Source organism: Sceloporus occidentalis, unplaced genomic scaffold (assembly GCF_023333645.1).
Source record: "Sceloporus occidentalis isolate IW3139 unplaced genomic scaffold, rSceOcc1.0.p SCAF_154, whole genome shotgun sequence".
Lineage (NCBI taxonomy): Eukaryota > Metazoa > Chordata > Lepidosauria > Squamata > Phrynosomatidae > Sceloporus > Sceloporus occidentalis.
Genome location: NW_028317134.1, coordinates 1,169,133 through 1,290,647, shown reverse-complemented (window position 1 = coordinate 1,290,647; position 121,515 = coordinate 1,169,133). Strand labels below are relative to the sequence as shown.

General features: G+C 38.5%; 1 protein-coding gene across 1 annotated transcript; it reads right to left on the bottom strand.

The window, feature by feature from the left end:
* Positions 1–26,755: 26,755 nt before the first annotated feature.
* Positions 26,756–98,931, bottom strand: LOC149280542 (integrin alpha-8-like). The gene is made up of 30 exons (XM_089500399.1): positions 98,747–98,931; positions 97,299–97,432; positions 88,840–88,940; positions 87,258–87,381; positions 86,795–86,856; positions 84,319–84,364; positions 76,729–76,854; positions 75,592–75,636; positions 73,845–73,888; positions 73,092–73,148; positions 71,445–71,497; positions 69,058–69,263; positions 66,720–66,911; positions 63,308–63,353; positions 61,188–61,295; positions 56,548–56,603; positions 54,410–54,564; positions 53,224–53,361; positions 52,468–52,535; positions 50,629–50,776; positions 50,125–50,217; positions 49,457–49,533; positions 44,277–44,357; positions 42,416–42,521; positions 41,984–42,142; positions 39,114–39,245; positions 37,498–37,611; positions 33,577–33,678; positions 29,272–29,394; positions 26,756–26,842 (listed from the first exon to the last, which is right to left on the bottom strand). The coding sequence occupies exons 1-30, from the start codon at positions 98,929–98,931 to the stop codon at positions 26,756–26,758; spliced, it is 3,168 nt and encodes a 1,055-aa protein (XP_089356525.1).
* Between the last annotated feature and the right edge of the window lie 22,584 nt (positions 98,932–121,515).

Below are 121,515 nucleotides of genomic sequence, written 5' to 3'. Positions count from 1 at the left end.
AGAAGGGGCCCTTTCTGTATAATTGCTCCAGGGCATTGACCATGATCCATTTGAGCAGCGCTGGGCAACAAGTGTCTTCTATTGGGCAATGCTTTTTGATGCTCGTTACCAAGATGTGGATGCACATGACTGCTAAGCTATGTGCAGAAAGACATCTATTATTCTGAGGACTTTGGCCAGTATCTGAATTAGGAAATTTGCCACTTGTTGACTAACCTTCACACTCCACGCCAACCCTTATGGTTTGACCACTGACTACCAATGAGTTACATTACATTACCGTTATATATAGAGCCTGCAGATTCTGTAGCGCTGTTACAATAGGGTACCGTGAACACATTACACAAAGGCTTTTTGAAAAGACAATATCACACATTTAAACATTCTGATATGGAAGACGAGGACCGTATACTAATGCATTAAGGGAAAACTGCTGTAATTTTCTCCCACGCTAAGCATGTGTTTCTAGCTTACTAGCTGAAAGCATAAACCCATATCCAGCTTCAGCGGCTTTGCTTTTTATTAAGATCACCGTTGAGATAGCGGACTCTAGTAACTTGAGAATCCCTGTCATTGTTACAAATCATGTACCTTACTTAAAAAGTCAGGCTGTAAATTAATGGAATAGTTTGATACAGCAAATAGGAGGAAAGGTTAGAGTTTTGGATCTGTTATATGCGTATGCCCATTAGTTCCCTACAGTGTATTAAAAGAGATAAAAATAGTTTTTGTAGTGTAACAAAAGGTTATTCAATATTCAGTTACCCAGATACGCTATAGTTGCAAAAAGTACATATACTTCTTATACGGCATTAACGTTAAACCTTCCCAGTTATTACCAGTGGCTATTTATTCCCAATAAAGACATTTTCATCCTTTATTTGTGTCGATCGCTTTTGCAGGCAGCGGGGAGCGCGGGGCTCAGCTGAATGCAATACAGGAGATGTGTTTGGCTGGATTCATCTCCCTGCACAGAATGTGAGCTCTTTCCTGTCCCCGAGTGGTTGCTTCAAGTTTCCATGCAGGGAGAGAGAAGCTGCAGCAGCAGGGTTAAATCTTCTGTGTCCGGTAAGTGCCTTAATTTCTTTTTTTCTATTGTAGGAGTGTTAGGGATATTATTCTGTCCCTCTAGGAGCCAAAGTGCTGAGAGTCAAGAGAATGTAAGCAATGATATTTTAATGGTATTTAAAGGTTCCTCCTATCTTCTGTCAATAGCATAGAAGAAATACTTTGAACAACAAAGCAAGGGAAATTCTGCATGTGTAATAAGAAAAATAAAACAAGGGTAGATGAGAACTTGTAAAAGGTAAATCACGATGAATATCTGACGGCTTTTTAATGTATTGCTCTCTCTTCTTAACTGCATACAGAACACATCTGGATCCGTCTGTTTCCAAATCTTTGTTTTTTGCAGCTTAAGCCAAAATTTCCTTGTAACATATGAATTGTGTCAAAATATATAGTTAACCTGGAGCAAAGTTACATCACATCCTGTGCAGCACAATAAAGGATAGACAAAATATAGTTTAGTAGAATGAGAAGGCTTCAAGGCATATTATTGAAAAGTATAAATGAGCATTTCTAATAACATCTGAAATGTCTGCTGCTATAAGTATTTCTTTATGGAATGGTAATGGAATTAAACACCTTTCCTTTTCTCCTCCGTCTGCCAGTTTATTTATTTTTTTGTGAGTTTTGATGTGTGTGTTTTAATGGTGTTGGTTACCAGTGAGGGCAATGTCTGGCTTAGTATATAGTAATAGGGATTATGCTGCACTACCTGAACGCATCACCATAAAGCAGCAGCCGGGGAATATGTATGTTTGTATAACGTGTTTAACAGAGGAATGTTCCTGCACATATGAAACAAGTCCTTTAGGTGCAACATGGGTGCAGGGGCAACTTATAGAGGTGCAATGATGGCGCTATATAAATAGTTATTTGTTTTCATTGTGGGTCCTGTGGAAATTTATGTGGGTCCATAAAACCCTGGTGGGTTTTGCCCTGGCTGCACTTTAGTTTGTTTTTTGCAAAATGTGCATAATAGGAAGTAAAATTCTAAGACAACAAGACTTCGATGTTCTGTAATCATACTGTTTAGGAGTCATCTGGAGACCGGATATTTATGGCATACAACATTTTTCTATTTTTTTTTGTTCAATCACTATAATATTTAATATACCATATTGGCCCGATTCTAGGACACACTTTTTGCCGATAATCATGGTTTAGCGCAGGGATTCGCGATTCCTTTCGCCCAAAGCCCAGGGCATGCAGTTCCCGGGGGCCGATACGGTCTCCAGTACTGTACACAATACTCCAAGTGAGGTCTCAGCAGAGCTCTTCCCTCTTTCTATTGCTAATACCTCCCTGTACAACCAATCTAACTTTTTGTTTCTTACTATTTTGGCCGCTTCGATCGAGCACCGCAGTGGTTTCTTACTGACAAGCCTAATACAAATTTCTGTTGCCTTTAAGAATTCAACTTTTAAATAATCCCATTTATATTTATACGTGGTCTCCATTTAAACCGCTTTGCCTGATAATGACTAATTTACACATATTATAGTTGCAAAAAGATAGTGGGGAAGATGCCTCCTGTTTTATGCACCTGCTGCTTATGGAAATTCACCCGCAGGTGAATAAGTGTATTATTTTATTACTTTGCTGATTCGGGGGCCGAGTCCACCTGCATGTCCAGGATCCTCCATACATTTTCTTTTCTTCCATCCAACAGGAGTGCGGCTTCCGGTAACCCTGATTATTTGAGCTTGATGGCAGTTGCTTCTCAGAACATTTATACCGTGTGAATGCATTTTTAATAAAATGTAACTAATTTTATATTTTAAGCAGTGTTACAGAAGGTGTATCTCCTTTCTCTTATCTCTCCATATGTCCACTTGAGTCTTTAATGAGACGCTCTACCTCTATTATATCCATAAAATATTCTGTTAGTGGAACTCTTGTCTGTTTGTTGTATGACACAAAAGGCAATGATAAACTTAAGTGGCCTTACATACTAACAGCAATAAAATGCTTTTCAAAAGAGAGAAAACCCGATAACCTGTCAGAGTAATTGTTGCCGTATAAAATGTATCTTCTGCTTTATTTGCTGTTCTATCCCTTTGCTATCAGACGTTAATAACTGAAATGACCTGTGAAGATAGTGGTGTGTGGATAAAGCGATCCTCACAAAATGCTGATTACAGATTACCCTTTAATGGCTAAATTGGTTTGTTTCTGTTAATTAGAAAATAAGTATTACAATTGAAGGCAAATAAGCAGCTTTACTTTTTTTTGGAAAAATAAATCAGACAAAAATTTTGAGAAGATGAAGAATTTATTAAATAATTGAATACATTCCATTTAACTGGCCTTAAAGCAGGTCAGAGAAGGGGCTACCTCTGGACTCACGAAGAGTCATTCTCCAACATTCAGGAAAGAAAAAACCCCCGATTTGGAGGAAATCTTTAAGAGAACCATAGTTGGAAGAATTGCCCTTCCCTCTGGGCATTAAGAGGTTAATTGTACCGAGCAGACAGGGATTTTTTAGTGAAAGCATTAAGAAATCATAATTCATCTTTTCTCAATTCTCAATACAATGGAATCTAAAGGCTGTCATTTGGTACAAAAAGTAGGAACAAAGTATTTGTTTTAAAAGGACTATTAAACGCTCTTCATATGACTGAGATCGCTCTTCAGATTTCGTATCCAGAAATCCACCATCTTCTTATACGCCAAGCTGCAGTTCACAATCTTCAGCTGTCTGCTGGGATCCCGGCGCTCTGCGAATCTCTTTGCCGGGTAGCCGGCGCTCCGCAGATCTCTTTGCCAGGGGCCAGCAGTTTTAACACGGCTCTTCAGGCTTCTTTGCTGCTCCAGAGTGACCGCTGCGCTTGTGTGTACAGAGGTTTTGACATCACAATGATAAGAGCAGGTAGGAAAGATTCCGGCCACCACTCTCTGTGTTTAACCCTTCAACGGCCAGCACACTCCACATCACACATAGACGTAGGGACTACTGGACTAATCGCTGGTTGGCACAGTAAATCTGGATGAGCACCAACACTTTTACTTGTACAGGAGAGGAGTTTACTACTGAGGGGGTGGTAGATAAGTGGAACAGCCGCCCAGCAGAAGTGGAAGAGGCTAATAAAGTGAGGGAATGGGATAAACGTAAAACTATCCTAAATATAAAATGAGACCAAGGATTGATCATATTATGCTTGTTGGTACTGGAGATTGAAACGGTGATCTGAAAATATTCCCTTTTTTTTTTTTTTGTAGTATTTCTTTATTTTTTATTTACAAAGTTTTTGTTTTGTTTTTTTGTATTATCCCTCCAAACATATTAATTAATTATTTATCCAGGATATCTTGCACGGGTAAGCTGGAGGAATTGAAACCGAATTACAAGAAAAAAAACGGGTATCACAAACAAACAAACATATAATTATTATATAAATAGGTTGTCTGACTGTCTTAGTCAAAAATAATCTGCAGAGGATCTGAAGAGAAACGAGCAGGATAAGGAATACCAGGGAAAGTTCCCCCCGCTCTACGTCTCCCACCCTAGTTTCCCCAAACTTTGTCATCAAGAATGATAAAATCTCAACCATGGGGCCCACCAATCATTAACTTTATCTAAGTGGCCCAATTGGATGGCCATACCTTTTTCCATCTTATATTGAAATGTAATTTGGTTAGTAATAATGGTCCAAGAAGGGACATTTGGTTTTTTCCTAATTGCTGTAGATTACGTTGTAGATGAGTGTTTCTGTATTGCCGACCTCCAGCCCTCTAGGTCCGCCTGTCATTTCTCTTGTACTCTATTACTATTAATTCGCTTAAGGGCTGCCTGTATTATTCCGTGGCTCTTGGCATTATGGCGTGTTCCTGGTTACTTATGTTTACTGTCCTTCTGGATTACCTGTTGCTGAACCGGCTTGCCCCTGACCTGCCTTTCCTGCAGATTCTTCATTATTGTCCCAGTTTGTACCTTTCTGTCTCGCCATGTCACCTGCTAACGCAGCAAAGCCTCTCTCTGTATATGGCAGTTTAACTGTGGGATTCAAACCCTGGGAAAGAGGGGTTACCCTGTGCACGATCTTGTGGTTAAAAATTCATCCCTGGACCCCCCACCTATTCCAACATCTAGAACCCAAATAATAACAGGGGAACGAGGTAGAAATGACTGATATCCAGAACACATTATATTATACAAAATCTATAATGGTTTTAAAAAGAATTCAATGGAATATTTCTGCTACAAATACAAGATTCGATGGGGGGTTGCTCCTTGATTTCAAAAACTTTTCCTTATCCAAGTAAAATGCTACTAAGCACATTTTTACTGCATTTATTATTTTTACCCGCGCTATACTAGCTAGAAAACTAGTATCTAATGTCTATACTGCTTTCTTTATGTAAATGGTCTCTGGTCAAAACTATAGAGCTTAAAAGTTCAAGATTTTCCAATGACGGTTATAGTAGTTTACCCTTTGGCAAACGGCTTAACGTCCTGCGTCCCAGATAAATGGCACACATACATGTCACAGCTGCTTGTACTACATGTAGAAGCCTGCAGGGGGCAGTATGGGATTTTGAATATCACTCCAAGTCTGGCTTTCAATCACTTAAGTATTTTATAAACACGCATAAAGTGCTGAATTCCTACTGCATTTTTATAAACACAGAAAATAACCTTCCATTCCATTTGCAAATTGATTATTTGCAAATAATTTAGTGGCATTTTATTGAGACTAGTTTGTATAAAATGTCCTATACAACTATTTGACCTTGCACGAAAATCAACAAGGAATATTTTCACGTGGAATATAACTTTGGAAAAAGCAATGATTTTTTAAAGTGCAAATTGCCCTATGATTGTTTACAGGTTGTTAATGATGGCCAATCACGTTCGCATCTTATGGTTATTCCCCCCTTTGAACCCTTTTTTAGTATCTGACTTCTTGATTGGTCCAGGCAGTATTTTTAAGCGTGTGAAAGGAAATTGATTAGATTAGTTATGCAACATTCACCCAGATCACAGCTTTCCCAAGATAAATACCTCTAAACCCATTACAGTGACAAACAAGCCATGAGTAGAAATAGAATCTATTATAATGAAAGCAGTGATGGTGACACTTCCCCCTTCATTTTCTTTGACTTCTAACTAGATATAAATTAAAAGGTTTTAGCTACTGCCAAAAATATTGATCTATTTTAGATATATTTGATGTGCGCTTTCATTCTAGCTACCCAGATGTTTAGGCAGCTCAATTGAAATGCTCTTTGTATTGGTTTTCTTTGCAGTACTCTTGGATTACACAAAAAATTAACTGAACTCTCTTACGTTTTAAGCAAATAAACCTCAGCAAATCTGTAATTTCGTTTTTTTTTCCCTCATAAAATATCACATAAATTTAATAGAACACCAGCTCACACCACATATTTACTGTTTAGTAACTGAATGACGGGTAATAGTCTCTCCAATGATGCTCAAATTTAAAATGTGGAGCACCCACTCCAACTGCAAAGCAAAACAAAAATAGAACGCCGGCACTCCTTAAAGATGAGACGGTCAAGAAATAATTAACCCCTTGATGACAATTGCCGGTCCGGGCACGTCATGGAAAAACAAGTCGTTTACGACAAATGACGTGCCAGGACCGTCATTTGTTAAAACAGGTGAAAAAAATCGATCCGTGATTCAGCAACGCCATGATTGGCACAAGGGGCCATGTCTGGCCCCTCCCCGGGGCGTCAACATCCGCCATACATTGTATGGCGGCGGACGCCCGTTTTAAAAGCGTTTAGGAGGCGATCAACGATCACCTCCTAATCTTAAATGGTGTCGCTGGAATGCCTCGATCAGAGGCATCCAGCGACACCAAACACTTACCTTGGGATGGACTGTGACCGGGAAAAAAAAAATAAAGATGAAAAAGTTCGCTAGACGGTCTCCAGACCCTCTAGAGAACTCTGGCTCCACTTGCAGGTTGAATACAGGTACTGCATTCAACCATGCAAGTCAATGGAGCCCAGCTTTCTAATCACAGTGTGATTAGTAAAAATAAATTAAAAAATAAAATAAAACTAATAATAATTAGAAAAAATAGTAAAAAAAAACAGTAAAATGTAAAAATAATTTCCCATTGATGTCAGGGGAACCTTCAAGTTGAAAAAAAATTTTAAAAAGGCAAAAAAAATAAAATATATATATATAAAAAATATATTTTTGTGAGCAAGTCCTAAAATTAGCACATTAGCTTAAAACAATTCTCGCATGGAAAGAGTTAAAATACTGGCATATTAAATGCCCATGGGGTGTCTACTTTAAAAAAATGTATGATTTGATGGGGTAAATTGAATTGGCCGGGTTCAACAATGTCCCAATTAACACAGGGGGAAGGATGGCCACACATCTAATTTCCAATTAGAAAAATGCACACGTACCAAATGTGGCCTTTTAGTTCCCCCGAGAAATGACAAACCCATGCATGTGGGGTATCACTGTACTCAGGAGATGTTGCTGAACACATATTGGGGTGTCGTGTGACAGCGGCATATATCAGGAGCTGTAAATTCATACATAACATAGGTGTGTGGGGGGAAAATACACACAAAAGAATACTACTGCAAAAATGCTGGTGGTAAAATGTGTGCATGCAAAGAGTTAAAATACCAGCATTTAAAATACCCTAGGGTGTCTAGTTTTCAAAAATATATGGCTTTATTGGGCACACTGAAATGGCCCGGCTCAAAGATGTACCAAATAGGGCATGGGCAGTGGATCCCCAAATGCCAAAGTTCAACATTGAAAAATGCGCATGTCCCAAATGTGGCCCTTTTGCCCCCAAACAGCCAGGCAAAATCATTCATGTGAGGTATCGCTGTACTTAGGAGATGTTGCTGAACACATATTGGGGTGTTTTATGATCGTGACATATACCAGAACCTGTTTTTACATACCTGAAGTAAAATGTGTGTGAAAAAACAAATGCAAAAAAAATACTACCATAAAGTTTGACAAAGGCTGATGGTAGAATTAGTGCTTGGAAAGGGTTAAAATACTAGCATTTGAAATACCTTGGGGTGTCTAGTTTTCAAAAATATATGACTTGATGGGGTAAATTGCATTGGCCGGCTTCAAAGATACCCGAAATGGCACATGGGGGGGGAAGAATTACCAGATTTGGAAAAAATGGCTTTGAAATAGCAAAACGCTACCTGTACTTATTGCCCCATAATGTGTAGAAAAAAAGCAAAAAAACATAAAAACATTGGGTATTTCTAAACTCAGGACAAAAAGTAGAATCTACTTAGCAGGTTTTTTCATTACCTTTTATAGATGAGTAAAAGATTTTTCAACTAAACGTTAGTCATTTTTTTCTAAATTTTTCACCATATTTTATACTTTTTTTAATAGTAAATAATATGATACAATCAAAACAATGTCATCTAAAGAAAGTCCTTCTTGTCCTGAAAAAAACAATATCTAATGTGTGTGGGTTCAGTAAACGGGAAAGAAGAAAATTACAACTAAACACAAGCAGCGCAGAAATGTTAAAACGGCCATTGTCACGAAGGGTACAAAAAGTAAAATCAACCTTTGTCACGAAGGGGTTAAACCTGCAGGTTCTCTTTTCTAGCGGCTGGTATGCTTTTTGTTTTTGTTATTTTTTTTCAACGCTTAATACTATATAATTTTATTACAGGACTACGATCCCTAATAAAGGAATTATTACATGATTTTAAAAATATCTTTGCCCGTCTCATCGTTAAGGAGTGCCAGCATTCTATTTTTGTTTCGTAACACGGAAATTTACCTGCTTTCGTGTCACAGGACAGTTAAACATTCCCTGAAAAAATATGCATTTTTACACTGTAAAATAATTCTTTTTTTTGAGAAGGATTTGGCCATCCAATTGAGCTCGAAATGACATTTCCGATGCTGCATTTACTTGTAAAACTGTAGGTGGAACAGCATCTTTTCAGTACATTTTCCTGCCACATGAGATTTGGTGGACTGCTGTGTTTCGAGGCCATTTCGTTGGGCCAGTTTTCCTATGTCCCTGGAACTATCCCTTTCATTGATTGCAAAATATCTATTTATGAATTTCAGGTACAGATTTTTGTTAATTAGAAAAGGTCATAGATTTATTAGCATTTTCTATCTGGAACTTCATGTAAAAGCAACATCTTGAATTGTTTAACTTGGTGCCACCACACTCTAAAATCACAATCAACGTGTAATTTCCAGGAATGCATCAGTAACACTTAATTAGAATGTATACATGCGAGCGTGCGCCTGTCAAACAGAAACAAAGATAAAAGGTTGCCTTAAAACAAGGTTCAAATTAACTGTTTGAGTGCTGCAGGGTTAGCAAATCCTTGTGTTCTTTCCCTCCCGGGTGTACATTGAGTTAAGGGAATCTAATACTGAAACAGAATATAATTCATGTGTATGTTAAGGGGCGTTGGGTGACTTTCTGTTTTGTATTAGGTGTCAGGTCTACTCAACATCACTTTACATTGTGTTGCAAACGCAGGGACTAATAGTACCATAGTTATAGCTGGTAGAGCTCAGAATAGCTTCTTCTGTTTATTTATGAGGTTCAGGAAGATAGACAACAGCCAGCAATGTAAGAACGTTGAAGAAATTGACCATGTCAGCAAAATATATACCACTTAAATAGCCTTCGATATTGTGACATGTGGTAATTCTTCACACCTTGTGGAAGGTAGCACGTTTTTGGCCACTAGAACACAAGCAGTGTAACAGTGTCCTGCAGGTCACCAGGAGAAGAAGTACCAGATGACACATTCTGTAGGGAAGGCAACAATAGTACTTCACAAAGCTGTTTTATGAACTATCTGATGGCATATAGATGGTTGACATCAGACACGGATAGCAGCATAAGGTTTATACCAGACAATTCCCAAAAGCAATTGTGTAATTTACTTGTGATACCCTTGTCCCCAGATAATTCCCTAATTACAGAGATAAAGCCCAGACAGCCTCAGTCAGAAATAGTATAGTCCTTTTCTACCAGTGCAACAAAGTTAATATTAAAGACAGTAGGTCAACAAGACTGGTGCATGAGTGTGGATTTAACCTAGTTACACGCACTTGTGTCCCATGGAGCTTCTAAATAAACAACAACGGAACAATTCTTCTTTATAGATCTTCTCCAGCAATGGTCATCATTATTGGTCAGATTTCTAGTAAACTGGAATTTAAAGATAATTTAGGCTTAAGATGCACAGAGTAATTTTGCCATGGCATTTAAATCATCAGAACATGAAGCTGATGAGCTTCAGACAACTACAGAAAACAGGCAAACGAGCAGAAGTAAATGGGGTTATACATTGTATATTGTTAAATATTCTAGATGCCCTTAATAGCTCATTAAGGCTCAGTATAACTAGATTAAGCAAATTCATAATTATAACCTTGTTCTTTACCAGTCATTCGCAAGCATTTCCAGCTAACTGACAATGTGTCCCAGGGTCAAATAGGCTGGAGTTTTGCTAAATTTGTTTGGATAAATAGTTTATGTGATGTTAGAGACTTGATGTTGATGCAGTTTGGACATTTAAACACACTCCACAAGGCTATACTGAACATACGACAAGGCAAAGACACAATGAGGTTTCACAATAGGTAAAAAAAGTGGGCAGATTATTCTGGACAAATGTCTCTCATCCGCCATCAGGTTCTATGTTTCTGTGATTAAATGTTTTGGATTACAGCACATGCACTCCCCAATACGTCGCTAATGTTACATTTTTATAAACTGATTTATAACTTTACTGTTCATCTAACAGAGGAAACATGAGACAAGGATCACGCTGTGCTCATTAATGCATACCCGTTCTTTTTTTTTTTTATGTGAAATGTAACATATACTGTATATCTAATTTCATTATAGAGCCCATTACCAAAGTATTAAATATGCACCTGGAAAAAAACAAACATCCAGTGAGATAAGTGAGCTATAAATCTCTCTAATTTTCTAATCACGTATCTGCATGGTGCAGAACATCAAGATGTGATTGCAGAAATCCCTGGGAACAAAAATGGCACAACTGTCCCTTTAAACCCAAATATATTGTTTACGCACATTATCCTAAACTTTCTGTCATCCTGTTTTTTGTTAGGGTGACATAAGCCTGATAATTATACAGAAAGCTAAATTATTTGCTTCTGTTTTAGACTGAAAACACATTTCCCTCTATAAGCTGCTTTAAACTTTTTTAGTACAAATGCCCACTAGGCATAGTATATAAAAACATTCTGAAATTGCGAAGGCTTAATGTTCTTAACTAAAGACACCCCGATACTTCTGTGCGTGTCACTTTTATTCTGTTCCCATCTTTGTTCTTACGCCCCTCATTAAACATTTGGCATTGCTCATTTCATAAGGCAGGAAATTAGAAACTACAAAAAATCTGAGCTTCAGGACATAGAGCCTCTATAAATAATATTACAGATCATATCTACATTTAATCCTATTAGAAGCGAGTGTGAGAAAGCAGAACATTGCTTGGGTAAGCAAATTTAGAGTGGCAGACTTTTCCTTCTGGAGCCCTTTATTGGTCTTGGAAAGCGTGTATCTTATGTGTAAATATTTTGTTTATAGTTCTGTCTATAGAAACATTTAAATGTGTTTACAGATGGACATTGATTGTACTTTCTAGAATGTTTAGCAAATGTTATCAGATCTGTCTTTTTTTCAGATCTGGACCAAATTGCACCCAGGAAGAAGTTTTTCTGTTGTCAACCACATATGCATCCGCCATGTCTGTTTTGCTTTTATAATGACAATGTAGGTATGGTGCTCTTGTGTGCGCCTCTCATCCTTTGCAGAGTCTTTCGTAAAACCATTGGTAGGGGCATTCATTGGGGTCTTCTTGTGACAGGTGGCAGCTCATAACCCCCCTGCCCCAGCTGGGGTAGGTGCCACAAAAAGCTGCCTGAGCCATCTGGGACTAAGACAGGTTTTGATTTTGTTCCTTGCTCTGAAAATGTACACACAAAATAACACACAGGTTTAAGAAGCCATTTTACATGAATAAAGAATAATTTCATGGAATTGTTTGGGCATTATATAGTACTAGAATGCCGTAGCTAGAACAATACCTTTCTCTATTATACCCTTCTCACTGTGCCTCAGTGATACCCAAAACAAGGCATATTCCTTTAAATTATGTAACTCATGGGCTTTTGTTGATGATTGCCATTTGTCTAGAAAATGCTGGGCTGAGAGAACACAACAATCAGTAGTTTGTCATTAGAGTTGTTGACCGGTTAAGAGACTCTTTTGGTCACTTTCACCGTTATCTAGAACATGAGTATATACAAATAACCCCGCTTGTCAAAACACTAGAAAAACCTCCTTTGCGTGAGTGTACCATTAACCCCAGAGGAACCTCTTAGACCTTAAAGGGGTCAGTAAGAGCATTTTTGCCCTACACTTTATGAGCAGTGACTGTGAGGTCCATTGTTGGCCACGCCATTTTGCTCTTGAAGCTCCAAAGAAAATAAATATGTATTTAATTGGATGTTAGTTAAAATAACTTGGAAGGATTTATTACATCTAATGCTAACTTCTGTTCCAGTCACAGTAGGTCCTTTCATTGTCTTTCTTTATTACAGTGAAATGTTCCTAATCTTTTCTCCATAGTCGACCTAAAGAGCAGCGGACACATCAACAGATGAACAGTTTAAACATTTAACAATATAATGTCCATTTATACCTAAGCCTTGTACCGCCACTGCTAGAAGGCCAGATCCAAGAGGCATGCCATTGCAATGTATAAATTAATGTCGACATCACGGGCAAAAGGGGGCCCCTGACCCCGCCCGGAAAATATCATGATAATGCAACCCTATTCTTATGACAAGCCACTTGTGCAATATTTTGCTTCATCTCCCGGGGAAAAAGTATGTGAACCCCCTGAGTATAAGATGAGGTTACAGGAAGCTGATGTTTGTAAATAGGAGGATGTATAATAGAATACAAAATATTGAGGGTTAAAGAATTTACTATTTACTAGTATTGTTTTTAGAGGTATAGAGTTAAATATTGGGGACTTGTGATGTATGTACACAAGGATGAAGTATATTCACTACATTTTGAAGGGAGTATATATGAATGTATGTATGTATGAGTGAGAATATATATACCGTATTGGCTCGGATATAGGCCGCACCCTAAAAGTTTGGTGCTTTTTTAAAGAAAACGTTTTGCTGCCACTCTGCCCTCCCCCCGAGATATGCTGCCGTTCTGCCCCCCCACACACTTACCAGAGCAGACTCCCGGGTGTCTTGTGGGGCCGGCACGGGAAATCTACGTAATACGCGTATTGCGTAGATGTCCCCCGCCGGCCCCACAAGACACCAGAGAGTCTGCTCAGGTAAAACTTGGGGGCAGAGGTAAAACGCATCATGCGGACGTTCACCGGCAGCTGCGATGCGCGTAAACAACCTCCGCTGCTGGCACGTCTGCACGATGTGCTCTAACAATCTCCCTCCGTGGGAATTCCCGGCAAGGGAGATTGTTAAAGCACATCGTGCAGACGCGCCGGCAGCAGAGGTTGTTTACGCGCATCGCCGCTTCCGGTGAACGTCTGCGCGATGCGCTTAGACAACCTCCCGTGCCGGCACTCCCCCGTGTGAAGTGCCGGCAGGGGAGGCTGTCTAAGCGTATCAGTGAGTAGGATGCAGGTCCCCTGCACCACTGCAGGGGATCTGTATCCCAATCCTGCTGCCTACCCGGCTCCAGGAACTGCATGTCCACCCCGAATATAGGCCGCACCCCCACTTTAAAGACTTAAAGTGTGGGGGGGAAGTGCGGGCTATATTCGGGCAAATACGGTATATGTGTGTATTAACATGAATTTGTATATGAGCATTGATATGTGTTAGATTGGATGTGTATGTATATGTGTTTGTGTGTTAGCATGGACGTGTATGTGAGCATAAATGTGTATCTGTAAGTATGTGTAAGCATGAATGTGCAAGTGTTTGTTAGCATGGATAAGTATGTGTGTGTGTTTGTGTGTTAACATGAATGTGTGTTAGTAAGTATACGTTGGTGTAAGTATGTGTGTTAGTGAGTGTGTATATTTGTGTGTGCCAGTGCGTATGTTGGGGGCAGGGAGGGCAATGGTTCGATGGGGCCATTATATTACATTTATTTATATAGTTCCAGCAGATTCCATAGCACTGTTACAATCAGTGGAATAATTCACATTCACACACAATAACAAACCGGTACAAAAGGAGAAGACACTGATACAAGCTTACATTCTAGTCACTTGGCTTTACTTGCCCCGGGCCAAAATGTCTATTGCATTGAAACTAATAACTGGCTACATATATTTGATAACCATTCCATGCACCGTCATGTGGTCTTTGCATAATTTCTTAATTCCACAGCTATTCTTCAAAAAGTACCCTGAAAACCCAAAAGCAAAACAGCCACTTGTGTTTATTAGAAAAGGGAGCTAATTTGTGGTTTTGTGGCTAGAAAAACATTTTAAAAAAGTTTCTAATTTCTCTACTATAGAGTATGTTGTCTGCAGCAGATTCAGTGAAGGTCCAGTGATGGGCCACATGACAGCCTGGGAGAAAATAGATTTTTATCACTTGATCTACAGTGTGAATAGAGGAGTGTACCCATGTCTGGAAGTAGTTTCCTTTGCCAGAATGAATCACCCTCTTCCTCCCAGCAAGTCAAAGGAGCTTTACTCCCCCTCATCTACCCAGATGTTTCTACCAGAATGTCCTAGGCACAAGTTCAGCCACCCCTGCCCCACTTTCAATACAAATAAATATAGCCCTGTAAGGAAAATGTTAACTTTGTTACAAAGGGAAATTTTCTATATCAAAAAGTATGACATCTCCCTGGTTGATCAGCTGTGCTTGGGCTTTGGTTACTTGCTTGCTCCATGATATCCCATGTGTACCATGCTGAGGAACCAGTCCAGATAAAATGCTGAACTGCAGTGTGGGGGGCTGTATAGACTTATGGAAGGGAACCAATTAGTTAGTTATACTGCAGGGCAGCATTTTATCTGGGATAGTCAGCAATATGTAAAAATTATACGGGTCCTGGAAACATGGCCGATGTGATCACCCTAGTCTCCAGTGCAGGACACACACTTTCTTCCACTGCTACTTTTGCCGTCTGCCCCTGTAATTGTTAAACTTCTAAAAATAGATAATATCTAAAGACAAAGAGACATGACATTTTAATAATTATGAATATCCTACATTTATAGATACATAATCTGATGATGATTGATGATGGAATAATAATTTAGGGGTTAAATACTGTCACATCTGCCGATGGACTACTGATTGGAACAACATATTGGAACACATTAACTATGTCAGAAATACAGAAAGACTACTAGAAAATCCTCACTTTTTTGTTTATCACACATTATATACAGTGTATGTGTGTGTGTATGTATGTTTATATATATATATATATATATATATATATATATATATATATATATAATGATATGTGGAGGTGAGCAGAGCAGATGTAAATCCTGTGTGGCTTCCACAACTGGAGCTCGGATTTGGAAACGTACCTCATTGTACCCTAGACCAAATAAGTCCTGGTAGCCATTTCAGAAGTGGCCATTGTTCTCTAGATAAACTGGGTCCTGCCTGACTCCTCATACCCAGACTGACCTAAATAATCAAAGTATCTGTACAGGCACGCAAATGTTCTTGATATGGCTTTTGGAAGCCCAGAGTACATATTGGATATTTGGTCAAATATCCTTCAGAAATTCCACTAGAACTAAAAGAAGGACTTACCTCAAGTCCTAGGTACTGTATATTTCAATTTCTGTCAATATATAACGTATTTATCAACATGTGTTACATGTATTATGGTGACAGATCTTTTTGGTAACAGTCGTCCAGTCTTATCAGACACCCATGGTCAGATTCTTCATTTCCCTCGATTACATTGAACTTGTAACTTCAGAATTTATTTGCAAGCAGATAGACACACAGTTCAACCTCATCTTAAATAACTGTACTGATGTAAGGTTAATGTCCCTTACATGACATACTTGTACTGTTGCCAAAACACTAATCCCTGTATCTAGCTCTCTTTCTTACTGTAACCTTTAGGAATCTTTAGACATCTTCCAGAATGCCAATGATTGCAAGAATGTGATGGAAGTTATGACATCTAAAAAAACATGTCATTTTGATTAATACAAGAATAGCCATAATAGCGTCTCATAATAAAACAGACAATGTGGATCATCGCAGAAGTGCATTTGAATTACTACTGTCATCGTTTGAAAAGAGAAACATGTCTCACACATATGGCTATATTTAAAATAACATATGCTGAACAAACGTCATAATATCTAACCAATCTTTAATGAAAGAATCCCAAGATCTGTAAGATTTATTACAATTCAAAATATATTAAGCATGGCGTTATGAACCGAAGGGTTCGTAGCACTTTCATTGCTAGCCTAGATAATCCCTCAGTTGGCCTCTAGTGTTGAATGACCTTTTAGTGACTGATGTTTCTTGAGATAAATAGCAATTATTTTAATGGAGGAATCCATGTAGGGATATTTTGCTCGACTTGCTATAAAAACCCAACCGCGGTGTCTGATATTTGATGAGACTTTCAATATATTATTTTTATAGAAACTTATTTTGTGTTGTTGCTTTTTGTTGCTTTTTATTTAAATCCAACCGGTAGCAATGTTTCTTCAATTCAAGCTTACTGTTTTTCCTCCTTTCTATTTTTCGGTAAAATAGATAAATAAAACATAATTCCGAAAATTTAATTGCTAATTCAAACAAGGAGCTTCTATTACCCTACGACTTCTATGTCCCATATTTGTGTTTTGCGTTATCAAGACTATTATCATTGTTATTTTAAATTTGTAGGTACGGAACTGTATCATGGGAAAAATCCCTATCGGGATGCTCAGATATCATTATATAAGCAGAAAGTGGGGCACACCTCTGTCTTCTGTATAGATCAGAAAGCGATCATACTCATCGATGGTCATGCATCCATTGAAATCAAATAGACTTCCAACAGATACACCTCTCCATTAAAAAACCCCATCAGAACTGACAAGGGATCCAGGTTATGAAACCTGATTCCATGTCTCTTGGGTGGCCAGTGTACTAACTTTAAAGAGAACTAGCCTGATTGAAGTTTACATCCTCAATCTCTCCGGATCAATCTATGCTTGCGCAGGAAGAAATTGAATAAACACAATTAAAAGAAACGCACAAACACACACACACTTACGAGACATACTTACAAAGAAAAATAGAATACGGCAAAAAAACTGCATGAGATAGTCTTTGAAATTTATGGGAAACTAGATGTACATTACTGAGTCTCATCTTCCCGTTGAGAAAAGATCACCCTGGCATTATTTTTCCGTCGGACTGGTCATTACAATGTTCTCAGCATCTAAACAGATTTGGGACTGTGTCTTTGCGATGGAATAGCTCCCCTGGCTAAAGTCAACAACCCTTCCTAGGACTCAAAGTCTTGAGCCTTTTACGGTCACATACTTCTGTTTTCTTTGGAGTGCTAGCAATAAACAACAAGAGGATATTACAAGAAATTATTTGGGGCTTTACTTGGGAAAGGAATACAATCCAAACAGACCACAGACCTGGTGCACAAGTTCATAATATGTACAAAACCCTATGTGGCTTTTGCTTTTTTTTTTTTTTCTATGTTCAAATGTGAAAATCTAGAAGTAAGATAATCTTATAAAAATAAAGTATCCAGTTACTTCCCATGATCTTGGGTATTTACAATTCAAATGATAAAATAATTTCATTTTATAAACAAGTGGCAACCAGTGGCCTTTTAATGCCACATGGTATGTATGAATAACACATCTTCAAGGGAATCAATTATTTATAATAATATTTATATTTAAGCATAAAATTAGAGATAATCCACCCATAAATGTGTATGATCCTACAATAAACACAACTTTATATGATGATGTGCAGTTGTTTCTATATGAAGTAAAGCCAGTTTATGACTAGGGCTCCTTTAAGACAAGGGTGGTTACTGTGAAGACCTTTAAATTGCAAGCGTCCACTACTGTCTAATGGCATTTTTAGCATGATGAATTCTATTAACGTCCTGCACATAGTCCTGTGTAAATCGAAAAGTAGTCCTTTGTAAATCAAAAACGTCCAAAAGATTATAGTGCGAATCAAAGTTGTCTTTAATGTAAAATGTTTGTTAGAAGCTTTTACAATATATTTATCATGTATAAATATTTATATGTATCTTTTACTATAGTATGATCATTTTCCACAGGCTCTACTGACGAGAGCACTTCATCGCTGAAATAATCGATGCATAGAGGATGTCCCAGTATCCCCATTTATATGGTAAATTTATCAACTGGCACGCCGGCCAACAGCTCCATTCACTCACATTCACACACATCGTCACAGACCACCCTGTCACCGCAAGTCCTGGTAAGCGAGGTGGCCATGTTGTAAGTTACGTGACCCTGGGGTAATAGGCTGGCAGCATCTCAGAACTAGCACTGAGAGTATGAGCTGTAGTGAAGGCAGGGCTCCATGAGAGGTAAAATGAAGGAGTGGGGGAGTAAGGGGAATATGCACACGCTGTAGTGATGATGGGAGAGAGAATGTACACTACGGTTGAAAAGTTTAGGGTCCCTTAGAAATGTCCTTGTTTTTGAAAGAAAAGCACATTTCCATTAAAATAACATTGGTTTAGAAATACAGTGTAGATGTTAAAGTTGTAAATGACTATTGTAGCTGGAAATGGCTGATTCTTAATATCTTTTTAGGTATACAGAAGCCCTTTATCACTCCTGTGTTCCAATGGCACATTATGTTTGCTAATCCAAGTTTAGGTTTAAAAGGCTAATTGATCATTAGAAAAGCTAACGGACCCCAAAATATACACTGATGTATATGTGTGTATGAATGTACATATGTATGTCTAAGTGCATAATGTTAGAGTAAGTGTGTGTCTATGCATGTGTATATGTATGTATGCGTAAGTGTATATTGTATATATACAATATATATATATTATATATCTTATATATGTATATAAGAAATATAAGATATGTGTATAATATATATATATGAGTAAGTTTGTGTATATTTGTATGTATGCATAAGTGTGTGTTGGTAGAGTAACTGCATGTGTATGTATATATGTATGTATGTATGTGTAAGTATATAATGTTACTGTCCATGCGTGTGTTAGTGTATGGTGTTAGCATGTTTGTGCGTGTGACTGTATGGCGTTAGCATGAGTGTATGTCTCAGCACATTAGAATGTGTAGGCTCACTGTTGTACAATTTGGAAAAGGACTGGTCCTGGGGCCGGAGAGGAGGTATGGGCCAGACAAGATTACAGCATTGGGCTGCATGAGATGTAACATCTACTCTGTTACATCTCATGGTAATTGTTACATTCTTGTATGTACTAAATCGTATACCAGAGAAGTATTGGTACTTGCATTGAGTGGACTTAAACTCCTGGATGAGTACAGAACCTGAAGACTATTCCCTGTATTTTGATACAGAGCATCACAAGGTAGAAAAGCAGTTCAATTATATGAACCTTTTCATTGCAGTTTCATTTATGTGCATAAATATAATCTTGGCATATCTGAAAAACAGGAAATAAAGAGCCAAACATAAAAGTCTGCATTTCAATGTTTCACGCATCACAAGAGTATCCCTGCATTGCGCTTTACCTCATGCGGAGCGCACGCTTTTGTATAAACATTAAAACATCAAGAACAGACGAAGGAATGTACTTAAAGACATTAACAAACAAGACACGGCCTTCAGGGAAGCATGATCTGGGGTTCCCTGCTGCAGCACAGCTGACATAGGGTCAGGAAGGACTCCCATGGCAGCGACGGACAATGTTTTCATCTGGCTGCCTTCCAAGTATCGGTTATGGCGGCTGAAAGAAGACACGCTCAGGAGTTATTTGGCCGCTTCAGTTGTTTTTGTATCATCTAGCAAATCTTGATGAAGACATCTATGGAACAGCGGTGATATCGTGTGTCTTACTCACATAGTGGTGGAGATTCTGCCTCTTGCCACTTTGTATAAAGCGTGGCAGCTTGACCGGCACTAGTGTTTCTATCTTTTTTCTTTCGCCCACCTCTTTGCCAACCTCCTGCATGCAATTGCTTGCCAACACAGGATATGTATCATGGTGGCTCCGTACCAGTTCAGGTATCAAATAGTTGGCCTATACAGTAGGGCGGCCTTGCACGGGTGGCTGCTGCTTTTAAATGATGTTTGTTTATAATGAAAGTGTTTTTAGTGCTGTGTAGTGCATTTATACTTACAATGACATGAGGAGGCCCTGCTCGCTACAGATTACAATGTAACTCACACTATCTATGGAATCTGCTGGGTGCTATGGAATTCACTGGCGCTCTATAAACACAATTAAATGTAATGTAATAATATTAACACTGGAAAATCATGGAAGAGTGACAAGGACTCCCGCCAGGGCTCTTGACTATTAGGAACACTGGAGTGTATTGTACTCTCTTTTATAAAGAATATCATAGCTTATTTTGTGTAACCTCATTCTAATGTGACCGGCATGTGTATGTTTAAATGCTCTTTCAGTTATGTGTTTAATGTAATACAACTCAAAATGGTAGATGAACTTCCTAACTCCAAAGCATCTTGTTTTAATGGGAACAGTCCTAATTTTTAAGCACTGTCTTGCTGAGTTGCTCTGCTTCCCTCCTTTAGTGGGTCATGCGGCACACGGAAAAGCAAAAATGCCATCTTTTGGTGACCTTGGTTAAATTCCCTCCCTATTATAATAACCACCACTACCACTTCTGCAGAAAGGCGATTCCATTTTTCTTTCACCCTCCTAGTGAAGTAAAACTGTCTATATACTACATCTATGCCTTTGATCTTCCTAACGTCTATCCTAACATTTCTTCTCCTTTGGAATATACTTCCTCTTGTACTTTGTTGAATTCGCCCAGGTCCATTTATCCCCTCAAAATTAAACTGGAACATTAAAGGGTTTTTAAAGACCAAGAAAACACGTGTTTAGTCCGAGCAGTTCCTGAAGAGTGCTGCTTCCCATCTTCTTCAATGATTGAGGAAAGGAGTGGTGGAGGACCCCAGAATTTGAATGACACTCTACATGACTCCGTAAAACGCCATTACCTTTTTTTCTGTTGATTTTTCTGTTCTTACAGCATTATCTATAAAATTATCTACAAAACCAACAAAAAGCCACGATTCCAAACTATTATTTTCCCAAAACAAAATATGGTTATGGACCTTTCTGGGAAAGAATGCGTACGTTCATTAGGGTGAACACTTCCAGTCCGGGCACAAAGAACACCAAAAGAAATAGCTGCAAACTAGCGCAACTCATTCATTCCAGCTGTCTCTCGGAGCCGGCATATTTTACTTACACCAGATGGAAGCTTTTTGTTGCATGACATTTTTTTTTCTAGTTGAAAAGAAAGTTTATGTGTTTGATGGAACAAATAAAAGAAATCTAAACATTTGTACACAGGATATTAAGCAAGTAGCATTTTAACAATCCTTGGGAACAAATTCCTTTCCTGACTTTTGCAGTTTTCATAAACGGAAGGGATTGGCATTTTTAAAAAAGAGAACTAATAGGAGCCAAGCCTGTGATTTAAGGAGAACGGTGGACCAGGGCAGGTCAGGGTTAGGCAGCAGGAGGATTTGTGGGGACATTTTGGGAATTATCCCATGTCCGCCAGTGGGGTTTATTCACTAAAGGGACAGTTAGCAGCAGAGTTCTGGTTTCCACTCCTCACTTCGCTATTCATTATGATTGTCGAGCCAGCAGCGGGTGCCTGGAGCTCAGTGGATATCCTGAAGCACAGCAGTAGCCCAAACAGTGGTTTGAACCATACTTATTCATTACTTGTATCTAGAAGAAAACATACATTCATAGATGGATAGCCTCCCAAAAAACTTTTTGGCTTAGTTCGTTGACAAAATATAAATCTGCTTTAATAGAGGGATTTCTTGTCGTGGTGACATGGCTGTCCCACCATATTCCTCCTTATTTCCACTCCATAAAAAGCTATACATGTTTAAATTGACTATTTATTGAAATACAGTTTAATTGCTGGGTACCTGCCCAATTTATATGTAAATATATGTTTATATGTTCTTTGCTCAGTATGTCTAACATACCTAACAAGGCTTCATTTTTGTTTGCATTTCATTGCTTTTTCACTCTCACTCACTCTCTCTCACACTCTGACTCACTCCTTCTCTCTCTCTTACACTCACTCTCTCGCTCATGCTCTCTCACACGCTTACTCACGTTTTCACACAATCACACTCTCTCACTCTCTCAATATCTGTCTACCTTCTCCACCAACCACTTCTTGTATCTGTCTCTTTTCCTTCAACTCTGCTTCTTCCATTGCCTCTTCTTCTTCTTCTGTTTTCTTTCCTTGCATTGTTGGTATTTTACCAGCAATGACTCTGAAGGGCCGGGGTGGCAATGCTATATATACATAAACAGGCTTATATATTATTCTATATGTGTAAAGAGGCTTTGAGAAACTACACTTATTTAGCTATGCATTATACAGGACCGGCCAACTCACACTGGCCTTCGGCATACCCCCCCAAACATTGCAGGTGTTCACATCGTAGCACCTACAGTGGCAAGATGGGGCAGCGCTGACCTGAAAGTGGACACAGTTGGTCACATCACAAGACTAGCACAGTGGGACCTGCCATGGAGATTAGTGTTGTCACACTCCATTAAGTTTTCTCCTCCCTGAGCTGGTCTGGGGAGATCAGAGCAAATCCCCAACCAGCCCATATTCCACACTGCCCGCAGATACGGGGCAACAGGGCAACGGGACAATGCACACAAATCAGGACTAACACACAAAACACGGGGACGTATGATTTGGTCACACCAGGCAAATGCCTCTAAGTTACCTTCATCACTGTTTATACGGGCGATCCAGCGCTCTAATGTGGCTGAATGAACGGGGCCACTACAAAAATCAAGGCAGTGGATGTAAGAGTGTGTGGTTCCCTGTACCCAGCAGACAGCCAAACGCCTGTCAATTGGGCCACCCTGTACATAGAACTAAGGTATATATACTATATAAAAACACACATATCAAAGATAAAAAAGATCATTTATACTTAAATTAGAAATGACTAGTATAAAGTTATTTTAAAGTAGTTTTGTAACCTACACCGGAGATGGATTCATACTATAAGACTACGTAATGTTTTTGTTGTGCATCACTTTAAAGTAAAGGGAAACCAAACCCCAACAATAACATTTCTTTTTCAAACTCTCATAGGCACTAATCGCCAAATTAAACACTTTTGAGACAATCCTGTTGTGTATTCCAGGCATGTAAAAACTCTCAGAGATCGACCAATCGTCAGGCTGCTTCGGTGCGGTAACATTTCCATTTAAATCATGGCTTGTCTGGCAGTAATCAAGAATGTCCCTTAAATACCATATTGCGCATATTAAAAACAAGCGGTATAGGGACTAAATTAAATATTAAAAACAATCCTGCTGTTCCACGTGATTAATCCAGGATATTTAATTGTCAGGGGGCACTGATCTACAACGAAGCCAGTGCCATGGAAATGTTCCAAGTCCTTTAAATAACACGCTGTTCAAACAAGCAATCGCAAAACACAACATCCCAGGCAGATAACGTTACAGAATGAAGTCACAGGATCCGTACCTACGGCACAAAAAGCCATAGGATATAGCATAATTTCATCTCCGCCAACTGTTTATTATTTTCTGAAGCATCCCAAATGGCCGTCCAGATAATATTCTACAGGGCTATTCAGTTTTACATTCTAACAGCCCACAAATCAAAATCATGGTGACTGCCAATGTTTAAACAATGGTTTGCAACAAAAAAACAAAAAAAATGTGTCCGCTAATTGTTGCTTTAGTTTCAAATTAAGTGAAAAATGTATTGCGCCAATACGAAAAATGTAATTGCTCTGTGTTTACTAGTTTGGCAATTATTTCATGAGTAAAGTTCTGGAGTCTATGCCATCTTCAGAAACGGGATATTTAGTAGAAGCGCACCGGGAACCTTGCTATAGTTTGATGATCTGTGATCATCCAACGCTCAAACCATCCTATTAATCCCAAGAGGATAGATGTCCAGCTGTATTCACTAAACAGCTGATCTGTAATGACATGGAATGAGTAATTGTATTCCAATTAAAAATGACATGATTTAAGAACACAATTTAGAAATTTATTGCAAAGGTACAGAAGGCTTAATAAATATCACTGGAAACAATGTAAGAAACAAATGCTTTTTATACCATCGAATCTTTCTGGAAAGCATAGTAAGAAAAGTGGTGTGAGCCCTTTACAAAATGTGCAAATTTACACTGAGAAATGACAACAAAGACGGTTTCCCACCCTATGCAACATAGACTATAGAGCCCACACACCTGGATCACATCCCTAACACCGTACTATTGGACAGTTTTACGTTGTCTATCCCCTACAAGTACATCAGCTAAATGGCCTTCTTGTACCATTGGTACTTGTTATAATTCGGTTGGTTTAGATCATTGAATGATGATATCGATACTGTGTAGTCTTAATATTAATATCAATATGGATCATAAAAAAATAAATCCTCCCAAAGATAATGTGAAGCACCGAGTAACAATATGTTCAGACCCAATTATCTGCAATTTCAATAATGAAAATTCAACGTTCCAAAGGTTAAGAGAACCTACTAAGCAAGTTGACAGCATATAGGCCTGGCTTGCATCTTTAAAGCAGCCTATTGCTGTCGAAGCTTTTATCTTAGCCAAACTGATTTAATAAACCTATAACTTATTCTTTTTCGTTTGCCGTTTGGTGTAATTGCCCCATGGTATATACAGATATATGTTGCATATTTTACTGTACTCTAGGAACCATTACACATGTATATTTAGTGTATGTAACTGTAAAATGTAGGACTTGGGAAAAGTGTCAGATCTGCTTTAAGCCCGTGGTAAAAGTACATGTCCGATGCACAAACTGCATCATGGTCTTGCCAGGTTTTGTGGAAGGTCTGTGAAAAGGCATATAGAGTGCATTGGCACCTAATGCCCACAACAAAACCTGTTTCTAGCACTACTTAAGAATGAGAAAGTATAGAATGACCACAGAAGTGATCCAGGGTTGGTGCTGGAAATGCTTGCTTTACTTCTCTCTGTACTTGTAGGACCCCCAACATCTGGTGGTGATGACCTACATGGTTCAAATCAGAACAGCCCAATGGGCTATCAACCCCTTCTAAGCCCACATTTACATTGTATTATGGTACCTAACATATTTTAAGTTTCCTTCAATGAAGGTGATTTGACAAAATCTAAATTCGCAACCTGACGATTAGTCACAACATAGACACTGTATACAAATAATATTTGAATCTGTATACGATACCCCATTCTAGAAAGTAAAACAGAATCCACACATGTTGCTCACCCACGGTAAGGAAATTATAAAAAATACAAACACAATACATTGCAATGGTTCAAGTCACCATAAGGGATATTGCTAATGAACACTAAAGATAGATTGGAAATGGAAAAGAAGATGAGATGGTAGGAGAATGTATATTTTAGGTACTTAATGATGTTCTGAGGACTTTTAGAATACAAATGGGGTATTTGGTTAAGTGCAGCACTTGTGATGTGAGTATCACTTTGTGAATAGTACTGTTGTATAGAAATGGTGACAGAGTAATGGAATGACAAAGGGTTACATAGGGAAGGGACAGACTGGAGAGGCCTATCTGCTCTTTACTCAGGTCAGGATTATTCCTGTTGCCCTAAAGCAGAAACATAAATCAGACTCCACACACCACATAGAGCGGTATCCTCTGCTTCCACAAGGTAACCAAATATTTAGAGCCCCTAGGCTGGACTCCTGAGCTTTACGGCTGTAGTGTCACCAGGACTCAATTGAGTGTTGCACTTGATTAGCAATTCTTTAGAGGAATATCTTTGGCATGGACATGAGGGCCCTAACTGATTTAGTGAAGTCTTTTTTGGTTAAAGCAATAGAGTTTTGGGTTAGCAGCTGGAGTTAATAACTGTAAGTATAAGACATACACAGCCTCTTGGTAAAAGCACTCTGTGAATAATATCTAGCAGTTTCTGATGGAGCATGTTAAAAACATTCCAATTTTCAGGATATATTGAAATATGTATTTGTGTTTCACTCCAAGTCTTTTTATCACTGTCCCAACGTTCCCTAAAATGTATCCATAATTGTTTATTTCAAGAGCTGTTCTTGTTGGTTTCATCAATTGGTCATCCAACGTCTTTTACCCGACAGTAGTTGTTTTAGACTATAATCCAGGAATTACAGTAATGAAGGCACTGCCTCATTGTTTAAAGTCATTTCCGTCATGTCCTTAGAGTGCACACACCATGCAAATTCCAAGATTTCCAAACAGGCCCTGGAAATATTCAAGTAAAACACTTTCTGTGACATCATAGAAAGTTTTCTTTCATTTTTCTTTTTTTAAGGCGCCGGAAAAGTTCTTCCGTGAAAATTCATCTTTTGGAGAAGTAGGTACATTCAAGTAGCCTCCTTTGTAGAAAAATAACCATTTATCTTGCAATTTTACTCCAACAATACAGCATTTGCAATAGTTTTCAAGCTTCTGCTGTCTTGTTAGTTAAATGTTCTGTGTCATCTGTTACATCATCTTGAGGGGGTCTTTCTCTGTCAAAGAATCCACACTGAAAAATAAAGAAACAAATAAATTCATCACATATATCGAGTGTATTTTTACTTAACAACCCATATGAGCCCCCCCACCACGTTCAAAATATTTTGCAGCTTCCACTGCTTTACTCCTGCCATCTAACATACCGCAAAGGATCTGAACAAATGTCATGAGAAGAGAATAGACACAAGAAGCTAAACTGCCAGACCTAACATAATAGGCAAGATGAAAGAAAAAGTCTAACATACATAATTGCAACAAAAATGTATCAAGCCCTTCTCAAGGTAAAGTCAACATTTCAACCCTACATTTTCTGATGGAGACCTGTTTGTGTAGGGTTGAAATGTTGTCTTCACCTTGAGATGGTCTAAAGTAACGACTTTTTGCTGCAATTCAGTAATACATTGGAGTGTGCTGGTTTTTTTCTTTAAAATATGCTTGCCATGTGTCATTTCCATTACAAAGGGTAAAGGCGTCAAGCAGTCTACTGCTGTTAGAGCTAGAAGGGGAGTCGGAGAACTGCTCTGTCTTCTCCTGCTCCTCTGGTCCACACTATTGCCAGAAATGTGAAGAATCGCGTGATCTCACATTCTGTCCAGCTGGATCAGCAGAAAACATAGACCAGTGGGGAGCGGGAGAAGAATGATCTGTTCACAAGAAGACAAATCTTTGCTCCTCACACAAGCACAAATACTTTGAGGGACATAAAATGGACAGTTTTTTTTTATCTCTACCTAATTAAGCAACATCTGATGTTGTAGAAAAGCACATATATGAAATGAGTGTTTAATGTCATATTCAAATAAACATTAGGGAAAAAATAGCATTTAGTAAATATAGCGGACATGATCAGGATTACCCATCTGACTGCAGAATGAGAATCCCGCTGCTCCCAGCAGAAAAGAACCAAAACCAACCACACTAAAATATATCCAGAAATACCTTTTCCTGTGTTCCTGTTTTTACAATAATAAAGAAAAAAAAGACATCCCAAAGGTACCAAATCTAGTTTTGCCTTGAGGATGATGAATTTAACAGAGTCTTAAGCAGCGTTTTGGCAGTACAACCTCTACATCGATATCCTCTACGTTGTAAATTCATTCTAGGGACATCAAGTTAAAGGGAAAAACATAAATTAGATTGTTGATACAAGCATGATTTTATCCCAAAGGGGGAAAGCCATGCTTGGCAACAAATACATACCGTATTTAAAGAGCAGATGGTTGTGCAATTTATGAAATCAGGATGTTGGCTGAGCATCATGGGAGTTGCAGTCCACAGCAGCTGACTGGTTATGGCATTTAACACAGGAATATATATATATATATATATATATATATATATGTAGTTAGCCTTGTTTTCTGCATCTGCCATGTCTAACTTCCTATAGGGAATTCTCTTGTACAAACAGTATATTGTATTAAATGATATCTGGAGCCTTGGCTGGATTCTTGCTTGTATCATACGTTGCAGTATTACATTATCCATTAACTGTGCCACAAAACGCCACTTATTTATTTATGTACTTTGTTTAAAGTACATGAACATAGCATCTGCAGTTACTTACATAGCATGCATGCTTTGGTTGATGAAGATTTGTAATTTTGAAGGTATGCTGCCATGAATCATGCCAAGCTATACTTAGTGTCCTTCTTTCAGGACACGCTGAAGCTCTATATAAAATAAGCTTTTGCTGTAGGCAGTCTTGGCACATATGTGTGCTATACGTGCTTTGCTTTTACTAGTATTGCCCGTGTAAAGTGGGCAGAGTGTACACAGGGTCGGGTCTTTTGGCACGTATCAAACTCCCAACATTTCAAACACTTTTTTGGGGGGTGTATCTAGAAGTGTGACAATGTAACATGTTGATAGGTACTCACGGAGAAAAATAATGACCCCATTTAATTTAGAAAGGGAAAATGTGCTTTTTCTATGTACGTTATTGTGGTTTTTATTGCTTTAGAACACTATGATATGCTCATACCCACCAAACATTCTAGAAAAGAGGGACACCAAAGAGGGATAGAGGCATTTGGGACAAAAATAAGGACTGTCTCTTCTAAAGAGGAACAATTGGAGCTATGATATCATATTGTAAATAGATTCATACGTTGTACAAGTTTATTGAAGCACACATCTGTCAGGGATATAGGCAGCAAATGGATGATGGAGATGTGACCCGTTAACAGATCAAGGCTGGCACTGGACTATCCACGTATTATTAACACTACTGTTTCATAACATAGAGGTTTATGTTACATTGAAGCTCTGCTAATAATTACTGTGATTATCTGTGAAAATAGGAAAAATGCTTTATAATGTCTTCTTAATGTTGCCTTTTACACAGGTACAGTTTAACTACCACAAGAAAAAGAATTTCTGCTAAACTCCATTTTTATTTGATTTGATCCATACAATGTATATTAACACAGGGAAACTTACCTTCCACATAACTACAGTCAAAATGGCCAATACCAGTAACCCCAGGAGGATGGCAAGAATAATGACCCAAAGAGGGATGGCAAATGAAACATTTGGAGTGGCCCAAAGCACGGAGGTTTTTATCTGAAACAATAAAAAGTCAGCACATGAGATATAAAAGAGCAAATGCCAGCAATGTCCAAATCCTAAACCTCCAAAGGCGATCTGCTTTAAATCTTATTGACTTCACTTAAACACGAAAACTGGAGGAGCTGCTAGACTGCTTTTAAAAAGAGAAGACATCCTAGAATACGATGATTAAGATGACTTTGTAATCTGTGTGCAGGTTTTGGATGACTCTGCAGGATCCCAAAACATGCACACGTCCTTATAACAATTTTGAAAAATGGAAGCAAGCGTGGGGTGTTTGCTTGGGGAGGACACTTAGTCCCAGATGCAGAGGGTTAGGAAGCCATCAGTCTTCTATATCTGACGGCTGAAAGGTTAAACATACATTTTAGTGAACTTCAGCAACAATATACACCCGCACTGCAACCAGAAATGTCATTTTGAAACAATGCCTAGAAATGTCAAGATTGGGTTCCTCAGAGATGGATCTTTGTTTTTATACTACTGCGTCTTTATATAAATATAGTTCACTGTAAATTGAACAAATGTTTACGCGGAGGCTCTAGATCATGTCTTATTGCTATTATGTCACTATACATATGGTAGATTGACATGGTTCACTTGGACCTCGGAGCGTTAACCCTTTAGATCATGACACAAGTGTATTGGAGTGAGTATGAGTATATTATTATTATTATTTATTGTTTTAAATAGCGCCATCATGTTCTGTAGCGCTGTACAATGGTATATACCATATACTTTCCAGGCTCTTGGCGGTATCTTAGGTTGCCTTATGGGCAGATCATACAACTGAATTTTGTGGTCCAATGTGCAAATTATAGAGTAATGTAACCTGAGTATAAGAAGTAATATGAAACAGTACTATAAGTAGTAATGTTTCCATGGGCATTTTAATTCCAATTACTCAGCAAATAATACAATTGCTAGGACGCGTGTACGGGCTGTGCTATAAGTTACATTGGACAGCCTGTTTATAGAATTTAAAATCCATCTTCCTCAAAGCAATGTCTCTCATGTGTAGGGAAATATGTTTTGCAGATGGCGAGGGGCTCCTCTTCACCATAGGGTGAAATTATGGCGAACATTTGGGAAATAGGACACTTTCAATCTCACTTTATCAGCTAAGCAAGTAAACTTAAAAAGAAGGTTTTAAGGAATTGTTAGTTTATATTTATATATATATATATATATATATATATATATACACACACACACACATATATAGTTTCTGCGGGTAAAAATGAACATTGTTTGTTGATCAGATTATGAATGAAAAAAAATATATTGCAAAAATACTCCTTTCCATTGCGTTTATGTCTTTAAATAATAAAATAACTACTTTCTTTATAAGGATTTAGCTTATTGACGTGCCTCTACCATGTTTTCTGACAATTTGGAGCCGACACGGAATTCACAGCGCTTTTTAAATCTTTACATAGATGTATATGAATCGATGCTCTGGTGGTTTAGTGGTCCCTTAAGTGGGTCTTTATATCTCAGACGGCTTCTTCTTATAATGGATTCTATTCTATAGACTTTAAAACCTATATATATATATATATATATATATATATATATATATATAACACCTGCAAATAACTCAAGCCTGCAGCAGAGCTTCATATTATAAACAGGTTTTTAAAAATGTTTACGTGTTAAAATTCTACACATGCCGTGCGTCCAACATTCAAGGACCACAAACAGCTTTCCATATCAATATAAATGCTTGTGCCAAAGGTCTGCAAGCTGCTTAAATGCTGTAAACAGATCTCATGGATATTAATCACGGCAAATTCAGCGTTTATGTTTTTCTAACAATTATTTCTAACAATCACATCTTAAATCATTATTACTGTAATTATAACCATTCCTCCTTTGTTTATAAATTCACATATAATATGCATTGTAATCAGTGAATAAATTATGGGGTGGGGGCATTAAAAAATCCCAAGGCATTGCATCCGATGCAAAGAATTCATATATTTCGATGGAACGGAGGGAATTTGTCTAGCTGTACTTCTTGCAGTTACTTTTTGTTTTCTTAGGTATTTAAATGATAAATTGATTTTATAACCTCTAACCTCTCTAAGGGTATGAGAAAATATTACATTTTCAGCACATTAAATGAATATGTATGAGCCTCACCACTTTTTGATATAAATCTCTGGAGAAGATATTAATGTCAGATGAAGTCAGCAGGATACTACATTGTGTTAGTGGGGGAAAACTGCAATTTTTCTGTACCATAAAATGTCAGATATCATATGCATTCCAGTATAACGTGCAAGCATAAATTACATCAGAAATTGTGAGAAAACCTGAAATGTGCTATATTTTTCAGACATCAACATTGCATTGTACAATGCTACAGAATATGATGGCATTATATAAATAAAATTAATAATAACTAGCATCCTACCTCTGTGTCTCTTATAATATGGCAACTTTACAGTATATAACCTGTTTTTGTGTATGTGAGTTTCTATTTAAACAAAATTTAGATTAGAATAAAGGCAGGTGTGTGAGAGGGTCAATCTGTTTAATGATTTCATTGTTCGTTCAGGCTGTTGGAGGCGTCCAATTTAATTGAATTGTACAAATAATATAGGCTTTGTCATTACTGGGTCATCTGGAGCCAGAGAATATGGCACCCCAATTTCGACCTGCTAATGATTCCCTGATACCTGTACTCATCTTCCCTCTGTGTGAATAGAAACCATTCAAAAGCCGAATAAACCAGTTCACCCTTTGTAAAAGTATGCTGCCTGTCGTCTTTGGGGGATGATAAGATAATTGCTATCTTAAGGCTATCCTGGAGCAGCTGTATCTGTAGGTCTGCTCCACAGAGGCTTTTCCCTCTCCCAGATCACCCTAAAAGATTGGCTTTGGAAGTTTTATCCCAGGTATCTTTATACTTGGTCTCCCTGGGGCCTTATTTAATTACATGTACCGTATATACTGCATATCCATATCTGGGAAAGATCCAGGTATGTTCTCCTAGACATTGCTTTCCTTATCCATATGAGAAGCACAAGAGGTTGGATCAAGGCAGCAAGAAAAAGTAGCTGAATGGTTTGGATCTATCTTTTCTGAGCGTACTGTATATGGAGTATGAAGCACAACAGTAATTAGATGATGCAGAGTTTTAAGAGGAGTTAAACAGATCAGAGGTATTCTATTTGGCTCTGTAAGCACACCCTCATTCCATGTATTTTTAGCTAATAAATGCGACAGAAGCTCAGTACAGCTAATTCTCGGTATGTATGATTTTTACAGCGAGGCTGTAGCGTCCAAGAGCAGCATTTGTGTTTACACTGACTCCCGAACAATCACACTTGTTAAGCTTCACGCAGGGATAAAGACTGCGCTCCAAACACAAACTACAGATTCTGTAGCGCTGTTTCAATAGGATACGGTGGAAGTCAATAAACTAATTAAACTAAATATCATCAAAATATGTTAAATATACTGGTACAAAAAGAGATGAGGGCCCTGATCTTGCAAGCTTACAATCTATTTGATGGTTAAGGGGGAAGAGAGACAGCAGGAAAGGATTGTTTGAGTGAGGATGGGTTGATTGTAGCGAGTTCGATATGGAGAAGAGTATAGCACTTTAATTCACATCAATTAAACACACCTATAGCTAGTACCTTTTTGTTTTCTATTGGTGTGACTCTTGTGAGACTTTGGTATTAAAGTAAAGGGTGTATTTTATCTATAAAAAGCTGAAATCTGTGTCAAATAGTGACACAACTAGCATATTAATAAACTTCGTGTTCTGATGTTTTCTCCCCTTTCCACACCTCCCACCCATACAATAACTGCCTGAACCAGCAAACACCAAAGTGGGACAGTAATAATGGAGCGGAGGGTAATTTAATGAGGGTAATAATAATAATAATTAAAACCCTGGGAAGAGAACGTTAAGATGGTTGCTCCCAGTGGCACAAACATAAGATGGGTGTCTAATGCATATTCACTTTAACCTGTAAAAATGTGGGTCCTCCATTTCACAGAAAGAGACATAGTTCACTTTGATGTAGTTCTAGGAATGTTTTAATGTTTTTGTGATGTGTTCTGCAATTCTTTATGTAAATCCAGATGCTGATTTAAACTGACTGACGATACAAGACCCACTCGCAGAATGCAGAATACCGCTGTATTCTTAACACTCACCGCTATGCTTGCTGCCGGAAGCTTTGCAGGCTGAATGCCATACGGCATCTTCTTCACTTCAAACGACACATTGGCAGTGAGAGAGTAGTGATCGTTTTTCCTCTGTAACACACAAATACAAAAGATATTGTACATCCGTTTTAAAATTACATGTAAGAAATGTAGGGTAATTTGTATGACTATATCATTGTCTCTAAGCTAAGTGCCAATGGAGAGTTTTAGTCGAGAACATGAGCTCCAATGACAATGTCATTAAAATGTCAATAAAATAAATAAAAACATACAATAAAATATCAGACCTCAGACTAATGTGTAATTATGCCATTGGCATTTATTTAGTACAGTAATATATATATATATACATATATACAGAAGTAATCCTTAAAAATTGTAGACATGGGTACATTACATGCATCTTCATGTTCCTTGAGTAATACTAATTAAATGTAGGTATAGTTATAGCTATATATAGTTAAATATATATATAGTTAAGGAGGGCCAGCCTCATTATGTCTAGACGGGAGATGTGTCCTGTGTAATGACATGGTGCATCTTTCTCCATTACATCTATTTTGAAAAGGTGCATTGTGTCTGATGTCATTCTGACATTACTATTCTCTTTTCATATCAACTCCTATCCATTTCGGAACTCAAATGAGACTTTAGTCAAGGTGAGGCATTCTTGATAGTGGGTACCGAGGTGGGAAAACTTTGTGTGTTATTTTAGTTAACGTGCCTCTGTGACGCACAACTTGTTTTGAATCTCTAGATTGTAAGCTTGCGAGCAGGGCTCTCTCCACCAAATGTATCGGTTTGTCTTAGTCTGTCAATTCTTGTCTTGTCATATCCCTTGAATTTATGTATTGTATTAAGCGCTGCGTAAACTGTTGGCGCTATATAAATAAAAGATAATAATAAAAGATAATAATAATAATCAAACTGCTTGTTTTCCGTAGGCTGTCATTTACATGGATGCCCTCTAATTTTGCAGATGTCTGTTGATGTGACTTAGAAAATATATGTGCTCATGTCTGTGAAAGGGGTTGTGCTGGGGACCTGCTGGTCTAGTAATCAGAATTTGGAAGTTCTTCCAGCTGCCTGATCATTTTCTAGCATTATTAGCAACATTATCCTTCCACTCTTCTTCTGGAGTCAGTAACAGGAACTGATATTTGTCCAAAGTGACATAGTTATAACATAGTAACATAATAATTTAGGATGCAAAAATACTTAAATCCATAAAGTTTAACGTCTACTTATGCCTCCTGATCCAGAAGAAGGCAAAAAAAATAAAACCCTAAGCTATTTGGGAAATTTTGCCATTTAGGGGCAAAAATTCCATCTTGACTCCAAAAGGCAATCAGATTTCTTCTTGGATGAAGAAGCTCTTAAATATGAATGTTTAAAGCCCTGTATGTATGATTAAGTGGAAACAAGCATATGAGTTTAATCCCTATTATGTATGACCTCTAGCATCCAGCGGTGCTCACTTATTCTCCTTGGATCAAAATGAGAAGTGGCCAAAGAATGTTACGCTTCACTGAAGGATTAATTCTTTAAGACTGACTTTTAGAAAGAAATACACTTGAGCAAACACTTGGAAATGTTATCTATAGATTTTGGCCTGTGGCCACAGTTTTGAAAGAAACCCAGATCCAAAGTTATATTGTTCCCTCAGCTAGGGGAAAACCGTTTTCAAGAACCGAACATTCCTTTAACATGGAACAAAAACACTAATTCCAATCAAACTAGTATTTTATACACAAATAAAAGGAATAATTTATTGTTTTTTTCCCATTAACGATTCCTTACAGATTTGATATCTCACGGACATATTTAGCACATTCTCTCTTTGTTTGGATTGAAATATTTAGTATATATAACTTTTCTTTTATCTCAAAACAGTTATTTTAATACTTTCCCATGTCTTACTTTGCTAAATATATTTTTTGTGTGTTCCCATATCAATATTATTAATCAACACCATAAAGGATAAAAATGTTTTTTCTTGTCCGATGATGAAGCATTACTCTTAATCCACATTTCCTGTATGAATTGTGACCATCTGTGCCCTTTTGAGTTTGTTAATGCTGTACTCCTATCATCTTTTTCCTTAATGTTTTTCTTAACATGACTAAACGCAAAAATACTGCAAATGTATGATAGATGTGCAGAACTGTGTTCGCCAGAGCTTACAATCTAGAAAGTAGTTTGTGGGAAGTCATTGAGCCAGACATAGACCTCACCAGAGATAGCTCTTGGGATAACATTGTTTGTTATATGGATGACTGATGTGCTGACGTGTTGCGAAGGGGGCAGAGTTTCTATAGCATGAAAGATCCTGGCATGAGAGGATTCACTTTTATTTAAGCATTGGGGCAATGGGGAAAGAGTCAGCTTGGCTTGCCTTTATCTGGAAATTTGGGAGGGGAGAAGAGAAGGGCTTTTTTTTTATCATAAAAGCGCCTTGGGGGTTAATGTGATGGGCTATGATAGTCAGCGGCCTGGGCCTTAAGTTAATTCTGGCTCTGAAAATATCTAACGGAGGTCATTCAAGATCTGATAGTTTAGCCCATACCATAGGCCAACGTTTTCCATATGGATGGGGGTGCAAATCAAGTATTGTAACGCTACTCATTTTGTGGCTCTCCTTCCATGTCATTTACCATGATTGTCTCCTATCTAAGCCACTCCATTCAAAAGGTGCATGCAATTTCCACCTTGCCCATTGGAAGCTCCAATATAAAGCTACCAAAGCACAAGCCACCTGAACATAAACACAACACGAACAGCTCAAGCCCATATTCACATATACTAAATATTCTGCAAAACACTTTAATATAGCATTAATATTTCATTTTGTAAATAATTGGACAAAAGAGCCCAGGAGAACCTCTACAAGACCCCAGGAGAACATTTCCAAAGCTGTTGGCTGTTGATTATTTCCTGTACTATAAATCGTGTTAATATAACTCCTTTAGTATTACAGGTTTTCTTTGCTTGTAAAATATTTGACTTGTTAGAAGCTGATAACACATACCGCACATTTAACTGTTATAATGTGTTATTTACATAGTGTCAAGAATTTCCACAACTCATGTTACAGTACTACATTTTCTTGTACGTAAACCATTCCAGCAGCAGAGCAAAAGTCTCCCAATAAAAGGGTTAAGTGCTGCCCCATGATCTGACAAGGTGGGATTGCAATCCATCACGGCAAGTGCAGTGCCATAAAATGCAATGGAAAATATAAACTGCGCTGCTGGGATTTGAATTGTTCCAAAAGTCCAAAGATAAGGCATGTGATTAATATCTGATACTTTGATCTATATCCAAAAGCTTGTCTTGGCTAGAAGACAGTATAAAGTATCAGGCTGGCTTCATGGCTTTTGTTCCTCCAAAAATAACTTTGGATAACTGCATTCAATTAACCATAGATGTGTATTAACAACCAACGGTTGTCATGAGCAGTGGAGTGAGAGAAAGAAATGTTCCAGGAACACTGACATTTATTGATAATGGATCCTCAAGAAATCTATCATTTATTGGCTTCATTACCTTTCTATGTGCATCCGATTATCACTATGGAGATATTACTAATGCTCAGTCCTCGTTAGGGATCAGATAGTATGGACTAGTATGGACTAGTAAAGACAGTCCTTACCAACCATGGCCTTTCAATTACTGTTTACAAAACCCAAATGTCTCAGCCAACTCGGGTCAAGGCTAATGGGAGAGGCAAGTTCCGCAGCTTGTGTCAAGGATAAGCATTAACGTGATGTCATAATCATCATCCCTTCATTTTTGCTGAGTTGGGCAAGATATATATATATATAGAATGGAACAAAAGTAACACAGCACATAAATGGCTCTGTAAAGTAAAAACAGTAAAAATACAGAATTCGATCTTTGTTATGTTACCTGTAGAAAGGTTTGTGCCCACAGTCGTGATCTGACTTTTAGCACTGCTCGCTGTCCTCCATCTAAACGTCCAACTTTGCATGATATTGTTAAACACTTCACATTTGTGCAGTTCTGTAACAAAGTTAAATCTATTAATTGAATTTGTTGCAGATTGCCTATAATACATACTCTGATAAATAATTACAAGTACTCCCAAAGGTCAATTTGGTCCTTCTTGAAGTAGAAACACACTGACATTTACCCTGCATAACCAATGCAATCAGATAAAATTATTATCCTACCTCAACCTTAGTGAATAAACCTTACTGGGGTTTCTAGCTAGAGTGACTGCGCCGGCCCTGTATAATGCATGATTTAACGGGTTAGGAGAAATCTTCCTGATTCAGATATACATTGTACAGGGCCAGTCAAGCTCTCGCTCTCTCTCTCTCTCTCTCTCTCTCTCTCTCTGCAGCAGAAGCTCATTGGGAACCTTCATAGTCCATAGGAGCTGAAACACAATGTCTGTTTTTGACAATTTTGTTGCTTTCCCAAATGCTCATTTTCCTGGGATTTATCACTGTTGGCAGTCGGTACAGAATGGTTGTTAGTTGTAGTTGATGGATAAAAAAAAAATGTCAAGGCAGTAAAATTATTACTGAGATTAGGACTTTTCCAGCCAAAAACACATACAGATAGTATCAAAACATCATTACGGAGGGGAGGATAAACCAGCAACCTGGACTTAATAAGAGAACATGTTTCTAATTACATGAGTAAATGCATAAAATTGTGGGTATATTGTAGAGCATGACAACCATAATTATTAAATATATTTCCTTCTTAAGTCTTGTAAGGGACAGAAACCTTGAAAAACAACTGAATATTTTCTCAAAACTAATATAAGTGTGTAATTAACTTAAAGTTTTATGATGGTGACTATAAAACAATGACTCCCATAAAACAGATTTCTGGAGGAATTTTAATCTCAGATGATGCTCTAATCTAATAGACAACCAAAGATATGGTAACAGAAAAAAAGAAACAAAGCATTCTGCAGACCGATGACATTTACTCCCACAACGCGATGGCGGGTCACGGATCCGCAGCTACGTCGATTAACATGTCGCGCTGGGACTTTTCTGAGATGTAGAACAGATTCCAGAGCTCTGATGATACTCATCAGTACAAATATTTTGCTCTATTAAATGAACTCTTACAATGTAATAAATCAGAAGAAGTAACTTTGAAGTGTTTCACATGAAAGCAGGCGAGCCTTGTTATTATTAATTCGTTTCTAGATTTAATTGTGCAATTCTGCCTTTGCTCTGTGAATAACAGGTGTTTTATTGATGATTATTCCATCAATGAGCTCATCGACCCCTGTGGGGGTGGGGGTAAAAATGTAGTTATCACTATAGCAACCAATGGCATGTTCTGATTGGTTGCTGCACTTTTAACACTTCTGAGGCATAATCTCCCTTTACGCATCACCCTCTGAATGTAATGTAAGGAGCTGAGTGGTGTATAACTAGGCTGTACATTTCATTAACCTGCGTTTTGAGTGATGATTGTTTCTATATAGTATGAGACATGTCATGCGAGTATCGTATGCTCTTTTTCCCCCTTCTTACCAGTAGTTTCGTTGGGATGGGAACATGTCTGAGAGGCTCAGCCTTTGCTACATCCCTGCGGCTCACGGCGTGAGATACACTGGAATTTCGGAGAAACGCTGCTAACTCTGGAGTGTCCTCTGCTTCACTTGGCTGGAAAAAAGACCCATTACACAAAATTAATTAGTTTAATGTGAAAGGACAACCCGCCCACGTCAGTGGGACCGCCGCGTCCGGTAGCCGGAGCCGAGAAGTTACAGGTATGCATATACCCCAGTAAATGTCCATCATGAGCAATGTTGGTGGCGACCCCTGCAGGAGGCGCTTGGGTTTTTAGCTTGCAGCTGCCAAAAGAGAACATGTGCACATGCCAGGTTGATGTACAGGCAACTAATCCATTCCCGGTTCTATCTAACAGTGAAGTTGGGTTGAAATGAACCCTGTCCCTGCCATCTGTAGCCAATAAACCAACCTCGGTACCTGCGTCAGTAACAGGCATCTACCAGAGACTCTATGCTTTTCTAAAGATATGAATACGGCAGCTGGGTCATCAATGTTTTATTTACTTCATAACACTTCAATCACTACATAACATATGACCATAGATATCAAAATATAAATTTTTGTTTTTGATATATTTTTTTCTAAACATAAACTACTATTTTCCCAAATAGTTTTGGTCCCTTGTCAAATCCGAAAGCTAAAACAAGCAAACAATACGGAATACAACGTATTACACTCAAACCATTAAACAGTAACTTCACATGTGTACAACATGTGTACCGCTTCACACTAAATCCGTACTAATTATCTGATATATCCCATCAGTGGCAGAGTCTGACTAATAAACTGCAATAGCTAAAAATCTAAACAAAAAAGACCATTTGGTGCTCTAATTTCAATCATCGCAAAACCCCTCAAATAATATTGAAATAAAATCAGGAAAGAAATTAACCAAAGTGACAGCGACCTCCAGTGTGTCCACGATGTGAAATAGAGCTGGAAATGTAAAACTGCCTAAACATTACAGACTGCTCGTGAAATTATTTATTTTGTACATTATTTATAGGGTAGATTCACAGAATTTATGACTTAATGACAATGTTTCGAAAATAGAAATTGTTACAATAACATCGTAATAAGAAACAATGTATGGCTTGTGCATGGAATTAGCTGCCTCTGGCGAATGAATTAGCGAAAGGAAAAAAATCTAAAAAAACATTGGCAAGCAAGTGAAATATGCCTTTCTAGACTTCTGTTTTGAGAGCTGATGGCCACACTGGAATAGCATGTATAAGTTGTAGTTTTTATGTATTCTAGGGTAAGGTCATCCAAACCGAACACAACTCTTGAATGGATATTGTTATGTATGGGTTAAATTACAAACATGCCTTTCCAGGATGTGTCTGTCCTTCTCAGTAAAACTGCTCAGTCGCATGATCTGTACTGATGGGGACAGATAAACAGAGCAGAGAGCTTGGCTTCTAGCTTTCGGTTCCAGTTGCCATTGCTTATTATCCCATCAGGAAAAAAGAAAATATGTTGCTTTTTTCCTTGAATGCACATGGAAATGGATGTCAAGAATAATATTGCCATTTAATTAGGAAGCTCTGGAGGGCATATTCAACCAGCATCACAATGAAAGGGTTAACCTCTGTGATCAGAGACCTCTGGGTTCTCTTGATGCAGAATAGTATTGTCCAGATCTGCGTATTGATAGTTCAACTTTCTAGTGTGCTGTCTACAAATGCAGAAATGGGGTGATTTAATGTCAGCCTTTAACATTGTACGCTTGTTATTTTAACAAGAATTGGTGGGTAATTTGTAAAGTCTTTAATGTGAATGGAAATATCGTCATTTAGAAGAGTAGCCATTTTTATACCTAGAATGTAGTTCCAAAACAGAGGCAAAGATTGCAACTTAAATATGTATAGTTTGAAAAAATACTTTTTTTATGTTAAGTAAAGCAAATAAAAGCTAATGTTACAAGCTCCTAACATATAAGAGAAGGCTATACTGGATGCAGTACGACGATGGCACGACGACTGTGGGTAGTGAAATCTCTTTTGTAAAGACACCTTTTACTGCTTTAATGAAAACACCTTTGTCTAAATGGTGTCTAAATGGATGACCAAATGATTTCAGCGCTGCGGAATCTGATGGCGCTATATAAAACAATAAATAATAATAATAATGATAATAATAATGACCTCTTGTTCTTTGCACAGTCCTGTTAATGAACAGGCCATCAGAGAGCAGATGGTACTGTCCCTGTATATATTCATCTAATAATATCCTATCCACTCTAAGTCACCTTTTTTATAACGTAAACTAATTCAACTTATATAGCCTTTCTTTATAACTAAAATGTTCCATTCCCCTTATTAATTTTGATTTAACATGTTCCCCGACTTGTACTGCATATTCAAGGTGGAGTCTTACCATTGGCAAAATTAGTCCATACACTTTTTTACAAATGCTGATATTTTACTGGCCCTTGCAGCAGCTGCCTGACATTGAACTGTTTATTGTCTTCAATAATAGTCAACCACTCCCCGTCTGGAGGTGCTAAATGACAAAATCCTTAAAAGAAACTTAGTGGGATCATTTACTGTCACTTGGCATTATATCAAGATATAACTATATATATATATATATATATATATATATATATATATATATATATATATATACAGGTATTATACACCAAAAAGTCTTAAAAGTATTGAAAGCTTGATTTTAGTCTACGACTTATTCTGTGACTATGTGGTACCCCAAGTTCACAACAATGTACAGCAATGTGTGTTTAAAATAAGCAATATTACTTCGGAAAGCAGATGAAGTAACATTTTCATAGCTATTTTACTCCTTAACCACTACCCCAGTCATACCTTTATCTGCAAGGTGTTCAGAGCACTTTCTGGTTGGCATCTTAGTGGCCCCTCTGTCTGAATGTCAAACACATAGAGAAGAAACTCCTTGCGGCTCTGAGACGGCCACGCCACGCTGAGATGGGTGTCACTCACTGCGCTGGGGCCTATATTATGCAGCTTAGCAAAGATATGAAAATATAGCTTTGTTACTTTAATTCATTCACATAAAGCGCACATATTTAATGCTTCAGTTCCACTATATTTCTTATATTACTGCACCCCAAGCTCTAAGATGCTACACAAAGAGAGGGACATCGGAGGGGATAATATGCTGAAACAAAGGGCAGATTATAAAACAGGCAAAAAAAGAAAGTGAAAAGAAACATGTTTACAAACTAATAAGTACTGTGGAAGGTACAAAGACATTACATGTAGAGAAGAATATTATACCTCATATACGTGTTGTACTAATGGTCCAACTTCTAGTTCTTCGGTAGGTTTTTCTTTAGGCTCCCAGTTAGGAATGGGAAGAAGAATTTGGGGAGGATGGGACACCCTGCAAATGATGCATGCGGATTAATAGAAGACAATTGTTATACACAAAGTTAATTCAGGGTTTGACATTGTGGGGACTTGATATATGTCGTGGAGGGTCTTCAACATATGCAACATACATGTGCAGACAGATGGTTGCATTTATAGAAGAACAAGGTTGATGGAGAAGTGAAGGAGGGATTTGGAGAAATAGATAACACGGGAGATAAGATTATTTCAAAGGAGGAGAAAAGTTACAATAGGTCATAATCTAAAACTAGAAAGCCAGAAGCTTACATGTAACATAAGGAAGCTTTACTTTACTGAGAATGTTGTATATAACTGAAACAGCCTCCCAGCAGAAGTAATAGAGGCTAATACAGTAAGTGAATAGGCATGCATGGGATGGACATACGATTATCCGGAAGCTAAGAGGAGACCAAGGAATGATTAGGGTCAGAGCCCTTACATCACAATAAAATGGGCAGGTGAGATGAGCTAAATGGCTGTTATCTGCCTTCAAATTCCATGTTTCTGTACTTATATTAGGAAAACACAGAGAAAAAATGAGGATAGGGTAAGGTGGTCTTAAGTAAAAAAAAAAAAAGAGTTTTCTAGTACAAATAATAAGATTAGCTCAGGTTCTTACGAAGGAAAAAAAAATACTTATATATAAATAGAATTGCCTCCAGTTAGTTTAAACGGACATATTTACCGTTTAAAATAAAACACACAGCTGGCAAGGATTCTTTTAATCAGATGAATGGTCGACAGTACAGAATAATATCGGGGGTTATGGTTTGGGAACAGAATAAGCAACTTTGCCAATCCCATTAGACTCTGTGTGTAATCTCGGGAAATAACTTTTATCCTTCAGTTTACACAACTGTAGCTGGTTATCAGTAATAACTTATTTCCTTTCTATTTATTTCGCTGTGCAGGCTGCTACTAGAACCAGAAGGCTGGAACCGCGTCGCTTTTATTTCATCGTGTATAGGAAGTGCTTTGAAATGAAAGGCTAAATATAAATTAGTATTATTACCATCATGTGTTGTTTGTAATTATTTTCTTCGGAAATTATCCGAGCCAAGATGCCTGCTAAGTCTCACTGTGAATTCTTTAAAATGTACTCGATTCAAACTAGCTGAATTTTATTAGCTCGCAAAAGAAAGCCAGTGAACCCTCATTGTAAAGTATTTTAGCTTTTTTAAAAGAGATGGAAAAGTAATACATATATATATATATATATATATATATATATATATATATATATAAAAGGATATAAAATGTAGCCAGATACCTACTCTGGTCATTTATTTTACTAAATGTCTCCAGTTTTATGACCCCGTGGGGAATTAAGAACCTGTTTTATTTTACAGTATGTGATGTCTGCTACACATTTGTTGGGAGGTCAGTAAAGTCTAAGGCTCCGGCTGCGTACTAATAAAAGAAATAATGCAAGACACAGCATTTTTGGGTATGCTTTCCGACAGGATGTACGCTGCTATTCCGTCGACCAATATCGCATTTAGAGAAAAAAGCTTTATTATTGTAAGTTTCAGAGAAAGGGTTGTTTTTGTTGGACAGGACCTGGTTTTCTTAAAACAATGGGGGGTTATTTAAGAAATTCTAGCGCTGAGTGACCATTTTATATATATATGTATATATATATATAGAACTAGTTGAGGCATTTCAAATTTGTTTCCATACGTGTCTGGTGGCTTTAGCTTATTAATAGTATACAAATATGTTTCTTTAAAAGAAATGACTTACTTACCCTCTTATTTCAACTTGTGCCACGGCAGTAACATTAATTTGTAGGCTGACAGAGTTGCTGTTGGGATTGTCCTTGTTGGAACTGGAAAAGAAAGCATGCATAATATCAGAATTCCTGGGAGCTGAGATGTTGGCAGGTATGGGTAGGCAGCACCAACTGTTAATGTACTCACGTTATTGTATACCTGTTGCATTTATGTTGTGTAGATCAGTGCTTGTTTCCATCTTATCACTGGCTGGGCATGTCATAAGCCACCATAACAGTTTATATATATATTTGTGATGATTCATTCTCAGTGCCCCATGCAGTAATCCCAAGACATATGCATATTAATGTACTTTGTAGGAGTGGAAATGCATAGCGGAGATTCTGATAAATTCCTCTATGCGTTTACAATGGTAAAGAAAATAGTGCATTTAATGGCTGGAGTTTAAGTATTTTTTTCATACTTACTTTGATAAGATAAAAACACACATGCAGATAAACTGTTTTCCTGCACTCCCTTATCTTTCACCAGATAGACTACTGCAATTAAGGAGGCTGCATTTAGAATACTCTAATACCCTAAGTACTGTAGTTTGGGGTAGCCGTATTAGTCCAGTGTATAAGAATGCAAAAAAACAGAATGTTGCAGAATCTTGTAATACCTTTTTTATTGGACTAACGGTAAAAGCAATGCTTTTGACTTGATAAAGGGAGGACTCCCGAAAGCTCGTCTATTATTTTAAATACTGTTAGTCCAATAAAAAAAGGTATTACAAGATTCTGCAACATTCTGTTTTTTTGCATTCTAATACCCTAAGAAATACCATTACATAAGTTATGGTGGGTAAAAGGTGATGGAAACCCTTCCACTTAAATTTAAGGGGTAGTAGAAGTATTATTAAACACTCATCTACAGATACCAGACAAGCCAGAAGGTTTGTTTTTCCCTCAGAAATCTCATGATGCTTCAACAACCACAAGGGATTCTGGGAAGGCGCATGCAAATAAGGTTAACAATTATCACCTTTGCCTCTATATCCACTTTATACATGGATCCCCTGAAAGTAATTGCCCGCTGTACAAGACAGCCTTTAGACAAAACTCGTGAAGCGGTGCAATAGCCAGATCACCACTCATGGACAGCTGTTTTGTCCTTCATGAGACTCGTCAGCACGAGGTTGCGATACTGGCTTAGTAGTTGAGGCTTGGGGTAGCTAAGAAATACCATTACATGAGTTATGGTGGGTAAAAAGTGATGGAAATCCCTTTCAAGGGATCCATGTATAAAGTGGATATAGAGGCAAAGGTGATAATTGTTAACCTTATTTGCATGCGCCTACCCAGAATCCCTTGTGGTTGTTGAAGCATCATGAGATTTCTGAGGGAAAAACAAGCCTTCTGGCTTGTCTGGTGTCTGTAGATGAGTGTTTAATAATACTTCTACTACTCCTTAAATTTAAGTGGAAGGGTTTCCATCACCTTTTACCCACCATAACTTATGTAATGGTATTTCTTAGCTACCCCAAGCCTCAACTATAAAGCCAGTATCACAACCTCATGCTGACGAGTCCCATGAAGGATGAAACAGATCTGGCTATTGTACCTCTTCCCGAGTTTTGTCTAAAGGCTGTCTTGTACAGCAGGCAATTACTTTCAAGGGATCCACGTATAAAGTGGATATAGAGGCAAAGGTGATAATTGTTAACCTTATTTGCATGCACCTACCCAGAATCCCTTGTGCTTGTTGAAGCATCATGAGATTTCTGAGGGAAAAACAAGCCTTCTGGCTTGTCTGGTGTCTGTAGATGAGTGTTTAATAATACTTCTAATACCCTAACAAATACCTAAATAATACTTTCACATCGACTTCCATTTATCACAACCGGTGTCTCTTTTCCTCTCCTTTCTGGCTGCACTGGAGAGAATTACTCCTACTTGCTGCTGAAGGATGTCATTATTCTTAATGCTTTCACCCTAACATTTATCTTGCACCTTAAACATTTATTGTCAGCTCACAATCCGATGCGGATTGAACTGGTTCTAGCAGAAAGAAACACTATATTGAGTAATTGAGCCAATACTCCTGACACAATCTGCTCAAGAGCAATACATTTTTGATAACCCGCATTCTTCTACTGCATATACTTCTATTTATTATTATAAATGTGTATTATAAATTTAGGGATACATTTACTTTATAAACAATGAAACTTGTTGCAGCCCAACAGCTCCGGACAACTACTGATTAAAGTCCACACAATGCTGTGTTAAAAATATAGGATTTCTACAATGGCGGTTCTCAGACAAAGACTACCAATGGTCTTGGGTTTATGCTGTAACCAATTTTATTTCAACGGCACAATGGGAAACAGGGGAACTTATGTCTTACTGCCTGACTAGTGTCCTGAATGTCGGGACCACTGGCAACCACCCATGCGCATTGACTCAACCCAGTTCCACTGATATGGACACATAATTAAGTGACACGGTGCTTATCTAACATGGGTGGGCATGATCTCACAACACTGCCAATAAATGTTGGGAGAGTCAAAATATGAGGTCACCTGCGGCTGGTGCCCTGAGGAACTTAACTCATAAACTAGTAACTTTACATTGGGAACCAGGAACATTGGTGGCCCTTGAGCACTGTTGGAGCTGGTCTTGAGTTCTAATACACTTCCTTTATACTTAAATCTCTGTGGCATTAGCACAACACAAAGATGATAGCTTTACTGTGAAAATGTTGAAATTGTACTTTGGGGCGAAACTTCTAGATTTGTTTTAAGAAAAAAAATCTGAAATCAGCTAGAAACCATTTATGCCAATATACACAGACCAACTTTTCCCCTGTACAATCATCGCAACGTTACAATGAACGCCAGATTCTACAACAAACTCACTAAGTTTTTATACATGTGTTCGCTGCCAAAATAATTTCGTGTTCTGAGACCAGAATGTTAGCCGAACTTGTGGGAATGTTTCATTTCTGTTGTGCGTTCCATTCCAGCATCATTCTTGTAAAACAGTTGACACAATTACATGGATTTGCAGAATTGTTTATTGTAACAAATATTGAATCTTAAGAATGTGGTTTGGACGGATTTCGCATATTGTTAAGACAAACGTGTCCTAAATTATCAATTTTTGAAGGAAATCGTATCAATATTTTTAATTTCAAAAAATGTTATTTGTAAAATGTACAGTTTCCTGATTCCTTTTCAATATTCACTGCTAGTTGTTGAAATAAATGTTTGAGCACAGATGCCAGTAACCTGAAATGTCTAGCAAAACACCAGTTAACCCTTTAGTGTAGGTGTGTTAGAAACTCCTTTAGGCGTTTCCTCACTCAAGAGATCATAATTTGTTTTAGACTCTTAGAAACACACCAGCAAGTCCGCAATGTCACCACATGCTATCAGTAATTCAAAAACAGTAATTCTCACGTAAAAGCTGACTCCATGCCCACCGTTTTCATCCTGTACTTGTTTTTATTTTTTTATTTTGGAAAAAAATGCATATTATGCATATAAGTACTCATAGAGAGGGTTATTAAAGAGTACTTTAATAAGCATTGTTCTGTCGTAGGGCTGTCTCTATAACTAAGACATGATATGCACACTCTCAATTCATATCATATTTTGGCTTTATGTCTGCAAGAGCCTATTGGTTTTATTATAAACAACCTAATCTCTAATAGTAACTTTATATACAGTTTAACAGTAAAAAAAAAAGAAAACTTTGGAGGATTAAGAGGTCGCAAACCCTTCACTAATAGCACTTTTGACACTGGGGGAGTGAAGTTCAGTGTAATAAATATTCCATCTGTGATACAAAGAGACACTTTTATATGACAGAATACCTCAAATTCACAAAAAATGAATTCTGACCCCAGCCTAACAAAGTAAACATCCTTTTACCATTATACTGTCCAAAGCACTTCCATATAGTGTCACGTCCATTAATAACGTGGACATTTACCCAGTAAACATGGAGGTCAGAGAGGTTATTCAGTTGTCATGTGAATTCTCTTGAGCCAACCCTGTCCTTTCCTGTCGCACCACCATAAGATTTCCTGCATTGTTATCTTGTTCTAAGTTTTTTTTTTTAACTAGTTTGATCCACTTTTATTTTAAAGGTCTTCCTATTATTTAAGGAGAATAAATGGAATAGAAGAACCCAGCAAACACTGATCTGATCGTGTCTAAAACATTCATATAAATCTAAGAAAAGCACCAACCACCATACATTCAACAAAATTGAAACATTTATTTAAATATGGGCTTAATTCTAAATGTGCAGAGGCTTTCAGAGTGCCTTATTTGTGTATACAAGATATAGCTGTCCTGTTTGTTAGATCTCATCAGTGAAGGACAGAAACATCTCGGATCCATGCATGCAACCTGAGATTGACAGCTAGAACAGATTTTGTATAATTTATGATGAGCATAAAAGAAACGGAAGCCCTCCACCGTACAGAATACAACTGTTTTATAAAAGTAATACAAGCAGTGTATAGGGTATGCCTAGAAATTATATTGAGAATATTGTCCCTGATGTATAATGGGCAGCAGGATTCTTGTTTGCATTACTTAGTATTAACAATACAGTCATGGCCAATCGTTACCCTTAGGTGCAAAGCTGTTGATGGCAGACATTAATATAATATGTTTGGATCTGACATCTGATTAGATTCAGATTAATTTATCCCACAACCACGGAACTCGTGAGCAGGTGCACTCCAAAGATACTGAAAAAATCATAGCGCCTGGATAATAATCCAATTACCAGAGTTCTCCAAAACCGACAGTATTTTCTTCCTATTGTTCTTCATCTTGCTTAATAGTTTTTCAAATAACTAATAAAATTCACAGTAATGATAATAACAATAATCATTAACAACTGATGCCCATTGCATAATACAGCCCTGTCCGTGAGTCTTAACACGGTCTGTTAAACTAATCTGGCCCTATCCCTAGGAAGTATTTACTTTGCCTATTGGTTAATCAAGCTAGCAAGTATTTGCTATATTCAGAGACCTAAATCACAGTGTTTTTGTATTTTGCTCTGTAAACTTTATGAAACAGCACTTGAAGCATGGGACAACTCTTTCTTAGCATCTCTCTAGCAAACACACCTTTTGTTTCAGAAACATGAGTTGGCATTCATTTTAAAGTGTACTATGTGAATGGACTTACCTCTTTACATAGAGATCAAACGTGATGTTGTCAACATTTTCTAATCTCTGGATAACAAATCGTAGACCAACTGAGACCTAAAACAGACCACAAACCTGTAAGCTCAGGGTATTCACAGCGTGGGAAGGTGTAATGTATGTATACCATATGTAATGGTTTTGCTTCAAAGACATTGATCCTGGGGTACATTTTCGGGAGAGGACAATGGTGTTCCAAGGACAGCAGCCCCTTTGCCATTAAACAGGCGGAATATCTGTTGGGTGATCAGGGTGCACCGCTGGTCAACAGACCGGTTACAAGTGATATCGCTGATCTCCCCAACCAGAATATGTACAAGAAGGAGAAGTCTCCATAGCTTGCTGTTCCTGGAGGCAGAGTGCTGGGAACTGATGTCACATACTGGTTTTTAGCAGTAAGATGGCGGATGGGAGGGCATTGAGCAACTTAAATGCACTGCTGGGTTAAAGTAGTTGTTGAAATTGACTTGTACATAATTCTTCGTCTACCATATTGAAGAAGATGGCTAAGTGAAATTTAGGTGGCTGAGGTAGGAGTTTGAATAATTGATGTTTCATTTGGCTTAGCCTTGGAATATAAGCCTTGCTTGCTATTTAGTCCTTTAAACATTCATAACAACTAAAGTGCTCTGATCACAAGGGAATGCTTACATTTGCCCCAGCAGCCATTGGATTTCCAAGGTCACACACAACTATTCGAGATTCATTTTCCATTTTGTATTCACAATTAAGTTGCCGCAGTCCCTACGACAAAAAAGTAAATAAATAAATCATGAAATTTAATTAATTTCAGCAGATCAGTTATATCAGTGGATCTACCGATCTATACAGTTAGATGGATAAATGATAGACATTTAAGTATATTCTTCATTATATAGTAGAGAATTTTTAGCATGACCTATCCTTTTTGCAAACTATAATAGCTAATTTTTTATCCCCAACAAGATATAGCTGACAATGAGCTCTATTTGAAAGCATGGGCTAGGCCTTGATTTGCTCAATTTCATTTTAAAACACATGCAAGGTTCCATGGGGAGCGGAAAGGTTTACCATCTGCACCTAAGTTCTCTCCTTCTTTGCTGAATTGTAAATTTGCATAGTATAATGTTAAACTTTGGAGTCCTGCAAAATTTTAAGGTCACATGATCATGTTACCTCTGTGTTGCGCTCAACGCCTACGTAATCTGCTTCAGGTGGTATATCCACATGAAGCTCCGCTTCATAAGCGCCTTCGCCATCATTCATTGCATTTATGATGAACATAACGTGGTTTTCATCTCCTACGATAAGCTTCTTCTTGTCTCTGTAATAGATCATGAATTAAAAATGGTCATTGGGATTTAAAACAATCATGGGGGGTTGCAATTGTGATCTAATAGAACTCTCTCTAGAAGTAAGTCTATTTGAACAAGTGGGATATTTTTATCATAAAATGTTTTACTAATATTGAGATACCCATTAAGTAAGAATGAAACATTACTTTAATCTATTTTGAAGAAACATTGTGTTAAGGAAACTTCAGGAGGTAAGAAACCCTTTAGCCTTTAGCACCTCAGTACATCATGTTAAATATTTTATTACAGTTACTATACCCAGTGGTGTTAAGTGAGAGGCAAATGATGCAAGATAAAATCAAAAGTAGATGTATTATTTAACAAATACCCTTAATGTACCTTAAATTATATATATATATATATATATATATATAATTAAGGTTATACAATAAACAAATTATTCTGGTTTTACATGTAACCATCATTTAAGGATCTGAGGGCCATTGATGAAATTGGTCAGCTTCCTAATTTAACTTCAGTAGGTAACTTAGGATGGGAAAGATGTGAAGTTAATTAACAGAGGCTTTGACACAGTAACTTATCATGTAGATGCTGAAGAATATATAACTGGAAACTGGTGAAAAACTATTTTGTTGTCCATTAGTGAAAGAAACTAGATAGATGTCTTAGCCCCAGCGTTTCACACCTGCCATACCACTCATCATATCCTTTGAAGAGCAATCAGGTCTTTGTCAGGAGCCTTCAAATCACGACTGTCAAAGGACTTTGAAAAGCTTTGAAGTTATACCAGATATAGCTTATCATGGTCATGGGTTCCAGAAACTGTACTAAGTTTGAAGTTCCTAAACTATTTCATGGTAAACACTACTGGCAGAAATTTTCCAAAATTTACTTTGCCACGTTCAAAGTTAAATGTACATGATTCACCTTGTTGGAAACTATACACTTAACGTGATTATTTTGTTGTTCGGTAAATATACGGCCAAAAATAGTTACTTAATAATAACAATTTTACGTTCTTATTTATTTAAGTCTTCTAAATAGATACATCCCTTTGTTTATATGCACTAGGAAATTACATGATTGCGAACATTCTTCCACTGAATAGAAGACTGCAAGTCTAATGAACAGTTTGTGTTGGCCAAAAATCACTGTATACAATGTAAATAACCCGCATTATTTGGAGCTTTTTTTATATAAAATTATAATGTTTAATGTAAATTAAGTCTTCTTAATCAACCACGTATGTCCTAAATTATTTAAAGAGATAGTATTTCCCATGTGTTGATTTCAGCTGACATATGCACACAATCACAATTAATGATAAATTATACACAGTAGAAGCGGTAACTAGAAATGCATACTCAGAGCTGCATTTGTTTCCATTATATTTGTTTTCTTCTTCTGTAATCACTTGAAGCCAACACATAGGCATTTACATCGAGGACCTAATAACCTTTTTGTTTATAAAAGATGGAAAGGAACAGTTGAAGATTATTTATTAAGACTGCAGTGGGAAATGATACAGAATATAAGTCTCTTTGTAAACCATAGACAGCTGGAGGTCAGGTATATATATATATATATATATATATATATATATATAGATATAGATATATATATATATATATATATATATAGTACATTGGGTGCTAGGGAAAAAGCTAAATTGTGACCAGATATTTATTTTTCAACTCACGATCTTGCTGAGAGTTTCAGGTCAGGAATGCACATGTTATCTTCCCCACAGTCTACCAGAATGTGTGCCTGTGAGGGTAAAACAACAAATAATTACATAGATTGACTTTATTAGGGATACGACTGCCCCCTTAAATAAATACACGAAATCTACTTAACACATATGCTCCAAGATCCTGGGAATCAATGGGATTGCTTTGCACACATGGGCACAGGGGTCTGAACAGACCCTCACCCACAGTAGTCGCGGAGCAGCTCTAAAGCTGACCGACGGTAAGTTTATCAAATGCACGGAGATGATTTCAGCCGAACACATCTCCTGCATGAAAAGTATATGGGTGTGGGAAAAAGTAAAAAATGACCCCATGTATTTGCAAGGATGACATCACAAAGGGACCACCCAGATATGATATGTATTAAAAAGTCAAATTGAGGGTATAGAGTATATTAAGACTTTATTTAAGAGGTGTTACATATAGTTTCATATAGTTTCATATAGTACATAAGGTTGAAAAAAGACCTAAGTCCATCAGGTTCAACCCTTCTACTTAACCTTTCTACTCTTGATCCAAAAAAGGCAAAAAAAAACCCCCCTAATTAAGATACTTCAAATTCTGCCATCAGGGGGAAAAATTCCTTCTTGACTCCAAAAGGCAATCGGATTTCTCCTTGGATCAAAAATATTGCTTTTAGCCTGCTGGACAATTTATTATTGTCTACAATCAATGACAAATAGCAATGGGAATAAAATGTGTACCTGTTCTTGGATGCTTGTTTCCTTGTAACGATTAAGTATTGGCCGTAATTCCAGGTCACCAAGAAAAGCTGATTCATCCAAAGTGTAATTCAAGTTGACACTGATTGGAGTGAGCTTATCACGGAATTCAGATTCTTCCTGCAGGAAGAAGCAAAATCAACAAAGAAAAAAAAAAGATATCCCGAAGAATCGTGCGTAGAGTGGTTAATGTAAATGGTATATGACAGTTTAAAAAAGATCTGCCTTTGACCTCTCCTCAATCACTCAGGGAAATGTTTGCACAAAGCTAATGAATTCCTTACACAAAGAGGATGGACAGTGTGAAGGAATGGACCACATAGCATGACTTCGGACAGTGGATGGGAGATTTCGGATTATGATACGGGATTTTACACGGTGACAACCTTTGACACGATCTTTTTAATGGGGAGGGGGTAGCAGTTGGGTGCTTGATTTCATTTCTTGCTTTTTTTCACACTAAGGGAAATGATCAATAATTTCCCAGTTTAATCTTAGCCTCGGGTTTTCTCTTGAACAGCAATTCCACACTGATTGATTACAGCATAAAAATGATCATATATTATTTTGATAGTACCTAAAGAGGGGGTTGGCAAATGTATCCCAGCATGTAAGAATGGCTGAATAGAGCGTTAGCGTGACATATGACCATGATTTGTTTAGTGTATTCTCCCTGTCATTTGTCCGAGGTTCACATTCATTCACCCTATGAGATTGCATAGAAAATCCACATTAACAGCACCGCCTGGAACCATGGGCTGCACTCATATGTAGAATTGCAGAAAAAAAACTTTAAATTAAGTAGTTAATAAAAAATACTGTATAATATATAATACTCCCTAGAAGCTTTTCAGCTGCATTCTGTTTTAACTATTCAAACTATATAATGGATTTGTGGACGTATGGGTATGTTGTTCCCTGTAGGAGGAATTTCCCAGTTTATCTAATCTATTAATAAACATATAAAAATGGGAAAAATATATATATACTACGTAAAATATCTCAAGATATCCATCATCATTTTCAAGATTATTATATTTTAGACTGACTAGTTCAAGGTCAGTTATATTTTTGTTAGATGATTCCTTTCACTGTTCTTAAGCCAAATATTGTTTAATTTATCTTGTATTAATATATAAATATCCTGGAGTCCATGTTTAGAACTTACCCTGAGATAAACAACAAAGTTTTGACACTGGGAAGGTTTGTTTTTTCCTATTATCAGATCAAAGGCATGGTGGGAATGGTGGGAATCCAGGAAAAGAGTTCTCTTCACTGCACCCTTCTGCTTCAACCAGTCCAACTCAAGCTCAGCTTTAAGGACTAGAAAAAAAAAAATAAGATCAGGAATTAAATATCTGATACGAATGTGTGTAACAGAATCATAATTAGCATTTTGCTGAAACCTTTGCAATTTTTCTTGAAACTGAAATTCGAAAAAATAACATTAACATCATGCTCAATAAGGTAAAACACACTATCCCAGCATAAAAAAACCCCTGAATGGAGACGTGAGAATACTCATTATAATAACCTGCAGACACCTTGTGTAGGAATATTGAGGTCCATTCATTTACAGACAACTAATTTAGTTTCCTGACCTTTTGGTCCAGATGAAAGTTTGGAGGGATTTTTTGATTAATAAATTTTTTTGTTGTTCCTCGCTCTCACTCACTCTGATTCACTCTCTCTCATTCTCTCACTCATGCTCTCACTCTCATGCTCTCTCTTAATGGTTCCCTACCTTCTCTGCAGCTCCTTCTTTACATTACATTACATAGGTAGGGAGACAGAGAGTGAGAGTGTAAGAGTTTGTGAGAGGGGGAAAAAAACAATGAAATGCAAACAAAAATTGGGAGCTCTCTGCTTCGTTTTTTTGTTTCATTGGGGCTCCTCCTTGTTTTCAGACATTCCCACAAATTCACAAATGTATAAAAAATTAAAAAAAGCCCAGTCTTGCTTATTTTACCCATATTGTATTCATTCTATAAAGCTGATAAACATATACTTTATGTGGACTTCATTCTTGTGATACTTTATTTATTTGTAAAGAGTTATAGACCGAGGAAGAACTGGCTTCTACTGCAGCTTCATTTTATAATGTGTTCACAGCTGTCTCTTTTTACATCATAATAAATCTTCCCAACATCCCAGTGCAACTGATTCAGTAACAATATGTTGACACTGTAGTCTTTGCTTACTGTGATCAGTAAACCTATCAACTTTAGACAGCGTGGTCAACATAATTAATCAGATCTGTCGCTGTTCAAAAATCCCAAATATTACAGTTTTTTGACACTAAATAAACTGTTCGTACAGATTAATGTAAGCAACATACAGTAAATGTATCCTTCTGCTTTCTTAGGATCTGTTAAGTTGCTGACTGTTTTTGATTGGTTCAGACAGCCTAAGATTTTGCATTGCATTGGGTAAACGTGTACACTGCAATACTTTGCAAAGTATTTTAATTAGGTTTTAATTAAAAAATATACTTATGCTTTGATAGCAGCAGTTCCCACGTAAGCTTGGAAAAGCTTGCCCGTTCTATAGATAACCAGTAAAATTTGCAGTTTTACTTTAGTTATGATTTTTAGTTTATTTTTATCACCTGAAAGATTTTTTGTTTTCCTTCACAGATTTTCTCTGAAATTAAAATGTACAAGGGATGTGGTATTTATTTAACTAGAACATTTTCAAACACCAGCAAAAACAAAGCATTTATTGTTTGTTCTTTGGAAGAACTGCCAAAGTTAATTAATAGATCTAAGAGATGCCCCACTGTTACAGACATGTCACTATTTATTCAAGGGATATTTCGTGTCCTTTGGCCTACAGTAAGCTACAACGGAACATCGCCCCTAGAGAAGAACAGCGCTCAGATAAATAAGGCATAAATAAACACATACGAAAGTCATTTCATTTGCTTATTTTGAAGTTTGAAAAGCTCTGCCTATTTAGTCTATTGTATGCGGACGCGCAGTAAGGATTTTGGCGACGGATGCTACATGGAATTTTTTTAAAGTAATAAATTGTAAGAAATAGTAGGAAACTGTGACAGCTTTTAGTATAGCAGGATGCCTTCGTATTAACCTAATTAGCGTTTCCTTTGGCGATCTGTGTATTGGGAAACACCAATCTCATTATATTCTAAATGGAGATCAACAGACATTTTAATTCAAATAATTAATCCAAAAACAGAAAGAAACTAAAATACTAAATGCACCCCAATCTCTAGTTTCATATAAAATGCATTGAAGTACAACATATATTTTTCTATCTACTACAGTCTTTCCAGAAAATACTTACCAATGATGGATGGAATGCTTTGTCCTGACACAGTCATACAGACTCTTACAGTGAAACTATAAAAAATAAAGAATAATTAATTGTGGTTTCTAAGAATGAAGATAAAAATCACACCACAGTTGTTTTCTTGGATATGTGTTGCTAATATATACTTTAATTAATACTGAGACCCTTATGGTATTTTGCCAGCACAGTAATATGTTTAGGCAAGCTTGTACTCGTATTTCCAGTAAGGAAGACGTCAGACTATCAGGGAATACTTTAATATCATCAGCCAGGGTCGGAACCAGGGTTTCTAGCAGTCTAGGTAAACTTTGTCTCTGGTGTCAGCAGGTCCAGAAGGCACACAGGGTAGAAGTCTGGTGGGCCACTGGCCGCCATTGCACAATACGCACCAAGTCTGTCACTGGAGCGGTAAATTAGGTGCTGTAGTGTGCGGTCAGTTGGCGGTAGCCGGCCTCAAAATGCCACCTCGTCATCCCCAGGTTAGTCACCCCGGACAGTGCTCGCGACCACCTCGGTGACCCAGGCTGCCTCCTAGGCCACTTATATTGTGGGGTCAATCTTGCTCCTAACTAATACTTACAAAGACCCCCATGAGGACCTAGCATTTGCTGGCATACTGCCTTTTAAAATCACATTCCATACTAAACCAAGTACATTTTGCCATCATGTAATACAATTTAAAAAATTTACAACAGTCAAAATACAAATCCGGTATACGGGGCAGTAACGGTATTTAAAGTTGAAATCACAAAAATAGGTGGTACAGAAGCAGAAATAAGTGACGCTGTCCTGTTAGGTTTCCTTCCAGACATAACCCCTTACAGTACACATACCTGACAAGATGTAACACTGAGAAAACAAGGACAGGAAATTCCCAGCGTCTCACAGGAAAGAATATTATCATGGCCAGTGATGCACGTTTCAAATACCATAAGTATAATTGCATTTTTCCTACGTGCAATTAGCATATCTTTATGAGACACTAAAACCTCTTTAGGAACCTCTAATCACAATATTCTGAAACGGAAGACCACCTTTCCTCTCTGTAATATAATTAAAGTGAACAAGAGGACACATCTGGCATGCTCCATACCCTACTGTAGCACACATTTCTTACACACCATTAAGTGAGGGGCTGTCAAGATTTAAGGAGTAATTATGGCAGACTATTTGGACTCTCTGGAGAAATCAAGAATGTATGGGTAATTTCCCATAAGAAATGCAAAAGGAACAGAATGAAGTTATTGAGTATTCTGGTACTGCATTTTCACCAGGATTTTTCCCCATGAGCACTGCACTCCTTACCAAACTACCAGATTTAATGGATTATTTGCATTATTATTATTTTTTTTATTCAGCCAAACTGATTACATACGTTCCCCTAGATGCCTAAAGTTGTCAGAGAAAGCAACTATGGCAGCAACAGAGGTTTTTACTAAAACGTAGGGTTAAGGTAATTGTAAAGCTCCTTAGAGACACAGCAACATATAATTTGATGGTAGACAAGAACCATTCACCCCATCTAGTCTTTCCTGCTCTAGAGATTCAAACCTTTAATTAGTCGTTTGTCTTTCTTTGATTCATGATAGCTTTATACCTATCCCAGGCACGTTTAAAGTCCCTCACTGTATTAGCATCTTATATTTCTGCTGGGTAGCTGTTCAACTTATCTACCACTCTCTCTGTAAAGTGAAACTTCCTTACATCAGAAGGTTTGGGTTTGTTGACCTTTGTTCATAAAGCATAAACACCACCTAAGGTGGTTTATAGGTCTGCTGCTACCTTTTGTTAATAGATGAGAGCAGTGACATAGGGGGGTACCACAACTGCCCCTTAGGCAGGTTCAAAATTCTTCACTATTGAGGATAAATTTGGACCAGCTCAGGAGAGCAGGAACACAGCAGGGTCACGTAACGTGAGGTTACACAACCCCCGTGGTTAAATGTGAGGTCGGGTGCACAGTGTACGAGTGCCAGAGAGAAAGCTGATGCCAGTAACGGAATGGGGGTGCAAGAGGGAGGGAGTAGTGAGAGGATAGTGTGTGGCCATAAATGTGTATGTGTAAATTTGTGAACATGGATGTGTATATGTGTTTGCGTGTGAGCATGTACGTGTAAGTGTTTGTGTGTGAGCATGTATGTGTAAATGTTTGTGTGTGTGTGTAGGAGGGTGGATGTATTTGTGTAAGTGTATAAGCATGGATGTGTGTGTAAGTGTGTGTGACTATGAGTGTTTATGTGTTTCTGTGTGAACATGTATGTGTGAGCATGCATGTGTATGTATAAGTGTGTGTGACTATGGATGTGTATGTGTGTGTGAGCATGAGTGTTCATGTGTAAGTGTTTGTATGTGAGCATGAATGTCCATGTGTGAGCATGGATGTGTATATGTAAGTGTGTATGAGCATGAATGTGTAAGTGTATGTGAACATACATATGTATGTATATGTGTGAGTTATGGGTTTAAGGGAGGTAGAATTGGCATCGGGTGACAAATACTCTACGTATGCCCTTGAATTAGAGAGAGACAATGATCGGGCTTAAAATTGCAAATATGGCATCAGATCTTATACTTATATCCAGCTGTAAATTCTGTATACTCATACTCATTTAATCAAGTTTAATAAATCCAGTGCTTCTAAGTCACATTTGTCTGACACAAGCGAAAGACTGCTACATGGCCCTCTTGAAAAACTAATATAACTGATACAAATATACAAATAAAACAAGGAACATATAGATAGATAGACAGATATAATATTAACATTTATTTCCCGTAATAATAGGTTCCATGAAAACCAACTTAAGAGGTGGTGAATATTATTGTGCATTGGGAATCATATAATTAGAGGCTTTGAAATTACACTACAAAGTGTTATGATAACTATCAGTTGGGGCAGAGGTTCCGGCTTGTCATCTCCTTTGATAGAGGATGGAGACTTGTCCTTGCCATTTTGGACTTCCTTTACATTTCCCTGCACGTTTTTCTACAATTTCTTCACACAGACATATCCATCAACGTGTATTCTGAACAAGCTACACAGCTGGCTAACAAACACTAAAAATGTCCCCCTGGACCAAGGAATTATATGCCTGTTGGATTTTTCTTCTAATTGTTTTCAGATGCAGAATACAAGGTTACAATGACTGGAGAGAAGGAACACAAATATTCCAAAACAATAGACGAAACAAAGGCCAACTGTCAACAGATTGAGGTTGTCATTAAGAAAATAAAAGCATTATAATTTGAATTTAATAGTATATTATTAGCAAATATAGCCCTGTATAATTCATCTATGTGTGACTGAAGTAACCATGCTTAATATTAATAAATCCTGTATCGATTTACATTATGTAGCTCAAAAGTAGTTATTTATCAACAAGTGGTTCATGTAATAAATCCAGCCCTCTTGAAGGTCCTTTCTATATCTATCCATGTGCTTAAAAAACACGAAGTTTCTAAAACTGAACATTCTTATAATTTCCAAACATGTATTTTGGAATCGGTTATTTCTCATTTGAATGACAATCTAATCTTCAAATATTTATTTGGCTAATATGCATATTTAACTCCCTAAATCTTGAATTTATGCCATCAACACGTGAATAAGTCTGAGGCGTTTGTGTAAAACTCAAGAACTGAATTTGGCTAAGAAAAAATGGAAAATGCACTCTTTTCCATGATACATATGGTGATGCCTAGTTGCCAAGCAGTGTCTCCACTCACCTGAGTGTTAGGTACAAAAATACTACAAGCTGGAAAATTATATTTAACCAAAAGCTAATATTTTATGACCCTTAGTTCCAATGTTTTATTTAACTGTAGAATATACATGTTAGTAAAATACATGATTTTCCAGGAGGCGTGCAATGTATTGAAATGTCGCTGTTCACTTGTTACATAGAAGCCAGTTAGACTGCGGTTATATCTTTGGCATGTGGATTAAGTTTTAATGATTATTACACTGCAGTGATATAAGATTTATAGCTGTAGTTTCATTTTAAACATTTATCATCAATATTACTTTTGTATTGACCAACAGAATGATATTCAACTCATGTCACAAATGCCAATATGTGGCCATGTAATCCTATATGAAATGCAAAGCATTAAACTCTCATTGTTCTATTACTGAAAATACACGAAGTGGAACTTCTCTAGTGGATAATTATCTGCCCGGTAAAAAAATAACACAAGAATTGCAGGAGGAAATATTCCATTACTTGTCCAAATAATAATTTCATGCATTCTAATGCTAAATCTTAATGAGTTTCCCAATACCCTCCAACATCTTGAAACATTATTCTTCTATTTTAAGGGTATTCAGTATTATGCCTTGACATTTTACATACGTATTTGAGAAATGTATGCATATGTTTGGAAAAAATGCCGCTAGCATAGACATGATGTACAGTATTTCCTTTACAGGCCACTGAGACAACACACAGTTGGCGATGTTATTATATTTGTCCGTTGAACTCCAAGGTCTTGAATGCTGATGTTGTGGGAACCAACAAAGGGTAGATGACAAACTACTAAGGACACTCATTGGAACCGACAAACATATCTGCATAGGATTACAGCTTTAATAACAAAAAGTATGTTTTTAATATCAACGAAGGAAACTTTCTTACCAAGTCACAAGTAAGTTGGAAAACGGGTGCTGACAGGTTTTATTCTCTGGGTTCAGAATCATTGGATGGAGAAGAAGCTGGGCATCCACAGAAACTACGGGTCTGGCTCTGGGTTAAGAGAGAGACAAAGTTATATGAGACAGATATGATACATTGTTCAGGAGGAGGACATGGGACACATTTATCGAAAGAGTATGAAATGATCCGGCAACTGTGATGCCCAGTGTTACATTTTACTTATGTCTTTCCCGTTTCAGAGTTCCTGGCACACAGACACATAAGACGAAGGTAACAATTATTGTATACACTTAAATTAAAGGTCTAGTTGCATCTGTTTGCAGACATGACATTACAGAGGAATAGAATTTCCCACCCTAGGAACAAGGTTCTTAAAGGAAGACGTATTTTTCATGTATTAGTGAAGCAAGCAATGATTTTGCCTGCTTTCCATTTTTTCACTACTGGTGCTGAATTAGAATGCTGCTATTTTACTTCAAATAGATCTGTCACCATTTTGTTATAATTAAATGGTAAAATAATGCTGATACCACATTTATACTGTTTTAAAACTTTTAGCCGTTTCACAGGTATAAAGCGTGAAAAATAGGCACTTTATGAACCATAGCCCCGTTTGTGGCAAATTGTGGTCAAACTAAACCCACCCAGTTCCTCCAAGCCATAATAGCGTGTTAGAATGACAGTCGATGTCATGTAGCGTGTTTATTGTCCTTGCACATGCGCAGTGAAAAGCAGAGATATTCCCTGCCTTGCCACGGGAAAATAAAATGAGCGGGAGATTATATTTATAAAAATGGTTCCCCAGAAGCCAATGGTATAATTCCCATGTATTGCTCCTTACTCACTTACTTACACTGATAAGTCCTCCCTGTCTATGTTAATCCTTTTGTCACGTTGGACCTAAACCCATTAATGGATTGCTATCCTAATACAGAAATTCCTTCAGTAACCTTTATCTCCCCCATTTTCTAACTCCCCGTCTGTTCTTGCATCATTCTTCTAAAACGCATGGAATCCAGAGGACTGTTCTGCAACGTGTTAAACGCCGGCCTCTGTATGGAAGCTTCAGACAGCTGAAAACCTAAATTAGGCATGTATATATATATATATATATATATATATATATATATATTGCCTCACTATCCGGGCTGTGCTGAGTCTTTTCAGATACTGATTCTGTACATGTACAGATTTTCAAGGAAATGTTTCCATTTGTGGTTAAGCGACATTTGTTAAAGCATTCTTATATGCAAATACCATTTAATAGTGTCATTTTGATTGTTGAATTGTTGATGCTATATAATTCTAAAATAATAATAATAATAATAATAATAATAATAATAATAATAATAGAAACATTTCTGGTGTTTTGAGTAAGGAGCAATACACAGGAATTATAATAATAATAATAATTATTATTATTATTTTAGATTTATATAGCATCAACAATTTGCATTAAAGCTCATATGTGATCTGCAAAGTACCTTTCACCTTTCTGTCTCAATGGTTTCTTGCCTTTAACCATGTAAATGTTTCAAGGTGCTAGTCCCATTGTGAATCACTTATATGGATCAAGTAGCTAAGACTTTAAGGTATTAAACAACTACTATGATCACTTGTCAGATGGAGTATATGAGATATCTTTTATCACACAAACTGGTGCCAGCCCCCTCTTAGACCTAGACCTAGATGCCATAGCATCTAAAAACCGCCGTCCACATTACTACATGGGATAAAAATGAAATGTCTCATTATACACAGCGATTGTGTGTTGTGAATGCATTGTGTCACCCATCCTGTATGTCGGCGATTTTTAGTTTGTGGGGCACAACACTTTCATTGATTATAAATTTTTTTTTTCATACCGCTCCATAATATTCTGTAGCTCTACATAATGGGTAACCAGGGCGTAAAAGTGCTTCAAATAACAATTTGGATTTACAGAAGCAAAAGGTAAGGAGGGCCCTATGCATATAAGATTACAATCTAGCGGTGATCTTCAGTTGCATAACTTGCACTTGCAGGCTGGTAAATAATTGCTAACACTTTTATATACACTATTATTTCTAGAAAGCTTTACAAGCAAGGTTTTTCCACATTACCTGTAAACAACCGCTTTACCTGCTCCAAAAGCACCAACAATTAGATCTAGGAAGAAACAGAAATTTTCTGAATTTTGTAGCATTTATGAACCAAGTACCACCATGTTCTATATATATATATATATATATATATATATATATATATATATATATATAATGCTGGGCAAGAGGCTGATATATATATATATATATATATATTATTCAAATACATGCACACATCCAGTCTGTCTTTATCTTTCAGATGTATGCTCAAAAAAGCTTTACTTTGTGTTTAAAGTCCGATAGCATTAACAACGGAATATAAACAGTTGAAGGATTTAGTGAGATATTTGATCCCTACGCAAGGATGAATTTGGAAATTCTTACACACCGCTGTTGAGTTTTTCATCATAACAATGAAGCGAGTAGGGATAGAAAAATGGTGACAGATGTGTTCGTATTCCCTAACCAGACATCAAAACATTGTTATTTTGAGCGAGAGCCGGTCCAGGTTGGAAAGATGATTTGCTAACATTTCAGTTCTACTCACAACAAACTCCTCTTGAGAACTCAAACTTACCAATGACATAATCCCTGGAACCTACACAACATTCTACAAATGAAGCAGAGTTGTTCAGTGTGCCTTTTATTTGTGTTTTTAGAAGTTTCTTTTGAATAAAACCATTTGTCTTTTATAAAAGGATACACTTTGTATAGTGTGGATGTCCATTTAAAATAATTTTATGTTAATTTTATGTTTAGAGTTTGGAATTGCAAATCTCCCTTTTAATACAAAGGGGGTATATATGGATTTTATGTAACCATGCCCACTTTCCATATCACTAATAATAAAAGTTAGAGAAATATTTATATATTTTAAAAATGTTTGTGCCTTACTCGGAAATGCTTTCCTTTACAGAAAGTTACTGAACATATTAAAAGTTACAAGATGATTGCGACCTGTTACTTCTTCCTTTCACAGGAACATATGCAAATGTAAGCCAGGGCAAATGAACTATTTCGAATTTTCGAACATTGCACTTGGCAGGGTCCGGCCATAAGGGAATTTACTGGCTGTGGTTATGTCATGTTTCATTACCGAGCAAGAAGAAACTTTTACATCACAAATGGGATCTGACATAAAGAGACGAGCTACATTTCAAGGGCAGACACTTTGAGGAAACTATTTTTAACTTTGAAGGGCTGGAACCATTTTTCAGGATGTAGTACAATGTAAAAATCACATCTGTTGATCCCCCAGGGGCATTTCAACCTTTTTCTTCTATTTTCGGGTTAAACAGGACTAAACTGACATGCCAGACAACTTCCAGTTGGCCAATGATACTGAAGCCCACCATTCATCAAAACAGGTATAAATATATAACATGGCCTTATAGGGCAAGCACGGTCAAAATGGGCACAGTATGGGATATTATCTGTTGAGCCTAGGCCAAAGAAGACGGGACCCATGAAGTCACACACTTTTGGACTAACTGTAAAAGACCTGGATACTTTAGAACATTCACAGACATAAACTCAAGCTACAATATTCTGAATTATTTAATCATAGCTCTTACGCTGCATACATAGATACGTAGAATGTCAATGTTTTTGCCAAAGTTGAGGTTTCTTGGCATCCTCTAGTCAGAACCTGAAACAGCTCACTTCCAGCTTTGTCTTCACAGAAATAATATAATGTAACATAGGAAACCACAAGAACAGCAAAAAAGAATGCTTTATTACTATCTGTGCTGGATTTTAAATCCAGATGTAATCGGAGGTATGTGAATAACATTTAAAAATTGGGTAATTAATTTGATAATAACTACTTGTTTGAGTTAACCAGACAAGTACCATGTTTTATGTAAAATTAACAGCAATAAAGCTAATTTGGTGGTTGGTAATTCAACAGATGTTCTATAGACCTTCCAGCCTACTAAAGAGTTAAACAAATCTAGACGGCTGGATTATGCAGACCGCCTAAAGTGCTAGAAGGGGTAAAGGTTTTGTTAGTTTTAGAAGAAACTAATAAATTGGGAGACTGCATGCTGACATTATTATAACAAACACTGTAAAGGAATATTAAATTGCCTTATGCGCGATACAGATGACATCACATGCCATCCAGGATTTGTTTGTAAATGTTTGCCTGAAGAAGGCAACGTCAACTGCGAGGTTGGAGAGTTATTCACTGTATCAATTACAAGTTACCTGAGGGGTTCATACGTTTGTGAGCAATGTGGAGAATATTTGGATCACAAACAACGCAGACAGAAGAACATTTTCTTATATTTATGAACTATTCCCCAAATTATACAGTGCAAGAGGTCAAATGAGCAGATTAAACGATTTCCACAGGAAACAAAGTTAAATATAAATACTGTATTTTCACTTCGGTATACAGATAGTAATGGAGGTATTTTGGCTGAATAGGGTCATATATTTACAAACGTTGGGTGCATTCACATACTGAAATGTTCCAAAAAAATAAAGGCATTGGTTGTTTAATTTCTATTCAGAATCATTTTAATAGGCAGCTGAAAGGTTAATACTATTTGGAGAGTGTGTTCGTTAACTATGGACAATGGAGTGTAGTTGGTGCCTGCGTAGTAAAGCAGTGGAAGCGCATGACTCTCATCACACCTGGGAACTCTTCAGGTTTCACCTGGAGTCTCCTGGTTAAGCTCTACTTCCCCAGGTCTCTGGGTCGCGCTCTCTTCTTTCTCCACTCAGGGGAGCAGCATTTGGTCATGCCCACTGGCACCCACTTTTCCTCCTACTCTCTTCCCGCTCTAATTCCCTGCCACCTCATAAAGGAACTCTGCCAGAAGAATGAAAGCTCCAGGTAGCCTATCCTGGGAAGTTCCCAGTTCTGATGATTGTTATCCACATAATTAAGAAAATATCTGGATGAGCACGGTCACTATATAAACCATTTCTTGACGGATAACAGATATGCAGCAACCATATAAACAGAAAGAACAAGATAAAGTCATTGCAAACCACTAAATCATGGTTGCCACTTCCTAGTGGTTACTCTGTTCCATTTCTTCACATCAAAGAAAAAATTAACTGCACTAAAACAATTCTAAACATGGTTGGACATTTTATAGCAAACAACAAAGAACACTGGATTCATATCCGTTCTCAATGCCACATCTAATTTATGGAGTGTATGTTCACAAGTCCATTCTTTCAAGCTTGAGCGTATGACATCATTGAAGTTATATACAAACCATAATCTGAGCGAGACATTGTGGTGGTGTCACTGTGACAGCTTGTGGAACTCATGTGCATGTCAACTTGGATAAAGTTCAACATAATTAACAATGAGTTCTACAGAACATAGAAAATGTGATTCTCTTTCCAGATGCTGGACAGATGGAATTACCGAGCCCCCAAAAAGTATAAAAAAAATACAGAAATAAAGTACCTGGATAATCGTTTTTGTCTATGTCTGAGTTGCCTCTCAGAGTGAAGCCAAATCCTGGGGGGATAGACTTGGAGGCCCATGTTCCTTGCAGTGTTTGAGAAGGATCTTTGTTTAACCCATTGCTGTTTCCATTGAAAATAAACACCCTGCCTTTTCGATCTTCTCCAGCAAAAGGAGAGCCGATTGCTATATCTGCAAAATAAAAATGTATATTTTTTTTATTTTAATTGGATGAAAATCAATTGATTATAACTCCCAGAATCGTCTGCCTCCATCTGGGATATAAATCCAGCCTTGACCATGTGTCTCTTCTCCTGTGTCTCTTCTATATACTGACAGGTTAAACTGAAGTATAAGCCAAGCAGCAAATTTGTATATACATGTGTTGTAATTAACATCACACCTTTGATGTGTGCAAAGTACATGCTAAAACCCCTTTTTTTATATAGTAGAATGGTCTTTATCCCTACTACTTCCCAGAAAATGTGAGAAAAAAAAGCATATGTCTAAACTACTCCAAAAGCCACCCTTTGGTTACTGAAACTTTTTGACATATGCGGACTCAATGTCAGAGTGTCTGCCATCTGCACTATTCCCACATCTATCTTTCCAGATCAGTCGGTTATTTAAGAAAAAATAATTATTAACTGTCCAATTCTCACATATAATGCAATGGGAAAAAACAGTCAGCAAATTTAAGTAAAAAAATAAAAGCTTGTACTAATGTTACTGGATTAAAATAAATATTATATATGTAACAGAACAGGGTCATAACTTCCATGGAGCTCTAGTTATGTTTCTTGAAGAGCAGCGCACATTATAAATATACCATTTGCCACTTGTCTCAGAATTTCCAGGGTAAAATAATAATAATCTTTTATTTTCAAACAAAATATCTTAAAACAATTGTACTGATAAACTGAAAAATTAAAAAGCAGAAGCTGTGGGCATTTTTATTTGATTCTGTATGTGTTTTCTTTAGCGTGGGAAATTAAACTTTTTTAACTTCAAATTCAACTTTTCAATTCATTTTTTTTTTGTTTTTTGACAGTTCCCTCAGTATGAAATAAAAATGTGATTTTTAAATTAAATATATTTGAATGTGGGGTAAACCTGCATTTCAGCCATACTTTGTAAAAAAAAAGAAATGACTGATATAGGATGATTTAACACAAAAATACACAGGAAAGCAGTCCTGCCCAAAAATGTTTTAAAGATTTGTGATGGCCTCGGGAACTGTGGTCCTCCAGTAGAGGTTCTGCTTTGAGTCTCGTGAACTTTCAGGAAATTGACTGCAGGTGTCAATACCCTTTAAAGCTCTGGCAGTCTGTTCAGACATTGTCAAGTGAGAATTGCTGCGAGGAGCTGGGTTTGACCTCTTCCTTTTATTGAAATCGCTCCTAATAACTGCCTGGAGTGACTCCTGCTTTTGACCTGGACTATGACCCACTGCTGGCTGCCCCGATATTGACCTATATGTGACCTCACCTTGTACTCGCAGTGATTTGTCTTCACTATTCCCTCCTACAGCTACTGATTGAAACAGATCAGTATACCAAATCCTGCATTCTATAGTACGCTACATAAATTGTAAATAAATAAATAAACTCAATATATACATAGACCTCATGTATATACTATATGAACATCTTATCGTTATGTTACGTCATGCCAACTGTTACATTTTACAGCGGGCAGTGGGGATTATGGACCCATTGGGAAGATCTGATCTCCCCCCACCAACCCTCTATGCTGTTAATCCAATATAGGTCTGTCCTGTAACAGCTTCCATGTTGCCATTGAATTGAGCACTGCAGTGGTGGACGGACCTCAACGGTGGACTCACGCCTCTGGCCCTGCCTCTGTTATGTCCCCCCAAGTGAGGTGTCCCGACTTGGACACATGAAATGCTGGTGGGTATGTGTTAAGGAACTTCCCCACTTTATTGCAAGAAGGTTTTTGGTAGTATTTACAAACATGGGGTTCCAATACACATTAATGTGAGTTTTAGGACTGTAGAACCCTGTGATACACTCACACCCAACTTTCTGATTTCCTAAAAAAGGGGCAACAGGAGAGGGTCGGTGGGCTTTAGGACTCCATCCCTCCGTGGTCCAAAGACAGAATTACATGAAAAAATACAGTTGACATCAAAATAAAATTAAATTACATTTTACCATATCTAGAAATGGGACCAATTAAGCATATTGTTTATTTTTAACAGTGCTCCTCAAGTTCACTAACAATATACTATTGAATGTGTTCATCTGGCAGTGATGGGAAATATTGCAGAATGTTCTTTGCATGGTAGAATACTAAAAAAGGTATCTATAGTTACCATTGAATCCATCTTGATTTAGATCTCCTAGATGTGCAATGGCGCTGCCAAACCGTCCGAAAACGTCAGCGCCTCTTAGCACCTGGGCATCTTTAAATGTCAGAGGGCTTTCTTGTAAGTAGAGATAAACCTGACCCACTTCCCTGGGGTTACTCTCAAACTCACGGTCCATGTAGAGAGGGGCACCAACCAGGATATCATCCAACCTGTACGGGATGAAGAGCGCATTAGCTTCATCACAAGTTCCACAACAATACACAGAGTGAGCAGTGGGCAACCATACCAACTTTTGTAATAGCCCATACAAATCTGGTATTAATATTGTCTCGTGGGATGTACACATGACAATGAGACTACCCGGAGAATGTTTCAATTGAAGTATGGGGACACTGACAGAGAGGTGGTGAGGCCAAGGGAGAAAAATGGTTACGATAGGAGGTATTAGAACATGTTCAAAAAAGAGACACAATTTGAGTTACGGAATGCGTTTTTTATTCCGCATGCCTCTGCTTAAGCTTTTTCTACATGGATTACATACGTGGTTAACAATTTAAGGACGAGGATGGATAAACACAGCAGATTAGTTTTGCATTGGCACTCATAGAGAAATTGTGTGTTTTTATATACAAAGTGATGTAAATAAACATCATGATTGGGCATACATACTTCATCGTTATCACTGGGGATTGTGTCGCTGAAGGCAACAAATAGCTGCCTAACAGCTAAAATGAAAAATAACTACAATGTGTGTCAGCAGGTGTGTTTAGAGTAGACCTAGTGTTTTATAAAGTTTATCCAGAGGATTTCTGAGTATGGCTGAATAGCTTGTGTATAATATGTTTATACGAAATGTGACGAACCATCAGAAAAAGCAAAGCTATATTCTGTTGAAATACCCTATGGAATGTTCGAGTTAAGAGTATTCTACTGTTGTGGGAGGTCGAAGGGATGTCAAATGTCAGTTCTCAAGGGCCACACAAAATAAGTCTATTAGGGTAACAGGACAGTCTCAGTGAAAAATAATGCTAATCATTTCACTGTATTTTAATTGAAGGAAGTACCAGTCTTGACAAAACGGCAAAGCTTGACACCACTGCCATGTTTATCTTTAGGAGCCTCAATGCAGATTTTTTTTTTACAATAAAAGGCTTTAGAGATTATACAAATGTGATGCATAAGCAAAAATGTGTGCTCTAAAATGTGCGGAGATCCAGTGATATTCTAGAGATCCAGTGGCACACTATAGATGCAGTGGCATGCTACAGATCTAGTGACATTCTAGAGATCCAGTGGCATGCTTTAGATCCAATGGAATGCTGCAGATCCAGGGCATGTTATAGATGCAGTGACACATTTCTTTCTTCTGCCACCGGTATGGTGTCATTCTCAATGTTTTTTACTACTACATGCTGAGACCATTCAGTTTGACCTAAATTTTCTCTTTGTGTTTCCCCAGTGCCACTAAGCAGAGGTAATTTTATTATTAATTGATACACATTCATACCAGTAACAAAAACACACACTCACACATGCTTCCTAGATTTCAATGTTTACATTTTCTGTCAACAAAACAAAATTTCCCCATTTGCATGCGATGTATTTAATCTGTTTTACGTATGTCTTTTAAACAAATCTACTTAAAATACACGTAATTCCTTTCTCCGGCCTGGGTGTGAGATGCCAAAGAACTGGCATCCATTTGATGAAATTTAATGAAACTCTGTCGGTGCCAAAGAGTCTTTATAGCAAAGCACAGGACTAGATTCTGGCACTAAAAACAATATTTTGTTTATCATTCATCTTGTGGATGCTTGTACGTCTTTTGTGAATGTTCTGTGAACTATGTCTTACTTGTTTATTATTAATATTTATTATTATTTATTATTTATTTAAACATAATTGTTACCTTTCCATAATATTTAAGCCATTAATTTATTATAAACTAGCATCCACTAATACATTGAACCTGTGGAAACATTAAATACATGCAAATATTGTGTGAAAGAAAATAATTTATTTTGTATAAAAACAAGTGCCAAAGAAATATTTGGAAAATTATTATATTAGCGCTAAGAAAACTTTTAGTATTCAATAAAATGTCAATCACCGTATTTCCCTTTTCGGTGTCAGACAATTCTAACATAATTTAATTACTGCCTTAAATTGAGTGATTTGCCCTTATCAAACGTATAAAGCGAGCTAATAGAGATCAAGCAACTTTGGCAAAAAGGAAATTGGTTCCTTGTATAAACAACGCATAATTACAGCAGGAATAGTGATTCTAGGCTCTGAACACCGCTCCCCAAATAATTCTTCCCAACACCAAAACACTACTCCTTGGAGGTAATTAGAAGCTGCCCAAACATTCAGTACTCGTGTTAACATACCCGTCATGGTTTACGTCAGACACAGCAACGGTATATCCAAAGTATGAAGCCATCTGCAACCACAAAAATGTTGAAAGATTTTACAAACACACTTACGTTCTTTCTAACAGTTATTAACGTATCAAGATCTCAACGCTGTAGGATGCATTACTGAAGCTATGCGTTGAGGACAGAGTTCTTATAACACATATTTTGTAATTTTATTTTTTTTAAGTAGATCCAAGGTACATTTTAGTCCCGATATACGTCAAGGAGTTGTTTGATTTGCTGTCATGCAATAAAAATAACATATAAGTAACATTATACAGTACAAAAAATGTATTTGTAATCCAATTTTCCATTGCCTACCACCATAGTTCTGTATAATGGGTACTTTAAATAGGGGCGTATCATACCCTTTCTTTAAGGGATTGATTTATATTCCAAATGCTGTTGGATAAAAATAGCAAAGGATCCCTTTCCCCTGCCGGGCCAGCTACGCCATTTAATAGCCAAAGCGTAACTAGACACAGCAGTTGTGAGGTTGTACAGTGGCTTACATGATTACTATGAATGAGTATGGCTGCTATCACAATCCTCAAATTATTCTTTTTATAATATATGTTTATGTGACTCTACATTTGATCTGAAGTGTTTCCCTATGAGTTAATAAATATCCGATATAGTTATGCCTTCAAACGCTATGTCCGATGCAGACAGGAAGACATAAAGTGGGCATCAAACCGCCACTCGCTATTACAGCGGAATCTGATAATATCCACCTTAATTATTTAAGGAAGCATTTGAACCATGAAACATTATGTTGTTTTCATGGTGGCCAGAGACCATTCTGTAAACAAGTTGAGCAAACCACACGTACAACATAACTATATTCTGGCAATGTTATTGTAACGAAATGGGATGAACTTTGACTTGTAAACAGCTTACCTAAAAGTAAATTGACTGAAGTTCTATTTACTTAACCAATAATAGATTGGTGCATTCCAACTGGAGGAATTATATATTGGGAACATATACACATATATTAACAATTACACAAGTTGAATAACTGTTAATTTATAAAATTTAGGTAACTAGTTTATGGAACCATGGAATACGAGGCTCTGCTGAAAGAATATCATGACCTCCCCACCGCCTTTCAAAAATGTACAGGAATGTTATAAATCATTGTCATTTGCGGTGTCTTTACCGGGTTCATGTTACTATACCCCCTCTGCTCTCCTGGTGTTCTTCTTCTCATAATGTTTTTTGGGTATCAGTGTATAACAGAGTTCAACAGCCTTAAAACCACGGCCACCTAAAGATACAAGGGCCTGGGAAAGCTCCCCCAACCCAACTGCAGGTGGATGTCTATGGAGTTACCAGCACAGAACTAGCACCCAACTATACCTCTATGACTTGTGTGTCGCTGACTGCACAATGTTGGGATATGACGTCACATCCTGCCACTCTCCAATAGAAGGGCGCGCACAGGACACTAGGGAGATTACGTTATCAGGTCCACAGACTTCCCCCCGACCATAGAGGCTGTTGAGGGGAGTCTGGGATAGTTTAGATGCCCCTTAGCCCCATGATTGAACAGTCATCAGCGTTTCATTTAAAGTTCACCATAGGGCACGTGTTTCATTACTCAGCTTTCCCTCTTACCTGATCACCCGTAAAATTCTGAATGAAGATCATTTCGGAAGAACTGATTATGCACACCTAGAATAAATGAGAAATAAGAATGGTTAAATATCTGGTTAAAGTCACATATTCAAAAGAAAAACAAGAGTACGTCATAATTTTTTTCCTTCCTAATAAAATCAGATTTTAATTCAATTTAGTTCCGGTAAACTTTAAAAATATATTTGGTGTCATCAAAAGAAGCCGATTAGTTTTTTTAACAGATAGTAATCATTCGGTGTCCAACAGTTCATCACTGCGCCTGTTAGCAGTGTGAATCTTATCATGATCGATAGAGGCGATCTTAACTAGAGCCAAATGGAGCAGTCCTGTTCCTAGGAGTAGTGAAAGAAGAGCATGCTGTCAGCACCCGATCTCTGATTGGATGAAACATGTGCTGACATCATCGGCACGTGTCTGCAGCTTATCAGCTGTCACTTGGACTGCTTCACAAAATGATAACTCAGTAGATACATCTCATTGATGACACATAACTTCTATTTATTTTTAAAATTTACTGGCTCTTTAGAGAATGCATTTTATTACTGGATGACAAGAAAAAATGTGGATGATAAAACATTTTTTAAATGATGAGATGATAAAAGTAAAAAATGTCAACATAGCAACATTTAATACAGCAATTCTAACATATGTTTAAAAGGTTAAGTTGTATCCTCCACATTTCTAGTTGTTTAGTCCAAGTTTTTGCTGTTCGTTTGGAATATAATTACATACATAGCCAAAATTCTGCGCTCCTCTTGGGACTCCAGCCACGAGCTCTGCAAACAAGACAAAACTAGTAATTAATGTGATCAGCTCTGTATGTAACAAATTAATCAAATACAAATAGTATTAAACTAAACAAGAATTTTAAAGTTTTCAATATCATCTCTGTACCTATCCATCTAGTTTATAGGGTTCAAAGTAGTCTTTAAAAAAATGTATTTTTCTTTTTTGACTGTTAAAAATGTGGTTGATTTTCTAAAAAAGTAAAATAAATAAAGAATACAATAATAAAGTGCATAATTTAAACAACAAATAATAAATAACACATGTTATTAATGTATTTTCTAAACGATACTGGATCACTAAATCAATATAGGTATTATTAAAAAAAATGAAAGAGCTGAAGGGGAAGGTGGGTGGCTACACCCTTCTGGTTCTTAAAAGGTTAAAGGAAGTTTGTTTCCAAAACACACTCAATCAATGTGATCTCCCATCAGAAACAGCTTGTTATATGGTGGAAATGGCTGCAGCTGAGCCTTTCATCTTTTCTTGCAAGCATCTTGCACAAAGACAGGTTCTGTTTGCAGCTGGTTCCTGTTACCATCGTTTCTACAGAGTCTGCTTGGCCACAAAATATAACTACACCAAATCCAGTGTCCTCTGCATGAGGATGCAAGCACTTTCCGGCGGAAAGCAGAATATAAGTGGCTACATTTAAACTATTGCAATGATTGAAAATGTCATGGATGTATCACTGAGTTCTACATGTATGTAACTGAATGCTTTCACTGTAATCTGCATACTTATAAAGGGATCGCTTAGTGTCTTACGAAGCCTCACCAACAACCAATGCCTAGTAAAGTACTTTGTAAGTAATGTCATTAGAATTCTTTGGACTGTGCAAAAATAGGGTGAATTATCTTTAAGAGCAGCCCTGCGCAGCATGCCCCTCCCTAGTCCCGCTGTCACGTCACTGATTGGATGCTTAAAAGTGCCAATCAGTAGCAGGAAAGCGCTCCCCATTAATATCACATTTTCTGCAGAATCCCTCCATGCATTTGCAGGGGGTGATGATTATTTAAAGACACCACCCATGGCTAAAATGTCCACATACTATGGTGGAGGACCCGTGGATATACCGTGGCTGCAAGGGAAGTTGAACATTTCTACAAAGTGGACATCTTAAAAGTTGGAGGAGCTATGGTTACTTTTTAGATTTTTTCCACAAAGTCAAACATTGAAATTTTGGTATTATTGTGATGCACATACTCTTAATCCAGATGAAATATATATATATATCAAAACATACAGAATCTTACAAGACCTGAAATCAAAGGGTATGCCTTGGAAAGAACTCCAATATTCTAAATACTGAATTATTTCTTTTAAAGACCTGGTGAGTATTTCAGCAAGAAAGACAACTCGGGTCACTAAGCCAGCAAAACATGTAATATACTACAACAGCCAGACGTTTGTTAGTAACAAATCAGATATTTTTTGTTATGTGGCAACCTACAATAGGTCACATCTGTATTTCCTTTATCATTTTTGTGGCATAATTTAGAAATGTCCGTACATCATATAACTAAGACACATTGCTTCCTCCTTTCCCCACTTATTCCCCCCACACTTTAATATTTAATACACACATTGTTAACAAGAGAGACGCATTACTCATGCGGATAACTGCTTTAAAAGGATGCTATTACAGGAATTTTAATGCTCAAGGATCTGTGGTTGGGAGATGGTATATTACCTTGTTCAGAGTCATCCGTGAATTCTCCAACAGCAACCGAGTATCCTGTCCAGGGAAACAATAAAAACATAGACAATGCCTAATCAATGTCTTCCAAAGATACACGCATGTCAAAGGAACTGGGGCTTGTTTATAGACTCCCCCATGAAAGATAGTTGGCGTCAGGGAAGTAAGTAATTAGACTGCTCGGACTTATGATTATTGTATGTATTCTTGCCTTGTTATGTGTAATCAGCAAATCAGCTGTCCTAGAGCTAGCGGTCCGGAGCATCCAAAATTATTAAGGACCAGAACATAAATGGCAATGGTAATGATCTTTGTAAAATTTTGTATTCAAAATGTACTTTTTTTTTTGTATTTATATATATCTTTACCCTAATTATTCTATATTTTCTGCTCTACAATATTTCTAGCTAAATGTGTCATTCTTGTTAATGTCTATAAGAACATTCTGACAGCAAGACAAGAGTTTCCCTCTTCAACCAGAATATTTAAAGAAATTGTGATTAGCTTAATGTTTTGAGTTTTTTTTGTCATAAAATTCCTTTTACATACTAAAAACTGCATTTTCTTTGAAGAAATATTCGGTTTCTTCTGCCCGAAAGGTTACTAAGGAAATCAAATGTTCTCCATGCATAAAAATAAAACATCCTGGCAGGATTAGAACAAAACTCTAGGAAGGGAATTTCTAAATTGACTACATCCTGTTTTTGCAATGAGTTATTGTAACAATTGTAGATATATCATGGATTCTATAATTTATTGAGCATGATTAGAATGGTATGGTGGTTCAGTACAGATTACAAGAAATTAAACTCCTATTAACTCTTTCAGAGGGAGCACAAAGTGCTGCTTTATAAAGAGCTGAACAAAGATAACTGCAAGACAAGATACTTATGTAGGATTTCTACAAAAGAGTTGGAGTCTAATAGCCATACATCCCAACAGTCATGTTTTCCACGTGGCTGCCCAGCTGTGCTGCTTTGAGGAAATCAGTCATGAAGCTAACTATCTAGAACCTGGCATATCTCCCAATACTCCAAAAATAGCAATGCGGAGGGTCATGTCCGTAAGTAAATTTTATTTTTCTTAACTATTAACAGTGAACATGCTTACAGTAAATCATTTTTTTCTTACCCAGGTAGCTGTCATCATATTCAGACTGGGCCATCCTAGTTTGCTTCTCTCCAACTAGTTTCCTGATAATGGTCTTGAAGGAGTAGCCCTTAATTATTTCTGCGATACTGGCAGTGAATACTTGACCTAAATTAATTTTACAAAAAAAAATCAATATAATCAACAATCAATATTCTTTAAAAAAATAATCCCAACACCAGAAAGACGTCAATGAGCCACAGGTAGTAGCTAGGGTATGGCATCTCAGCATGCCATCTTTTCACTGGTGAAGAAGCAAGTGAGGACATTGGAGGCATAGGTCTCGCCGTTTCCACAGACCATTAGTGGTCCACGGAAAGCCCATTTGGCCTAAGGAATGAACATATGGAAAGAGTCATGAGCACTTTTTGGCCAAAGCTGGGAACTTCCAAGGTTAAAAGCTTAAAGTATTATGGGTGAACAAAGTAATAATACTATTGTGTTAACCCATTTGATCTGTTCAACCCGAAGTCAGTTATAAACGCTTTTTTGGCATCTGTTTTCACTTTATTACCAGAAGTCTATAAATTCAAAATGTTGAGGGTTAACAGAACCTACACAGTATATTATTGTACATCATATGTACAGTTAAAGAACATTTCCAAAAAGTACTTGAATTATTAAGCCTGAGGTTAATGGAAACTAATTTATAAAGTAAGTGCATAATTCATATTTTAGATATCTTGCCAATATTTTGTAGGCACGCCATGCAGCATTATGCACGCCATTAGCACATGCTTATTGTCAACTGAATGTGTTTTTAATATTTCTCCAGGGATGTATCAAATTCATATTTTTAATATTTAAAAATGTGGATTTAATTCGTTGGTTAATAATTCTCAAGATACATATGAATATTCACATAAAAAACGGATATAATTAGTTGGGTTACTTTTTTGTCAGTTTCTACAAACTGCAATACAAGTCCCCCCATGCTGCCAAACTCCAGTCCTTTGGGGACCATAAATACATCAGGATTTGGGATGACACTCAATGTTACCCAACACTACTTTTCAGATCCTAGGTTAATTTGAGAAATCCACAAATTCTGTTAGAGTTGCAGCTACCGGGTGTTGGCTAACTCAATTGCCTAATCTAATTATCTTTACACATGTACATCATCACAAATGCACACCATAACGCACATAAGCAAATACAATGGTGTATGTTGATACAAATAAAATAATCATTGTCAAAATAATTATATGGTTTTGTCCCATATTTTTTTAACCAAATAGATTAATTGATATAATATATAATCTTGAGTATCTTTTTTACATAGGGCCAGGTACGTGGGTGCATATGGTGTTAAGAAGTGGTGACCCTCGCATAACTTGAATCAGTGATTGGCATTCCTTCACCCAATTTAAACCAGTATTCGATTGGCGTCCCTACCAGTAAGTGACTGGCAGCCCTATACACAACTTGAATCAGTAAATGATTGGCACTATAGTATCCCTAACTTTTCTGGACCAGAAATGTGTCTGTTTAAGAAGAGGAACATTCGCGTCCTTTCGCTATGCCCCAGATACTCATTTTATTTATTTTGTTACGTATGTCACTGATGCCTCCGTGTCTTTCTACACTATACACTGACTGCTCCTTTTATTACTCCTTTTTGTGTGCCCTAGATGATGCTACTGGTGCCTCCGCGCATTTCTACACTGTACACTGGCATATCGTTCTTAATTACCTTTATTTATTTATTTATTTATTTATTTATTTTTATTTTTTTTTCTGTTTTTGTTTTTGTGTGTGTGTGCCACGCACCACTTCTGTGCTCCAGCTGGTGTAGTGGGTGCCTCCGCACACGCCCCCGCCGTGCACCTTTGCTCGAGCCACTGCGGGGCTCCTGCGTCTTTATGTTGGGGCTGCTTTTGTCGTAGAGCCCTTATGTGTCTATGTACGTATCTCTATTTTTCTGACGGTTTACCTCTGCATATATTTACTTACGTCTTCTTTATGTGCACCTGCTGTTCTGTGAGGGTGTTTGCTTGTTTTTGGGCAGGGGGTGGGTTGTGGCTCTGTGGTTCTGTTTCAGTGCCTGTCCATATTTGCCTTGCCCTGTCGCGAATTGTTCTTATTGTGTCTGCGGGCGGCGGCTCGCTGCTGTGTTATTTGACTGTTCCGCCATTGTTTCTGTTCCGGTTGCCTTGGTTCCCCCACACTTACGCCCTTGTGTTGTCGTGCATGCCTCTTAGAGGTGCTGAGTGACTCTTTCACTCTCTCGACAGGCGTATAAGGTGTATTGTACGACCCCGTTGGTCGATTACTGTTTTTCTCCTTTGGTCTCTTCCATTTCCCATTTCTCTCTTTTCCTCCCCCCCTTTTTTTTTTTTTTCTCTTCTTCTTTCTTTCTCCTTCTCCCCTTTATCCCCGTCCCTCTCGCGATGTCTGGGCCTGCTGCGTCCCTTAATCTTCTGTCCCTGAATGTACGGGGGTTGAATACCCCTGAGAAGCGCTCTCGCTTACTCTATGACCTACGACGTGACCATGTGGACATAGCCTTTATTCAGGAAACCCATTTTTTGGGCAGCCGCCCTCCTAGGCTCTCGAACCGGTTCTATCCCACGGGTTTCTTTAGTTGTAATCCCTCGGCTAAGACTAAAGGGGTGGCTATTCTCCTCTCCAGACACCTGCCGTTCCGGGTCTTGGCTTCCTGCCCTGATCCTGACGGGCGATATCTTCTGCTAAAGGGATCGATTGCGAACCAGATGTACACCTTTGCTAACCTTTATCTACCTAATACTAACCAACATCTCCTTCTTAGGACTGTCTTCCACAAATTGCGAGACTTTCAGGAGGGCGTATTGGTGCTGGGGGGGGGACTTCAATGTCTCTCTCCACCCCCACATGGACACCTCCACGGGTAGGTCGCGCACGCCGCAACGGGTGCTGCGCGGGATTACCTCTCTGCTTTCGACGCACCGCCTTGTAGACTGCTGGAGGGCCTTGTATCCTACTACTAAAGACTATACCTTTTTCTCGACGTCCCATGGTTCCTATTCCCGTCTTGATTATTTCTTTCTCCCCTATCACCATGCTATCCTCTTGCGCCGCGCTCACATTGGGATTACCACTTGGTCTGACCACGCCCCTGTGGGTATTTCTCTCGCCTCATCTCTCCCCCGCCCCTCCCGGCGCTCTTGGCGCCTTAATGACTCTTTGCTGACTGATGCGGTAATAGAAGCTGACACCACGAGGGCCCTCACCCATTATTTCCAGGAAAATCTCCCAGACGAGGTCCCCCATCTCACGATCTTGGAAGCCCATAAGAGTGTGATTCGGGGTCACTATATACGCATATGTTCCCACCGTAAGAGGGTTGAGAGGGAGCGGATCTCCTCCCTATGTGACGGTATTGCTGTGCTAGAAAGGGCTCACAAGGCTTCCTTGTCGGGGGACGACCTGCAGTGACTGGTGTCGTTGCGGGGGGATTTAGCGACCATCCTCAATAATCGAACCCAACGAGCATTCCTGCACTACAGGGCCCTATTTTATGAACACGGGGATAAGCCCGGTAAGTACCTGGCAAGGGCGCTTCGTGGCTCCCGCAAGCTGACCCATATCCCAAAGGTTCGCTCCGCCAGTGGTCGGGTCTGCCTCCTCCACTCAGACATTGCTGCTAGCTTTGTGTCCTATTTCTCGAACCTTTATAACATTACCCCTTCCGGTAGTGCGTCTGCCCCTGCTGCGAGGGAGGCCAGGCTGCTGGAATATCTACAGCGGACGTTGCGGGTTAGTCTCCCTGCCGGGGACGCGGCGACGTTGGAGGTTCCTATCTCCCTTCAAGAGTTTGTCTTGGCTATTAAGTCGTCCCGTTCTGGGAAATGCCCAGGCCCGGATGGGTTCCCACTAAAATACTACTCACACCACGCTGACCTACTTGGTCCCCACTTTGTGGAGGCGTTTAACTCTGTTTTAGGCGGTGGGCGCATTCATGCGCATACTCTCTCGGCGTCCATCACATTAATCCCCAAGGATGGTAAAGATCCTGAACAATGCGGCAGCTATAGACCCATTTCCCTCCTCAACACTGATCTTAAATTGTTTGCAAAAATTCTCGCCAATCGTATACAACCTTTCATGTCCCGCTTGGTTCATCCCGATCAGACGGGATTTGTCCCGGGTCAGGAGGCGCGCGACAGTACGATTCGTGCTCTTAACCTGATGCACTTTGCAAAGCACTCTGGCATTTCCTCCATTTTTCTTTCCACGGATGCTGAGAAAGCTTTCGATAGGGTAGACTGGTCCTTTATGATTGCCACTCTTAGACACATGGGCTTCGGTCCTCACCTGCTCACTTGGATCAGGTCGCTTTATCAGGCCCCCTCTGCATGCCTCCGTATCAATGGTGCCCTGTCGGACTCTTTCACTATTGCTAATGGCACCCGGCAGGGATGTCCTCTGTCGCCCCTGCTGTTTGTGCTCTCCCTAGAACCCCTGCTTCAGGCTGTCAGGCTCAATTCCGATATCCATGGATTAACCATTGGACAAACTCACCACAAGGTTCTCGGATACGCTGATGACCTCCTATTTGTTGTCTCTCGCCCGCGGCTGTCGTTGCCGATTATCTTGAAGGAAATATCTGATTTTGGGGAGCTTTCCAACTTCAAGGTCAATATGTCCAAGTCCGAGATTCTCGATGTTAATCTCCCTCCGTCTGACCGTCGGGAGCTGGCGCCCTCCTTTCCTTTTGCTTGGTGCGACTCTAAGCTGCGATACCTCGGGGTTTGGCTGACGAGGTTTTACGGGGTTTTAGCGACTATCCGCTCTGATCTCGGTAAATGGTCGAGACTTACGGTCTCGTGGTCGGGTAGGATAAATACCATTAAAATGAACATTATGCCGCGCCTCCTGTACCTATTTCAATCCCTCCCGCTTCTGATACTGCCTTCTTTCTTCGCCTCCGTTCGCTCTGCTTTTCTCCGTTTTGTCTGGGGAACTCGTGCTCCGCGCATCAAATTTAGCACGCTGATTCGCCCCAAGTCGAGGGGTGGCCTGGCTTTGCCTTGCCCACGTACTTATTATAGGGCGTGTCATTTGCTCCGTGTTGTGGAGTGGTCCCAGACCTCCCGCATTAAGCAGTGGGTCGATCTGGAAGACGCTCTTCTTGGTGTCCCTGTCCGCTTCCTCCCCTGGTTGTCGATGCCCTCCGCGAGACGCTTGGCTGCTCCTCACCCTTTTGTCCGGGCCACCCTGCGCGTCTGGCACTCTCTAACTCGTAGCGCGCGGCTAACCACTTTTCCCTCCCCGCTTACCCCCCTTAGGGACAACCCTGACTTCCCTCCAGGCGTGGGGGTCGATTTGTTCCCCGCTGTCGCCTCTGGCACTGATTCTAGACTTCGCTCCTTTGTCACTTCTGCAGGGCTTAGACCACTGGAACATCTGATCGCACCGGCTTCGCCTACCTTCCTCGATCGGTTCCGCTATGCGCAGTTAACCAACTTTTATCGTTCCCTGGCGCAGGGACACAACACATTTCGCACCCTCACCACTTTTGAGACTCTCTGTGTGTCGTCTGATCGGCTGACTCACGGGGTGTCCCACCTTTATAGTCTGCTGCTGGCTGCCCTAACCCCTGTGCCCCCGGTGTTTATGGGGAGGTGGGAGGCTTCGCTGCAGGTCGTTCTCTCGGAGGAGCAATGGGAAAAGGTTTGCATTCTGACCCATCGTTGTTCTCTGAGCAACGGGGATCAAGAAATGGCTTACAAGCTCTTGGCTCAGTGGTACAGACCCCCTGCGGCACTAGTTCGTTATAGACCTGACTTGCCTAATGAATGCTGGAGGTGTAAAGATTCTCCTGGCTCCCTTCTACACTTGTGGTGGCTGTGCCCCCGCATAGTCCCTTACTGGTCCGCAATCCATAAGTGCATGCAATCTCTCTCTGACGTCCCTATCCCTTTTACTCCTGACTTTTTCCTCCTCCATCATGGTTCGTTCTCTATCTCCTGGTTCAAGAGGTCGGTCCTCCGCCGTTTGCTGACGGCGGCCAAGGCTCTGATACCCCTTCATTGGGGTGATCCCTCCCCCCCTACGTTCCGGGAGTGGTTCCTTCGTGTCGAGCGCATCCGCGTGTTTGAGGAATTAGCTCTGTCAGCGGATGATGCAGCGGCCAGGTACCTAAAGACATGGTTCCATTGGCTTGCATACGCGTCTGGTCCACAGGTTCTCCCCCTTTTGTCCGATGCGGCCGCTTAGTTCCTTCTCGGATACTAAGTTAAGTGCTTCCCCCCCTCCCTTTTGTGATCCCCCCCCCTCTATTTTTTATTTTTTTTTTTAATTTATTTTTTTCCCCTCTCTCTGTTTCCTTCCCTCTGTTTTCCCCTTCTCTCTGCTGGTGCTTGGTGTCCACTGCTCGGGCTGGCCCTTGTTGCTGGTTTTCCCTACTTAATCCTTACCATGTCCAAGTAGACAGGGATTGTTTATTTTCGCGTGTCACGTCGTCATATTGCTCTAGGTACTAGCTGTGTCACCTCTTGAACCTTCCGGGTTCCATGTTCACGTTGCTCTGGGGATATGTATCGATGCTGTACTACCCGTTTTATCGCATCCTGTGGCATGTACCTATTCCCCCCCCCTTTTTCTTTTTTCTGTACCCTTCTTCCCTTGTTCAGATTTACTTGAAAATGTTGAAAACCTTCAATAAATATTGATTTACCACCTAAGAAGTGGAACATGAGATGAAGAAAAACATTACCTTCATCTATTCCACAGAAAGGCGCATGATCTTCGTAGGTCAAGTGTTTTGAGGTATAAAATGATTTTCAAATAGAAGTATTACCGTATTTCAATATGGCATGTTATGCTCCTCCATAATAAAAAATCATGATGCATCTCTTGAGGGACACTGATTCCCATCCTTCCCAACATTTCAAAGAACTTAGAAAGAAAACCCAGGAGGTATGAATTTCAGATACGCAGCCCTACAGTTCCCATCAAACCCTACCAGCCCTGACCCTACAGCGCAACAGGGTATGATGAGAGATCTTGTCCACAGCGAACAGAAGAGCAGAGGTCCCATTATGTGACTATGTGCAGGGACCGTTATCAATAGTAATGGGTTTGTATAGTTTGTATGACCGTGACAAGCAGTTTCACTACTGACAGGATACAGAGCTGAATATTCCAGGCATCTTTCCTTTCTCAGAGAGGGATCTGAATATTACAAAGTAATAAAGCTATACACATATTTTAAATAAACACATTCTTTAATAAGCACTCTTTATGAAACAGATGAACTAGTATTATAATAATAACCGTTATTGCTTTACCGTTTGTGTGTATTCTTTTTGGACTTGGAAGAATGGCCATTAAAAAAGGAACACAATAGTGTATAAAATAGCATTTTGTTCATTAAAATAGTTTAAACCATTGGGGAAAAAGGAATGTTTTTTTGCCATTCCTTCAATCATTCTTATACTGCTTGTTACGGTATATAACAATTTCTTCAATGAACTAAAAATGTGGAATGAATAATGTAGAATTATCCATGCATGTTTCTATTCTCACAGAAAAAGCCATTTACTGATGACCAGTGCTGAACTGGTTTCAGCCATACATTAATCTTACCTTGCCAGTAAAAACTGCCCGGTCCTCCCAGAGCTATGTCACCATTCTAGACAGAAGAATGAAACGTATTAATACATTACATGTGTGAGCTGTCTGCAACATCTAAACAAAAGGGTCTTTGGACCAATGGCTGGCTGAACATCACGGGTTGTATTCCTTGCAAAGTTGAAGAGAAACCCTTGATGTAACCATGTTTCCAGGAAGAGATGGACCACATTAGCTGGGGAAAAATTGGACCCCGGCTCAGCTTCTTGAAGTAGAATTGGCCACTGCATACAAGAAGTCTTTCTTCTGGACACATAAGGGCCTAACTACCAAAGTGGAGAAGGTGCTTTAGCTGCCTGGGCTACAAATAGTCCATTGTAACAAGCCAGCTTGAGCTAGGGTTTAGCAAGATCATTCTGAATAGAGCATTAGTAACAATGGCCACCCGTAGACATTTATAATGAACACTGTATCATCTCTCCCAGTATGCTTCAAGTCAAATCAATGGTGCCCCGTCCATGCCATTGGCAACTGTAACACAAGCGGGAATAGCCGCACCAAAGAGAACGAGCAGCCCTACTTCTTGTTACTCTTAGTATAAAGGATAAATGGAGGTGGGGAGGGACTAAGATGTCAAAAAGTACAACAAAAGCCAAGAAATCATAAAATAAATGAGGTTGGCTAATGCTTTCAAATATATTTTTTGCATATCCTGGAGCAGAAGTTTGTCCTATACATTACCCAATCTAATATAAAAAAAACTCAAGCTGTAGCCCGACAGCTTTGATAAATAAGTTACAGATAAAACGTTATGGCTCACGCAGTAAATCCCAAATTAATTAGTTGGAGATTCCCAAAGTATAGCCAAGGGAAGCAGCTGAGAAATTTCACTGTCAAAGCAGCTGTGTATGAGCAAACATTTGTAAAACACGAATAAATATCAATGAACTTGCCTTTGCTGTTACAAATGTAACATTTTTAACGTACAAACTCTGAAAAATGTTGTAATTTTGTCAGATTGTTTATTTTCAAATACTTATGTCTTACATAACCTTCCACACTGCGTCCAAGAACATACACTTCCAATCTGCTTCTCGTTCACTAAATATGAAATAAGACACTCAGATCTCAGTGACCCTTTAAACATTGAGGACACGGATACTTCATTTGTACTTTATGTATCCTTGGAAATCGCAGTCTATTTATCACTATTTCAAGAATGTGTGTTGAAAATATAAGAGATTAATCCCTCATGATCAGTACAGTTTGCATTTGGAATTAGCTCCATATAGTGACATTTTTTAAGCTATACTACCCATGTCCTTCAGTTGGATCTAGAAGATGGTGACAAGAGCAACCATTTATTCCAGGAAACATATATATCACATGCTGACCAGTACTGCTTGCTACAGAATGTGTGACGTGTAGCTGAATACATCCCACATACTTCAGGACATCACTTGTGTCTGCGACATGTGAAATGCATATGTGTCCTGGAAAAAAGACTCATTGCCAGTGATACGGCAGCAAACACCCTGTATGTATCTAATAATTAAGAACTATAGAAGTTACTAGTAGCTAAAGAAGCTCTGGGGGCTTATCGGTGGTGTATTTAGGCTGGGGGGCGATCCTACTCCTGACCCAGGGCAGCATCACACTCACCCCCAGAGCTCACCTCTATGCCGCTGTCCTCTCTCTTAAGGACGAGTCCCACCGATACCAAACACCTTGGGGGCTGTGCAGCCAAAATTGGAATAAAATTCACCCAATAAAATTATTTACCAAATTTCTTTCCACTGGACCTTTAATAATGAGCATCCATTAATATACTGGAAGATTGAGACTTATAATTGTACTACAGTTACAGGCGTTTACATATAAATATGGGATACTACAGTTAGACCTTGCATCACTTAATAACCTCACCCTAATTATAAACATGCGTCAATGACCTGGGGACAGGGCTATCATCAAAGCTAGACATGGAAAATAAACTATTTATCAAAGGAGCCTTTAATATCCAGTGTGATAAGCATGTGCTTCTATGATGAGTAAAGAATATGTAAAGAATATGTCTAGAACTCAGTAGCAAACTCTTTAAAACAGTGAATATAACTAGAGGAGGACATACTGCATAATAACAGTTTTTTAAAGAGTTGAAAGGGGTTAAAAGTCAATAAATTTACATTTTAAAGTCAACATATTTAATTATTTCACTTTGTCCAAAACCATTTGCACTTCACTGTGAATGCTGCCAGTACTTGTCTATGGGTTTTGAAGAAGGCTTTAGTTTTGACACACACCACAAATGAGATCAAGTAGTTGTCGAGACCAGATGTCTTTTAAGAAGCATTTATCACAATGACACAGCAACCGCGTTGCTACCGAAAGCTGTTAAAATCACCTGACCTGGCCAGTTTGGTACTAAAGCAATAAAAGTTCATTATTAAAGCATTTCCCCCCAAATGTTACCCGCAAGGAATATTATTACCTTGTAAAAGTCCAAACTGAATCCTGCTTGACAGACACCTTGCCCTTCAGGATCGACATTGTCTGCAGATGAAATGAATATGTAAGTATTCACTATTCACACACATTTATTAGCTTGTACTCTGCCAAGCAGTACTGGTCAGATGATGAGATGTTGAGTTATTATTTACTCTTGCAGGGCAAGAAGGGTTACTTTGATGGTTTGCCAATGGCCTCAACTTAAGGTCTGGACTATATTATGACAACCATGAGACAGAATAAAAGCAAGGTTCATACAAATGGAAAGCAAAGAGGTCGGCAGGAAGCAAATCACCCAATTTCTATTTCCATCTTAGAAAGAACATATTTAGTGAGTTCTAGTTTTCTCAGGTGATAAGATTTTTGAATTCCAAAAAAATATTCTAAAAGCTTTGAGTGTTTACAAAAATATGTTTTAGAAGTTTTTAAACAACAGGTAAACATACGTCCACGGCAAGGAGAGTATTCCGCGTAAGCACTGAAATTCTGGATGGCAACGTAACAGGTTCCAACAGGATCCTTTTCTTGGACAGTCTTGACACTTCTCCAATGATATAAGGGAGCACATGCCTACATGTATAAAAACACAGATGTCACACACAAAAGGTACTAGTATAAAGCTATGCATGCGTTGCCTGACCTTCTCAAACTCTAAGGGTTAAATAAAAAGCTATTTAACTATTAACTATTAGTTACATCCTGCCCACTCTAAATTCTACTCTGAAATTCACACTGGAGTCTGAAATCTTAGCATCTGACACTAAGGTTCTAAGGGCATGCTTGGTGTCCCTTTAAACCACATCTCCCTGGGGGACCTTCATTACTTTCTATAAAGACAGTCACATTAAAAAATACACACCAACATTATAAAGAACTCAAATTTTAAACTCATATTGTTTAGATTATGGTATCTCTTTTAAAAGATTTTACTAAGATTTAACCAGAGAAATAGACCTATGGAGAACATGCTGTGTGTTAAAAATGAGTTTATATTAAAATGTGACTATAAGGAAACAATGTCATTTATACTTACCGTGTTATAGAAACATAGAATTTGAAGGCAGAATTTGAAGATCCATTCAGCCCATCTAGTTTACCCATTTTTTCTGATGTACAGTAGAGACTCAGACCTAAATCAGTCCTTGGTATTGCTTTAGATTTAGGATAGCTTTATGCCTATCCCATTCATGTTTAAATTCTCTCACCATATTACCAATGCACTGCATAGGATGAATGCATAAGGTATGTGCAAGCTCACTGATCGTTTCCCTGAACCTTCAGCACCTAAAGACTGAATATGTATAATCTATCCTCATGACTGCCAACTATCCATATCTGCCCTATAGATTTGGGGTATCACAGCAGATTACTGGGCTCCCATGGCAGCCTTTTTACTTCCATATCGAGAAGACTAGTGCTTAGCTCTACCTACTTTCTGCCTACTCGTTGGGTTGTATATGGAGAGGGTCGGTGAGACATCTAGCTTGGTATACCTGAGAAGTTTCCAAGTTGCATGATAACATTGGGTGACATATGGAGCATGCATCAGATGGTCCAATGGTCTCATGCATATATACCCAGATCAAAGAGGAAATCAGGTCATCCTCTAATGTTACGAAAACATGAATGCACATCTATCTGACATTACTAGACGAGGTTCCAATGTTGTTCTTTCAGTACCTCTAACCATGAACGTTCTACAGATACCCACAAAAATGACCCTGCCATTAACAGGGAGTAAAAGAGATGGACAATGATTGTCCAACTAGCAGTAACATGAGATAAGGAAAAAGCTTTACTGAATCATGGCCAAATCTGACAAACTGTGCACAACCAAAGTATACAAAGTCTGGGCTGGCATTTGAGAAAGGGACTATTGCTGTTGTAAACAAACATCTGTTCTGTATGGTTCAGTGAATATGAACATATACAATATAAAGAAATAAAAACAAAAAAAAAAGCAGAAACAAAACAGTAAACATGCGCTAATCCGGAAATCCAAACTATACATTTTACCATAATGCTTACCACAACTTTTTCCTTATGGGACCTGACGGTTGCCCCAAACCACTGTTTTGATTTGAACTCAACGGCCTCTTTGGTTCCGTTTATCCGGATATTCCTGTTATCTGTTAGGGAAAGGATAACTTGGGTAAGTGGTCAAATACCACTCATTTCACACAAATCTGCGTAACTGTTTCTGCTACAATCTAACTTGGATTGAAATACATTCTATTTATTCAAATCCACTAACATCGCCTGGACCGTAAAAAGCCAAATAATAAGTGGAAATGAAAAAAAGCATAAACACACAGAAGTGTACAGTATACGTAACACTAGACATGTATTTCTCTTTTTAATGTTTTTCTTCTAGTCTTTTCTGTCCAATACAATATTGTATGTATAGAATGCCATAAACATGCCAGTGCTAACAGACAAGGTGTGAGTGTGAGTGAGTATACTGAGTTGAAGCCCTGCACCTCCAGAGCTTCCTCCTTACAGCTCCAGCATTTACAGAGACTCAGAAGATGTCTGATTGAGAAGAAGGCACACCTCAAACCATTACTTTGTGAGTGCTTTACCCCGGATCAAGAAACATTAGTTAACTGCGGAATAAACCGGGTTTGAGCTTGCCCTAAAAATCATTTAGAGATACCTAGAAATGGATACTACTTTGGGAGCATTTTCCTGGTTAAATACAGACTAATTTGGACTTTAGTTTTTTTTGTTTGATCGCTTTTTTTTAATTGTATCTACTAAATTCTCATATTGAGTAATTAATTAAAGGGAATTCTCAGCTCTTTACGAGTGTTGACAACAGTCTGTAAAATGTATATGTGTTTTGGAAGATGTCCTCCATTCCAGAAAATCATCAGTAGTATAAACTTTCCTTTTTTCTTTTACATTTAAAATAAAAAAACAGATTAAGCACCAATTAGCTAATTTAAATATTAATTTAATTCATCAATTCAAATACCTATTTTAAACTCACCACCGAGCTTAATAAAGCTACTAACGACCTTCATTTAAGTGAATTTTCCAATATATAACGGTTTATCAAAAGGTTTAACGTAGATTTTCTACATATGAGTGAGAAGAATTACTCTATTTATGTCTAGTTCTCTTATTGTGTTTACTATGTTACAGAAGTAGGGACAACAAATAGTAAAGTGTTCTGGCAAATCATCAAAGATACAAAATCGAAAATAGAGGCTGGACGTAAACTTTATAATGTCTCCTTAGTTCTAAAAGCGAATTTGGCACCGGTTTGCAGGAAATGTCAATGGCTTCACAATAAATGCTAGCAGCAGGATACAAAAAAATAGTAAATTAGCTTTAAATGGATATTTATGTTTTACCTCTGACCAGACCTGCTGAATTTTATGGAACTTAAACTTTTCTGCGTTAGCCGAGGGAAAGAGTCCTAAACTGACAATGAGACCACAGAAAATGGTCTGGATATATTTCGAATTCTCAAGAATTTGGCTAGCTTCCAACCATAGTTTTTATTTTTTTTTGTTGGTTTTAGGGTTGGATATGAGTTTCAACCAAAACAAAACATTCAGAGTCACATTCCGCCAGATGAAACTATGTTCTGTTTACCATCACTCTGCAGAACTCATTGTAGGTTTGTTCAACTACAACTATCAAAACGTATCTCAGAGGGTGGTAGATAAGGGGAGCAGCCTCTCAGAAGAGCAGTAGAGGTTAACACAACGAGGAAATTATGCATTAATAGGCATATGGCTATACTTGAATCTAAGACGAGACCAATGACTGATTAAGACTCAGTTGTTACTACCAAGAGCAGTAGCTGACACATATACACACTATGCCATAGGAGACAACTCTTTGACGTTACTTCCTATACACTTTGCAGATGTCCGTGTAAGGGAAACCATATGCTTAAGTATTCACCCCAATTACAGTATATTGCAGGTTTTAATAGAAAGCAGGCAGCCCATTCTTTCAACCTTACTTCTGTGAAGTAAGCTGATTTCCCACATGTTTCAGCCTATGATACATTCCCTAACAAGTCACAGCTAATGAACTTCTTCTGTTCTTCATTATCTGTCTGCTGTGACATTCTGTACAGACTCTGGACATGTAAGATGAGACACAACCCAGCTCACACGTGTGAAATACACATTTACCAAAGTCACATTAGTAAAAGCTGGTGATTTATGAATGAAGCACAATATATTTAGTAAAGGGGCCAGATATGGTCTTTGGTTTAACACGCTGGAGGATATCCCAGACACAATTACAAAAAATACCAAGGGCACTCTTCTGTTGCTCCAAGCAAAAGTCACAGACAATATGGACCTGGCATAGGAGGTACACAACAGATATAATAAAAGCTACCCTTTATTTACATAATTACATATTTACTGGCTCGATAGGTAACATGTAAATATGGCACAGAGTATCAATAGGATGATGACATATTCCCAACTTCAAGGAAAAGCCCATTGGTTGAGACTTCTGTCAATCAAAATGATTTCTCCCCTGAATCACAATTGGTTATAAAAGGGAAGGATATTTAAAAAGTAATCTCAATCTTTTACTTTAAGTAGCACACAATAGTTGATAAAGTCGATGTTATTATGATTTTTTCAGGCATAATTCACTGAATTAAATTGTGAGAAGAAAGCTTGGTTATACCCGCAGTGGTTAGGCTATACCTCGCATCCAACATATAAGTTGATATTTGTGATAGGAAATGGAGTCCTAATGCTAACGATCACAGAGCCCTGACTCACATGAAACAGTGGAATTATCAATATACATGGAGTACATTCATTGTTAATATTGTATATAAGTCAGGCCCAAGAAACAATTGATGGCGAACCCATGTCTTTCTAAGATAGCATATTCGTAGTCCCACAAAGGCCAGGCCAGGCTTGCTAATTGCAGTTCAGGCCGCACACTTGGGCTAGTCACAGGCTATACGGTGAAAATGACCAATGGGACATGGAGCCGTGGCCTACTTTCCAGATGAAGTGAATACATAATATCAATTAACCTTTGGGTTGGTGTCTTTAAAATGCCAGGGCCTATCCTCAGGCCAGATGGTAAGAGGCCGGCTTAGACATAGGGTTAAACAGGGTGATTACCCTCATGTTGTGAAATAAGTAACAGTAAAACAATTGATTATAACAAAAGATTTCATTCCTGTATTTGGGCATCTATTGTTGGTTAGGGGACCTCGACAACCCAGATCACCCAAATATACAATGCATTAAACCTTCATGCCCTCTTCAGAGTTTATAATGGACTCAATATGTTGTGATGAGTAATATGTGGGCCAGAAGGTTGAAGAACACGCTTGCTCAGTAGTGGATTGATGAAACAGACACAGCCATATTTTTGGTAAAACTAATGATCACTATTAGAAATAAGTTTTGTCCGTTTTGTGGATTCAGCCATGCTAATTGTATATTTCCTTCAAGCTGAGGGTGGCTTTGATGTACTGTAGACCCTAATTAGATTATGTATAATACCAGTACTATTGCCAGCTGGTACTTCCTACAAACACAAATACATGTGGGGCCATAATGTTCTGTGGTTCTAGCGAAGGAAGTAATTTAAGTTATTGTAACACAAACTCAGTATCTTTAACAATATGAGATTCAGTCATTTGCATGGTAATTCTGTTTTCCGTAATGATCAGAATTTACTCTGGCCTTTCAGAATCTACGGTGTAACACTGTATTAATAATAACTTTGTAAAGCCCTACATTCTACATCACAAACCATTATTTCTGTATTCAGATGGAAATACTGATAGCCAGGGCCGGTCTTCAGGCCCCCAATCTTTTACTTTGATGGCAACAATTTAAAATCTAGCGGAATCAAGCAGTGAAGACGTTGCACATAGTAGGGTACAGAACAATGGTACATGGGGTGCATCAGAACCAGGCAGAGGAAAGAATTGCTCTGCCCCTTACTCTGTACAGCTTCTTCACTGCTCTGCTCCCTGCACCCTGTCACATTGTCCACCACTTGTATGTATGCCATTTATCACCCCTGGTATTAAAAAGACAATTCGCCAAAAGACAATTTGAATCCTCAGTCTGGCCCTGACCAGGCTCCGCTATGAAAAAATGCATACTTGGCCTGCTGTACCAGACTGCAGATTTCAATGCTGTGTAAGGTACAATGTATGTCACCGTCTATATTCTACATGTCTTTTGTGATTAGAAGCTTATCTGTAGCAGGTCCTTCTCTTGCACTCTATGTGGTCATTTCTTACCCTAGTAACTGCTTCACAAATAATGCATTAATGTCTGACTTCATACCTGATTTATTTATCTATATAATGCAATGTTGGTACCCCCCCCCCAGTCTAGACTTGAGAGTCAAGAAGAACCCGTTCACCAGTGTAGGAACTTCCGATATGTGGGGCTTAGGTTAATATTAATAAACATAATAATATTAATAAATAGAATTAATATTTAAACTTGATGATTGCTTTAAAGAATAAGATAATTTTAGAATTGTTTTTCTTTAAATAACTTTGAAATAAAGTCTTCCTCCCCTTTCAGCCAAATGTCTCCCTTTCTTAAGAAATTGGAACTTGCGATGCACAATGATGTTATCGTGTAAGGCATTTAACTGGCCATAGAAATGTATTCAGGCTGTGTTCTTGTAAAGGCATTTTTGTGTAAAAAATAAGAAACATATGTATCTGGATGAAGAAATGAATACAATTCACTACTCCATCAGTGTTAGCTTTTGATCTTCCCTCTGTTCTTCTGAGGGATTATTTCTGTCTGTGAAAACACAACAGACTGTTATGTCCTACAAGAAAGCAGCAAACATTGTATATTATATAAATATATTTCTATGTGATATGCATACACTACTGGTTTACTGTAGTTTGTTATGTTTATGAGATGAGGTCACTGTGTTCCATGTCGGATATTGGCAAAGCATCAGTGAAGCTTTAGTCTACTCCTAGGATTTAATAACTGGACATCCGATTATTAGTCGAGTAACCATTCACAAAGGACTAATCTGGCAGATTACTAATTCGGATTAGAAATTACAGTTTTCTCAGAATTTTCACATAGCAAAGACAACGTAACCTGAAAAACACTATTTGTGCCCCATTGTTCCTTTTTCTAATATCCCCCAGTGGGCACATCATGGAGTTTGGGGTATGATTTGTCTAAAGCACTGAATGCTGCCTCTCCTACCGAGTGGAAACAGCTACTGTAACATTCCGTTTTAAGTATATTCATTCCTTTATAGTTTTCTTCCTTTTCCGATAGCGGTGTTTAATTATTTTTCTTTACATTGCACTGTGGAGCATATGCTCTGTAGCACTGCTGTGGCTGTAATTTGCTGCATTTATTTTCTACATAATATCTACATACAGTTACATCTAAAACAGGATACATAAAGGATGACGAGCCCAGGATTTTGTGTTGCACCCCATCTATAAACACAATTACATGGGTTTCTTTATTCTGGAAGCGGAAAGAAAACCACGCGCTTCACAAGAACGCAGGCGTTCATCAAACTCACATACACTCGCACATTACATAATGTTAGACTCATAAACGGATACATAATCTGGGATTAATTGGACCACAGATAACAGACAGAAATAAATGAATCCACTTATTAAGGTGCCAAGGGGGGTTTAACACATATTCAATTCTCCAGGATCAATCTAGTACTTGAAACAGAAAGGAAGCTTCAACCTTAACACCGATCGGAATGTCTGAACCTTAAGGAATACAGAGTGGATTATATTTTGTGCCGACTCTAGTGTCAGTTAAATAGGTGCAGACATACTTTAGTTATCGTAGTTTATCGGAGTTCTACCCCCGAGTGTCTCTACTGAAAGCAGGAAGCGTACTTCCATATTCTTCCAGTAGAACTTCCAGTGAAATCAAAGAGAGTAGCAGCAGCCAATCACATGCATTCTTTCTGTGATGTTTTATATTAGATTGGCTGCTGCTTCAGCGGTGTTACTTAGCATGTACCAGATGTTTACATACTAATACTTTCTGATTTTAGTAAAGGCATCCAGGGGAGGAATTAAATGAGACAATACGCTACCTGCTGTACGGACCAAGGCAGGGATCAGATTTTTTTTACTATTACCGTATTTGCTCGATTATAAGACGAGGTTTTTTGCAGAGCAAATGCTCTGAAAAATACCCCTCGTCTTATAATCGAGGTCGTCTTCTAATCAGACCCCAAAAAAATGTGTGCTGGGGCCATGCTGCTTACCGGGCTTTCGTCGTGAACAGCGTCTCTGCTACTAGAAGCCGGAGAACAGGAAGCTAGCACATAACTCCTCACATAATCTACCTCCCCCTCCTTCCTTTGGGGGCGGGGCCAGAGAAGTTGCTCGCACAGCCGGGCCCCTGCAGAAGTCTGCGAGTGGGAGATCTGCAATTCAGGTAAGGGGGTGGGGGGGTTTGAGCAAGTATGTGTGATTAATGGAATGAATGAGTATTTAAATGTTTGTGAATGAGTGTGTGTGTGTGATAGCATGGATGTGTAAGGGGGGTGGTAGCATGGCATAGGGAGGCTGTAATCACACTACTATCATCCCCAGATTCCAGCATGTACTGGCTGCCTTGGCTTGATAGGAGTGTGATTGCTGTTAGCAGTTATATATATATATACCTCCAGAAATGCCTTTTAACCCCCTATATGCCACTCTGCCCCATGATATGCCTTTTAACTCCCTATATGCCAGAGTGGCATATAGGGGTATAAGGCATATCATGGGGCAGAGGGGCATATAGGGTGTTAAAAGGCATATCATGGGGCACAGTGGCATATAGGAGGGTATAAGACATTTCTGGAGGCAGAGTGGCATATAGAGGGTTAAAAGGCACATCATGGGGCAGAGTGGCAAATAGGGGGGTATAAGGCATTTCTGGGGGCAGATGTGCATAACTGGGGGGGCAGGTTGGCAAATAAAAGGAAATAAAAAAATATATATTTTTCTCAATCATAGCTTTTATTAAATATGAAAAAATAGTTTACATGAATTAATATTTACTGGTAAAACTTTTTTCCTATAGGGTAGTCTTATATTCAGGCTTTGTTTTTTTCCTAAATTAATATTTTGATTTTGGGGGGTCGTCTTATAATCAGGGTCGTCTTATAATCGAGCAAATACGGTATTTTACTCTTCGGTCTCTGGCCTATCAGCATTATCTGTCTATCTAATGGAGCCTCCATCTTTGCATGTACACTTAAACACATCCTCCAGAGAACACAGGGGAAGGTTATACGACCATAATTGCACATGGGCAAAGCTACTCAGCTATACCAGCTATTAATTATAGGCATTTTAATTACCCCACATTAACCAGAGAAATGAGGCATGTATGAAGCAAACAGAAACATAGCTGATATACAACTAACTAAAACTGACTGAGCTAAAGCTGATGACATTATATAATAAAATACATTGTAAGAGTCTAATAGTCTGTGGTCGGATGTCTGAAGCCCAACTTGAGCACAACGCATGCCCATGCAGTCATTAATATCTGAGAAGGCCAACAGTAGAATAGACTAGCTTGCAAATGAATAGCCGCACATGGGCTGAAACAAGGGTGATGCAAACAACCGAAAACTCAAATTGCAATCAGAAGTCTGATTCAAAATTAACAGGAAGGCATGAGACACACAAAATAAGAAGACAAGTCAAAGATCCACTATCGAGAATTCGAGATGGAACGATAACAGGAGACAGAAGACCTAGAATGGACTAGAATAAACTGCTAATCCAAAGACACCAGAACAAATGAGCACCAGCTGGAAGGTGTTTACATGGAATGTAAGAGTGTAGCGTGTGGCTGCATGTATCCATCAGGCAGTCACATGTATGTGATTTAGCATGTATGGCAGTCTTAAGATATCTGGCCAATTTGCATCCCTGGTCCATCCCATTGCAAGTATGTAGTTGAACAAAGAGGAGATATGTTAGAACAAATAGCATCTCAGCAGAAGCGGTACAGGCTTCTATCTTACAGCCCAAAGTTCAGCATTCAATGTTCTCCAAAAATTCCTGATACAGTTTTGGAGCAAGTTCTAAAGTATTGGTCATCAGAGCAATGAACTAACACCAGATGGAACTTTGCACAACAAGCCTCCTTCAGTATTGAAGGGAAAAGATCCTTAAGATAAGGAATTTGACATACAGCGATGTGTTTATCTGCATTATTTACAATCCCTTCTATTTACTGAAATAAGCAGTTTCAACAACTACTCCAGCAGACAATGATTTTTTTAAATCTTTCTTCCAACCACATACTTTTGGAGTGTCAAGGCTTTATATGTGTCAGAGATTGAAAGATTTCATGCTAAGTAGCTGCGCTTAATGTATTACAGGCATCCTGGAGTAGTATGTATGTATGGATGCTTTGTAAACCAGCAGAGCAAAAGCATTCTGTAAAGGCATTGAGCATTTGGCATGGAGGCCATTCGGAGATACAGTTATTCATACTTACTGGTTGTATCAAAAGGGATTTGCTTGCATCCATTACTCTCTTTATCTGGAAATGGGCAATAGTACACAGCTCCACCTTCCACTATCTCCGGCTGAGAGGTATTGGCTTTCGGAGCTCCAATCAAGATACTAGCCCTGTAATAATATATATTGCAATTTAATAGATTTGACATAATAGATGGCTACAAAATCATACGCCTCTGCTTCTTCACTAGCACTGGAAAGTACATTTTACTAGTTTATAGTTACACAGTGACATCCCTAATTACCATGAATAAACCCTCAAAGTATTAATGGGCACTGCAACATATAGATAAAAGTTATTAAATGTCCCGTATTATGAAAAATATTATATATCATAAAATATATCTTTCAAAAGGGTCACATTGCATTCTGCACTATTATACATGGCATAATATTACATCCTATGGCTCATGTTACTGAACATTACATCCTGTAGAGCCAATGGAAAAACGAAATGCATGTAGAACAAGATCAAATATAGCATCTTCTACATATCAGATGCCATTTATTTAATTTTCTAATTAATGAAATAGGGAAATAGGGGGAAATTGTCCTAGAGGCACTGTTACAAATTGGAAAATATTGTACGGTATAGTAATATACATTAGATGGACAGTACATCATTTAAAAAGCATAAAATATTGTGTTTCATTGCATATATATATATACAATACTCTCTTACACATATACTATTTGTAAATACAATTGAGCATTGGGTAGAGTGTCTGCTGTAATGATGAGACACCTTGCACAAGTCACTTGCCTCTTTCTTAGGTCCAGTTACTTTCTGAGCATAAACAGATCCTATGGATCAAACATCATATAATCCCTAAAAAGCTATCTACGCATGAGGTGGTCTGCAATGAGTTATCATTGATTCTTTCTGACAGTCCAAGGGTTAAACACTTCTTATTTTTTTAGTATGCCTACCAAGCAGCACTCTGGTTCTCAGCTCTGTCCAGTTTTAGACCAATGTATAGAACTGAATGCAAAGAAGGAATGCAAAGAAGGGATGGCAAACTTTAAACTTTAGTATGCCAGATGGGGGCAAACATGACCTACTGCCTGAGTGACACAGGGCTAGCAAACACTGCACCTACTCATGTGTAAAACAAATGGTTAACATGTATTTATGACATTATTATAATATATGATTATTATTATTGTATTGTTATTATATATTTATTTGAATACCGTGCATACAGTTATTTCTATTAACCAATTTATTGCCGGAATGATTTAAAGGGTCTATCAGCTTAATTACTGTCTCAGTGATGTAGAATCATGTATAATGTATAACGTCATTCTGGGTTGATATTACGGTATATTTTATGTAATTGCACCCTTTGCATGTCCTTTGCAGTTAACTCTTTCCTTACTGCCCTGTCTCCAATTTGTGCAGGTAAGTGAAGAATGGGCACTTACGTCCTGGAGTCAGGCACATAGAAATCCACTGAGTACCCGAAGTAGCTGTCCGCCGGGCCGCTGTACACCGTCACTTTGTCAACTTCCAAGTTAAAGGCAAACAGAGCCGGGCTCAGCATCCCAAGAAGCAGCAGAGATGCAGGTACCGTGTACATGGAATCCGGGCTCCCGGGCTCACACCCCATCATGTCCTGCGCCTTTATCCAACGCTGAGCCGGACGAGTGAGCAGCGCAGAGCACAGGAGCAAGAGGCTGGGAAGCGGCTCAACTCTCACTGACTCCGCTTAGCGCTCAGCCTCCGATCTCAATGAGAGGAGGAGGGGGCGGGTCCCATTCCTACCCCACTGCTCTGCTCATTCCTACCCCACTGCTCTGCTCACTCCTACCCCACTGCTCTGCTCATTCCTACCCCACTGCTCTGCTAATTTCTATTCCCTACCCCACTGGTCTGCTCATTCCTACCCCACTGGTCTGCTCATTCCTACCCCACTGCTCTGCTTATTTGTACCCCACTGCTCTGCCCATTTCTACCTCACTGCTCTGTTAATTCCTATTCCCTATCACACTGCTCTGCTCATTCCGACTCCCTACACCAGTGCTCTGCTTATTCCTGCTCCCTACCTCACGTCTCTGCTCATTCCTATTCTTTTCCCCACTGCTCTGCTCATTACTATTTGTTGACACAGTGCTCTACTCATTCCTACTCCCTACCCCAGTGCTCTTCTCATTGCCATTCCCTACCCCATTGCCCTTCTCATTGCCATTCCATACCCGTTGCTCTGTTCATTCCTGTTCCTTACCCCCACTGCTTTACTAATTCCTATCTCATACCCCCTTCCCTACTCATTCCCTAACCCAGTGCTTGTTGCCTATAGCTCTTCAATTAAGCAGTGTCAGGCTAATGCTCACTGCCAGTAGCAGCTCCAGCACAGGTGGGGAGCTATGCTATCGCCCATGCATTCTATTTTGGTAATCAAGTGATGTAGAAGGAAATTAAACCTATGACTATGTAGTGTGCAAACCAATTCAAAGCGGTTTCAATCAATAGTGTCAATGTTAATGTTATATCAAGATCTAGTCAACTTAAAACTCCAAAGTTGTTAGTTGTACTTCAGCAACTGATATGTGGGAATATTAACCCCAGAGGTGTTACTAGAAACCACAACCCCCAAATCCACCAAGCAACATGTCCAACAGTACCTTTGTCCACAAACAGCTTGTGAGTGCCACATTTACCTCCAAGCAAATTGTCAGTGCCATCTTAGCCCCCAAACAGCTTGTCTGTGCTTTCTATGCCCCCAAACATCCTGCCTGTGCCATCTTTACCCCCAAACAGCATCCCTGTGCCATCTTTGCCCTCAAACAGCCTGTCTGTGCCCCTGTCCACCTCAGGTACCTGCAGGAGTGCTGTGTCTCTATTCCTCCGTGCAGGCATGCATCCAGGAAGTGGATGTTATGTAAGTTCCTGCACACTGGATCAGTCAGGCACCGTGTGCAGCAGGGTAGGGCTGGCACCCCGGGGTCAAGAAATTCCAAGTGGCCTATACTGGCCCCTTGCCCCCTCCAACATATACACTGGCATCATACTGTATGTAAACTTACCCAAACTTACACATTCACGCTTACACATATTCACATGCTTATACTTACATTAACATACACTTACTCACACATACATACATGATAACACACACAAACTGTTACACATACACATGCATGCTCATATACACTAATACATACACACTCATGCAAACACACATACATACAATCATACATACACTTTTACACTCCTACTCACTGGCTAATTATTTATAAATAGACATGAATAGTTTATTTTTATAAATTAACAAAATGCAAAGTTCTTCTAGATACACTTGGACACAGTTATTTAAGGAGTTTGGCAGGTAGGTTGTTCCAAACAAACCCAGTTCTTCTGTGGATTTAGGCAGACCCAGTTGCTTCTCTCTCTCTTGATGTAATTCCAGACAGACTCAATGATGTTGAGATCAGGGCTCCATGAGGGCCATACTGTCAATTCCAGGACTCCTTGTTCTTCTTTACACTTAAGATACTTCTAGTTGTATGTTTGGGGTTGTTGTGATGCTGCAGAATACATTTGGGGCCAGCCAGTTGCTTTCCTGATTGTATTGCATGATACCTTCAGGGAAGCACAATTTCTGTACTTTTCAGTATTGAGTAGACCATTAATTCTGACCAAATCCCTAATTACGTTTGCAGAACTGCAGCGCAACGTGCAAGGAACCTCCACCACGCTTTACTGTTGTCTGCAAAATCTCATTCTTGTACTGCTCTCCAACCCTTCGGCAAACAAACTGGCTTATGCTGCAGCCAAATAAAAACTCATCAGTCCACAGCACCTGCTTCCGTTTCAGTTAATGATTGTGTTTCAACTTACATATTAAATTGATGATCATTAGCACCTGTTTGGTATAATTATTTAATCAGACACCTAACCACAGTAACTCCTGACTTTCGGCAAGTGTACTTAGAAGAATTTGTGCTGTTTTGAAGGCAAAGATTGGTCACACCAAATACTGATTTTATTTAGATTTTTCTTATGTCCGCATTTTGTTAAATGATAAAAATAAACTATTAACTTGTCTAATTTTGCAAAAAAATCTTACTTTACAGCATTTTTACACCTGCCTAAAACATTTGCACAACACTGTATTTAAGTATACAGTGTATTGTGATTCATCTCAAAACAGCATTGTAAAGCTCCTTTGAGCAGAACCTCCCTTGCCCTGTGTTTCTGTAAAACTAAATTATGTGATGTACTACTTGTTATGTTCTGTGTACCCATTGTTCCGTCGCAAACACATCAGGAGACACTAGAAATGTCAATGATTATTTTTAGGAAAAAGGACATACAGGGAGGGTAAGGCCCATCCTGTGTAGGGCTGCTACCTTTTGCTGAGCCATTTCCATGGCATTCTTTGAAAGGTTTTGCCTGGTGTGTGGCCATGGGTGTAATTTTACCAGTGACAGCTAAAATGTTTTGTTTAGTAGTGAGAGTTGAGGGACATGAGAGAAAGGAAAAGAGAACATTGAGAGAGGGAGAGAAAGAGGTGAAAAAGAAAGGAGAGGAGGCGGAGGAGAAAAGGGAGAAGATAGAGAAAAGACCGGCAAACAAGAAAAGAGGACATCGTAGAAAATGGAGGAAAGGAAAAAGAGAGGCGAGAGAATAAAGAAACAATATAAAACAGAAAATAAAGACAGCGGATAGAGAAAAGAGTGAGAGAGGAGAAAAGGAGGAGGAGGAGAAAAGGAAAAGTAAGGACAGCACATGTCCACCCCACTGTGTGTCATGGTGAGCAGACACAGAAAGTGAATGTATTACTATTTATTGTTTTATATAGTGCCTTGATATTCCTCATCGCTGTATGATGGGTAGAATGACAAGTAGTACATCACATAACAATTACAGAAACGAGAGGTAAGGAGGGCCCTTCTCAAACAAGCTCACAAACCATGCTGATGTTGTTCCTCCCTCCACATGCTATCCAGTCTATGTTTCAGCTAAGTGTGATAATCAATTGCTTTCTCTTGCCTAAAAGGCTGCCCAGTTCCCCTTCTGGGGAACGTGGACTCACACGGCCATCGACCTAGAAATTTCCTGGGACATAAAGAGGTAAATCTGGGACCTACTTCTTTAATAAGGAATTTCCCAGGTAAAACCTGGACATGTGGCAACCCTATTTCTGTGCCAGGTTGAAAGTGTTGTTCCAATGATTCCAAGCTAATATTAGGGTAGTAGCTATTAAATAAATTCTTTTTTTATTTTGATATTTTACAGAAAATCCGTCTGCTTACCAAGCAGCCTTGTCCAGGAATGTATCAAAGTACCGTACATTCAGTAATTTAAGCAGAGGAAGTTCTGAGTGCTTTGTGGGAAATAAGGAAGACCTTAAGTCAAAATTGAGTTAATATCTAATATTCACTTCCCCTGTTTAACTTGTTGAGAGCATTCCACGCACACCATTATTATGCCTCGCCATTAGTAGAATAGCATTAGGGAATATTGATTTTTTTTGTTGTAATTGCTAATTTAGTAAAACAACTCAGATAAGTGTCACTTGGTCCAGGGAAATACCCTACTTGTGAATAATACACTATCTTAGAGAAACCACTTAGCAATTAGTGGTATTTAAAATTGTGTTTTCTGTGTATTAAGATTCTCATGGAGTTAATGTAGGTTATCCTACCTTCCAACACTTTACAGATAAACGTTTTTAAATATACTCTGTGTGATATATATATATATATATGTGAAGTACTAGAGCAGGGGCGTTTAAGTTTTTTCTGCAGTGGGCCACTTCATCAGAATTGTATCCGTGCGAGGGCTGCACTCATTTTTCACTGTGAGAAAATATGGCCTTTAATAAGATATGCAGATTAAAAAAAAAGTAAATGACACAAAACCTTTACTTTTCCTCTCACTGATTTCTGGGACTAGAAAGTTTTGTGACTACAAATTCAGGATTCTGGATACGTAAAAATAAAATAGTTCTATTTATTTTAGGGATGTACTAAAATGAAAATTCTGGACCAAAACCGGAAATTCAGGGTTCACTTAGCCGAAACTGAAAATGACCCCCCACACACTTTTAATAAAAGTAAGTTACACACCAAAATTGTACAAAAAATTATATATTATGATTGTTAACAGCAATCTCAGGCAAACCCAGATTCCAGCATGTACTGGTTGGCTGGGCATTGTATTTTTTGTCCAATTTTAGTGTGTAACCATGCTTTTATTAAAAGTAACACACCACAAAAAAAAATCAACAATATGACTTGGCATGATAAGAGTGTGATTGCTAACAGCAAACACACTCTTTTATACCCAGACAACCAGTAAATGTTGGAACCTAGGCATGATGGGACTGTGATTGCGGCTAGCAGATTGCTGTTAGAGGTTAGCAATCACACTCCTATCATCCCAAGTCAGCCAGTACATGCTGGTACAGGGTGGCTGTAAGTGCAGACCCCATACTGCTGGCAGCATCAATACAAAAGGGGGCAGCTAGCCAGGTTTCAGCATGTACTGGCTGACTTGGCATGATAGGAGTGTGATTGTTAACAGCAATCACAGTCCCATCATGCCTAGGTTCCATCACTTACACATCTATGCTATCACACACACACAAATTCATTCATTCACAGATTCATTCCCTCAATCAGGCATACTCATTCAAACACCCTCCCCCACCCCCTTACCTGCACTACAGCTCTCTCAATGCCGATCACAGACTTCAGCAGGGGGCGCGGCCTCCCTCGTTCTCCCCACAGAGGAGGCAGGACTGGAGCAGAAAATAGACCGTCCCACAAGTAAGCAGCAGGGCTCTTGTGATCCTGGCTGCCGATCTCACGCGGGCCGCACCTCGAGGTCCCGCGGGCTGCATGTTGGACGCCCCTGTACTAGAGCGACCATATATGCTATAAATATGTCTCATTGTACAGATCAGTAACCACAAGCTGTTTGTGTCCCTGATACCTATGCTCTTGTCAACCAGGTAGGGTTTCATTTGAGAAGATGCTTGTTTACCATCACACTAAAAGTAGGTTTAATGTCCTGCCGAGCCATTCATAGAAACATTCTGGAGGGCCTGGTAAAGCTTGTAGACCTTCAGCATTGTTGACATGAATGTTTCTTCCAGTAATCCATCATAGCTTCCTTGACATATATACCCTCCTATGCAGTTTTATGAAAAACCATGAAACTTCTTTCTGAAAATCTGTTGTAGATGTTGATAGAATTGCTGTCAAGTGTAACATTTTCCAAATTATAATATTTTGTCACTGTTTACAAACACATGTTGCCCATGTCTGGTTTATATATTACCTAACAGAGTTTAACTTTAGAAACCGAACCAAACATCGACGGCAGAGGTACAAGGAAAAATTGAGTAAGTGTAAATCAATAGAATGATCCTGATTACTCCACTTTTGCCCCAGACATTTTTTATCTAACATCTTAGACTGAAAAGGCTATTTGATATACAGTAAGTAACAAGTGAGGTGTGTTTGAACAGTGGTCTATGGTATGAGTGGTGAACCACGTCTCTGAATGTCCGAGTTTGTACCTTAGTGGGTGAGTGTCTTAAATCAGTTTAGTTTGAAGGGGTAGAGAGGAGGGGGCACCAGAGGAATAGTTCGCACAGGGCGCCACAACACCTAAGGCCGGCCCTGTGCAGAGCTTTGTGCAACTGCGCACAGGGGTCTTAGTTGATCCCCCTGGAACCTGCAGAGCCAGCACTGGACACATGTCCTGCACAGCAAATAACTGGGGGGTGGGGAAAGGGGCAAATACATATGGGGCATTCTGCTGTATCCTTCCATGCTTTTGCACTGGAGACCACAAGGACATTTAAAGGGACCACCGAAGTATCACATGCATAAAAGTGCGTATGATGGCTGGAGTGTCCCTTTAACATTTGGAGCTAATGACATAGTTTGAAAATAAGTATGTTTTAATTCTGCATTATTCATGTAAAGGCATCAACAGAAATGAAAATGTGCTCTTGGACAGAAGATCAATAGCTTTACATTCAATATGCTCAAGGTACAGAGAAAAGTATTGTCAAAACATAGACCTTCATTGTCAAACTGGTGACTGTAGTAACCCTTCATTCAATAATCCATTATTAAAAAGGCATAAACCACATAGATCTACAGCAATGATCCAATTGCTTTTTTTACACAAAAAACAGGTTTATTGCATTGAGTAAGTGTTGTCCCAACTACTCAACAACAGTTACAAGTAGACAAATTAGTAATCAAATCACATTGTCCTTTATTCTCTTCCAAATTGTTGTACTCAAATCCTCCACCCTATCAACTAAGCCGGTTTCATTGGTTTTGACACTAGTCAAAGAACATTAGGAGTTTTGCAGATCACTGGGAACATTCTGCTTAATGCAATTTGCCGACACCAAGAATAAATGCAACAGACATGGTATAAAGTCCTGTAGTGAGATAGGTTACATGAGCTTTTACCCCCTCACCATCTCAACCTATAGCAGTGCATACATTGTCATGTCTACTAATATAATGTATTTTTGTATTTTGTTCAACCCTTTGTTTTCTCCTCAATTAAAGTAACAGAATTGAATTGAATTGTGTAATACATTTACTTTTGCTTTTATTAGAAAACAAAATTGTATGTATAAAAAATGCTCAGACCCGACTGCCATGTAAAAGTGGCCAGTAAAGGTACTGTAGCTTTTCCAAGCGTGCCGGCATTCTTCAGAAATATGTGTTCCAGTCATTTAACTTTTGGAATGGGGAGATCTGTTCTATCGCACACTACCATGGCTGTCGCTATTCCTAGCATTTAAACACAGACACAGTTGTATTTCATTTATTAAAACTGCCTACCGCTTGTGCTTTCCATTATTTTTCAATCAGTGTAATTGCTTCGGAGATGATTGGTTTAAAATGAAGCAACTACAGTATTTTACTTCAGCGAAGCTGAGATCTGTAGCAAAACTAATGTGACACTTACATGCTCTTGCAAAAAAATGACATTTCTATTCAACCTATGGCCAGCCACATCCAGCCTTGTCTCCCATGTGGTTAATCTGCCCCCCTCCATAATAGCAGAGCCAGAATATAAAGCCTTGGTAGCCTATGTATTGTAACAATATAGCCTAATTGTGGAGGGCCTGATCCCTGGCGGTCAAGTATAGAGATTTAATGGCATGTAGTGCTGGAATATGAATTCATACACCGGCATTTCCTGCCAAGTGGAAACAGAATTGTTTGTGTGATTGAATACTCCATACCCCCTTGTTATATTCTATGCATGGTTGGTTGGTTTGGGAACATCCTCTGCTGCCCCCTCGCCCCAAACAGCTGACCCTTTGCTGGTCTTCAGTATTTGCCCCTGTGTCCTCCTGCAGCCTTGGGCCCTACAATGCTTAACTGGTTATCTGGGACAGTATACTTTTTACTGTTTCTAGTAACGGGAATAACAAAAAAGGAAGAGTAATTAAACAGGAACTAATAATCCTGCAGATCCAGCGAGCAGGAAGTTAATGCTCCCATATTATAAACATAATGAGAACATGTATAGAGCTGCCCTGCAGTATGTGGGATTTATAAACTCGCAGATTGCTTAAGCCATGTCGAGTACCACCATGTGAAGTATTTATGTGTCCTGGAAAAATGTCTAATGTGTTCACGCTTCTAATACACATATATTCCTTTTTTTAATTTGTAACACTGGGATGTAAAATGTAGTATTTGGGGGGAAACAGTGTCCTGTATGATCTGCATCCCCCAATCCATTGGCAAAAAGATAAATGGAATACATTTGGCGATAGTTGGTATACTGTCGTTTTTACCAGCGTTCTCCCATCTTTGGGATGGTTCTTTTTTTTTATTTGATTTATTTACCCTAAAACGCCTTCAATTTGAATGAAGTACTAATAAAGTACTTCAGACAGAATGGTCAAGTTAATTTATGTTTGCCTCAGATGTTCTTGTAGTTAGAATCAACTAAAGCTTGCAATAACATTTTTATTTGGTGACACCTGTAGACCATTCCACATTCTCCATTTCACTAGGAGGCACTTGGCTTTTCCTTTCAGATGTCTAATGAACTTCTGAAGAAGAAAAAAACACTAATTGTAAACATATTGAGATCTTATTTACTTGAACAACTGCTGTTAACCAGTGATGGAAGCCATGGGGTAATAATGGGCGCACCTGCACTTCCCAAGTGTGTGAAACTGAGAAGCTGTGGAAACAGAGTTAGACGATTATAGATTGAGTCCAGTACTTGGCCTTCACTAAACGGTACAATGTCCACAACATGATTTAGGTGAAAGGTTTTATGTAAACGATCAAAACGTTTACATTCAACAGATAGTACCAACCTGTCTCTTCGTGGGAACAAATCTACATGCTGTATTCTAACACGATTCACGAACACGTGGATAGTAACCAACATTCCCACCTACAATGTTGGAACAAAATGTGGCAGAGGTGTGGACGGATCTGTCACTTGATAATTTTCAAACCCCCCCCCCATTGTAATAATCCTACAAAATTTGCTGATGTTCTATAAATAAAACGAACCGGTAATATACACGGCATTGGAGGGCAGGGGAATTGCAGGAAAATGCGCGCTGTCACTGTTGCAACTTTACTTATCAGCCAGGAAAGCAACGCTTAGCAGCAGAGGGCATGAAGAACACGGATAACTTGTTGGTAAAATGCATTGGCTTTCCTCCCACTCAGGTACAATTAAGACTGGGTAGGCGGATAGCCCAGGGCCTTATGTTTAAAGACAACTACTTTCTACTTCATGGGTTCTCACTGACCTCCTCTCTCTCAGAAGCTGAAAAGCCCAGCTTTTGACTCAAAGAATATAGCTGTAGTTGTCCTAAATGCAGCAGAGGAGAGCATATGGTGGTGGAGACTCCGATCCACAGCGATGAGAAGAAGGAAAGAGATGAAGGTGGCAGCACTGTCTCAGGAAGGGATGTGGGATTATTAAAGTGTCATAGCCTCAATAGGACAAACCGGTGGCGCTCACTTGCTGAGTTACACACCTCAGTGATTAATTGCTGAGAATACACTGGTTAAAATACTCTACGGAGCTTTATACTCCTTCATCTTGGGTAATAGTCAGTCTATCTCCAGGGGACAAGGAAATGTCCCAATAACCACTGCTGCTTGCTAGGTTTCAACTCCCGGCATGGCTTGTTGGCCAACAGCAGCTGAGCATGTTAAGATTAGTAGTCCTGCAGGTCTCTTTTCTACCCATGAGACGGGATCTACTGTTTAATTTGCAGCCACATATAATTCTAAGAGGGGTCTCTGCTAATAAACAGCAGAGCATATGCTAGCTTTCTAATTAAATTTGATTTGATTAAAGCACCGAGGGGCAATAACATTTTTGTAGCGGAGACCTGTGGTTTATTCATGGGGTTATATTTGTATCATGCCTGTCATGACTAAAATATTTGAAATCTTATTCAGTGAAGGAAAATTGGGGAAATTTTGCAGTGAAGTAAATGTTCGAAATGTTTGCAATAATGTCTAAGCTACATAAATACCGAACTGTTTGTCTTTCTTATGTTACACAGGAAGCAGTAACTCTCTCCTTTGGTGCATTTTCTGAAATACAGTTTCTGTAGAAAGTTCTGTATACATATTATTGTATATTCCCCCAAACCCTCCATGTTCCATTTCCAGATTAACCTGAATCAACATGATTATTCCTCCTCATTAACATACCTCTCAACAGTCTCGGTTTTCACAGAAGGGTCATGATTTTTTAGTAATTTTTTTTTCAGTAATTTGTTAGGGCAGCTGACCCACTGTCGCGATTTTGTAGGCAGTGGGGAGCATGGGCTGGCGGGGAGATCCTTTGAGGAGCTGTTGCTGCACAGACCTCCATTGCAGTTCCCTCGTGGGCTCCTCGCTAGCATTGCAAGGTGGCTATTTGTCTAAGGTGGGTGACAACCATAACTGGAAACTTTATGCCTCCGGCTACTCGGAGCCCCCGGGATGCGGGCAGGGAGTCCCGCTGACATCATTGGGCGTTCCTGCTATTTAAGAGGGAAATAGGCGGTGAGTGGGGAGCGTCAGAATGCCGCTCCGGCGAACATGGAGTTTTCCAGGCAAAACTCTGAGAGTTCCCAGGCCACAACTGCTATCCTTCTTCCAGAGCTAGCCCTGCCATCTTCTGGGGCCAAATTCACCCCTCTCTAGGTCTTGATATTCCTCCAGCACAGGTCTTCCCATCTGAAAACCTGAAATGCGCTAAATCTCTATTGCTGTGTTTCTTACCATGCCAGGGAAAACCTATAGTCCAATAACAATGCATATACCGGTATATTAAATATAGGGTTAATGTTTGATATGGCTACAATCCTAAATGACATTCACAAATATCATATTTTCCATTTCTATTAAACCAAGAAAATGAGTGCCACGTCTCATGGAACTGTTAATGTGTAATACACAATTCAGTTACATGATACAACCTCATTATCTTTGTTCATTGAGTAAACAGGTGATGTGTGGAGCTGTGTGTAAAAAAAACATCACGTTTATTCACGTTCTCTTTATTGAATTGTTGACTGTTCCTTTCTAATGATGCCAAACATACAAATGATTCATGTTACTGCATCTAGAAAATTGCTGAGTTGTGAATAATCAGAAAGATAAATTATTGATCTCCTTTTCCGTCCTGTCCTTCATAAAATACACACTCTTGTTAATAAAGCTCTAGGAAGTTGTCTTTGTCTCTTGGGAGAATGTATTGACAAACCATTTGTTCAGAGTAAACTGAGATCAAAGAGCTTGTGGCAGGAGGGTGAGAAGTACTGGGCGCGTGATGACATCCCATCTTAACGGAGAACGTATGGATACCAAATCAGAAGAAGCGTTTCCCATTTTGTCTACACAAAAAGCAACAAATTCCTTCATGGTCATTAGGTCCCATGGTAGAACAGTCACAAGGTCATCATTGTTTAAATGATTAAAACACATGCTTCAACAGAGATTGTCACATCTTACTCAAAATATATGTATACGTGACCATATACTCCATGCACGGATTACTGGTTAGCCAGGATCACTCGCTTTGAATGTATCCCAGGGATCCCAAATGGACATACCATTTCACAGCAGATTCATTTCACCCATCTAGCCCATATGTGGCTAAATTCTCTCTCCACTATTTCCACTATTACATCTACATGTCTGAGACTCTAGTTTTAGATTATAACGTATTTTCATACCATTCTTTCTTATTCGAAATATGAATCCCTCCTACTCGTTTAACCCAATTATAAATCCTAATATTTCTATCATATTTTTCTTTCCTTCAAAAGCTATGATTTGGGATCTCTCCGGAATATCTATCGTCTGCTGTAGAGGAATTTCCAGTACAAGCAGAACTAATCTCATAATGTTATTCTGTTGAAAAATGAAGACGTTATGAAATATTTATAAAACATATAACTGGCTGCCCCTGTGTCTGATGGGGTCTCCTAGGTTTTTGTGGAAGGGTAATAGGAGTCAGTTCTTCCCTATCATGGATGTCTGTATCCATTGCACTACACTTCAAAAGGTCTTTCCTGTAAATGGGTTCAGGTCTACTCTGTAACATTCATTGAAGTCAAACACAGGTAGATTATGTATTCAGATATGTCGTAATCCATATAAAATGCACAGCTTTTCCTGCTTAGAGCCACGTCTTTAATACGAAGGGCATGCTTTACTATCATTAGACCAGCGCTGCGTTTGCCTCTGATGTTGCCAATAACTGAATTTCTAAGTAAAGTCTCGCAGGATTCCATCGTAATATTTTTATTTGTATCGGGTAAAAGGTCCAAGCGTGGGATTTGTGGAATAATCTATTTCAGGTGTGATGGCACTTCAAACGCATGGTGCAGTCTTATTCTCTACCCGCCCCAAAAATATTGGAGGAGGGGGGGAAAAAGGACAAAAAGGAAATCTAAAATGCTTTTGACAAATCAGAAGTCCCACGGAGTAGTAAACATCAAAGAATCACATTTGGACCTTCTATCTGGAGAGCAGATGCCCTTCAAGAATGTAAAAGAAAGTGATCTCCAGCTTTTTCCTATATTTTCACATGGTCAGAAAGATTTTACCATATACATTCAATAACGTGGCATAATAAGTAACATTATTATATATTTTTTAACGTACAGGCTATAACTTTATAGTAGTGTTTAAACTATGATCAAGCCCAAAGTAAACCGTATTTAAATGACGTCAATAACAGGCTGATAATCTAACATAAAGATGTTAAAAGTAATATAATGGTCTAATGAACACAGGAAGGGGGGAGGGCATGGCTGTTCCTTTCATCCTGTTAATATATAGCACCCTCTGTGGTGGATAAGTAGATCAACCTGCCAGCAGAAGTGGTTGAGGTTAATAAAGTAAGGGGATTTAAACATGCCTAGGATACGCACAAGAATATCCTTAAAATAAAAAACAAGACCAAAGTCAGAATAAGTCAGCAGGAAACTAGCAGATCATGTGGGCTAAATGGGCTCTTATGTGTCTTCAATTTCTAGTACATATCAGACTATAGCAACTGTGTTGATTACAAGGGATAGCGGCAAAAACTTCTTAATATTAAATTGATCAAGACATAATATGTTTGTTTTGAGACTTATTTTCCACTTAAAATAAATATATTTTACAAATAAAATTGGTTACAACGTAAATAATAAAATGGGTTAAACTGTGATGTCATCATTGAGATTACATACACTCACAGAGGCAGATAGGCTATTCTTGGACTGTTAGGACACATGGGAGAAATATACCGTATTTGCTCGATTATAAGACGACCCTGATTATAAGACGACCCCCCAAAATCTGAATATTAACTTAGGAAAAAAAGAAAAAGCCTGAATATAAGACGACCCTAAAGGAAAAAAGTTTTACCAGTAAATGTTAATTCATGTAAACTATTTTTTTAAATAAAAGCTATGATTGAGAAAAATATTTTTTTTGTTTTTATTTCCTTGTATTTTCCAACCTGTCCCCCAGTTACGCACATCTGCCCCCAGGCTTGCCACACCAATATGGCACTGTGGCCCATGATATGCCTTTTAACCCTCTATATGCCACTGTGCCCCATGGTATGCCTTTTGACCCCCTATGTGCCACTCTGCCTCCAGAAATGCCTTATACCCCTATATCCCATTCTGGCATTTAGGGGGTTAAAATGCATATTATGGGGCAGAGTGGCATATAGGGAGGTATAAGGCATTCCAGGAGGCAGAGTGGCATTAAGGGAGTTAAAAGGCATTGTATAGAGCACTCTGCCTCCAGAAATGCCTTATACCCCTATATGCCACTCTGGCATTTAGGGGGTTAAAAGGCATATTATGGGGCAGAGTGGCATATAGGGAGGTATAAGGCATTTCAGGAGGCAGAGTGCTCTATTAAATGCCCCCTTAACGCCACTCCAGAAATGCCCTATGCCCCCATTTAACACACACACACACACACCCTATACCCCCATTTAACTAACACACACACACACACACACACACTCTCTCCCCCCCCCCTCTCACCCCTCTCTTCCCTCTCTCCCCTCTCAGCCCTCTCTTACCGGTGCTTCCAGCTGGGGCAGCAGGTTGACGTCGCCTTCCGCTGCAGCCGGAAGGAGGTGGAGTTGGCAGGGGGGGTTTGTATGCGTCCGTCGCGTATACTTTCCCCGGCTGTCAGAGATCAGAGTTCCCCGCACCGGTGCGGTTCCGGTGCGGGGAACTCTGATCTCTGACAGTCGGGGAAGGTCTACGCGACGGACGCAGACAACCCCCGCTGCTAGCCACACCTCCTTCCGGCTGCAGCGGACGTTGTCTACGCGAATCGCGTAGACGTCAACCCGCTGCCCCGGCAACACAGCAGGAAGCACCGGTAAGTGTGTATGATGGGGGGGGGGTGAGACAGGAGGATCCAGGTCCCCTGCAGCGGTGCGGGGGATCTGGATCTTAGTCTCCTAATCAGACCTCTATTTGAGGTCTGATTAGAAGACGACCCCGATTAGAAGACGAGGGGTATTTTTCAGAGCATTTGCTCTGAAAAAAACCTCGTCTTATAATCGAGCAAATACGGTAGATCAATTGCTTATAGAACTTCTCTTTTTTCTAATCTTATTTAAATATTTAAGAAGATCATAAAAAAAATACAAGGAACTTTGGCAGCTAAGCAAAATGTTTTTTTGTTTTTCGGCGTGTCTTTAAATCTGTGAAAGCTTTGGATGAGATATGGGATATGTCAATATGTTAACTTTTCTTTTTACTGATGAAGTAGGTAGACACACAGAACTTTAGCAGATGTATCCCTGACTCTGCTGGAAGGAAGTGAAGTTATGATATGGATACGCTTAGAGAATATGTAACAAAAACCTTAAAAAGCAATCAACAAAGAAAACAAAGAGAATCCTCAAATAATCCCCCATCTGCCCATAACACTGCCCAGGTCTCAATTCCTGGCTTCACCTTGGAGATAGGAGACAAGGAATTGTTAGAAATAAAATAGGATCCAAATTATAAAGATTTACTTTAAGAACTCATCTAACAGAACACTTTATTATTCTGATCGTGATGGTGCTGTATAAATCAATAAATAATAATAATAATTGGATCCAATAAAAACAAATGTACATTCTTGAATTCTAGAATGATAGTTGGACTATAACTCTTCAGATGTTAATCTGGATTAGCAAATGGTTTGTGATAGACAATATAGAGTATATTTATCACATATATTGCTACTCCTTACATGGTTTGAGGTCCACAAGTTATGTTGAGGGACTCTATGAAATGATTGACATTTTTTTTTTTTTTTAATATTTACTGTTTGAGAAGAGAAGTGCCTAAACACTATTCATCCAGTTAAAAATGAGTCTCATTAAGTGATTATAAAGTCTTTATACACCAGACCAAATAAATAAAACAACAATAACAAACAAAAAAGCTTTTGTTTTCTCATTTCCAAATGGCAGCGAGCTTCCCGTAAAAAAGCAAACAAAGCATTACCAAAGCTGGACAAACCAAAGAAAATAAACTGAGCCGCGCGTTAATAAAAATCTCTTCTCTCTCTCTCTTCTTACTCGCAACCTTTTTCTCTTTTTCTGTCGGTACCCTACAGTTTCTTTCTTGATGTGAATGGTTGGTGGGGCCCAGACCTCTGTTTTGTTTTAATGCCAAGAATTGTGGGTCGGCATCTGCAGGGGACTGGGACTACCGTGTTTCCCCGATAGTAAGACACCCCCGATTGTAAGACATATCGGGAGTTTCAGAGAGGTCAGCTAATATAAGCCGTACCCCGAAAGTAAGACATATGTCTTACTTTCGGGGAAACACGGGGGGATTTGCCTCCAGTGCCCTCCCCCTCCGACTGAAGAGACAGCGCCGTTTTGATCAGTCTGCCGACAGGTGTCACTGGCTCTGTGTCCTCCCGGAAAAAGGTCAGTGCTGGTCATACAGAGAGAGACCAAGGAGGGGGAGGGGGGTGTGAAGAGATTCTCTGCAGCTCTTATTGTAACCGCAAGATGCAGCTGAGGAGGACTACAAGTCCCAACATACCGGGCTGTGTGGGCTTACAGTTCTCCTCTGCTGGAGCAGCAATAATGTTTTCCGTGGTCCATCCATGTTAATTTTATGGTTAAAACAAAAAATTCGACAATTTTTTCCCAATATAAGACATACCCCGAAAGTAAGACATAGTGGGGCTTTTAGGGATAAAAAGAAAGTAAGACACTGTCTTACTTTCGGGGAAACACGGTAGGTGCTACCGTGTTATACAAAAAGTGTAGTACTCTTGGAGGTTGTAACCAAGAATAATTCTGTTCAAATCCAAATAAAAATAATATACAGTAATTTGCAGTTATTTTTTATTAGTTAACAAAATGCAAAGTGAACAGGAGTAAAATCTAAATCAAATCCGTATTCGGTGTGCCCTCAAAATTGCATCAGTTCCTCTATGTACACTTGCAGAAAGTCAGGGGTTTTGTGGGCATATACTGTAGTTAGGTGTTTGATTAAACAATTATACCAAAGAGGTGCTAATGATCATCATTTAATATGTAGATAGAAACGAAACCATTAACTGAAACAGATACAGCTGAGTAGGAGGAATAAAACTGGGTGAGGAACAGCAAGACGAAGAACAGCAGCAAGACACAAGGTAGTTATACTGCATGAGCAAGGTCTCTCCCAGGCAGAAATTTCAGGGCAGAGAGAGTTGTCAGATGTTCCAGATGTGCAATGCGCGGGGCCGTAGATAAAATGGTCGACCAAGTATAGTTAGTGCAGCTGATGAAAGAAACATAATGATTAATTCCCTTCACAATCTGAAGATCTGAAGATCAGCAGTACCATCAACTCAATATTGGCAGAAAACAGTTGGACCTGGTAAACCCATCTACTGTCTGGAGAAGTCTGGTCCGAAGTGGTCTTCATGGAAGGCTTGCACCAACAATCTATACCTCCAATGTGGAAACAAGGCCAAGAGACTGAACTTTTCATGAAAACACAGGATTGGTGTGCAGAGAATGGCAGAAAGTGCTCTAGATGGATGTGTTTTGAATGTATTTGAAGGCAGTTTGTTTGCTGAAGGGCCGGACACAGTGAAGCATGGTGGAGGTTTCTAGCAAAGTTGGGCTGCATTTCTGCAAATGAAGGTGGAGATTTGGACAGAATTACGTACAGGCAGATACTTATCCATAATGCAATACCATCAGCGAGTTATCTGATTAGCCCAAGTTAATTTTGCAGCAAAAAAATCCCCAAACACTCAGCCAAAGTCATTAAGAACTATCTTCAGAGTACAGAACAAGAAGTCCTAGACGTAATGGTATGGCCCCAGAAAGAGCTGATTAGAGCATTGTTAAGTCTGTCAGGGATAACAAGAAAGAGAGAAGCAACTAAGGTGGTCTAAATCCACAAAGGAACTGTGGTGAGTTCTCTCAGAAAACCTACCTGCCAAAGAATTGATGCTATTTTGAAGGCAAAATATTGATTTTATTTGGATTTTTCTTCTGATCACTCACTTTGCATTTTGTTCAGTGATAAAAATAAAATTAACATTTCTATTTCTGAACGCATGCTCACTTTACAGTATTTTTTCATACCTGCCTAAAACCTTTTTCACAGTACTGTACAGTATATATATATATATATTATGTTCCAATATACTGTATAAGTTTCTTGAAAGTAATGACTTACTGTTCAAATACATCTCCTGCTCACTAAGAAGCATGTGAGCTATACTCCCCACCAGTCACTCAATAGTGGTGCATAAAATGGGGCCATGGAGGGTTTGTGCTAAAGGTATTTATTTAGGTACTTGCTCCCAAACATATGTGATTTTATTTATTACATTAAATGCATTTATTTAAGTACAAAGTATATTAATATGCGTTATCCATTGGAGATGCTGTATGGGACACTGGAGTAAGATTAAATTTGACAATGTTGAAAATTGCCAACATCTTTTAGACACATTAAGACATACTAGTAATGAAGAAGAAGAAGAGGGCCCTGCCATTGCAAGCTTACCTAATTCTATTGAATTCTGTATTATTCATACATACTTTTTGATACAAAATTCCAGATGCAAAGGTTCTAACAAATGCAGTTTTCCTCAATGGAAATGGACCCATTAATCTTTCAGATGCAGATCTAATACGACATTTGTGAGTGTACAGTACATGAGGATGGTCAGTTCCAGTTCTGTCTTGTAGTTGATGGAAGATAAGGAAGGCTTTGACCTGTGAGGTTCATATCAGGTTCATATTTACAGAAAGCGTAATTAAACAGAGAGCACAAGATGGAAACTGAACATTAGCACTTGGCACAGCTATTAAATCATTCAGATAAATACTCTGCAAAGCTCTAGACTAAAACGACAAGGTTTCAGAGCTTCCTCCTTGCAGATAAGAAGCCAGGAAATTGTTGTCTTCTATTGTTAATTTAATTGATGTCCATGAGCCATATTTATAAAGAGCTGATGTTCTAAATGTAGAGTGAAAACCATGGCATCTAGTAGAATTTAACTAGTTATTGTCCCAACAAGGTTGAGGCTTGTGAATTTTATTTAGAAATTGAGTATTTCCTGCTTTTCCAGGACTCCTTGTTCTTCTTTATGCTGAAGATAGTTAATGAAATAGGCAAGGTAGGCAGCAAGGGCAAAGAGCTTTGCGGGGGCAACTCCTCTGTGGTGGATTGTACAGGCAGCTGCCCTTAGTTGGTTGATGCAAGGTGAGCCCCCTGCCGATGACCAATAGAGTGGCTCTTACGGACCTTTAAATCCCAGCGCGATCTTACGGATCCCCGTATTAAGTTTATTAACCCCTGCTATACCACAGAAGTCTGTCTACATTTTAAATTGATAATCGTTAGAACGTGTTTAGTATAATTGTTTAGTCATACACCTAACTATATGCCTACAAAATCCTTATCGTTATGGAAGTGTTCCTAGATTAATTGATAATTCTAGATTTATTACACTTAGCGTTGAAGGCGTAGGTAATGCTAAACACAACACCTGTACTTTATATTCGCCAGTGTATACTCGGTCCCAGATGTATTCATGTAAACAATGGACATGTGGCAATGTCATTCTGCTTTCACTAAATACATTCCGTGTCACAACCTCACCCCTCCTTCCTTTGAAGTGTACACTTTATTTGTATTTCTCTCCTCATTCTTATCTATGTCATCATCTGCTGTCCCAGTTGTCTGTCTGGCTTTTTTGTTGCTTCTTCTAACAAATGCTATTTTGGGTAAAATTAAAAGGTACACCCCAGTATGTATTTTAATGCATATCATAACAGTGTCATTTTAAAATAATGTTTTCTCCCCTTAAAAAGCACAGAGGGGTTCTGCAGAACCCCTCCTATGCATTTGCACTATGTCCCCCAACGCCCCAGCCTAGGCTTGCATTAGGTGTTATGCCGGATACATCTTGTGCTTACCGGTGCACCAACCAGCGCTGACTTGTGTGAGAATACAAGCCTAACAAGAAATCCCTCCCGATGCATGCACAGAAAGTGCTTCCACTGGTTTCAATGGGAGGGTTTTCCTGCCAATAACTTCTTTCTGTAACTTCACCCTGATATTTATTGGTCATATTTCTCATATTACCTGAAAAGACTGCAGATCTAAGGGTCTATTTCTAATACACTACAAATCATTTTCCATTTGAACACTGTAGCCTCATCACTTTGTACCATGATCATCTTAGTAAACCTTATACTCTCTTGACAGTTTCCATGAATAACCAAAATACCGCTACCAAACTGCATTTAGTAGAAAGACAATTTGGCAATTTGTTGGAAAATCTTTCAAAAAATGATTAGCTCCAGTCATACGAAGATCTTGTAATAACCTTTACTTATGTTCCATCTCTTTGTGCAGTGATTTTGAATATTGTAGCTTTACATTTCTATTGATCGATCAATGGGCCACCCAACCCTATTTTATTAATAAATTACAATTTATTCATGTTTCCTTCTTACCGTGTTCCCATTAGGAATCAACAACCTTTACTGTGCATTACAAAGGTTTAGCTGTGTCACACTTCTCGCGCAAGAGTGCACGATTAATTAAATATACTGAAGTCTTATTGCACCAATTTAAATTTGCATTATGCAGGTCCAGTTAAATTGCATTGAAACATATGATGTCCCAACCCAAATTTCACATTTACATTGGTGAAATTAAAAATATTTCCTCAAATTATTTACCAGTGAATAAACAACTCACAAACGCTCTACTGGATGAATGGGCAACAATTCCAACAGGGGGGACCAACTACATATTAATGTCTATGTATTTAGAATGCAATGTCATCAAAGTCCCTGTTTGTGTAATGGTCAGGAGTCCCAAGATGACTTAACCCCTTCGCGACCTTTGCCGGTTCATGACCATCATGACAAGAAGGTCACTAAATGACCTTTGACGGTCCTGAACCGTCAAAAAATTAAATAAGCTTAGAAAGTGATCAACGATCACTTTCTTCGCTTAAACGGCGTTACTGTAATGCCTCGATGTCGAGGCATTCAGTAACGCCGAGATCGGCATCGGGGGCCATGTCTGGCCCCTCCCCGGGGCGTCAACAGCCGCCATACATTGTATGGCGGCAGACGCCCGTTTTAAAAGTGTTTAATCGCGTTGATCGCCTCCTAAACTTAAATGGTGTCGCTGGAATGCCTCGATCAGGAGGCATCCAGCGACACCAAACACTTACCTTTGGATGGGCTGTGACCGCTCCGGAGAGCGGTCACAGCCGCAGCTGCCAGTGATCTTCGCCATCAGCAAGATGGCGGCGGCCCGGGAAAAAAAACTATAAAGAAGAAAGAGTTCGCTAGATGGTCTCCAGACCCTCTAGAGAACTCTGGCTCCACTTGCAGGTTGAATACAGGTACTGCATTCAACCAAGCAAGTCAATGGAACCCAGCTTTCTAATCACTTTTTTTTTTTTTTAAAATGGAAAAAAAAAATGTGCTAACATTTAAAAATAATGATGCAGTGATGTCACTTGATGAACCATCCAGTACCAGCAAAATGTGTAAAAAAATATAAAAAAAAGTATTAAAAAAAATAAAAAAATAAAGTATTATTTTGAGCAAGTGCTAAAATTTCTCAAAAATCTCAACAAAGAGTTAAAATAAAAGCACTTCAAATACCCAAGGGGTGTCTAATATATAAAAAAAAATGGCTGATGGGGTAAATTGGAGTGGCAGAGCTCAAAGATAGGGCATAGGTACAGACTGACCAAAATGGAGAAAAAAGCGCACTTCCCAAATGTGGCATTTTAAATCTCAAACAACCCGACAAACCCATGCATGTCGGGTATCACTGTACTCAGGAGATCTTCCTGAACACACATTGGGGTGTTTGACAGTGACATATACCAGGACCTGTATATCTATAACTAAAGTACAATTTGTGTGAAAAAAAAATATAAAAAAAATTACTATTACAAAGTTTGACAAAGTGTAGTTCTATAATTGGTGCATGGAAAATGGTTAAAATAACAGCATTTGGAATACCCTGGGGTGTCTAGTTTTCAAAAATATATGGTTTGAATGGGTTAAATTGAGTTAACCGGCTTCAAAGATGTTCCAAAGAGGAGATGGAGGCAGACTGACCAGATTTGTTAAAAAAAGATTTGGAAATCATAAAACGCTGCTTGTACTTATTGCCCTATAACTTACAAAAAACAGCAAAAAAACATAAAAACATTGGGTATTTCTAAACTCAGGACAAGTAGTAGAATCTATTTAGCTAGTTTTTTTACTTGCTTTTTAGGCGAGTAAAAGATTTTTCAAATAAAAGTCATAAAATGTGTTTTTTTTCAATTTTTCACCATGTTTTTTTTTTTTTTTTTTATAGTAAATAAGATGATACGATCATATGGTATCTGAAGAAAGCCCATCTTGTCCTGAAAAAAACAATATATAATTTATGTGGGTACACTAAATGGGTGAGGAGAAAATTACAGCTGAACACAAGCACCACAAAAGTGTCAAAACAGCCTTGGTCCCACAGGGTACAATCGAAAAATGAGCCAGGTCCTTAAGGGGTTAAGAGGGGACTGGAAAGCTGAGAAAGGAACGTCCCCATGAATCTGCCATGGCCCCCTCAAACTCAAACCTACCCCCCCATATGTCTCTGGGGAATTACTGTGACACCCACACATCTCAACCGTAAACCATAATCCCTGTGTTTCCAGGCCAGGGTAGTTCCCGTTACATCTAACACGAAGTATTATATACTTAATATGTATATAAATAAGCACATCTGTACCAATGCCTACTTTATATGTTTTATATATTCATATATATATATTTTTCTTCAGGCATCAACATACAGTGGAGCTAATTGGCTCCGACCTATGGATATACAAACTAAAATGGTACGTGAGCCATTTTATATATTCAATGTAATGTTATCTTAAATTCTAAGCACATTATATGCAACGTTCAACATATGACCTGAGAGGAACGCAGGAATCATGGCTCTTGAAAATTACATTGTTATTTCTATTCTTTTGAACCAAAACCAGGAATGATACTAGCTAATTTTTAAATGATCCCTGTTTTTTTTTTTTTTACATTGTCTTTTTTTACAGGAATAAAAAAAAAAAAAAAGACTAAAACAAGGAATGAAAATAGAAACGATTTATACAGCAGATCACAATTCAGAATAAAGTTTGTTTATTTAAGGTTA

Excerpts from the sequence above, each read along its gene's own strand:
- LOC149280542 (XM_089500399.1), bottom strand. The coding sequence starts at position 98,931 with ATGGGGTGTGAGCCCGGGAGCCCGGATTCCATGTACACGGTACCTGCA. Across the intron at positions 86,857-87,257 it reads ATACTCTCCTTGCCGTGGAC|ACAATGTCGATCCTGAAGGG; the intron begins GTATGTTTACCT and ends TTTCATCTGCAG. Across the intron at positions 50,777-52,467 it reads CTGAAACTCTCAGCAAGATC|AGACAAGAAGAAGCTTATCG; the intron begins GTGAGTTGAAAA and ends GATCTATTACAG.